The sequence below is a fragment of the Amblyomma maculatum genome, chromosome 11 (genome assembly GCF_055883805.1).
Source record: "Amblyomma maculatum isolate TAMU_Amacu chromosome 11, ASM5588380v1, whole genome shotgun sequence".
NCBI classification, from domain to species: domain Eukaryota; kingdom Metazoa; phylum Arthropoda; class Arachnida; order Ixodida; family Ixodidae; genus Amblyomma; species Amblyomma maculatum.
Window position 1 is genome coordinate 23,199,315 of NC_139354.1, and position 144,145 is coordinate 23,343,459.

The following is a 144,145-nucleotide window of genomic DNA, read 5'->3' on the forward strand; positions in this document are numbered from 1 at the left end:
ACGCCAAGGTGGTGCAGTGGTTAAGATGCCCGACTACAGTGGCGGGGTACCGGACAGTCGGCGGAGAAACTGAATGACTTCCATGTGCTGTGCGGTGTCAGTGCACGTTAAAGAACCCCAGGTGGTCGAAATATCCGGAGTCCTCCACAACAGCTCCTCTCATAGCCGGAGTCGCTTCGGGATATTAAACCCTACAAAATAAACCAAACCAAACCAAACCCCCTTTTTTAGAAAGTCATAAGCATTATGAAATGGGCGCAAATGGTTAAAACGCCATTTGATCAGTCATTTGTCAGCGATACGCAGAACATATCGAACGCGGGATGACCGCAGCAATGTCTATGTAACGTAGCCATTGTCTTACGATTCCAATACATGTGGTACCACCAACTATTTTACGTTTACATTTCGTCAAATGTTTATGACCCAAATGATATTGTGTCTACTTACAAGGGCTAGGTGAGACAGCACAGCACGCTTGAGGAACACTAAAAATGTGTTATCGTTGAAGCGTTCCTGAAGGCCGAAGTTCTCATAAATTTTCTTCGCACAAGCAAAAAAGCAGGAACTCTTTTGTAGAAAACGTGTGTGACAATGAGCCAGGGACACTAAACGATCACATCACAAACACGACGCAGTACATGAAACCAGCGGCCAACATCCCCGCAATCGTGAAGTTCTCGAGCCTTAGCAAGGTAGCACCGCCAGTTGAGTCCGTCTGTTGTACGCTAAGGATTCTCACCACAACCTTTGTCTTCCCAAACCATACACTGAGGAATCTAATTAAATTGGTTCACAGGAAGGGAAAGGCGCAGTAACTGTCACACTTGCTCTGTGGACACCCGAACCGCGCCGTAAGGGAAGGGAGGAAGGTGGGAATGAAAGTGGAAAGAGAGAAAGAGGAGCCGTAGTGGAGGGCTACGGAGTAATTTCGACCACCTGGGGATCTTTAACGTGCGCTGACAACGCACAGCACACGACGCCTCTTCGTTTCGCCTTCGTATGCCGCACGCTATTTGCAGTGGAGAGGAGGAGGGGTGACGGTAGTCCAGGTAGCCTCCATACGAACGCCGTTCTTAGGGCGGTGCAAAGGAAAGGCGCTATATCTGTCACAATTCTGGGTGGACACTTGAACAGAGTCACAAGGGAAGGGAAGAAGAAATTGTCTGTAGTTTAGATTCGGGTTAAAACTGATTTGGTTTGGTTTGTGGCCGTTTAACGTCCCAAAGCGACTGAGGCTATGAGAGACGCTGTAGTGGAGGACTCCGGAAATTTCGACCACCTGGGGTTCTTTAACGTGCACTGACATCGCACAGCACACAGGCGCCTTGATTTTCGCCTCACTAGTGTGAAGCGATAGCTGAAGCATGGTTACACGGCGCTCACGTCTTGCAGCATTGTCGCGACCACGTTTAGTAAGACGCTTCTCTAATTGTTCCGTTGTTTTCGCCGCTCTTTTGGCTTTAACCACATCTTTTCCCCTCCGCATGCTTTCAGCACGCAACGGGCTGTCCTCCGGATCGTCAGATGCAGCCAACCGGCGATTATAACCAGCACGACGGCTTTCCCTCCGAGCCTATGGCCTCGGCTCCGGCCGATGCGCGCGGCCCGCACTATTACACGACATTGCCATCAGCGATCATGTGTTTCGCCAAGCAGCTGCTCACGCGCTAAGCTAAAACACCGTCAGCTGACCTTTGACCTTAACCTTTGGTGGCAACATTGATACCCAAAGTGGTTGGGTCATAAGTACCACTTTGACCTCTAAGCTGTTTGAAGGTCATCGGAAGCACACAGTGACCTTGGATTTGCATCACGTAGTGACGCGATTTGTTCAAAAGGGCCTGAAAGAAAATAGAAAGAGCTGCCATAGTGGAGGACATGGTGGAGGGCTGTGGTATAATCAAGATTTGATTCTTAATGTAAAATCCTGGCGGGAACCTTACCAAGCGCGGAAGCGAGCCAAGGTCGAAGCGGCAGAAGCGGTTGCGGCCGATGGCTAACTCTCGTGCAACTAGGCTCGATGATAGTTGAACCTCTACAAATTTGTTCTCCTCATTCAATTTGAAATTGTGACGTTAGCGTCGAATATTCAGCCAGCCTTGCTTTGAAGAGAATGAAAGTGCTGGACGGCCCCTGAGATTGGCAGAGTATAATATCATGTATAGGGGACTGAAAAATTCAGAGGTGATCAAAGATAGACATTCTGCATTAAACAAATGTGCGTCAACAATCTGCAGCATTATACATTATTATGATAAAGCTTATGTAAAGGAATTACTTAGACAGTGGTGCTCGTTTCACAATTATTTACTTTGCTATGACAATTTCCATCAGGGATCCTTTGATCAATCCTATGCACCTCGAGCCGAGCTACCTCACCTATAAGCTGCCACCTCCCAGCGGTATGTTCGTAATTCTGCGAGGTCAAAAGCATCAATTTGAAGGTTTGATGGATCTGAGTGTGTTCAACTTTTATTTTACTCTTTCATTTGAGACGAGCTTCTACACTTGTCAGCGTCTTCCAATTCGACCATGCCATCCTCTTCAACCCATGCAAGTAGTTGGCAGGGGACCCGGTTGTGTTACCTGCCAGCTACCGACCACCATTTCAATGTTCATGATTGTTCGTAGCTGTGAGGCCGCAAAGGGATTGCTAAGGTCCAGGGCCGTGTCACCTGCCAACTGCCAACCGATATTTCAATGTTCATGATTGTTTGTTGCTGTGAGGCTTCAAAGGAATTGCAAAGGTCCAGGGCCATGTCACCTGGCAACTGCCAACCGCCAGATATATGGTCGTGATTTTTCGGGGCAAGGAGGCTTCAAAAGAAGTACAAAGGTACAGGGCCGTGTCACTTGCCAACTGCCAACCGGAATTTCAATGCTCATGATTGTTTGTTGCTGTGAGGCTTCAAAGGAATTGCAAAGATCCAGGGCTGTGTCACCTGGCAACTGCCAACCGCCAGATAGATGGTCGTGATTTTCCGGGGCAAGGAAGCTTCAAAATGAGTGCAAAGGTACAAGGCCGTGTCACCTGCCAACTTCCAACCGGCATTTCAATGTTTATGATTGTTGCTGTGAGGCTTCAAAGGATTTGCAAAGGTCCAGGGCCGTGTCACCGGTCAACTACCAACCGGCATTTGAATGTTCATGATTGTTCATGGCTAAGAGGCGTTAAAGAGAATGCAAAGGTTTAGAGCCTTGCCACCTGGCAACTGCCAACCGCCAGATGGATGGGGATGATTGTTTGTGGCTAGGAGGCTTCAAAGGAAGTACAATCGTCCATGGCCGTGCCACTTGCCAACTTCCAAATGGCCTTTGAATGTTCATGATTGTTCGTGGCTCGGAAGCTTTAAAGGGAGTGCAAGGGTCCCCGGCCGCGCCACCTGGTAACTGCCAAGCGCCAGATATATCGTCGCGATTGTTCGGGGCTAGGAGGCTTCAAAGGAATTGCAAAGGTTCAGAGTTGTTCGACTCTGATTTTACCCTTCCGTACGAGAGAAGCTGCCGCATTGGGGAGCTCATTTTACCTGTGCCTTGCTACAGTCGTAACGTCATACAACCCGCTGTCCAATTAATGCCCGACCGTATTATCTGCTATTATCTTCTGCCAGAGAGATTATTGTGGTTTTTCAATTTTGAAAGGCTTAGATTGGGGTGCAAGGGTACCGGTATTTGTCATATACCACCTGCAAGGGGAATGCAGCGATTTGGCGAGGCTGTGAGGTATCAAGACATCGATGACAAACGCCTCTTTACAAATTTTTTTCCTAAACGTGAACACTAGAGCTTTCGCATTTTAAGTCGGAAAGAAGCGTGCTCGTGTAAGTTTCAAGCTATTAGGCTTCCTTCGGTGGATGCCGCTGACATTACGACGAAAGTGTCGCCGACGGACAAATTATTTCGACATGGAGGCCTTAGTCTCCTCTCGTTGAAAAGCGACTGCGTCAACAACTTGTATTCATACATCGCGTTGAACGAAAAAACCAAAGATTAGATACCGGCATCGCAATCCGGCTGCGAAAGCGTCACCCAGCCATTCCGGCACGATTTAAACTTTCTTTCAGAACACAGCTCCTAGACATCCTTTTCAGTAAACTGCGAAGTGAGTCCATACAGGGATAATTATCCCTCCAACACTACAACAGTGATTCAGGTGTACCCTTTGGTCTCACTACTGACCGAATTAGGAAGAAGTCGAAATATAGGGTCGCCAAATCCAATCCGAAAAACGGCACAGTAGAAAATGATCTCTACACTCAATATGCAAGCTTGAATTATTGTTAAATTAGCGGTTCCTTTTCTGGACATGTTTAGCTTGCGCGACTTTAAACAAAATGTATCTATATATTGAAGGGTTGTAGAGGTCCCAAGAGTTTAATTATGAAAAAATTTGACTATACTTGTGTTTATTTATATCTGCTCCGTAGCAGGTGTCGACCTCGGGCCTAAAGAAGCAGCCCAAAGCCTTAGTTGCTTTAAGAGCACGGTGTTTTATTCCAAGGTTTATTATTGCGCATACTGAAATTTGTTTGGAATATCGCCGCACGTATTTCAACAAAATCGTGGCGCAATAAAGAAAAAAATCGGACCTGTAAACCAATAGCCGAAATGGCTGCGACATCCTCATGGAAGCCTCGTCGCCGTCTTTTGAACAGCCGATGGAGCAGTTTGAATGAAGCGCACAAGGGCTGGTCCTATCATGAAACACAGCTGGACAAGCAGCTGCGGCCCTAATTGCTTTTTCGCTTCTTTTTCCCGTATGACATCAACCAGAAAGCAGGTATTCGCGACGAGTACTTGGAGAATCTCTTTTTTTGTGCAGCCAACAAGGAAACTACCGCGGTGTCTTTCTCGTGGTCTGAATGTCTGGTATTTAACACGGATGTCGTAAAAAGAGCAAATGTATGACAGTCACTTGCTGCTGCCTCAGCGAAGTAGTTAAATCAATATAGGCTTTTTGCCTAACCTGTGGCTGCTCATGAGCAATTGCTGTTTTCAAACCAATACGTGTCTGCGTAACAAACATGATGGGTCAGTAATGAATTTGGTTCAGCTGCCACTATAGCTTATTTACGCGGCACACACGAAAAAAACTAAACTTTACGAAGCGTGGTTTGGTTAGATAAGTGCTAGTGGTTGCGTCTGGCTGGTCTCGCCTACCCTGTGTCAGCGCTCCATTCCATAAAGCATTTCCTAGCAGTGCGACAAATTTGCCATCATGGAGGTTTACGCGATTATTTCCTCCATTTTCTGCACTTTTTTATTTTTCCTATTTTTCTTTTATTGAGGATACCTGGGTTCTTCACAGTTTTCTTTTTCTTTATTTCAGTTCTTACTTTCATCTCTGTAACCCGTGTTAGACATGGGGTTTGCTGTATATTCGAAAATGAGCTCGTTTTGTGGACCACTGCATGTTTATTTTGCTTATTCATAGTGCAGAGCTTGTTAAATATAGCATTAAAGACAAATTTGAGTCTTGCTGTGGCCTGGTCAATGTTGTATATTATTGAATTACAATTATTTCTAGTCCTTGGCTCTATAGTACTAAATTCAATGGTTACGGGAAACTGTTTGTTTAAATTATTGGGTAAGCGTCAATGGTAAGTTAGATTATTTTTACACTGTAATAAGCATCGCGATCACCGTTTTTTGTAGTGTCATTTTCACAGTTCATCGCCAAAATGCAGTACAAGCCACAGTAGCTGCCTGCATCTGATTGCAACCTCCCTCTCTTTCACGTGCATGCAGAATATAAAATGATTTTTTTTTTTTGTCCTCAGAAAGGCAACCCAAATTATTTCGGCTGCCCAAAACTTCAGTGAAGCTATCAACGTGTTTTTTTTTTTAATTCATGGTGTAAAGATTTATCGAAACACAGTACATCTTGGCATTTAGAAGAGCGGTTATGTTCGATATAATTGCAGTTAGAATTGAGGAGTGCGCAGAAGATCTCAGCACAATGCAGGACGTTTAGCAGGCAGCTTAAGTAAGAAATCATATTCTAATGTAGGTACTTGGTTTTCAGTCATATTCACAACCGCTCCGGTTAGCCAACGAATTTTGAATGGAAACACAAACCGCAGCAATTCTTTTCTCGTAAATAAGACGTGTTAAAGTGGATAGTCTGTGTAACTATGTCATTTGTATACCCTAGTTTCAGTTTTCCAGTAGCTGGCCCACGTTGAATTACTACTGGTATTTTAAGCTGTAAATAAATGAATGAATAAACTAAACTATGAAAAGAATCGATTGAGAATTTTGTAATTTATGATTTATTTAATAATCATTGCTGCCTAACACTTATAGTTTGTTTAGTCGTTCATTTATTTCTGTGCAGCTCTCACGATTTCAGAAGTCATGGTTAGTTCAAATAAATATCAGTCTGATTGCGGGTTTAGACAATGAACTGCTAAAGGAACACCGTGAAAGATCATCAAGTAACAGAGTGAAGCCAATTTATTTTTCTTAATTATTTCATCTCTGTAACAAAATTGAAGGCCCAGCCTTAGTTTCTCGTACTCGCTCTGCGAGTGCGAAAAAATAAAATTTATAAAAACAACACCCTGGCACGGAAAGGAGGGCTTACCACTTAAATGCGATGTTGTACATTTTGCTAGGCACAGTGCATGCTTGACAATTCAAACAAAGCCCGAACTTTGTAGAGCGTAACGAGCCCCGTCACTAAGGCACAGGTGGGTGAACAGTTTCCGGAGCAGTCCTTTCTTAACAGCTCCAGTGCAGTACGAACAAACGATGACAGCAGCAACGTCTTTGTAACAGGCTTCATCGCCTAGCGTCTCCGTGGCTGGTGGTCCTAGTTGACCCAGCTGGCCTACATTAACTCAAGCTTGTATGTCATAGGCTTCACCAAGGGCAGTTCTCACATCTTTTCTTTCAGCATGATCTCCAGATCATTGGCACAAGGAGCCGAGAACAACACCTTCTGCAGTAGACGTGTGAGTGGCACCGAGCCGGGAGCACTCAACGAAAACACCACAAAGACGACGTAGTACAAGGCACCAGCAAGGAACAACGCAGCAATTGTCAGGTACAGTACGTGGTCTACCGGCTTTAGCAGAGGCAAGACCACGAGTGCCACAGCCACAAGGAACCTGATCACGGCCAAAGGTAAAGGAACCGCATAAGGCCTGTGGGCATCCTTCATGACATATCGAAGACTGAAAAGGCACAGCAGTACTACGATCTCCCACAGCACTTCTAGGAACACCGACGCTTCGATCAGGTAGTTAATGGAACCGATGAAGGTGAACGCGAGAGCGAGAACACCGCGAAGGACGATGGCAGCCACCGGTGTCGAACTGTTGACGGTGATGCAAGAGAAGATGGGCGACAGGTGACCCTGTCTTGACGCGGCCAGAATGACACGCGCAGAGCTGAAGAAACCGGCACAGAGAGTTCCGAAGGCACTTATGGACACAGCGATTGGGATGACGCCTGCCGCCTCTTTTCCCCATGTGGCTGCAGCGAACGACACGGCGATGGCTTCGGAGCTTGCAAAGGTGTGTGGGTCCAGCACGACGAAGTAGGCGACGTTAGTTAGCACATAGATGGCAGTTACCGACAGGATGCCTATCATAGCGGCTCTCAGGATGTTCTTACTAGGCTTCCGTACCTCTTCTGCAACCAGGCATACCTGCTTCCTGTAAGAGTGAGAAGTGAAGCTTTGGATGTGGTTTCAGTGGTCTTGATTTAATAACAGCGTAAAAAAGGGTATCTTTAGAAACTACCTCTTTACCTGTTAGCATGAACACAGTCTCATGAAGTCTCATACGAGAACATATAGCGCTCAGGTTGGTTTAGGGCTTTGTTTTTGCAGCTTTTGATTTTATTTATGTGTATATTGAGTAGCTCTCTGTCCATTCTGAAAGAACTTGTGCGTGTTCAGTATTTTTTCGTACAGGCTTAAACTTTCCTACACAGAAAATTCGGAATAGAGCAAGAGCACAAGAGAAAAATATTGCAATATATAACGATGCTCATATATTTCTTCCAGTGACATGACTGCATTGCCTGAAGAACTCAGATTTGTACAAAGCAAGAGTCTCTATATAATTCTTGGAGTTCCTTTGGGCAAACATAATGACCAGGTCCTGATGTGCAATAATTGCAGCGAATTAAGGCAGACAAGGGCATTTGACTTAAAGGCTTTTAACCTTGACTGAACAGAATGATCTTGTAAAAACTTGCTGCTTCCAACTAATAAATTTTTCTCTTCACACCGCGTCTCAGCATAAAGCTGCTTATTTCTTGAACAACGACTCTAGGAACAGTTTGAGGAAATGCTTAACTAAGAATCAGTACTTTTTTACGGTAACATAAATCAGTCACACTAATACAAAACACATATGGCTTCAGAAAGCTTCAATTAACGTGCCAGAAAGCAGCGCAAATGTAAACACAATAGCAGCAACAAGAGAGAAGGCGCCAGACGAAATCCTAAACACAATTAACCCTTTTCCACTGCTGATATACTTATCAAGTGTGTTCGTGCTATTTGTACCTCAATATAGAAGGCCAGAAGCTCTGAAAGTACTTAAAACTTGGATTTTGGAATCAAACATCGGTTTTGTTGTCTGAATTTGGTTTTCCGTTTCTGCATAGCTTTCCTCAATATCAGTCACAATGAATCCAGTGACCATGCTTGTGCACCTCGACTGCAGCCGAAATAAAGCCCCTTTATCTTTCTTTCCGCATCACAAAGCTGAACAACAATATTTTTATTTCGAATAGAAATATGTCATCTGAAATTATTCCTTGTTTTCCAAAGCATTATTATATTGACTACGTGCATTCTACGTCATCGCTCTGCGCTGATCACGAGCGCGTGCCTCCTATAGACGAGAAAACTGAAATGCTGACGTTGAGCGTCTTACCTTATACCTGGTTCGCTGCCGCTGTGTGTGCCTCCGTACCTTTTGTTCAGACCTTACATCATGTGCATTATGAAAACTAGACATGCAAAAGGCACTTACATAGTGACTGGCTCCTTTTTCAGAGTCCGAACTTCTTCGATCTCAATACTTGGTATATCTCAAAACGGACTTTTCTTAGGAGGCGGATGAGGCTGAGAACAGAGTTTTGTCCTTCTTATGAGGCACCCCTCATAAACTGGAGTTATATGGGTCATATAAGGGGCTATTCAGATGACTGTTTTGTTTCGCGGCCAGAATTTTGCTAAAATATTCGATTTAAAATATAAAATATTTTGCTAAAATAGCTTCTCTGAAGCATACACTTGGTAACAGTTAAGCCCGACAAATATCTGATATGGAAGGGGTATGCTAATTCGTTATGAATTCCAGCCTGTCACGTTTATGAGGCATAATAGTAGTACGAAAAAAGACTTTAGGGCAAGGGTAAAACAAGCGAATACGCATGCGCTGTCACGATGTCATTCTCCGCATTTTTGTACCATTTTAGGCAAACCCTTATCTATAGACACCACTTGGGACAAGAGAGGACATGAGTCACGAGCTCATCGAAGCGAGGACTGTTGAACTACACGACTCCCTCAACGCGTACTCCAAAAGCCTAATACCCGTAGAACTGGGGTTTCGAACATTGGGATGATGACCTTGGGATATACAAACTAATACCATCAAAGAGCCCAGCCTTCTCAAATTACGAGCGGTACCGAACGCGTTTTTCATCTGCGCACATAAACAAACACCTTGTAACTATGAAAACTGTGCTAGTTTCACCGTAAAAGCATTTATATTTGTAACTGCAGCACCTGCACTGGGCATTTGTAACTACATTTATAACTGCAGCGGCCATTAGGAGAAGTAGGGTGGACATTGTATATATGCCAGAATTGTTGTTTTACACAAAACTTGTTCTGCCTGCCTCGTTCTTAAAAGGAACATGCAATAATGTTATCGGTTTAGGTAGGAGGACTGCTTTAGACTTCAAATATACAGTGTGGAATCATCTCGACGGTGTCCTCGCTTACCATCCACCGTAAGAGTACAGTGCTCCGTAAAACGCCAACACCAATCTGCTTGGAGATTCTGGCTTGATGAACATGGCCTCTCCTTGGAATTGTTGACCTGAAACACAGAATAAATTTATTGCCTCGTTAGCTTCTTTTCTATCTATATTAAGATGGCAAACATCGTCACAATTAATCGACACAATAGTTTAACGCCGCGCTTACATCATGCAGTAAAGTCTACCACTCATAGCATGCTGTGATCATATTTTTCATATCAAGCAATATGACGCAACAAATGCAAAATATTTGCAGGTTAAACATTTTTTACAGATGGGTGCTTACTATAGCTGATGGTACAGTTCTGGATCGCAGCGCGCTCTAAAGCGTTGGCGCCACTGTTACTGTTCCTTATGCTCCTGTCTGCAGTTCAGCGGTGCTGTAATTTTCGCTACTGTTGTGGCATTTCTGTTCCTCTTAAAGGGAATCGATAAAAAACAAGCATGACTGTTTGTTTCTATTTTGTGGCGTAATTTACAACAAATTCAAGTTATGGCGGCCTTGACTTGCGGAGGCGTATTGCATCTTCCATCGCTGCATTTTTTTATTCGATGAGTTAGCTAAACGTCCACATTATCCAGTACAACCATATTGTAAAGCCTGTGTACTCAGAGCACCACAGGACATCTGTGCTCCAAAAGAATGGCTTGCGGTCTTCGATCAACAGCATTCCTTGACCAGATAAAGAAAGTTTTATCAGGCACTAGTTCCATTCACATGATCACGCAGTTGTAATGAGGATTTTTTTCTTGGCTATGCTTTTCCTTTTCTTTTCATATTTGCCCTTTTCACTACAACGTTTCCATGTGTCTTGCCTGAAATGTAACTTACGCGCCTCATATTTCATGAAAAAATAAAAGCCGCACCTTTCATTCTTAGGTTTTCCTTTTCCTCTAGGATCCTACCTCTCGTCACCTTCAGATGGTTGACAGCATAAGCACACTTTGCACAAGAACACAGCAAACATTTCGCGATAATCAGCACAAAGCACTCACAGCAGTTAAGGCCAACGTAGAAGGATCCAGCGCGGTTTTCACAAGTTCATAGAGACCTGGTTGCCTCAAGTGTCAAGATATAGTGTCAGGACCGCGTACCACTGACTTTGACTATGAATAAAAACCACGGACATGAGAATTTGGATAGCGAAGCGAATATTCTTCTACTAGATTCGCGGAACAGTTGAAGAAGTGCACGTCATGAAATAAATACCCAGGGAATCGCATTAGATTTGAAGTTCTTGAGTAGTGCTCGTCAGACAGAAGCAACTTTTCGAATAGTGTAAGCCGTTTTAGACGGCTTTCGGAAACAGGGACCTCTCTGAGGCCGCATCTCATGCTGCCACAATTAGTTTGCGGAAGGTAAGGGTTCATTGCCGTGATGCTCTCGTTTAGCATCGTTCATAGTGCTCATACAAAACTCTTTCAGGTAAGGTGTCGAGACAGGCATACGGCGCCGCCCTTTGTCCGATTTTGGAAGTCACGGCTTGAACTCTGGTTTGTCTGGTGGGGTTTAACGTCCCAAAGCAACTCAGGTTATGAGAGACGCCGTATGTGGAGGACTCCGGAAATTTCGACCACCTAGGATTCTTTAACGTGCACTGACATCGCATAGCACACGGGCGCCTTGCTTTTCGCCTCCATCGAGAAGCAGCCGCCGAGGACGGGATTCGATCCCGTATCCTTGGAAACAGTAGTCGAGCGCCGTCTCCACATCAACTAAGAATTAGTGCTGTTGTGTTCTGTTCTCGAAAGCGGTTGTGGTTCGGTTGCTTCCTCACTAATGCAAGTTAATTTTGTTGTGCATGCTATATACAGGTAATGTAATTGCTATAAAAAACTGTCGTCTCGAACCTCTAAAGACATAATTGTTGGCTCTTTTGAGAGCTGCGGATTAACACCAACACTTGTAGCGCCGTCTCTGACGGTTTACTATTTAGCTTTACTATGAGATCTGGAATAGTCGGCGAAATTGAAAATAGCAAAATATTCAATGCTTATTCGAATGGGATCTCTGGCTATTGTATTTGTACAGATTCTATTCCTAACTACACTATTAGTGTCCCATTAAGTTGGAAAAAACGTATTCTCTCCTATACAAAGTGTTTTAGATTATTTCTAACTAATTTACGAGGTGTGCTAGGGAACCCGAACATTTATTTTACATCATAGGCTGTTCATTGCGTAAATATGGTCAGTCCAGTAATTTATAATTATTAATTTGAGTAGTATAATTAAGTGCTTGTTTGATATCAGATACTTGAAGGCGGACGGTAAAAATAATCATAGCAGACATTTTGGAAAAATGACATTGCTTGTTTAGCCTAGCTGAGTGTGTTTCTCTGAGAAATCTGTAGTGCGTGGAGAATTTTTTCACCAATTTTCGCAGCACGAATCAGTGAATTTGCGTTGTTTGCAGCTTCGTTGTATACACAAAATGTAGATTTTGCCACATTTGCCTAAATATTACTTGTGGGTATAACATTAAAACGATAATAAATCATCGTAGATACTACTGCATAATGCAGGCGTGGTTGTTAAATGTGTTGTGCTGATGTGGTTTCACGTCGTCGAAAGGAACTACGAAATTCAAATAATAAGTAAGCTAGTCGTGAAGCCTGGAAACGTTGGAGTTCACGCTGATAGACATGCATCACCTTTTGCTGAAAACCACGCCAAATAGTCGAGAAATGTTCAAAGTTTGGAGAAAGTAGATAACCAAGGGAACTAACAACAAACACGTACTGTTAGGTGCGAAGACTGCTCCCGTGATTATTACCGAGACCAAGACGAGGCACTTGACGGTGGAAAAGACGTCCTGAACTCTCGCTGATGTTTTCACCGAGAAGCAGTTGACTGCGGTGGCAAGAGCTGCGTGAAAAAAATAATTACAGGTTATTGAGAGAATGCATTCCTCATGACGAGTTAGGGCAACCTAAGCGTTATCGTAATCTCAAAGTCTAGCGCAATACCAAAGTGGCCTTCACAGGGCACTGACGGTGCGTGAGGCTATTACGTGCTCAAGGAAAGTGCTCTTTGCGCTAGAGCAGCCGTGCGTTTACGCAAAACGCGGGATATTTCCCTGATACGAACTCGTGTAAACCTGCACGTGAGTGGCAAGTGAGAGAGTGTTAAACAAAAACGAATCAAAAACTGCCTTTATAAAACCTTAGACATCTATACTGTAGGCGCAGACCATGAGTCAGTGTCTTATTGCCGCACTTAGCTTGGTGAGGCGGAGATATTTTTAGTGATGCAAAATTTTGATATGATAAAAGCAAGCAGCTTTACGACACTGAACCCCGCAATGCTCATGTATACTTAGGCACGGAATAAAACTCAAAAGTACATACACGCACACGCGCGCGCACGCACGCACGCGCGCACACACACACACACAGACACACACACACACGCACACACATGCACAGAGGCGCACACGCACACACGCACACACACACACACACACACGAACGCACGCACATGCACACACACAGAGACAGACTTACAGACAGAGAGCGAAAACAACGTTCACAAAGGACGTGTCCTGCCGCGTGGCACACCAATCTAAGATAACATTGATACAAATCGGCTTCTTAGCCTTCTCGTGCAGTATTTATCTGATTATCACTTCATATTCTGAGCGCACGACGCCACTGCTAGTTTTTTTTTCTCACTCCAGCCATTAAGTTAGGTTAGGTTTATACACTGTTGAAGAGACACAAGAGAACTGTCGATAATGAGCGAGGGAATTGTAAAGAGGTGTGTATGCTTGTGCCGAATTGCAATGATGATATCAGGCACAAGAACTTGCTGAGATTCTGGACTTTGCGCGCTCAGAAGTCCGGAACAAGCGTTCAAGCGCATGAAGCACTGGTCGCGCTTCGAAGAATAGCGTTTCGCTAAGCACTACGCCGCAGCGCTGAGTGATATGCCTATGGTCAATATTGAGAAGAAGCTGTTAGCAAAGCTTATAATGAGAGGTTTTTATGACAGAAGCATATGATCTATGAAGCGTTACTTTAGTTCTTACGTAATTACAATGCTTCTGTGTGCACAGCAGAAGCGTTCGTAGTTTGCAAACATTCATCTTTCAGTTTCCGCCTCATCTTTTTAAGACATCGTCATCATCTTCATATTTGTCAGTACTAAATGTAGTCCGGTGTGCATTGCATGAAGAAACCATATTGCAGTGTTCTTCAATTACCCCTATCTTGTACGCCGTGTCAGCGTTTACAGGGAAATTTTCCGAGTTCGCTTTCAACATTATTGTTTCCTGCACCAACCAATGTCCCTCCTCATTTTGCTGCCTACAGTGTTTTGTATTCAGTGCCCACTTTGTCACTTCAGATCCCTTGGGCATTTTGTGGGGCCCGCCTACATTTATTTCTGTATTCGTAACTGCACCTAAAAAGTAGAATGCATGGCGTATTCTTGTACCAGGTTATATACCTCTTTTCTGTGAGCGTTACCTGAATCAATCTTCATTCCGTCACTACACACGATTGATACTCATTTACTGCCTACATTTCACGCACAATAGTACATTCCCTGTTACCGTGCACAGCGACTTGGTTGCTTTTTCGTTTACTCTTCCCAACAGCAAGATAAGCACTGCAAACAGTCTTGCGGCGGCTATAACAGTAAAGACTTACGTATGGCCCATTGTTAAGGAATGCGACTCACGAATTCGGTTCTAAAAAGTGGCTACAGTATGCTGTCCAAGTGCATCGCAGACTCACCGGTGAAGCTCAGCGCCACCAGGACGCTGATCTCGTATGGGGCGGTGCAAGTGGGGTAGACAACGCTGAGCGCGTAGCTGGAGAAGGTGAGACCCTGTAGTGCTGCGCTCATGGGGTCCAGCACCAGTGAATAGCACCACATCTGCATGAAAGGTAGTACATCCCCGAACCGTCCGAGGACCTTGCTGGCTGCAGTCAGGTACGCGTAGTCGCCGCCAGAAGCCGGTAGCAGCGTCGCCAACTCGGCGTAGCATAGCCCACCTACGCAGCGTAACCGCAGAATCAGGACAGGACTGCCCGCAGTGCATTTCTGTGTTCAAATGGCATACACTGCACTTATATGAAAGAATTACCAATAAAAAAAAAACACTGGAACATATGGCTTTCAGCGTTTAATCATGCTTAATGGGGTTGCAAGCTGACGCTATGGCGTTTTCACAAAACATCATGCCCATCATACCATCTACCGGTAAAGCCTTCTGCATACCATTGAAGTGCCTTCTGTAAACTGTTACGTTGTTTAGAATACAAGCTGAGCTTAATAACAAAATTTTTTGCAGTCAAAATGTGCTGCATGTCTCAAAAGAGCCTCTTTGTGTACATCGTCGAGGCAGAAAAATTGTTCGCACTCAATTCTCTAGTGATCACGGACGTGAAGGAGAAAGCCAAATATTAATTTGAGGGTCAATCCCTAGATTGTTGAAACCTCACCTGGAAGAGAAGCTTATGACTTTGTTTAAGGGCTTGTTGAAAACAAGCAAAACAGACAAAGCATGCGTACAATTTGAGAAAAATGACCTCGTTTCAATAGAGTCTATCGCTGCGAGTGAAATATCATCATTTGTATTTTCCGTGAACACTTTTGTTCGAGTTTCACAATGCGCGTAAGTATATTCTCAACCGTAAGAATGAAAAAAGGTTTCCTAGCGGGATAAAATATTTTTTTTCTACGGAACTGCGTGTACTTCGAGAATTTGAACAGCACGTGAGAAGAGAGGACAAGAAATACATTAAGTGATGACTGCTGTCTACGTACCCAATGTTTACTTCACTAAGTTTCCTTTACAGAAAGCCGTAATTGGACACCAGAGAATGTAACCTCTCACCTTCAGCTCTCTGCATCCACAGTACCTAAATGTTGCATCTGTATTGTGTTTTCTAAACGTAACCAGGCTGCATATTTCACTTCTCATTTGGGTAGTAGAGAATTTGCACCATTCCTTAAGCTGTAAATTTGTTCAAAGTAAAGGAGAGATCCTGTCCTTACTTAACAATTTTGGAATCTCTAGGAATCCATGTTATCTTTAGGATGCAAGCGAGAATTACACCGTGCAGTCTGGTTACTTTTGCGAAGACGTCTGTCCAGCATTCCCATTTAGCATTCCTCTTTCATAGATGTAGTAGCTGGTAGGCAACATAATCGGACGCTGATTGGACGGCAGACTGCGTGACGTCACAGCACCACATGACATAGCCGAATTGGCGGGAGATGGCCCTTTGGGCCACAGTTTTGATACAAAAATCTAACTCTCAGGCACCCTTGCACCTCTACCAGTCCGCTACTCCTGGTGCTTCAAGGCGCGTTAGTACGGATTGGCCAAAGGGTGGTTTATATCAACGGCGAGTGGCCTTTGACCTAATGAGGCGGGTTAAGAGTGTATGTCAATGAGCACGTGCAATTCGAAATCGAAACCATGCGAAATAAGATTGCTGGTGTGCCGAATAAGCATGTGGCCTAAGTGTCTGAATCGGCCGTTTTATTGTTATTTGCCAAGAAATGTCAGCTTCCTAATGAGCCTGACCAAGAAGGGCAGTACAAGGAAACGTTGTCACAATTCGGAATTCGCGAGAAAGTTAGAAGGATTAGGCCTGTAAAACATCAAAGCGAATATTTTGTGCAATATCGAAGCATATATTTATTTCAAAAACTGGCCAGTGCTGCTTATTTGTTCTGGTATTTCATAGCCAGGGAAAGTTTTTTACCCATGAAAAATAAGTCCTTCTTTTTAACTCTGCGAGTGCAGACACTGTGAAAAGGCAAGAAAAATATTTGATACTTACCTATTAGACTTAACACTCCGCAAATGAACCATACGAGGAGGTCTACTCCGATGGAGCCGGAGTTCCTGAACACCGAGCTTGGTGTCACAAAGATTCCGGAACCTGCGCAGTTATAGACCACCCAAGTCAGCTATGGGTGAAGAAGCGAAACATTAACATGGAGATGCCCCTTTATCCTAAGAAAATACATCGATTCGAAAACCAAAACACCCTAGTCATTTTATTGTGCTTTCAGCGTATTTCCCTTAGTTTTTTGGTAATTTGCGTGGTTGCTAAATGACGTTACGAGCTCGGGTACTAGGATAGTTATTAACTGCAGGTCAATACATTGGGATGGCTGCTTGGTTTACCTGTATGACCTGCGTTCACATAGGGCTGCTACGGGACTAGCGCTACACTTACATTCATACAGACATCCCGTCAAGTTTCGACTAAGGAGTTTCTTTGCGAGCTGGTAATGAATGATATCACAAATACTAAAGTGTCCTGAGACAGAATGCCACACGTTACAGCTTCCACCCTGAAACGCCTCTCCTTATTGGACAGCATCGGACGGCACCCAGTGAACACGTCTTTACATGCAGATCATCAAATCCGTTGTAAGAAACCTTAAACTGCATGTATTAATAGGTCCGAAAGACGGGGGACTCTAGTGGCTATATTTGTAAACAAACAAAAGGAAACAGTGGAAAACCAGCTTGTTCCGACGTTGGATGAGCGCTATACATAATAAACTTCTGTGCGAAACTCGAGACAAGAGGAAGGCCCCAATTTTCTTCTTTTGGGGCCCAGATCCCTTCAAGATTAGCCTGCTCCGAAACTTCATTGGGTGCTCACTCAACATGGATTGAGTGATAACGAGAAGGCCAACACATAACACATACTCGTACATAACAGAGACAGTTTAAAAGAATCGGAAATAATAGCTCTAGCAGCTCCATACAGCATTTGTGAGTTTTGTGACCAACAGAACACTTCATTTCGTCATCATTTCAATCACCTCTTTTTCCATCTCATTTGTATATATCCACTTTCCAGTATAGTTCTTGCACCCGTATTCCACGTTAACGTTCCTTTGTCGTTAAAACGTGTTGTTTAGTCTACCAAAAAGCAGTAGTTTATTACATGTTGATGTAGGAGGACTCTAATATCACTCAGCGCCTAAAGTACGAAGCTCGTGGTTAAGCTCGGCATTTCATGGCAGTGACGCCATCATGCTGTGCACGTTTACTTTATTGTCGGCCAATGGTACCCTTACTTTTACCATACTACTGGCTACTCTGTAGCAGTAAGCGCAGGCTAACAAACGGTAGTTGTACGGCGGTTTTCTAGCTTCATAGTTAACTAACAAGGTTTCTCTGCTGCACGTTTCATGAGGCATATGTTTATAGGTACACATTACGACTTGAACAATGGACACAAGAACAGTGCTGGAGAATCATAAGTGCAGCAATCGGTGAGGTACTACGAACAGATGCTTTCAGTCAATCGTCGCTATAATTGTCTCATTGCGGCCCGTTTTATGCAGTTTATTTTTCTCGAGAGTGCCTTTTATTATTTTATACTAAAATGTCCCCACATTACATAACAAATATTTGGATGTTAATCATGTTTCGCATCATGCCGACCGATTGCGGTGGGTCAGTGGTTAGGGCGCTCAAATACAGAATCGGAGGACCCGAATAGAATCCCAGCCGCGGTGACCGCATTTCGATGCAAGAGAAAATCGAAACGTTCCTATGATAGCACGCCTTAATGAACCCCATTGTGGAAATCAACTAAGACCCCTTCACTACGGCACCCCTCAAACTGATGTTAAACGTCGGGAGCAGATTGTTTTGAGCGCTGCTTCCATCCTTGAAATGTGTAGCATGGATATCAGAGTGTTCATTGTTGCTACGAAGTCTGTCTGATGATTCGCACAAGACATTCATTGGTAACTCATTTCAGGACTGACAGGAAAGAAGTGAGTCAGAAAGCGATGCCAACGCACTCGGATTTTGTCACTCCATGCGTCCGGCATAACTCTTGGCACTCCACTCCTGATTTTGTCATTTTAAAGCGAAAGCCTTTCTAGGCTCATAGAACGAAATCTCGCGCGCGAGAGTTGTGCGCGAGATATGTCATATTTCGCGAGATTGCACGAAACGTGTTCTTGTCAAGCATTTCTGCCATCTGCAATCACACAACACGACAGGAGCGATGGTGTACCGTCCAAACTCGACAGATGCTGCGCGTTTCCTTTTCTGTAAGCCAATTATATGTGTCACTTCAACGAACGCTGATTAGAGGCAAACAATGAAAGGCAAATGATAGGAGAGAAAGGATGGGCTTTTGCCATTCTCTTCTCAAGAGACATCTCAGAGAGCCTGTAATTTTGTTTGCTGGCCATGGTGACACAGTGCTTTCCCAATGCTCTGGCTTGATGTAAAGTCATTCATAAAGAGACACAAGTCCTTTAATTGGCAAAATGCTGTCGAACAACGCAACTTTGTAGTGCATAAATGCGTAAGCTCACAGTTTACTCCTGAGAGCCAAGAGCAGGCCGGCGCAATACAAGTGATTAAAGAGTACGAGAGTAGGAAAAATATTTCACTCAGAATAAATGTGTCGCCTCATTGTTAACCTTGTCATGTAAGCTTGCATGACAGAGATTCCTAGCGATGACTGCGCTGACTAGCTCGCGTGAGGCGAGCCAATCAATGATAGTTGTAACTGGCTCTTCCCGTGCACGGGAGCTTTGTGCAACAGGCGGCATTTACTGTAGTTTTGGGCTGGAAAGGCTTAGGTTTAAATGAGTGCGTTTTCAGCATTAGATATAGGTCAACAGCACCATCATCATCGTCAGCCTGACTCTACCCACTGCAGGACGATGGCCTCTCCCATATTTCTTAAATTAACCCGGTAACGGGTAACTGTTTCTAACTAGGCAAGGTGAGAGTAGCATTGCGTTAGTGGCTGCCGATCTTGACAAGAAAATGACAGGACGCCCCATGCAATTTATGTACAAGCGACACAGCAGGTGCTCAAAATAACTATTTTGCTTGAGGAGAGTCTCGCCTTCGCAAGCGTTCAGTATTCCTAGTGTTCGACAGTTCTGATATTTGCGACCTGGAATGCAGCCGCTACACTAATGTATATCAACTTTTTATTGTCCTTTCCGAGAAGGATGTTTATGGGGAATAGGTAATGAGAAAACCATGTAATACTCCCAAAGGTTTCACGGGGTCTCATTTCGGCTTAAAATAAAATATTATTGATTAATGACCTAGGAGGTCCCCCGGACAGTTTATACTTCGAGACCTCCTTCTGTAATACTAATAACCTTCATTGAGAGGCAACGTTCCAATTTCCGATTTGCTACTTTTCACGTTGGGCGTAGTTGCCAAACGCCCATATAGTCACCACGGTGAACATCAAGCACGACCAGTTAGTTAGCACAGGAATCGTTCAAACTGTTTAGAAATAAATGTTTTCAAGCATAGTGACTTGTGATGACTTTTAACCGCTTCTTGATGACAATTAGTGGAAACTCTTTGTTTATATTTTTCTGTTCAATCATTTGGTATTGTGATACATTAATAGGTAATCATAACTCTACAAGGTGTTATTTTGTGTTGTGATCTGGGACTTAGTTTGCTGTGTTGACCGATCGGAGTGTCGCATTTATTAGAAATATGAACTTGCGTATTCCTTTATTTCAAGTCTACCTCTAAAGAAACATGTGGCTTACCAATGACACTGCCAATGATGAGGGCAACTGCACTGCCCAAACCCACTTGCCGCTTAAGAGCTGTCTTTCCTGTTGGAGGAGGGGCTGCAAGCGTTGTCTTGCTTGGAATAACAGGCACATTTTGGTCTTTGGTCTGGATGCCGTTTTGTGTGGGTGGCAAATCAGCGGGCGCAGGCTTCGGGTCCCAGCTTCCTCGGCTGGCTGAGGACCCTGCGAGCAGAAAGATTCCGAGCACGTGAGCAAATGGCGAGGCAAAAACATTTACATTATTCCTTTACTATCAATGAAAATAGCATTCACTGCAGTTTTTAGACTCTGAAAAGAATTTTAGAGAAGCTGCTGAGATTTAAATAAAAATTTGATAGAAAAACAATATGATGATAATAAGTCCGTATCGAAGTATGAAGGAAGAAATTGTTCTCTATCCCGCCGGGGCGGTGCAGCGGTTAAGGCGCTCGACTACTGTGCTCAAGGATGCGGGATCGTATTACGGCCACGCCGGCAGCTTTTCGATGGAGGCGAAAAGCAAGGCACCCGTGTGTGCTGCGATATCAGTGCATGCTAAAGAACCCCGGTGGTCCAAATTTCCGGAGTCCTCCCTTACGGTGTCTCTGACAGCCTGAGTCGCTTTGGAACATTAAACCCCGCAAATCAAACCAAATTGAATTGAGAAATGTGCGGTAGTAAGTGTTTATTCAAGCAGCATAATTTCTACGAAAGGAAATACGAACCACCAAAGCGCCATTACTGCAAAGTTATTTTTCCGTATTTGCTTTTTCGGTAAGTTTAAGGTTTTCAAAGTAGCTGAAAAATGCGTCATTTTCTGCTAATTTCTACGTTTTGAATTACGGAGTCTTCTAAGTGGTCAAAATATTACTTATAGGTGGCAGACTTATAAAAATATTCACACGTCAGACAGTACCTTCTTCAAAGAAGAGTTGATGCATCAGGAGGATATATCAGCTTGTTCAATCGGTAACCCTCGCCAATTGGTTTTCTGAACAAATGCCTTGGGAAGGAACGAGGCCCACACTTCTGCTACTATGTCATAAAAGACAGCCAACCCGCTACTGAAACTGAGTCTTCATGAGAGAAATATGCGACCTGTAGTCCCCGACAGCCAGTGTCAGTAACAACGGTTTGCTCACGGTTTTTCAGGTAGCGTTTCTCTCTTTCCCTCTTCATTTAGCACCGCCTCTGCAATGCGACATGGGTAGCACGCAATCGAATTCCTTTGTCGCATCATTATCTGAAACGCCTGCCATAGCTTGAAATTGAAACATCCAATTAAGAGCGACTGATCGCCAACCAACACAGCTGGGCATTCTTGTGTAGGCTATGCTACATTTCCGTGGCCAAGGGTTATGCAAGGCACAAGAGCGCTTGTGCGTCATCAAGGACATTGGAAACTTTTATTGCGTTAGCAATACTGTGCCATGTTTCAGCCCGTCGCGTAGTCCCGGGAAGGGCCACGTTTGACCTTGAGTCACAGCAGAGCCGAATACGGCTTTAAACAAGCCGTATGAACATGCCTTAGTGGCCTATAGGGGTAACGTGATTGCTAGGGTCCTGGCAGGCTGATTCTGACATAACCGTCCCATGTGAAACGAGAGACCCAAGTTGGCAGCTCCTGCCAGGAGACCACGGACACGGAAACGGACTAAAAAAAGAGACGAGAGACTATTTGGGCCTTGTGTTATGCAGGCCTGCAGCAGAAGATGGACATGTGATTAACCAAATTGAGACCAAGTCTAATTACTTTACGGACGACCGTAGTGTGTTCATTGGGATGAATAAAGGCAAAGAAGACTAGTCGTTTATTTGTGTGCCATGTCTTTACTCATAGCTAAACATCTCAAGCTACACCATGAGGTACACTAAATGCTGAACCATAAGCGCCGCTATGGAGGTATTACTAACGCAATTCAACCGTTTACACAGCACCACACAAACCACAGCAAAAATTTTTTTCATCCCCTTTTAGCGCCGTATCGGTTATGATGAACAGTAAGCAAGCAATGAATTGTTGGGTACGGGATGTCATGTTATAAGAAACAGTCAACGGCGTAGTTCGACACCTCAATCAGCACATAGTCTGTGAGGGATGACGTAGCAGATGGCACAGAATTAATATTCAGCGGCTGGGTTCATCAAACTTCGGTTATATTCCACAGCACCAAAGCTTTCTTTTGTTTGTTTTCATTGAATTACGGCAGCCGCTGCCTGTATCTAACCCACATTATTGATAATAGCAGTTGAAGGCTAAAACCACTGCACTATTTCAAAGAGTAATACAGTTGGTTTAGCTAAAGTGTGAAGTTCGACAGCGGTTGTAAGCTCCGTTAAACCTCTTGGAATGCTTCGCGTTGCGGAGCTTACCTTTTGAATGGTACATCTGACATTCTTAGTGCCATGAAAAGGGAGTACACACAATGTTCTTTATAAGTCGTCGGTGAAAACAATATAACAGCAGGATCCAGTGCACAGTTAATTTTGTCGGCCGGTTGTAGAAACAGACAGCAGCGGGGCTCTGTTCATCCGGGGTTTTTGTGTCGATGCTAAATATCATCTGCATTTACCCGAATTTCATTCACTGCGTCTGTAAGATTTTTTTATTTATTTGCTTTCTGGTAGTTTTCGCGTTACAGCCACGGCCACGCCGACGACTATTCTGCGACACTTTGTCTTAGACTATCGCGTGAAACCGTCTTGTACTGCCCGATATCAGCGTGCTTGAAAGCATTCAAAAGGGTCCTGCGGTCTTCAGGACAGCACCACTTCAACTCCAATCTGCCTTCGTAACATAAAGTAGCAAAACATAAAGTAAACCCGAACACATGATAGAACCTAAACAAGTATCGCTAGTCATATATATTATTTTATTCGGCTCTGGGATTAGGGCCAGGCAAGCCTTTCCGCCCTCCGGTTTTTCTCAAGCCTGCAGCTTGAGCTTTGCTGTGATAGCAAATATGGCATGTCTCATTTTGGTTTCTTGTTTTTATAAACAGCCCAGCCTGTCTATCTAGTGCCTCTATATATCGTATCTCGCCGCTAGACGTACAAATGTTATTGTGCTAGTTCTAACTTCGCCGGTATCGGCACCAGGATGATGTAAAAGCAGTAAGCTACAACGCCTGGTAAGGCCGCAGATTACAGTTGCAAACTAGTTTTCGTTCTCCCTATCAGCACTTCTTTTATCATGAGATCAAAGAGGCCTTCAACACAAGCAAGGTTCTTCCGCTTGTTCTTTCCTCTTGTGGGCACAACTTGAGATTTCCGGTGACAGGACAGCTGACATGCAAGAGTTTAGTTTCACCTCGTAATCAAGATTCTCAAGGCTGCCCTATCTAGAAGAGAAGGACGAAAACCGCGCTCTCAGACGGGACCGCAGCACGCGCCTGGGTTCACCCTGGTCGCTCCTATCGTATGGGAGGGTTGATATCAGAATCAGCCTGCCAGAACCGTTTGCAATCATGTTACCCCTACGACACGCGAGCACGTCCATATGGCTTGGTTGAAGCGTGACTTTAGATGAGGGCTGGTAGCTTACGCTCTCGCGTCATACCCTTAAAGGATGAGCTTAGGTGTCCGCAATAATGTAGCATCTTACACTGATAGGGCATAATAGGGGAATAATGTAGCAGGCAAAAGAAGCTTCCGCCGTTGCCTTCGCAATTCAACTAGAGTTAACCAGAGCTAAACCACAACTAACTTTTTCTAGCCCTTGAGACACGTCTAAAGGCACCTCACAGCTTGAAGGCCATGTTTTTGGTAAATGATTTAGAGATAGGTGAAAGACGTGTGGAAAAAGACGTGACTGTCTATGCAGGATGTAAACGTGAGCTGGAGAGGAAAGACTTTAAAAAGGAGCCCACGGGGTCGCTGTTATTCATGACTCCCTCGCGCAACGAGAACGCGAGGCAAAAGCTCGCCGTTTGCTTTATTCTTTCATAATAATACCAACCGCAACCAGCGGAGAAGAACCTGCTTGACAGGGTCCTACCGAGAACATAAACGACGGCAACCCCTTTACAGGTCAAGGAAGGTCACGGGTGCGATTGTGCGCACTGAATAGGGGCGCGGCCGGCTAGCGTCAAGTGATTAAGAACGTACGTCTCGGCCGACATGGGAGAGAGGGAAGGAAGCTAGCTACATATTAACCGCTGTGCTGCGTTTTTGTTTCCTCTTTCTGCTTATCGTAAGCTGTCAAAGAAAAAAAAAACTGTCTGTATATTTAACTAACGGAATCGCACGAGATCGGTGCATATATTTCTCCGTGTCTGAAAAGAGGCGCTTCACTATTCAGCAGCTGTTACGTTTTTCAAAAGGTGAAATGGTGTTCTTACTAAAAAAGTTAATATGATATCAAATAAAAAATTTGAGGGACATTCAAATTGCGCTTGAGGGTAGAACGAGATAAATAATATGGCTACACAGTGTGAAAAAAAAAAATAGCGCTTGTCTTTTAGGCTTGACCGGATGATTTCAACGTTACACAGAGGTTCATTGTTCTAACAGCTTTTGCGCATAAATTAGAACATGCCCGAAAACAATTATGGAGACAACTTAAGCTCCGCCTTCGAGGGTATGACACGAAATCGCAGGCTATCAGCCCACATATAAAGCCCAGCTTTAACCAAGCCATATGAACGTGCCTGCGAGGCCTGGAGGTAAGGAGAATGCAAGGGTCGACGTCCTGGCATGATGACTCTGAAAATTCCGCTCCATATGAAAGGAGAGGGTCTAGTTGGTAGCTCCTGAAAACGTAATCTGTTGCATACGCCTGTAACAGATATTAGTTGAGCCAGACGTCCGTGATCGGCTCCAGCTACGCAGATCACGGAGGCCAAGAACTGGGAATTCGCAGCGGGACGTTTCAACCAGGAGAAGGGCAGAGCTGCCTTGTGAAAAAGGCGGGACAGGTTGGAGGAGAGGGTTATCGCACGCTCCAGGACCCATACATTAGGAGTAAGACATGTTACACCAGGCCACCCATCTACCATCGTATGGCTTGGATAAGCGGTGATTTATATATCAATTACTGGTGCTCTTTTACCTGTTATTGTAGCTCACGTATGTATGCAATAACGTATGGATGAGTTAACAAAGGCTCAGTTTAAAGGTTTAGTAATTAGCTGAGGGTCAAAGGGCGCGCACGCTAATCAGGATTTCCAATACAACCGAAGACATCAGTCGCTGATGCCTTCGCACCATACCATGAAAGGTGGAGCTTGTGTGTACCGCTCATATTTGAAAAGAAAACAGTAATCGAGCGGAACCACCACTACTGAGAAATATGATGTTTTTAAAGCAGCTTAGTACCTCGGAAAGCATAGAACATCAACCGGCATATTTAAACATAATTTACAATTCGACGCTTTTGGTAGTGTTGGGTAAAATTCATCAGCACAAATATGCACGACACAGCATTGTTAACAAAATATTTTCACCAGGTCACGCCGTGAAAGTACTTCAAGGTTTAAAGGAACCATTTGTATCCGATCTCGCAAGGTAGGTGGGCTATTCACTCATAGTTTGAACAGGGTCACTGTCTTTAGCATCATTTTGTCCGGCGTGGTCGCATATATTGAAGTAAAATGACACGAGCACAGAGCACCTGGGGGCAGTGCTTCACAAAGCCCGCAAATCAGTTTCATTGTGGGGCTTTGAAAACAGGAAAAGTGCTATAATTAAGTGTGGACGAACGTGCACACATAAAATGTAGAGAATACACTATAATTGCGTAAGAGCCACAATATATAGTTTGATCGTGATCAAGTTGAGCAATAATTTCACTTACATGTCTTATCACAAGTCAGACGTGCAGCTTGCAAGCGAGGTCATGTACAAGAAACAGTCTCATGATAGAAACTCCGAGATGAAAAAGCCACTTTGGCGGTATGGACACCTGGTTAGGGCAGCTTATTTTGAAGAAATAAGTGCCAAATAAGAAAGAAATAGCCGCACATTATATATCTCATCATCATGGAAATACAGCGCTTTGAAGACAAGGACAAATCATGACGACGGACCAAATCTCCCGAACATCCACCCTGTACAAGTTCATTTCTAGTTCATAGCGCACGTGCTGTCCACTCTGTGGTTGGCCCTTCTCTTCAAAGTGCTGTATTTCCTTGATAAGGAACCAACTCGCCTGTACATCCACCTTGATCTATCTCTCATTCCTCTTTGTAAAGTCCTTTAAGCATGACAATGAGTATGAATCATAGTCTGCTTTCCTGAGATAGGAAAACGTCTTCATTGATAGCCTACTCATTTCCTTCCCTGTCATGCAACCCGCATCAGTCCTGAATAATATGCACACTAATATATCGACCAGGCAAATTCTAAATTTATGAATATTTCGATACAGCGAGTTATGAAGGACGCGATAGCGCCTTTACCACCGCCATTTCATGGCCACACACTATATATATATATATATATATATATATATATATATATATATATATATATATATATATATATATATATAAGTAGATAAATGAAGGGGAAAGGAGGATGCTCGTTATAATACATGAAGGAAAGAAGCCAACAGTCGGCGAGGCCAAGGAAAGCATTGGGGATTGTTTTCTGTCTTTTTTTTTTTTTAATTTTTACTTGGATAATCACAGAAATGAGTAATGTAATCTGCTTAGGGGAAAGATAATTAAACGTAAAGTAGAAGAAAAAACAACGTGCCGATGGTGGGGACCGAACCCACGACATCCGAATATCGCGTCCGGTGCTCTTCCAACGGAGCTACACCGGCCGCTGTCCCCCCTGCTACTTTCTCGGGTATTAATGTTGTCTGTATACGAACCTTGAGAGTGTTCACCAGCGCCACCCTCAACCATAGCGGCGGACGTGGGACGTCCTGTGTTACCGCAGCGTCACGTAGAACGTGATCAAGAGCGAGGGCGAAAGCTATATATATACAGCAGTGAGACGAAAATTCGCGTTCCTGCTCTCAAAAACCAATATATATATATATATATATATATATATATATATATATATATATATATATATATATATATATATATATATATATATATATATATATATATATATAGTGTTACGACGACGGCTTACCAGCAGAACGAAAGCAATACGTTCTCGTATAAAGCAGTCACCACAAGCTTTATCACGTACTGCGCTAGCAGCTCGTAGACTTGCTGCACGGAAGGGTCGCGTACCTAGATATTCTATACCCTTTGAAGGGTACTTAGGCATCGATCTTCGCCACTCAGCTGGTAGCTACCATGCCGAATGCCTAACAAATTGAAAATATATGCAGCTGTCACCAAATGCAATCAATGACTCTAAAAGCAGTTGCGAAGTATGCCGGAGCTTTTTGAACTGTGGTAAACTCTGCAAAGAAGTGGATGGGTTCGAGGTTAAAATATTATCACAAACACACCAATATTTTCTTGTATCTTATAAAGTGGCAAGCCAAACGAATTTTATTGCCAGTGGAAAAACGCGCTGACAATTACAAGGTACCGCAAAATGACATGGTCGTGTAGCTTTTGATTCGTGGGAATGCAATTAATATTTTAAGTCTTTAGATCACCACAACTAGAGTTCAGCGTGCGCCTAGAAGACAAGCAGCAAATTCACTTACCCATTTTTTGTCTGGGCAGGCTTCAGGTGAATCTTAGAAGCTTTTGAAGGATTTCAAGAGCTCGTCCGCCTCTGCTTTCTCCTCCTAATAAATGATTAATAGGGAAGGATTTCCATGTGAAACAAAACAAACAAACGACTTTTTTTAGGTACGTCATATTTACTGGCGAGCCGATCAAATAGAGACCAATGTGTTTCAGATAGAGTTGATGTTGTGCTGCGCTCGACATAATAGACAAAAATCCTGCCAATAGATAAGACGGTCGGGTACTTGGAGATAACTGTGATTCTATTTACCGCACACGAGGATTTCTGTACATTCCAGATATAGCTTCCAGCAGAAAGCGGAACAAAAGCTGTTTGCTCACTATTCAATGACGTCAAAAGCATCTGTCTCGTAAACGTCAGATTAAAGGCAAAACAATTGTGCCGGAAGCTTCATTTAGAGGCACTATTACCCTCATAAGACAAGAGAAAGATGCTCAATCTCAGCATGTTCTTAAGTACGAAAACACCTTGAGTAGATATGCCTTTGCTTGTGATCGTTTCCAAAATTGGGTAGTGGCAGAAAATCCCGGGAAAGGTATTAGAAAAGACCCCGCCACCACTAACTATGGATGGCCCATATCAGGTAAAGAAATCCGAAGAAGGAATTTAATTTCTGAAAAAGGACCATGTCAAGCGATTTCGAGGATCTGCTATCGACACGAAATATTTGTATCACTTCATCCCTCATGACAGGTTATTAAAATACATTAGCGAAGCAATTGACCGCTATACACCGGTTACTTTTTACAATGCCCCAGGCATTTCTGGCGAAAAGGTTTTAGATCTTTTGAATTCTCTTCTACCGACCTACCCAAGAATGGGAATGGCGTGTGTTTATTCAAAAGAAAGTGATACGCATATGTTTTCTATCACTCCTTCTTTCTCGGATTTCTCGACAGTGCACTCCAAACGTGATTACGCGTTCAATAGCTTCAAGAACTGTTCAAGTTTGCAGATGATTAGCTTTTGCAAGATTACCATTAAACTAGTTTCGCTACTGATTCTATGAAATCTAAGCACACCGGACTGTGCACAGTTTTTCCTGTCAGGCTGATGGGCTAGCAAAAGCAGGATATCTCTCAAGTTGTTGCGCCAGTAACTGAAGGGATGGTAAAAGAAGCTGAATGTTGGCAAAGCAGTCATTGATTTCAACCAAGAAAGGGAGGTAATAGGACTACCCTATGCGTATGTTCGGTCCTATAATTTTAAAACAATAGGAAAAAGAGTTGGAGATGATGACGTGTTTTGGCACCTGCAGCATATAGCGGCTTGTGCGCGTGAGTAAATTGTCGTGGATTATTTTCCTAAGCGGAAGAAAATGCGGCAGAAAAAGCATTTGTCCTGCCAACTATGTGGTCTGTTCAATCCTTTTGTCGCGTTGTGGGTCATACATCAACCAACATGGTCATTGTCTGAATGACAGATTTAGGGAGTATTGAAACAACTTTAAGAATGCTGCTTGAACATGCAATCTCGGCGTTCACTTGCGCACTTGTTGTTGCTTTTCTTTTTTTTTTAATCATCGGGATGCTGCTAACCGCAAGATCTACTTATTAGAGACTAAGTGCGAAATTTCAAAACGCTCCTTAACTGAGTTAGGGCGCCTTAGTAGCGGCTCGCCTTCCTAGAATCAATCGTTAAAAGCACCTTACTGAGACCTTTCCCCTAGGTAGGCACTGCGCTACCTTCATGCATCCTTTCATCGCTCCTCCACCTGAACGCAGGCTTCCCTGCACAACAACTCGCTTTGAGCTTCCGCAGTAGGGCGTCTATGATGGCTTGGGTGACGCCCACTGCGAATGAAAAAGCGCGTAGAGAGGACATTCGTTGATGTTTCTGCGGAACCTCTCCGTTGTAAACAGTTGCATGCTACAAGGCCAACGATGTCTCTGTGTAAAAGCCAAGTTCAGCTTTGAAACTAAACGTGTCAGATAATAAACGAGAGCACATAGGAGCGCACCTCGAAAGAAGCAATGCTATAAATGTGTACTTGCTTTTTTTTTACAATTTGAACCATTATACCTCAAACATTAGACGACTATTCTCGACACCACACGGATATATGCGCTTCCTCGTCGCTCTGAGGGCCTCCTTATCCAAGGAACCGTTAAGGGGGGTCAGAAAATTAGATGCCTCCCTTAAACGCCTCATTAAGTTGAGGGAGAATGGAGGCAGGCTTCATGTGGAACGTAAGGGATTAACGTAAGCCAAGGAGCGTTCGAAAATTTGGTCCTCAGCTAAGTACTTGAAATAATGGAGCTGAGCCCGAAACATCTCACAACATCGTCCATTGCAATCTCAATGAAAAGGCACAATCATCTGCTTTCCCACAATCGCTGTAGTCACGAAACGTCTCCAAGCTCACGGTGATAGGGTGTGACCTACTTGCAACTTCCCTGTTGTTTCGGCGGTGCTAGAGCATATATGCCGAGAGGATCCTGAATAAACATTTGTTATCGGTTCCAGCACTGGGTTTGTCCTTTTCCCTCCTCTTGGCTTAATGTCATTGCTCTGGTTCACCTGTCACTATGAAAGAGGAAGTAACGGATGGCAGAGTAGGCAGTGAAGTGTGACTGGAATTCGGCAGTAGGAATAAAATAAAAAACACAACAGGCAAAGCAGCTCGAAATCGAAACTGGAACCGTCCTCCACGGGCTACTCCTACTCTTGACTGTCAACATGATGAATTATCGCTTGTAAAAACGGGTAAAGCATACCGATGCTAACACGTATGTTTATTTTGATGTAAAGATACTCAACAAGTGAAATAGAGCACAGATGCATTGAAGTACTGCGCCATGTCGTCGTCCGGGCTGCTGATGAGGCAAACATGAGAAATGAAAAACAGGTATTGGAGATATCTTCATTGGTGCACCTGTACCAGTCCTCATGTCGATGGGAAGCTCCGTTCTGGCCAGTAATCTCTCGTGATCGTCTTTTTGCTTACTATCTTCCTATTGCCGCGAACCAACATGCCCAATGACGTATTATGCTGAATTGGTCATCTACTCCTGTAGCGAGTTTTTTATTATATGGCTATTTGGTGATGCATAAGAATATGTCCCATCTCATATCTTCACTGGTTGATCTTTACAGCAGAACATTACCAAAATGACCTCTTCCTCAATATTTGATAGAAATAGCTCTAGACATATGGCAATCACATGCCCAAATCGTATAAGCAAGCAGTGGTACATCTAAGTTCATCGTTCATCATTTGGTATGGCCTCTTTATGTAGAGCAATGTAATTTGCCGGCTATATATTTATGTAGAGCATTGTAATTATATATATATATATATATATATATATATGTTCTACATAAGGCTGCGCAGACTTGTTGATGACGATCATTCATCCTGTTTAATCAGTGCTTCATGACGCAATCAATTTAAGGCAACAATAATTAATGCCTATTAATTGCAGGGTTATAGTGCACTTACGAGGTGTTTCGAGAACGATAAACGCATTCTGGCGGCACTGGACGCCGCTTGTGCAGTAAACATGCACCAGAGTGCACACTGTTCATAGCTCATTCGCAGAACGCATTTGACTTGAGAGTGTGTTGCCTTGCCCGCAAAGACTTCGACGCCCTATGTAAAAAACTAAAAGTTCTTGCAAGTTTTATTCTTGTGCTCACACTGTTTTAATTTGTTTTGTTGTTGCAAACTTTTTTATTATGCTAAACGTTTGTACAATAGTTGCTTGTAAAGTTTCACGAGCGCTAACGCCAAGAGATATTATGAAAGAAGTTTAGAGTTTGTCCAGAAACTAAAGCTACATCACTTTCACGTTTCCATGCTAACTGGGCAGTACAGACTTATCTGAGGCCAACCAAATATTAGCAAAATCTACTATCAATGTTAGCAAGTTAGCAATTTTAACCATACCAAGGTAAAAATAGTAAATACAGTACAAGAATAAACGCACCATATAGCATTTATCAAAGTGCTCATCCTACTGGGCATCCTATATTAGCTAGAATTTGAAGTCTGTCATGTGGCAATTAAACCCTACTCCCCACCCATCTAAGTTGAGAAATTACAGCCTAGATAACAATATGCATTCACCAGGGTTGTCCGTCGTCCTGGTGTTGAGCTTCTTGCTTCTCGTATGGTGTGGATGAATATGCATACCAAGAGTTTTTTTAACATTTTCTGGGAAATATTTTGTGACGATATTTTTTACTCGTATTGCGTACCTTCACGGTAACAGTAAGAATATGCGGGGATCATCCTTCGGTAATCTTCTGCTTTTTGCGATAAATTTTATTGGTTTTGAAAAGGAGCCTCACATTTCGTTTTGAGCTCAAGAGGAACTTCAGAAGAAAACATTTGGTCACGCTGTTTAGTTTAGACCGATTCTATATATACGTTCACAAAGTATTCTTACAAACTCTGAGATTCCCTCCCAACGATTTAAAATTTTCACGACTGATTTAATAAGAAAAGTCATAAGTACTCATTTCGAAGGTCGGATTCACTTCAGAAGCAAACTTTTGTTACTGATCTGAAGGTTGAACTATTTCTATCGTAAAACGTATCTTACAATATTTTACAGCTCTCTTGCAGTTATTTTCAAAACGCAGCCCTTTAGGCATGTTTAACCGCCCGCTACATGTCAGGAAACACTTTTTCCTCGTATAGGGACCATTGGTGGTCATTCCCATCAACATATATAGTCATGAGTTCCAGAAGCAATATGACCAGTAACAAACGTCTCGCACAAAATTCCGAACAATCTCGATATTTTTCTATTAAATACCAAAACGTCCTTTGGACAATATTCATTGAATCTAGTTAGAAATTTGAAAAAAAAAAAAAAAAACTACGCTTGTCACATATGCTTACGGAGTAACTAATAAATAAATGCTCAAACCTTATTACATTTTATGCTGTTCATGACTGTACATGATATTATCATAATATTTCATGGTTTCAGCAAAGATTGAAAAGTGTCCAAGAATACGTCACGTATTTTTGAAAAAGGTTGTAAATTATTCAAAGATATATCAGTACTACTTATAACATGTGCATCACTACCCATAGATATTCAACTGTAGCAACTGACGGATTGTCTAACCACATTATATATATTTTTTTGTTTTTCGGTCTCAAGAAAAGTGTTCTTTTTCACTAAAGCAGTTACGACGATCGTGGACTTTGGAAACAGAAACTACTGCTCCCTCTGCTAGTGCTTACACTTGATAAACAGTGCGCCTGCTCAAACACAACACTGATGCAAAAGTTACACCGAGACACTCCTGTCACTGCACGCACTCCATGTTTGCGTTCAAAAAACCGAACTTCCTCTTCCGAACTGGTATATCACCCACCATTGCAACGATGCGCAGGAGATGCAGACCGGCTGGCTTCGTGCAGGATATTTCAGCGACTCCGTTCGTCTAGCGGTACATTTTGTTGCCGCCCGATCGTATTGCTTGTGGCGGGGCAAATACGCGTTGCCGAGAAAGCAGCGGCGGAGGGGAAGGCACACATACGCAGTAAAACAGGTTTCGAGAAAGCAAAGGACTCGAGGCCTCGGACTACTGCCGAGAGGAAAAAGTCCGTGCCTCCTCCCCCTCTCTCTCCCGGTCCCTCTCAGTTTACTTGTAATTTGGCACGCTTATGCCCTTTTTGTTTTTGTCATATGTGCGGCTCGTGTTCCTTCGTCCTCGACTCAAGCTCGTCGGGCGCGCGCATTCCAAATGCTTTGCATTCAGCGGCTGTAGCTGAAAAGACCGAGATTTTTTTTTTTTTTTTGAGAGTCAGTTTCTTTCGGTTAGTTTTGTTATTGCTCGCTGTGTTGTACGTTTACTTCTCTGCCTCACAGTCGTGCAGGCTACCTTACATAGATGCAGAGAATAGTAGTGTTAGGAAAGCACGGCTGGTAATCGCTCGTTGGGACAATTGGCGCAGCACGTGTGCGATGCATTCTAGAATACCAAGTTGCAATGGCGCTTTAGGTTTCAAGGGACGTAATAAGATTCAGTGATTCTTGGATTTGGCTACAGTCGTTTAAACTGTCATTTGGTCTACTTGCCTTTTGCGAAACCGCCTCTGCTATAGCCTTCGGTAGCGAGGAGCTTTTTTTTTTCTTTAATAAAATGATAATGAGGAAAGAGGTATCTATTGGTACTAAGATAGTATCTTGCGATGTATTCTTTAACATATATCACATATAACGCCTAGATCTCTTAGAAAACATGAACATGGCGAATAGAAGACATGAGACCCGACTGAAAAATGTTAACTTTGAGAAATATGAAGACATTTAAATGGCTTAAAACACAGGAATAGAGAGAACGAAATCACAAATGATGAGCTGCTAATTGGTACCATGTTGCGCTGATCAAGCGGGGCGATGAAAAACTTGCAAATATCGCTTCCCTTTGTCGCTTAGGCCAATAAATGTATATAGCTGACAAGTACGGCACTTTTGAACAGTATGAAGGGTACTGCTGCGATTACGCCCGCGATCTCATTTTTTATTTATAACAGAGAATGGGGCGGGGGGGGGGGGGGACGTACAGAGTCACTTTGCATCGCACTTTGTCATACTGCTTGCATTTGACAAAGACACTATGTGTTCCCTTGCAGAGTCATTGACGAAATAAATTATGCAGCTCTATTACACCATCGTGTATTGTGCATTTATTCTTCGGCTTTTTGACCTTCCGGCTATGAGAGATAGCAGACAAACAGCAGTAGAAATACTAGTCAGTAAAGAAACCTTGACTTTCACGAGCTTATTCGAGAAGAAGTGACAAACAGCCTTTACAGCCTATTTAGTTACACCAGGAAAACAGTTTAGTTAGCGCATCACTTACTTTATTTTAAGGACAATGTCAGAATGAGAGCCCATTGTGCGATAGGCTTTCGTGGCTTATGTTATCTGATGAATAGGAGATATTCTCGAATATATGCCTGTAAGTAGTTGCCACTATCCTCTAGGAACTCCGTAGATGAGCGCTGAACGCTGCTCACATGGGTTTCTTAAATTTCGTTAAGATGACGTTTCAGTAACTAAGCCATCCCTATTTCGTAAAAAAGACGCGACTCATGTCTGGACTGGCTGATCGACTACCGGCTGCGGTCTAATATGCCAGTCAATATTAATACGCTCATTCATTCAGGCAGATATAGTCATTCAGCGCAGTTGTAAATGAAACTTATGACTCGTTGTGCCACTACATAAACACGTGATGAGGGGTTCAGGTATCAAAGAAATACATACACCAGAGATCACTGCCTTGTAAAAGCGTTCAAAATGGAACACTGAAGAATGATTGTGTTTCAAGCATTTGACGCCTAATCACATTTGTGGCCAAGTAACTCACAGCAAAAAGAAACGCAAAGTTACTTCCATTCATATCTGCTGTAATGAGGTGAGAATGACGCCGCACTGAAAAAAAAATAAATAAAGATTTAAAAACTGCTTTGAGGGAAGAACAAAGGACCTCAGAACAATGAACTGGGAGGAGGAACATCAAAAACAAAACGAGAAGAATATTAAAAATAATTGGGGCAAAATAAATTCATGAAATTAACAATAAGAGTTCAAGGACAAAGGGCGTGAACAACGCTGCTTATGTAATCTGCACACTGGTAAACAAAACGATGTTGAAAAATAACTTGAACACAGACACAAAAAGGAAACAGAAAACAAATAATATTGGATGTAGCGACGTGCGTGCTCAACACCTGCCTCGTTTTAGGGAGGACAAAGTTGCGTGGAGTGCTGAGCATAGAGGCCGATACATCTATGTGGGCATCAGCAATCTGTTATTAGGCCAGCAAAATCAACAGCAATAAAATCAGCTTTTTATCTTTATTGCCTTTATTTCGCAAACACAGGAGGCTGACCGATTTTTCACAAGTGAACCAGTTTACATGCAATACCTCTAATTAAAAAACATTTAAATTGATCACTTTTAATACATCGATATACTCGAATACACATTACTGGGTTTTCATTTGAAGGTTTCACTTATATAGCGGATAGAATTTTGAAACTACTACTTTCGAGTAAGTCTGATATGAAGATCAGCCCGGCGAGCAGCCATTCGGCGTTCCCACACACTATGCAAGTCTGATAACATTATCATATAATACGAAACACCGTCATATTTCTACACTTGAGAAATGAATTTCATCGGGTATCAAGGGGAATATTTGTGCAGCAACAGCATCAGCGCTTAGGAATTTGTACTCGTTCTGACGCTGCTCCTCATCCAACCTTCTATTTTTGAAATAAATTTGGCCGTGTTCTTCTAACAAGTGACTTCCATAGCTGGCATTGGCACGAATAAATAAAGCAGTAAGTAGAATTGCTGAGTACAAAAGTCTCAACATAAAATCAATTTGTAACATCTTGAAATGGCTATTGCGTGATGTTAACAAAAAAAAAAAGAACAAGTAGCGAAGTTTAGCTATATTGTCTTTGGAGCTTTTGCACGGCCAGTATGTTTTCTTTGAACCACATTTATTCAAGATTTGATAAGCTATCAATCAATATCAATCAATAAGTACTTTTACTTTTATATGGGACACTTATTTAGAAGGATTACCGCTGCTTTGCCAAGATATTTAAAGTTCTCGGCCGAACTGGGAGACCCGGGTTGATTTCAGCCGTGCATGGTTACCTGATGTTGATGGAGGCGAAAAGGAAGTCTCCCGTCCGGTGTGCGATATAAATGCGCTTTATAGGACTCCACATGCTACACATTATTCTGAGTCCCACATTGGCCGAGTCAATTCGGGATCGTAAACACCATAAACTAAACCTAGTAATCTTCTAGGATGGTGTTTTTTACGCAGCATAACAAACAAACCAGGCTCAAATAACACACGTAAGGGAAACGGCTCTGCTGCGAACCTAATGGTGATTATTTGCAATTTGAAAGATATGCCAAAAATGATCCATAAACAGGTAGACAAAAAATTAACCAAGGATGTATGAATAAAAACGTTGCTGTGATGCTGAAGGATGCCCCCTTTCCCCTCCCAAAGTGTTCATTTGTTTGAAATAACACGTCTGCACGTTTTATCCTGACCTAAAGGCTCAAGAAAATTCATCTGCTTTCCGCTTTTTGATGTGGACCTAAAGTTAGCCGAAATATATTGTGCACAGAAGTACAAAGCAAATTTTCCTTACAGGCCTGACATGGAAATTGTCTATTGCACTGGACGTCCAAATTTATTTTGCGTATGGCATAGATTTCAGGTCTCCCTAAAGTATAAGCTGAGTTCACTTTAGCCCTAGCAACGTTTTCTACAAGGACGCGAAAACTTATAGGCAAATGATTTGCAGATTGCGGTGGCTTGGTTCACGTCAATAAAATATGCCGGCTAATAACGCATCGCTTTATTGTGTGAGCAAATTTTGTAATTGCGCACTTGATTTTCTGGCTTCAACTCTGCCCTCCACAATTGCACCAACAAAAGTGCTGGAACTTAGACTACATATTAGCACTGCCTCACGTGATGTACATTGATGCTGAAGACACATTAGGTTCAAAGTTCAAAGTTTATTTGCAACCAGTAGTTGCGAGGAAGCCAGGGGAAAAGCTGCATGAGCAGCTGGAGGGGTCTTTAGAGAGCAACATTGACGGTAACGAAAGTAGGCTAATAGAAAAAAAAATGATAATAATATCTTTGCACACTGATGGCGAAAGTTTAATGGGCTCGGATTCGCAGAAAATAATTTATTTCTGCGACGATTCTTAGCTACGCAGCTTTTAGTTGTTTCAGCGAATAAAGGGCATATGGCGCTTCACGTTCGTATTTAGTTCACTGACACCTCTAAACGGAACGCCCTGTAATATTTTTTCGCTAAGCCACATTATGTCCCATTTTATTTAGAGAGTATGCTGCTACCTCGAACTCATCACAATGCTATGCCAGCAAGTCGTTAGAAATAATGAACAAGTTCCGTCAGCTTTGTTGCCTTCGATCTCTACGTTCTCACGTGCTCTCTACACTGAAGAGGTATATCAGCAAATATTACGGACTCACAAGGCGAAGGAGCACTGAGCTCCGGAATCTACCATATTTGTGCTACATCATCGACCCTGGTACCTCACTCGCACAGCCCCCGTCATTCGGCAAGTAGCCGGTGTCATTCTGACTCCTCGTGTGCCGAACTTGACAGCTTGTTTGCTAAGAGTCGACCATCTGTAGAATAGGATGATGCAAAATACTCGCTAAGCCTTGCCATGGACCTCGATTCTATTACCATGGAAACGGCACGGTTGCTGCCGCCCGCCGCCACGTGCTTCCTATAAATCTCCTGCAGAAGCGCGTGCCTACGCTGCCGAAGCATTCGGTCATGTTTCCGAGGATTTCGATGAGGCCGATTGGGTTACGCCCAAGCAGACAGGCAAACCAAACATTCTGCCGACGCCTTTCGCAACGTTGAAAACCGTCGTAATGAGGGCACCAATTGCGCTCAATATCTCCCAGGTGGGACCCTACAATCTTCTTCAAGCCATTGCTTCATTAGCAGACTTGGGGTGACATGAGCGGCAGACTCTGCCCCTGCAAATCAGTGCCACCAGAATATCCACCTTCTGAAAACCATCAATGAATTCACTGCACGAAAGGCAGCAGCAGTTACCTCGTTTTTCATTCAAGCCAAAGCTTGCATCATCAAATCTTACGTGGCGAGCCCGTGGTTTCGGTCCGAGGTGCGATTCATAGAATTGAGAAACGTCTTTCAGAAACCGAACATTTAGAAAGCCTTGAATCGTGACATGGGACGATCCTGTCCGCTCGCATAATGGGAGAGACCGAGGACAGGTTGGTTGGTTTGTTGGTTTGTGGAGTTTAACGTCCCAAAGCGACTAAGGCTATGAGAGACGCCGTAGTGGAGGACTCCGGAAATTTCGACCACCTGGGGTTCTTTAACGTGCACTGACATCGCACAGCACACGGACGCCACTCCGTTTCGCCTCCATCGAAACGCAGCCACCGAGGTCGGGTTCGAACCCGGGTACTCCGGCACAGTAGTCAGGCGTCTTAAGGTTTGAAGCCACACGCGCACTATAGATAAATTCTGTTCCACCATGGGTTGTACAGATGCAAGCCTGAAACACACAATGCTTTGAAGTGCAGCAGGTGCCTTGGATAGGGACATCGTGTGCTGAACTGCCCTCACCCTCCGACATATCAACGCTGCCGCACCTGCTGAGCCCAACTCAACCAACAAGATGAACCACATCGTTGCTCCGCCTATTGCTTCTGCTGCGGTGCAACCCACCCTACTTTTGACAAGACCTGCCCCGTACAGAAACAGCAAGACCAAAAGAGCCACAAAGCTGCATATGACCGAAGGAAGAGTCTCAGGTATCCACTGGAGCCTTCAGGCCAAGAAGAGAAAAAGCCATCAAATTCCGACATCTCACTACAAAGAGACTATCTACAGCGTGACAAATACCGTCTTGTCACCTTGGCAAAAAAAAAAATAAAAAATATCCGGCTTCACCCTTCTCCAAGCCGCGAGGAATCGCCCCCCCCCCCCCCCTCAAATCACCGGCAAATCTAGAAGCTGCACGAAATTCTCGGCCCAATTTCTGGCACAGAGAAGTTCAGGAACAGCCAGCTACCCACGTCCGTTTCTCAACCCAGTTAGCTCCCACCACCGGGTGAGCCGAGCCCGCCACTCCTCATATCCCCTCCAAAAAACTATCTTACACATCTCCAGATTCCACAGCAGTTATCACATCTGAGAAGCATGTGGGCCATATAAAAATAAAAAATCGAAAAGACTCGATAATCTGGTATCTTGCTGAAGAAATTTCCGCCATTCGGCAAGCATTCGAACGCATGCATATCCTCCTTAGTGATTTCCTGCAGGATAACGAACTCATAGAATTGCTAACTAATTCTTTAAAACGGCCCCATCCATCTACATCCACTGAAGAGCTGCTGCATTCTCTGCTAATTCTCACTTTTTATATACTCTCTACAGAGTACACGCTTTTCAAGCCCCCATGCACTTTACAGCAAGATTGTATCGAGAGACTTCTTGATAGGCGGGGACTTTAATTCCCCCCCCCCCCCCACATTATCTAAGGTTATCTAGTCATTATCTAGTCTTCAGAGCTAAATAATACCACTCATAACATAAGCCACGCATGTTCAGTTTTCATTAGGTTCTCTAAATCCATCTGTATTTTATTTTAAAAACTACTGCCAGTGTCTGATTTGACAGTATAAGTGTAGTTCGCTGAAAGCATCCGCGCCATCTGTGTCGGTAATCTAACTACAACGCCCACTCACAGAAATGAAGGTTTTTGGCCACTGACCGCGGCGATCGTCGGCGGTGAAGGCCTCGTACTACCCTGCTTCTTGAGAACCATGGGCCTTCACAATGGGCTGTGAATTTACCGCACGCTATACTGACTTCATATTTCTGTAACACCCTTTCCCTCAGTGCAGGGAGTTAAACCAGTTTCTTCTTTCGGTTAACCTCCCTGCCTTTCCTCCTCATACTCCTCCTCCTCCCTCCATAGCGTTTAAAAAAACACACGAACGTCTCCCTATTGTCTTCTCCATTAATGGCGAAGACTTTGCAGAAGCTCCACTTAGCTTCAGGTAGTGAAGATATAAAATATTTGAATGTTAATTTCAGTTCTAGACCCTTAACACGCTGCGCTCAGCTTGAGAGTAGCGACGCAAAAGCGCATGCTCAGCATGCTTACCTGTGAATGGGAGAGCGCAAGGAGCATCGCGTTTCACTCCAGCGCTACCCTAATGGCGAGAGAATATATTCGTAAAGTAGCCGGTAGTGTAGAAAAAGTATATTGGTACCGAAGAAAGTACGTGCAGTGTATCGGTCACATAGAGCAAGGCGATTCAAGGTAGAGGAGGTTTTCCTAAAACCCTGTGCCAAGCCAGGAACATTTTGGAAAACTGTAAGCTGGAGAGCGGCGTTGTAAAATGGTAAAATTTCCTGTTTGTGGTGGAGAGTGAACTTTCGCGGCAGGCTATAAAAGTTTATGTGCAGCTCTTTGCTTGTCGCTCTAAACAGTAATTCGTTGTCTACCTTATGAAGTAACTGGAATATGCATGCGTGTATTTCTTTCTGCATACAGCACTGCGCTTGACCTGAAAATACTGAACATTTTTAATTTAGTATATGTAGCATCTGCTCTTTAAACAACAGATGGTGCTTTAAGCTTCCTGCGCTGGACGCAAGTCTTAGAATAGGCAACTAAATTATAGCGCTCTGATTGCGGGTTGAGTGTCATCGTAAGGAAAGCACAATGTGCAAACGCTTAAATCAACAGTTCTCAATTTGTCACACTTAACTACTGTCTTCATGACTGAACAGTAAGACTCCTACATTTTATATTCTTCCCAGCGTCAGAATCCAGTATGCGGGATACAAGTTAAAAGTTAACAAGCTAACAAGCTAGCAACCTACAACTATATTCTGAACTGAAGGTCTCTTTATGCTTTTCAAAGAGCTTTGCTCTTTTGATACGACTGACTCCATAGTCAATGCCCACTTGAATGCGAGCATTCTACGCATCACCAGCTACAACAAGCGAATGCCACCATCGTTTTGCCTCCAAACAGAGGACCTAATCCTCACAAGTTACTAGTCGGAGTGCTGGCGCGTAACGGCAGCAGAATAAGAAGAATCAAAAGTCAGAAATACATGAAGCGACTCGAAGAGTAATGACCTGCCGGGAGCAGCTTTCTTTTCCGTTTGTGGTTTATTTGGCATTTCAATGTTATCGTCTCGAGGAAACACGTGGCTAAAGGATTTATTTTCCTTGTTCGTGGAGGGAAAACTTGGGCGAGCCCAGGCAACAGTCACGCGAGTGAGTTTCGGGGATGAACATGTTTGTGTTTGCGCGGCTAATGTATTGTGGATTTTCGTTCGGTGAACAACTGTTGCTCGACAAATGTATTTCCGGGCAAGGCGAGCAATCTTCAAGTACTGTCAGAAAGAGCCCAACCAATAAAACGCAAAATCTGATTGCCTGTTTCGATCGGCGTGTTATTTTCCACGCATATTTGCATTGAGGGCTGTATCCCAACTGCCGCCTTTCTCTGTTCCTAAGGGGAAAACTACGAAAAAGAAACGTCCTCTAAAGTTTCAAGGAAGATGGGGGAGATAAAAAACGGATGGATTTAATGAAATTGACGGTGGTTCGACTCGGCTTAACCTAGTTACGCAGTGCGAAAGTTCGATTAAGCATGGTTAGAAACGTTTGTTGAGCATCGCTTAAACTTAATTGCCCATGCATGGTTTTGCGAGGAGAGCGAGCGCCGCTTTCTTTACGCCTCGCACTGCAGCGGGGAGGAGCACTGAGTCCGACCCGTGTGCGCCCACTAGGGTAGGTAGCAGTGCACGCAGAGACACCGCGCTGTACATAACCTTTAGTAAAAATCCAGGCAGAGTAGAATGGGCAAACATCATGGAAATTATGGGTAGTGACCACTTCATTGTAGGCACGAAGCTCGGAGAAGGAGTGAAGCTGTGGAGATTCAAACAGGCGAAAATTGTGGAGGGACCAATTCCGGGAGATTTGCAGAAGCCACAAAGCTAAGGAAATTGGAGTCATTAGGCAAAAAAGCTGAGGGGATACGCCAGGTACGCGGAAGCGGTAGCCGAAGGGGAAGAGGCATAGGAGATAATGGACAGCAAAGTAGTGAGCATATACAAGGAAAAGGGCAGGCTCTAGAAGAGACTCAAATGTCAAAAATGAAACAGAACCTAATGCGCTTGTTAGCCAGACACACCAAGGAAATGGAAACGAATGCGATAAAACTAAACAAGCAAAATTGGCATGACAGGTGCGACGAGATGGAAAGGAACATGAGCCTAACAAAGACGAAGAATATACTGAAGCATCTCCTCGACCCGAGCAAATCCAAACAGGCAGCGAGCATCAATCAGGTGAAAGCGAGACACGCGTTCCAGGGGGACGGACAAACAGCTGATGGACAGGCTCAGGGACATTTACATAGGGGGTACGCGACAGAAGTATGGCAGGCAGAATATGGAGGAGCGGAAAATGAAGAGCTGGACGCGGACATTACGGCAGCGTAGATTAGAGCAGCTTTCGCTGGGCTAAAAATCGCTCGGCGTCTGGCCCGGATAAAATATCCAGTTATGCTCAGGAACCTAGACGATGACTCGATAGAGGCGATTACGCGGTACATGAAGAAAGTATGGAAGGAAGGTATATTGCCGGAGGAATGAAAACAGGCAGAGGGTGTTCTCATCACCAAGCCGGGTGCTGGGGAACCTCAGGGAGCACGTAGTGCAAACAAGGTTTACGAGATACATGGCAGATGGAAACCTGTGGCCGCACGTGATGGTGGGACTTAGACCTAAACTCAGCACGCAGGATGTAATGCGTAGACTAACACATGACATTATAGACAAGAGAGGATTAAATGCTTAGGTGAGCCTAGGTCTTGAACTCACGACTGCCTTCGACAACGTCCGACACGAGGCGGTTCTCAGATGTCTGGAGGACGTAAACGTGGGCAAGAGAACATACGAGTATATCAAGGACTTCCTCCGAGGGATAAATGCGGTGATTAAATTCCAAAACGCAGAGTCCCCCAGCATAACGCTGGGTAGTAAAGGTACCCCGCGAGAAGCCATACTGTTGCCTTTCCTTTCTATTTAACAGTAATGAGAGATCCCCCGGCCATGCTGAACAATATCCCCGATTTAAAATTCAGCATGTACACCGACAGCATATGCGTGTGGATGAACAGAAGAAGCACCGCGGAAATTGAGTGGAGTCTGCAAAGGGCAGCAGACGTAGGGGTGAAGTCTGCGGTCGAAAGAAGCCTGGTGTGCTCACCGCAGAAGTCAAAGCTATATGTGTATAATAAGGACGACAGGAACAAGAAAGAAGTATAAATTAAAGTGGTGGTGGGAGGCTTGGAACTGCCCAGGGTTGAGGAAATGAGAATCCTAGGTTTGTTTATCAACAAGAAAGGGAGCAACACCAACACCATAAAGAAATTAGCACATATGCAGACCAAGTAGTAGGCATATTCAGGAGGGTAGCAGTAAAGGGGAGAGGACTAAAAGAAAGGAATCTCCAGACAATATCGCAGCAATACGCAATAAGTCGGATCTGCTACGAGACGCCGTACCTAAACATGAGCAAGGTAGAGAAGGTAGACATAATATTGAGGAAATACGTCAAGCGAACTATGGTACTCCCCATAACCACGTCCACGAAACGGCTTCAGAAGAGGGGATACACAACGGAAGGGTTGCGTTGCCAGAGGAGGTGAGAATAACTCAATTGGAACGGCTCGGCCATTCTGAAGCGGGCAGAACAATACTTGAATGGCTAGGAATCCGGCCAGAAAGTAGCACGCACAAGATGATAAACATCCCGCCATTAATCAAGGCCAAGATAAGCTACCCACGTATGCCGCGGAACATACACCCCGAGTATAACAAGGAAAGGAGAGAACATAGGGCTAAGGCCTGCGAGAGGAAGATGAGGAAGCGACCGGCAGACCAGGTGGCCTAGGTAGACGCGACGTGCAAACAGCACGGGGAGGCTGTATCCGCGGTGGTCGACGGGGCAGGACCATCAACGGTAGCGGCTTCGAGCAGCACGAGAGATGCCAACGCGATGGAAGAGTCGGCGATAGAGCTCGCTTGCGTCGGTACCAAGGCCAGGACAATTTTATGTGAAAGAAAAAATGCACTTAGGAACTTTGGAAAAGGAAGAATCTCGGAACAGGCCAAACGCGTTCTCGAGGCGAGGCCCATAGAACGTAATATAGAAATGATATGGATTCCAGCGCACGAGTCTATTGCATGAAATGAGGCTGTACACGAGCTTGCCCGAGCTCTCTATCACCGGACAGCCGTAGAGCAGCCCTCTAGCATAGACATAAAAAGCTTGATTTCATAAAGTGCGATCACTGAACATTATGAGCCGAGCAGAAGGGTCTATCCGCAGCCCGACCATTCCCTTGGAAACGAGGAGACAATTGCGTGGGGAATATTACAAGGGGGAAATCTTGGTATACCTGACAATCTAGAAAGAGGAGAAAGCCCAGTATTGCATAACGTGCGGTGAGAGGGGCACCCTCGACCAAGCACTTCGGGAATGTGCTGGCAGCCCGGGTGCCGAGCAAAAGATAGAAGATAGAGAAGCCTGCGAGACGTTGCTGCGGAGCGAGGACTCCGCTCAACAGCAACAAGTCATCCGCCTGGCGGATGAGGCCATGAAGTGACAATGTATCTTCACTAGACCTTAGTTTGCGAGGCTCTCCCTTAGGCCTGCGTGCCGGTGGGTCCAAACGGGAGTTTCATTTAAGTGGAAATAAAAGTTTTGATGGTCATGGCGGCTCAACCGCAAGGCGAGCGAGCGCCGCCGGCTGCGAGCATCAGGCAATCTGCGGGGAGGCTCGGTGAGTCATGTGGCACGACGTCACGGGCACTCCTCCGCTGCGCCGCTCGAAGGTTAAATGTTTGTCAACAAATGACCTTCCGGCCTTGCAGGAAAGAAGCAGACCTTCCGCTCTAAAGTAAAGGATGGCTGTTGACGGGTGGTCTAGTTGTTTGATGCCCACCTCGACTTTCCTAAATGGTTGATTTCAAACCCTCTCCCACACCCACTGAAATAGAAAAGAAAAAAAAAAACCTTACAAGTATTCTCCGGCCTGGCCTCCGGCTTTTTGTGGTACGCAAGAAAGAGGTTCTTCAAACTCATCTGCACCCTTTCGGGGGGCAAACCCAGTTTAGAACACTTTGGCCCGCAAAAATGTACGTGTTACCGTTTTCACCCGGAAGATAATAATAATTGCTTTACAAGAAAGGAAAGGTGAAATATCTATTACATTTGTTCGGTGGAGCACCTGCACCGTGCCGTAAGGAAGGGGAGGAAGGTGGGAGTACTATATAGTGAAAGAGGAAAGAGAGAAAGGGGTGCTGGTAGTGGAGAACTACGGTGTAATTTCGACCACCTGGGGATCTTTAACGAGCACTGACATCGCACAGCACACCAATTCCTCTTCGTTCCGCCTCCATCGAAACGCAGCCGCCGGCAGTCAGGATCGAACCCGGCCGCCAGCGGCTGCGTTTCGATGGATGCGAAACGAAGTGGCATCCGTGGACTGTGCGATGTCAGTGCACGTTAAAGATCCCCAGGTAGTCGAAATTATTCTAGAGCCCTTCTTTACTGCACAGGTAAAGTATATTTATACCACATTTTTTCTGTGGCTCCTTGAAATTCAATGGCTAGTACATGTTGTTCTTGTGGTTGTAGGAAGAAGGAAAAGAAAATGCACGGGCCCGCCACTGGCTCCGCAGCTGAGCCGCCTCGGCCGCCTCGTGCGGACAGAAGGGAGAAAGTAGAGAAGAAAGAAAAAGAAGAAGGAGAGAAAGACGCTCACCGCAAAAGCCTTCGTCCACCACCCAATAGGCGGCGGGTGCAATGACGGCCTACAGCAGATAAGAACTCGGTGGCAGGCTAGCCCCCACCGCTAACGGCGTTGACCCACCCGTCCCATCCCCTTAAGACTAGTAACAGCTACACTTCACCACCTCCACCTACCCCATTTGACACAGTGTTGGTTTTTCGGAAAGGAGACACCGTATGCCACATTTTTCTCTGGACACCTGAACCGCATAATAATAATTGGTTCACAGAAAAGGAGAGGCACAGTCTCTGTCACACTTGTTCCGGTAGCACCTGACCTGCGCCGTACGGAATTGAATTACAGTTGCTAAAACGTGACTCTCGCTTATACGTGTGCCCCAAAAAGCGCACGAAACCTGACATCTCCCCTTTAGAGAAATGGAAACCATGAAATGTGAAAATCGCCACGGTACTCTATTTTCATGCTCTACTACAATTCGATGCTCCCAAACTCGATTTAAACTAGGAAACCTGCTCTCTAAACCTAAAGAAATGAAAGAGGGAACCTCACTGCAAAGGGCTGCAAAATAATACAAACACGAATAACGGAACCTACCTTGAATTAGGCGACTGCAGTGCGTTTCTTTCCTTGTTCGTTTCGTCACTGCCACAGCTACACCTCCCGATGTTTACTGCTGATCGCGCCACACGCTTTTCCATCCCCGACAGAATGCGCTGACGTGCTATCAAGACAGTGCTGACATTGACGTCGGCCGCTCATTCCAAGGCGGTTAGCGAGCGCACTCTATTGGTTATATATACGGTAACACGAGAGCACGATGAGGTAACGCAAGAGTAAATTCACGTAATACTTTGTTTTCGTGTTTTAAGGGTTTTCTTTTATTGCTCGAAAAAATGACCCCGCATGAGATACATTACTAAAAGATGAAACGCAACTAGCCCTAAACCGAATATTAAGGACTTCGCACAATTTATGTTAGTTTAATAACTAGTATTATCCAAATATAAAAATATTTTAAACAACAATGCACCACTGCAAACGATATGGCTTTTAGTTCATACTGCTGCAGTGCACCGCTTTATTTTAACGTTTTGTTCAAGTTATGTCAAACACCCCGTATATAGAGAACAGCGCATAAGCTGAACAACAAAAAAGTGCACCCTGTAGAACATTGATGGTAATGACGAGCTGCGAGCATATAAAAACCAAACACAGGAAGAGAACGATGGAGATGGAATGAGCTAAAGTTTTTCTACACTGTCTGGAGAACATGCTGAAAGCAAGTAATTATAAAGAATCTAACGTATCGAAACCAGGAACGTTTGCTACATCTACATTTCTCTCGTTAACTGATACTGTGGGACTATTCTGATTGATATCAGTATTCTTATTCATTCATAAGTCCTCTGATGGAACACCATCTGGGATGGACCGTGCAACGGAACTATAACGATAACCGCACTCTTCTTCCATATTCCGAATTCGCGGTAAAATAACCGATCTGCGCGCCGTCAGCACTCATACATACTTGAAGTGCCAGAAAAAAACTTAATATTTGGCGCTAGAATTTTCATGCCAGTATGCGTAAATATAACGGCACCTGGGCTGAGAAGTTCTTTTCTGTGGACCGCGACCCTATTAATGAGCCATTGACAGTGCTACTTAGGTAACAGCAAAGCCAATGTTTTAACATGGGATCCATGCCCATAACTGCGTGTCAGATTCCGCTCGTGGGAGTCACGCAGGCAATACTGATTCGATATACTAACAATGTCCCAGCAACAAAGGAAAATGCTTCATATACAATGGTAATGCTGTTGCTCTGCCTACATTCGGATTTCGAACGACCACTGCGGCTGGGTTTTTTTAAGTCAAGTAAAATTCTTGCCTCAAATGCCCCCTCATCCTCATTCAGGCGCCTTGGCTGCGCTTTGGGCGGATGCAGTGACAATGGTAGCGGTGCCTCGAGAAAGAAAATGTTTCATTACCTTATTAGAGAAACTTGCCTTGGCTATGAGAACTTACATTACATATTATGAACAGATGTTACTTTGCAGAGTAAGCACGCGCAGAAAACATTTCCGGCTTTCCAGGCTTATTTTACTATTCGTCGCTTCATGAGGCGGCGGGATCGCAACATTATGATATCTATTCCCCTGACTGTCTCGAAATGTGAATAATTGACACTCCCACTAACAATTTGAAAGCTTTAACGGTTGATTATTGCACCATCTCATGCTGCCTATTGCAACCCCAGGCGCGAGCGCCAGGCCGATGCCAGCAGAGTGCTATGGATGCAGGTGGCTGGGAGACATGTGACGCACACGCTCTTCCCACCGACGTGAGCGGCGTCGGGGTCGGCCCCACAAAAGCTAGAAAATATCTCCATTCGCAAAGCAATACGTGAAATAAATTCTGAAGCTTCAGATAATCGCGCCTCCTGAAGGAAATTTCAGCGATTTCAAAGAAAGTCGCTATTTCTATGCAGTTTATCCACATGTCAATACAGTTTTATCTCCCCTTAAGTTGTGTAACGAGATAGACTTCTTTATATGAGAGGAAACCTTTCTACGCGACAAAATTATGAAATATCTCGTCCTTACATGAATTTATGCATAAAACGGCTTTTTCTGGATTTTGTCGAAGTATTGGCGATTACCAGATCTTTCTTCAGCGTAAACTTATTGAGTAATTAGATGACTGGAATACTACGTGCTGTGGGTTTCTATTTCTGAATGTATAGTATATGTTACAAAAAGTTTGGAGCATACATCCAGCCCATCAGTAAGGCTTCTTTCGTTTGGAACTTTGTCTTCGCATTATCTTCTCGACACAAAAATGAAAATTAGCACTTTAAAGTACGTATGGGAAGCGATGCACACCGCTGAGATGGGAGTCAAGAAAGATGTTGAGGGGTGGAACAAACAACAACAAAATAAACAAGAGACTTTCCAGACCAGACGTCCTCTCGCATGCATTATTAAGATTTATTTAGTCTGTGAGGAAACGTTCAGCGCCCCGACCGACGTATGTGTCCAGTCTTCCCTAGTATTCAGGAATCTGTTACGCTTTAATAAGATATAATCTAGAAATAAAATTGCACGGACCTAACGCCCTCTGGAATAACACAGCCACGCAGAGCATGCATGTTACCAGTATAGTACATCATTTTGTAGGGGCCACAGCAGGAACAGTCTGTGTACAACAGCTTGTAGTCGTTTCATTTATAGAGGTATCTTGCGAATATTGATCCTAGCCTGCACGTGCGAGGCAATCGTATGGGGCAATAGTGAAGAAGTAACAGCTTCATTATGTACAAAATATTGTTGCTGCCATTAATATAGCCTAATAGTCTAAAACCGTGTGGACATCGTTTTGGGGCTTGCATAAGGTTTGTTTATTTGCAGTGAAGTGGCAGTAACCCGAACGGAGGCACCCGGGACGCGATACCTTCTGGCTAAAGTCTTCAAGTCACCGCCGCCCAGTTCTTCAGGGCATCCCGAAATCAGCACTGCTTCTTTGGGATTCAGTGTACCGTATGACATGTTATTTGCCTCTGTCTTTTCATCCAACGTGTTCACCTCGGGGGATTTACTCTCATTGAGGATAAAAGTGAGCTCATCAAAACATGGCGCAGACAAAAGCAGCTTCTGAAAAAAGTGTGTCACCATGTGCAATGTCCGGCACTCTAAGCAGGCAGCCACAAACACACAATAGTACAAAGCACCAACCACGTAAACACCTAGGATAACAACATACTGATAGTAATTCTCGTGCTGAACCAGCGGTATGATAACTAGAGCGACGGAGGTCACCAGTTTGAGAAGAACAATGGCAAGGGGCGCCTTGTAAGATGCTTTCCTGTCCTTCATCGTGAAGCGAAGTACAAGGAGGGAAAGAATCACCACGATGTCCCACAGAGTCTCCACGAACACCGACGCCTGTATCAGGACTTCCAGGCTTCCGAAGAACAGGAAAACAACTGAGAGGAAGCCCTTGAAGAGTACGCATGTCAGCGGTACTCGGGACTCGATGGTGACGAGCGACAGGACGCGAGGAAGGTGACCCGTCCTGGCTGCGGCCATGATGAACCGGGAGCCAGTGAAGAAACTGGAGCAGAGCATTCCAAAGACGCTGATGGAGACCACAGTGGGAATTGCGGCGTAGGCTGCGTCGCCCCAAGTCTTTAGCGCGAAAGCCGAAGCGATGGCTTCGGTGCTGATCAGAACACCGAAGTCTAACACCACAGCGTAGGCTAGGTTTACTAAAATGTAGATGAACGTGGTAAACAGCAGGCCCACAATAAGAGAGCGCTGCATATCCTTCGCCGGGTCCGCCATCTCTTCGGAAACGAATGAGACGAATTTCCTAGAAGCCCGGAGAAGGAAATGTTGTTATCCATTGCTATCATCGAGTAATCGTGTGCACTTATTAGAAATTTTGAACAGCGAATCAAATGTACATTAAAACACCAATGAATAATATGACGCATATATTCGGCGGTATTCCAAATAAAATCTCATATGTTCAAAGCCATGAATATATTTGAATAAGTTACCCACAACATCAAATGAACTTGACCAGCCGTAGTTTTTTCGACTAATAGGAATCTTTACCTGGAGTCAATATTCTCCCAAAGTTCAATAATGGTCTAAATGTGTCGATAACTCAAGGGCTCAGTGCGGTTGTCAGATGCTGATGTGTGCCGATTAACTATCGTAATCATTCGAAAGCTGCAGTTACCGAATAACTATGACAGGACAGTTACCGAGCAAACGTGTTCGCGTTCTTTACAACTAGTGGAGTCAGCTTTCGATATTTTGGCAAATATATATTTAGCGCTAGAAGCTATCGCTAGATTTACACTTTTTATATTTAACTTATCCTGAATTTTGTAATCAATTTAATTATGATCTCCACGTAATTTTTGTAATTTCTTTTGAAACACTTCTTTCTAAGCTTAACTACTCCTCTTAGTTGGGCAGAAAAGCAAGGTTATAGATTTCAAGAGAAGAATTTGGCGCAAATCTATCTAATCGAAAATGGGGCATAGTGAAAAAATGATGGCACTGACAAAAAAAGGCGAAGTAGCATTAATGGTCAGCCCTCTTTTCTGCACATACACATGGTTAAGACTCTGCGCGACTAGCATTCGACGTTTCGGAAACCTTAAACCACGCGAGTCACTTTCACTTCTGGTCTGTCAATCATTTTTCCCAAAAGCGTTTCGTGGCTCCCCTGCTTCAGCCCAACAATCTGCGCTAAACGAGATCAGGGTGCTAACTTGAAATGCTTACACCACAAATTCTCTGCTCGCGGCAACCCTGGATTTTTAAGTTTTTTTTTTTTTTTTGCATGTGGGACACAGACTCAATATTTTGACTCAAATCGATAGTTCAATAAGTTTTTCTACCTGCTAGTTAAGCACTAGTAAGAGAGTTTGCGGCTAAAGAGAGGAACATCGCAGGAGGCAGCGAAACTAAGCGGTCTTTTTCTTTACGTAAGCTCTCAGAAGTACTGAAAGGATTTTTTTACATAAAAGAAAATTTTACAGCATTGTTTTGCGCACTTGTGCTTTAAGCCTATACTGAAATAATCTTGTGATTTTCGCTCCCTGTGTGACACTATAATGCACACGAACTCTGGAAACTTCTAAAATGTGAAACGCTATTTAAAAACTTGTGTTTTAAATGACCACCGCCTAATGTTAAGTCAACTTTCTGCTGCTGTTATAGACACATAAAATGGTAGGCAATTATAGTGAGAAATTGTTACAAATTTTTTTACATTCTGTACGTGCATATCAGAACACTGGAAATCTTTTTCACTAAACTGGCATCTCGACAACTCCGAGTTTTGCTAGCAAAAAAACTCAAAGGGATGAACATCGTTGCATTAATAACTTATATTGTAGTCGGCAATTTCGAGAGCTCCAGCAGAAAAGTTCCATCCATATACCCACTGAGTCAACTGAAATTCCGTGTTGCCAATTTTTTACTTTCTCACCAAAGTTTATAGTACTTGCCCAGTACTTAGATGGGCTTTCTGTATTACGCATAACATTTTCTTGACGCCTCCAGCCTGCTCTGGCCAGTTTGCGAACTGCCGCTTAAAATCCCTGGACCCGCACCTGACGCTCCGGCTTCCACCTGGCCTAACCCGACGCGAAGAAACTTTGATGTGCCGCCTGTGGGTTGGCGTAGCATTCACAAACTCGTATTCTTTTACAATAGGCATGGCAAACATACATAACTGTGGGTGCGACGAGACTATAGGCCACATTCTTTGTGAGTGCCCTATATACAGTGAGAAAAGACTGTCTATGCCGTGCGCTAGAGCATCTAGATGGACGCCCATTGACTGAAATTAAGATCTTTGGTCCTTGGCCACGGCGATATTCTGCGGTTAAGGCCTCCCAGGCATTGCTCCGCTTTATGAAAAGCACAGGCCTAATCGAAAGACTATGAGTTTGCTGTTATGTTCCGTGATAGGACTGTGACGTGGTGTGATGTGACATCTCTATGATACGACTGTACTAACTTCACCCATCCCTCTCTCACATCTTTTAAATCCACTCATCTCCTTCCCCCAGTGCAGGGCAGCAAACCGGTTTCTTTTACGGGATAACCTCCCTGTCTTTCCTCTTCCTCCTCCTCCTCCTCCTCCTCCTCCTCCTCCTCCTCCTCTAGCCTGCTCTATTCGTAATAGATTCTGCTGACAGCCCAATTGGCTTGACGGTCGCCTTTGCGGTGGCCTCCCAGCGATGAGAACGTTTGAATTATTTCTCAAGGGTACTACACCTCCCATTGCTCAGTAGTGCTGAGTACGCATTGCTTCGATTTGGATAATATGTCGGTCTAGACGACCATCTTCAGGGTGAACACGCGAACACGTGGCCGTTCTCTTCAGAACTTCAATGAGTAAGTGGCAGCCCATGCGAAGGCACCACCTGCTTATCCGCCTGTGTCTACGCTACTTTGCTGTGATGCGCGGCCGTGTGTCAAATAGAGTGACCACCTTTCTGCGTGTTCGCCGTAACAGTGCACAACACTGTACATGAGCGGAATAAGTAGAGGAGGGTGCTTCAAAGAAGTAAGCAGTGTTTTGTTTCTTCATCAGTGGTCTCGAAATTTGCCTTTCATCTGATGAATACAGCCACAGCAGAGCGGGCCCGTGACGCTTTAAATTTATGTGACAAAATAATGCTGGTGTTATTTAGCCTTGAGGTGGTCGCAAAAGTTATCATTTACCATCCAGAAAAGGACATCAGGGCTCCGTAGAAAGCATCCACGATCCCAATCGTAGTGACTTGAGAGGAAAAGAGCGGAGGTTGCAGTTGGCTGCCACCTGCACAGTAATGAGCGCGTGTCCATGGTCTTTATTGTATTGATGTTCACACCGGTAAAGCTACAAGCACACCTTCGAAACTATGCTTATTTGTTATTCTACCACGCACGGGAAAGTTTACAAGTACCTTTCACATGTTATCAAGGTCCTGATAATGAGAACAAGGCGAAAACATTCCGGGCGTCCCTAGCAACATTGTGAAATTAGGGTTCTTTTGTAATAGCTTTGCTACATTTGCCAACGTTTTATGCAACATTAAAAATGTTAGGAAAGAGGGAATGTCAGCAAAATGATTTCGATGTTAGTGTTTCCTATTATTGCCGAATGGGAAAGTAACGCATCAGCGTCAATGCTAGTTTTTCAAATGACATTTCACTGCCTATAATATGGCGAAAAGTGCACTACAATTCTGGATTTGCAAGTGTTGGGGCGAAAATTAGAATTTGCTGGGGACTCTTAGGTTCGCCATGACGCTTTCCTCAGCACCCTGGCCGGAGTTCTGTTAAATGCGTGTTTAATAAATTGAACTCATACGAACGCGCTTGATAAGACACGCATTGAATGGATCTAAGATTTTCTTCGAAGCTTGCCTCCTGAGAAGCATTGTTCTGACTGAACAAACATGTACTCGCTAAGTATGAAGTTTCCACTTCGCGAATTCCTGCGCTCGATCACTATTGGGAACAAACCATTGCAGCGTCTTTATTCCCTCTCTTTTATTCTCAGAAAAAAATTTGACTGCAGCCATTTAGCAGTCTCTGTAAAATTGTCAAATTGGTTTAGTACCAACTGTTTAAGGCAAAACGACTCAGGTTATGAGAGACGAAAGTCCACAGCTTAAGCGGTCCGCTACCGTAATCGCTATTTTGCCTCGTAAGCAGCTACAATGATGACTCTTCTATTTCTTCATCAACAGTATAAACGTGATGAGAGTAGCTGATTGGGGCAAGTTGGCCGTTAATTATGGACACTACAGTGCTTGAAAGACAAGCACAAGAGCATCTGTTGTCTTCTTCGTGCTGCCGTGTGTTTCGAGCGCTACAGTCTACATCACGTTATACATGTATGGCGAGCAAAAAAAAAGAAAAACTATCGGGTAGTGGAAATGAAGTGTAGTCTGTCTTTGAAGAATTTACCTGTAGAAAAGGAAACCACACCCGTGACGACAATCGACACCAGTATCAGGAACTTCATTGCAGCTAGCGTCTCTTGCACCCAGGCCGATGATTTGATCGAGATGCAGTTGAGGGCAGTTGCCAAACCTAAATTAAAAGGGGATTTTAATTCACTGCATTCAGAAGGCAGCGCCTTATTGTGAATGTTATTGCCTATATAAAACGAGACGCAGGTTTTCTAGTTCCACATCTGCTAGCAAGGCGACCTCTTTTTCTTTTTTTAGAATGCTTGGCGTACTCAGAGAGCATCGAGCTAAAAAAATAAGAGGCGAACCCGTCATGGCAGAGAGTAGCGGCCCTTTCGTGTTGGCTGTAAACCTCGTTATTATAGGCTAATTATATTTTTAACTATGACGAAATCAGAATGTTGAAAAAACAAAATTTGTAGAAATTGGAAACACATTTGTATTTCCGCAGTTGGGTAAAGCATCTTTATTTATTTTCAAATGTATCATGCGGTTAAAATTGCGTTTCCTAAATTGCCATGGCGAAGAATTCCTTCTGAGTAACGTGCAGCCTTCTTGCAGTCGCCAGCGTTTATTGAGAGTACGATTCGGCCTAAGGTTCATGTAACCTATAATTCTGAACAATTTTGCTAAAACGTGCGAAGTGCCATTTATTTGTAAATAGCAACGATCTATTAAATGTGCTCTTTTCCAGATAATTTGAACGTACCTGTAAATGTAAATTACAATGTAAATGTAAATTACAATGTACAATGTAAATTACTGAGCCCAAATCTCTTGTGCTTGCAGACACTCGGGCTTACAAAATTACTCATATATGTAGGTATTGCGTAGCCAGAAAGCAAATACTCTAGTTACATTTAATTTGACGGCGACTCGTGCACTCCTTATGGGTTTTGGGAGCAAGAACATATCAAACAGGATAATAAATACAGTACTCCGTAAAGAATTATTTCAGAGCAGTTTATGTTAGGGATTTCATCGGTTGATTGATAATCGTTCAATGATATTTTTGTTTCTAATTATGCAGTAAATCCCTCCTATGAAGAGGAAAGGAATTTTTTATCTGGTGATACATTTTTATTCAGTTTGTTCTGCATTCTTTAAAGAAACCTTCTTAAAGGGACCTCCTCATTCTTTGAATATTGATAGACTGATGTAGGCGGCTTTTGTTCCCCTTCACATGAATGCATACATTACAAAACCTGCCCTATTGCCAAAGAAATCGCATGAAGTGCCGCCCGGATGTACGGCGTGACCTCCTTTGAAAACAACAAAAATGAATCTGCTATGATAGCATAGGTGCGCTCTGGCTGGCCGCATAATTTGGCTGCAACATCGTCACCATACAAAACACAGACGCTGAATTGACAAATGAGTCCATAAATGACGTGTTGTACGATGAGGTAGCTTCCTATTCTTAAACGGAAATATGGATGGTTGTGATGAGCGCATCATCGTCCACGGATAGTCGGCTGCCATGATTATTTGCACGGAGTCGCTTCTTGAAATTTCAAATTGGACAACGCAGGTTGGGAAATTAGGCACTTTCTGAACAACTTCAGCGAAGTGAACGAGAACATTTTTTTTTAAGCTGTGAAATCGAACAGTATTTAGGATCATAGATCCTATTGCGACCGACCCTTTCACAGGTTTACTCTTTCCCGACGTTACTGCAAGCTCCAACTTGTTACTTCATGGCTCACAATTCAATAATTACATTAATCAACTGCTTATGGTATACGAAACACTTGCCTCAATACCACCATCGCCAGAGAAAGGCATTACTTTGTTATTGGTCACCGTGGGCACAAAATTTGAGAACAAGGGAGGGAAAGCTGAATGCCTGATGTTTCAAACATGATCGCGGACATACAATTCCAAATCAACACTCTTCTGAGCTTTGCGGGTGGTGACAAAGTTTATGACACTAGGGCACCTTTCAGCCAAAGGGCTTTTAGTCTATACCAGGTGGGGCTAGTGTCATATCTTGAAACATTTCAACTCTGAGATGCCGGACACCAAACAGCAGCAAAACTATAACGTACTACCAGTACAACTAGCGGTGCTACTTAGCTTATGGGACAAACTCGGCAATAATTACGTACTGCCCTAGAGCGCAGCTCTAAAGCACGTGCCATGTTAATGCGGCGATATTTTTGTGGCATTGGGCGTCATGTTAACGCGCCTTTCATCTGGCCAACGTGCCTTTTATGCCACTGGCCATTTTACCAACACTCAGGTATATTAAGGCGCCATCTACAGCAGCCAAACATTTATGCAGTGCTTCTGGTTCAGCCCCAATATGTTTTATTGACCTTTAAAAGGAACGAGAGAGAGCAGTAAGAGCAGCGTTCAGTTCTCAGTTACTATGCTCTGTGTCTCCTCAACACCTCAAGGTCACATAATTACAGTGGGCGTCACCGTCTTTCCTCTGGGGTGGCAGGTGGCCGGCAGCATCGGCAAGCCTCGTGCGGTGATTTCTAAGTTTTCATTTCATTTTACATTCATTTAGAAATGAGCCCAGTATGGTCACGCTGCCACAGATAGCAACCATTACCACAAACGCATACAGTAAGACACTGCGGCAACGACCTTGTGAAGGAAATTTTCGGCGCATACGTCGATCAGCGCCTTTGGGAAGACCCACTTAACTCCAAAAGGTCTTGTCAATAATCTCAAAAGCATCCTATTTCCGCGGAGATCATTCGTCGCTGTTTGTGTCGGACTGACATTATGACATGAGCGAGGACGTTTCAAAGTAAGTAACTCCTGTTTCTGTGCAGCGTTTTTGTAACTACCGGCTACACATTTTCCCCACAGCTTTCGTGACCAGGAGAAGCGGCACAAATAGTTAAGTGGATGAAATCACAGCGAATTGAATCGTTGCCACAAGTGGCTGCTAGTTTATAACAAATCTGCAAACAAGCCTGCAAATGACACTGGCAGACCGCATAATATGACAGTTTCTATTTTTGACTACCTTTTTATTTCCGTTTGTTTAGTTCACAAAGTCACCTAAACTGCGACCGAAGCCGAGCTTCCTCTTTGTAAATCGCTCATTTGCAATGCTGGCAGAGACGAACTTTCGCTTCAGCCAATCCCTTGAACGAAAGCAAGTTATATAGTTTAGATATTGGGAATGACCTGGCTTCAGTTACAGCTTACAATGACGAATTCGATACTGTTAACCAGGAGGATTCGTTCTGAATACAAATTCTATTATTAAAAACGCCACTACAGGTAAGGGATGCTTTGAATCAGTTTGAGACTCTCACATGTAAACGTGATTCCGACCAGGATGCTAACGGCATACGGAGGTGGGCAGTCCTTGTAGGCGAGGCCTAGCGCGTACGTCGAGAAGGTCACGCCTTGTGTGGCGCCTCCCAGCGGGTCTGACAGAAGAGCGAAGCTCCATGCGCACATGAATGCGGCCACGTCGCCCGCCCTGCCGAGCGATTTGCCGGCAGCCATAATGTAGGCGTAGTCTCCACCACACGCCGGTAAAACGGAAGAAAGTTCGGCGTAGCAGAGGCCACCTTCAGAAACAAGGAAGACGATATAATCTCTAGCTGACATAGTAATGGCTCTCATCGATACGGTTCTCTTAGTGGACCCACATTCGCATATGTGTACTGGCTTAATCACTGGTTAAATATTTCCTTAATTTAAGAGTGCAGTTCTTTACGCCCATTCAATAATGAACCAGTGTCGCTGTTTGTACCATTGGTGGTGTAATCTCTCTCTCTATTTGGCTCGTGCAACAAATAAAGGGTGCTATTCGACTCCACATATATAGACGCATCTGTGAAGTTATTTGCCTCAATAAATTGCGTAAACAAAAAGCCGTAGCACCTAAAGTTTGCTTTAGGAAGCATCGTGATCGTCCTTACAATTTTTTGCCTTTATTCTCACACACATGCTCATTACCATACAGTCATAGGCTGCCCCTTGATGTGGAATGACCATCCAACATAGATAAAAAGCCCTGCTTTAATCAAGCCTTGCGAACGTGCCTTCGTGTCCTAGGAATAGCCTTTCTAACTCGGGAATGGAAGACCCAGTTCTTACAATTGCTATGTCACCTCCTCATCTCGTAGCAACTGTCCAAGCTGGCAGCATCTTAACTGCATAGCCACGTGATACGGTGTCGTGCCTTCCCACAACTCGCTGACAAATCAAGTGCCTTGCCCTGTCATTGGCCAACTACCACTCGCCAGGGAAAAGCTCGTGATTTTGAGGTCCCAACTGCGACACCTACAGTGCCGAAAATATCGACTAGTGAAAAAAGTATTCAACATCATCGAGTTAATATGTGGCCGTTCTCGGAGAGCGCTCATCACTCAGCAGCCACATTTCGTTTCACGAAATCATTTACAATTTTCTTTTTGTGGCTGGATTACTTTTTGCATCTACCTCACTATAATTTATTGGCCTTAAGATTAATAATAAGGTCAATTTAAGATTTATGTCAAATAGATTATTTCTCATTAAAAACATATTTTTTGACAATTTTATAATGTCATTTTTGTTCAATGTGGACAACTTAATAAAATATAACACCGTATAATGATGAAGTAGTTGTTCTGCATACATGAATAAATACGCAGCTGAACAGACGAGACACACACACGTAGACAAGAACCTGTGTTTCTTTTGTACATTGTTGCATGTTCAGGTGCCTTTTTATACATGAATGAATAAACACTGGTAGAAAAATGAGCTTGGTGCAGCATGTAAAAGTAAGCATGTATATGTGGGTGTGGCTAAAAGGAAAGGAATTCGACTCTGCAGGAAAGCAAAGATGCCGCCGTGAAGGAATGGTGTGTGCTACCTTGCCGACATATTTTTTGAACATTTTTACTGTTCTTCGACTGCCTCCAAAACAAGCAGTTAAAGCGTGAAGCTGTTTGATGGAGCTGTATGTAATATTACAACCTTTGTTTCCAAGGCGACGAAGCTACGCAACTTCTAGGCTTTTATGAAGCATCGATACTTACCCATTATGGATATGGCTCCACTCAAGCTCCATATCAAGAGAGCCATACCAACAGATCCGGAACTGCGAAATATTGAACTAGGAGTCACAAAGATGCCAGAGCCTGCGTGGAAAAATATTTAAATAAAATAAATAGGAAATCTTTACGGCTGTGTGGAGAGAAAATGAAATGCGAAAGGTACTTAAGTGTAGGATTACGGCACTAGTACCACATTTTGGTAAATACAAATTCTCGGCGCTGTCCTTTCTCGCTTTTGTCTCATATTTCATGCATTTATCCTGGTGCCTATATATTGACATTTAGTTTATGGTTCCCATTACATATGTCACCACATAAACTTAAACGACTTCACAAAGGAAAACCTCCGTGCTCATAAGACCCCTTCTAGGTATGCACGACTGGCCGAAAAAGTCTTGTCGCCAAAGCGTTGCTGATAAAACGGTCATTCTAGAGTTGTTCCTATCAACAAATGTGAGTAAGAGCCTCAAACTCGGTAATGACAACAAGATAAGTTAATTCCATACGAATACAATTCCAAGCACCTCCATGGAAAGAAACGTGCAGAGGGCACATATATATTGAAGTCACCTAATATTTTATTCTATTTCATTATTTCTTAAAAAATTTATAAGCAACACACTACATTTTGCCCTATCTTAGTGACCTGAGGCTGGTTTCACGGAATGTAGCTTTTAGTTTAGAGCTGTTATAGAGTATTTATGGGATGCCGGGCCCGTGTAAAAAAGCTTGTCTTGCTAGCTCACAATAACGGCCTCGATATCATACAGTTGTTGCAGAGACGAACCTTGAGGGGAACAAATGAGACACGACAACAAATTGCTTCAACTGCACGCACCCGCCCGTAGCTTTTACACAACTATATTTTAGAAGAAAATTTGTATTTGGAAGCAGTTTGTGAAACAATTTGTAATAAAAAGGACCTGCTCTTAAGAAGACATTTCAAATTGCGTGGGTTGGGACGCACGCATTATGTCGCAATGCTGACATCTCACTGTATCAAAATTATGATACGAAAATTTGACGTCGCCAGCATTCTTTTTAATGGATGCCATGTTAGGATTTCTGGTCCGGTAAAGGGAATTACACTTGCAACAAATCGCCTGCATTCTCTGTATTTTACTGAGTGTGCAAAGATTCAACGCACCAATAGTGCTTCCAAGGACCACCGCAGTTCCCCCTACCCAGCCAAGTTGTCTCTTCAACCTTATATTAGTGTCCACTGCGCTTCCGTTGACGCATTTTGCGCGTTCTTGATTTGTTTTGACGGACTCTGCTGTCGTCGCCATACTTTCCAGGCTGGCCGTCGTGAGGAAAACAGAAGCTCCAAGCTGTAAAAAGGCAAGGAAAAAAATAACTCTCATCGATTGCATCGCACAATAATTTGCCGCTTCACAGCCACAACTCTTCCATAATTTATTGTCTTTTTCTCAGATTTAAACTTCTGGCCCCGAAGTTTATTCGTGGAATCTTCTCTATGCTTATGTGTTAATTTCATTCTATATGCGTAATTTGGGGGATATTAACGAACTTCACAGGCAATCACTTTGAGCGCCAAATTTCCTTCTCGAACTGGAGCATTAAGGAGGGAGATTACATCGTAATCCATCGCCTTTTATGCGACGAAGAATATTTTCATTTCTTTTTACAAATAATACTTATTGAGTGAAATCAGTTTCTATCAATAGGCGGAGCCATACTTCGTTGTAAAAAATGGCAAAACCGCTTCCCCTGTCTACCAGATTGTTCAGCGTGTTCTACGTGTTGAGATCGATACAGAATGCGAGAACTGCATTTGGACGCCTAATTAAGTTTCGCAACGTGTAATCACGTAATGAAAGTTTGATTTATAATTCCAGGAATGCTATAAACTTATTAGACACTGGAGAGACTGGAGAGTGGCCATTCTCTAAAGGAAGCTTATACAGTGGTAAAGGAAAAGTAAACGACTTCCGAAAACAAAGCAGGCGTCTTCCTAGACAATCGACAATGAAATATTTTATATCCGTGGAAATAGCAATTATAAATAAGTCATCATTCTATTTAGTGGACATTCATGTGAGGCCTTGTCGTGACAGGAGCATATGCAGTGCAATGTGTGTATATTTGGGTTACGTTAGTATTAGGTGGCTTTTCCGCACCTCTGAAAAGAACACCGGTACAAAATTATAACAAATCGATAAACAAAGCACGCATTGCTGGCCTCAATGACGTCGACGCCCCTGTGTCCTTGTGAAGGATGGAACATGCCAGAGCAGCTGCATTTCTGCAGCTGCTTCCTGCGCAAAGTTGGAAATACTGGCGACGCAATGCTAGCAGCTTGGGATACCGTCAGCCAACCCACTACAAGCAGGCCTCAGACAGACAGCCACAAATTCGTCCGTCTGCGACATTAAGTATAGCATTACTCCGCAAGCGTTGTTTTGAGATCTTCCTGAACACTCATTATTCGCGGGGAAAACATCAGAAGAGTGTTTATATTTAGCGTATTCTAATTATTGAGGTACCCCTTCACTGATGAATATAATCAATTGTTGCTGTACGCTTGTGTGTGAGTAATCAATATTTCATTCGTTATCTTAAGCCCTTTCACCTAAAAGCATAGGTAGGTTTAGACACCTCTTTTTCTACAGGTGTTTTACCTGCTCTATTATTTCTTTCTTTCGAAAATTAGAAGAATTTGGTCAGAAAACGTACAAAAGCAGCGTGCAAAGTGGAAGACACCTCCATTTGGATTTCTTGTTGAAGGCTATGTATTTCTCGATTAGATTCAAACTAGTGGAGCCGTTAGGCAATAGACAGAATTTGGCAGGCGATCATCTTCATTAACAGGATACTTCCCAGAACAGCAAAATAGTGAGATCTTGCCTGATTAGTTAGCTCAAGCTGCTATTCTTAACAAGGTACGAAATTTAGGCACGTTCGCCCCGCTAAAAACACGGTTCTACATCATTAGATGTGTAATGCTGGCATGCATACGGAAACGATGAAACCGAGAAAACGACGATAACCACAAAAAGGCGAAAAACAAAAAGAAAGAGAACTGCATTCTTTATACAACCATAATTTATAGCTTTTGGCATTAAGACAGCTGCCGAGAGCAGAAAGCTTTTGACGAGATTTTGTAGTAGCGTGGGGCAGATTTGGCAGTGGCGTGGTAGTAGCGTGGGACAGCGTGACGGTGTCCCTGCTGGCATTCGCTGATGCTACGACACCACTAATATGTCATCATTGTTCACGTTCATACCCTCCCTCCTTGCTTACACAAAGAAAAACAAAAGATCATGACAAGCCACAAGCGCTGTTGCTGATAATGTCACAGACTACTTAAAACGAGGCAAATGAGGTGGTTCATGAATTATGCCAGTCCGTGAGAAGTTAGTAACTACGCTTTATTTTGAAATAATCTATTTACTTTTCTTAACTAATTACCTTCACATAAGCGGCAAGTGCAGCATTTTGCACGTTCCTTTAGCTTTGAACTTTCTAAGCCACCCTTTTCTATAGAAAGTGGTCCTAAGAGGAAGGAACCTGAAGGCACACATTACCTCATAAGGTCGTTGATGTTCTTGTGAACAGTGCAATTCCTAGAGATTCAGCATTACTGGTATTGCAAAGCGGAGACGAAGCAAAGCATTCCAGCACGGCCCCATACAACAAACGACGGGGGATTGTAGTCCTAGTGGTGCAGTTCGTTGCTCGCTGCCCGACATGTGCTTTTCATGTTTTCATATTAGCACTCGGTTTCCGATACTGGTGTCCCAGTATAAGCTGCCGCACACTATGAAACTTTTTTCCTAGAGAAGAGGGACGCGAATGTGTCGATGTGGAGGCCGAATAAAGGGCGAAGGAATGAGGGGGAGTGCTGAAAGATACCAGCATGCATTGTTATTTTTTTTCTATTCCGGTATTTTTTCTAACTTATACAGCATGTATTGTGTTTTCGACGTATGTCCTCGCCCAGCTGGTAGCAAGCTGCCTCTGAACTGGGGTCTGGGACTGGCGACTGTACACGTGGTGGCAATTTCCCAATGAAAGGATAAAAACAAAGAACGATTCGAGTTATGTTTGCCCACAGCGTGTGTTGGTATGAAGGTTAAAAATGCAAGGCTGAAAGGTTCGACTGGAAAGACACCACTAGACTGAAATATTAGCTTACTTAACATGCGGACCTGCGCTCTCTACTGGGTCCCAGCGTGTTACGATATTTACGAAGGTAGTAGGTGCCACTAAAAACATTTTAAAATAAAACTCAGCAGGTAGAGTTTAACAACGACTGCCAGTTCGAGCTAAGGAAACTTTTTTTGGCAATAATAAAAAGGTTTCAGCATATATTTTGTCGCCATGACTGACATAAACTCCTAAATGACGTCCCAGCTTTGCTGACGGTCCAGCTTCTGGATTCGTTGGTTGTGCCTTCGCTGCATATTCCTCGTAATTGTAATTATCCTATGATGCGGCCGGTTAAACCTTATTCCGTGCTTAACCTGCTTCGGCCAACTTGAATTACTTTCGCTAGAACTCGTGGGAAATAAGCGTTTTAATGGGGTGGGGAAATCAGCAACAGTAACAACAAAGATCGTTGGTCGGCTCTGATGTCCTTATGAGATGAGGGCTTTCACAATGATAGGGATGATGTCATAATGGAAGATGAGTTTTGCGGGATTGTGTTTGAAATTCACAGGTGAGAAACACAACTGAGGACACGAGAAGACAGCCCAGGCATTTTTCAGTCACTAGTTCAGCGCGTGTGCAACTTTCTCACGTCCATGCATGAAGCGCTGTGTTCTACAGTCAACTCATAAAGACATCCTATTGAGAATTACGTTGTGGACCACCTGTTCACTGTCTTGCGCAATGTGCGGCGGGTCATTAGGCAAGTGATATGACATTTAGACGCACATGTATCTCAGCTGGGTTCTCGTTAAACCGCATGCTGTTTGTCGGGAAATTACAACTGTTGTGCGAGAATATAATCAGTGGTAGAACATAGCGAAAGCTTTCGCGATGTTCTAGCACCCCCGATACCGGATTTTCTGCGACACAGGGCCAGTAAAGCTATCGCGTGAAAGAAAGAAACCTTCGTAGTAAGCACGCACAGTATTCCTTACCCTCATCCAGTAGCCTGCCCGTGCACAGCGTGTGCGTGCGTTCACCTGTCATGCGGTTGTCTGAGAACTGCGTCAAGTTGTTCCACAATCTTATTCACATAATATCCAGCGACATCGCAGAGATGTGTCCCGACTCTCCTTCCCAACAGCGATGCATGGTAGAAGAGCGTATACAAAACAATGAACATTTTTTATGGCTCGAGAATTGGGCACTAATACGTCTAATAGTTGTCACATAAGGTCTAATTTTTAACACGCTTCTTGCCTATAAGAGCATGCTTTACAAGCGCATCGCCTTTATTCTATCAATTAAACACGTCAATTGAACCCTAACTTGGCCTCCGTTGGAACGCCTGTTTCTTGAGGTATGCTTACTTACCGCCATTCTCGAAATGCCGCCCAAGAAAGGTTATTTAGTAAAACCAGAAAACGGCCACTAGGAATAGGTGTCCCATCAGCCCTCTCTGCAACCCAGAACAAAAAAATAAGCTACCTTCCTTAGCACCGCAGACATCGGCTATCGAAAATATGCTTCTCTTCTCCTTGCTCAACCCAGCGCACGGAGGCGCGCAAGAAACAAATTAAGAAAACAATTTCCTACGACGCCCCTACAAGCCCAGTCCCGCCCAGTAACTTTCAGTTTTTAATTGAATGGGCGCTCCCAGCAAGTATTAATGGCGTCATCGGGGATGGAGGGCACGGAGCGGTGTCGCCCGAGCTGTCACCGGGAGCACATTTACGAGAAGCGTACTGAGTCTGTTGCGCCTAAACATTGTCGCATTACACCGATTTGAGAGGAAGCTTCAAAGGACAAGTGAAAACCACGCTGGGGAAATAATTTCCGTAGTACCTATGCGGAGACCACCGGAACGCCGACGTGATATGCCTCTACAAGTATAGATGGTGCCACGGCGTTCTAGTGCGAACTGCGCTTCCGAACCAAAAATGAGCCGAAACACGCGGCATAAAAATGACGAACGCCTTATAGAGGGTGTATGTGATATTTTCAATGTTGGTTGATCGATTAGGGGCGGTTGATGGTGTAATTGTTTCATTAGTCTGTAGTGATTGGTTTCTAGGGAATAAAACCAGCCAGATTTTTGTAACAGTGTGTGCGTGGGGTGGAGCGGAGGAAGGCGGGCGGATCTCTGCAGGATGAGTCTTCTCATACGGTGGTGCTCAAGTATCAAGAACCAATTCTGCCGAGAGGGCAGAAATCACTCGGTACAAGGCAGCTAGCTGGTTGAAGCGAAGCCGAGATGCCAAGGTGCGAGCACTTGAATTGATGCACTGAGTGCACGCTCACTATCACGGGTGCTTATAAGGCAAAGCCTAAGCACCGTCCCAATCTTTAAAAATTATTTTTAAATTATAGGCTCCACACAAAGCTTTTATAATTTTACTCGAGTGTGCGCAAGGACCACCTCTATGGATTTCTTGAATTTGAATATTACCCGAAGTAACTTTTCGGAGACCTTCAAATGAAACGCATGCCTCTCTGTTCCTCCGCTGCATCCGCGCTTGTGGAGTATACGTTTCCGGTTGCTCTGGCGAGGTTGGGTTCGCAAAAACGCAGGCAGAGCATTCGATCGCTCCTGCATGCGCACTACCGCTACACTGGGAACAGCCGGACGTCGCCACATCGCTGTTTTTTTCCTGACAATCAATCTCGAGCATTGAAAGGATACCTTTAAAATGCAGAACGAACGCGCATAATTCCGCGTATCACAAAAAAGCACGACGTTATTGGCGTCCACGTCCTTATCTTCCAATTTTTAATGAAACATTAAAATTTCAATGCGCATATTCTTAATACCAAGTGCGTATAAGCGACTCCTTGACGTTCAGAGAGCTTCTATACTTAAGGAGTAGCTAAGAAGGCTTGAAAATTTCATGGCTCTTTTGAAAACTTCACACCGTTTAAGAAGCAAAATTCTCCGAATTTGACGTAATGAGCCGTAACACGAAAAGAGTGTTTTGAAATGTATACCTTGGAGCCAAATTTCACAACGCTGCTCAAGCGAGGCACCAGCAATGCTTTCTCAGAGCAAGCAAGCATTGAATAGAGCCATCTCATTTTCAAACCATCCTTAGCAGCTCTCTGCATAAGTAAACACTCAAACGAACAAGTACACGGTTGTTGTTTTTCTTTTTGTTTTGTTTTTTATTCGAAACCTTGCCATGTGGCATACAATGGGGCTTTTCTTTAAATTAAAGTAAGTTGTGTAGTCTAATGTCTTCAAGCAACCGGAGTGCTCCGGCTCTTAATGTTGTCCATTAGCTACAGGTTGAGGTCGTTCTCCCTTTCAGCTGACAGTCCAATCTCTTGTAGCCGTCTTATTCTTGATGACTGCATCCCTCGGCATGTCTTTAAAAGGCGGCGAAAATCCACCTCGGCAGCTGTGCTTGGACACTTAGGGAATGTGCTCTGCACTGCATCTTCTTCAGAGCCCCATCGGCACGTCCCCGATGGGGTAAGGGCCGCCCCAGCCCTTATCATTGTAAGAGGCGCCTCCTCCATTCTCATTAGGTTATGAGGAGGGAGTAAGTGCACTTTTCCTTACAGGAGATGCCAAGATTTGGAGAACGGAACGGGGATCAAATGGGAAGCTTGTGGATGAGACACTCGTGTTAGGGGCTGGTGTGTAAGGGTGTATGTTTTTTATGATTAAGAAAAGAACACACGTATGTAGGCGTCCGGTGTCGGGAATTAAATCAAAATATCTGAAATATAATAACACTAACTACAGAAATGCACGTACACATATATAACTTCATTTATATTAACGCGTACACGCTAGGGCATTTTGCATGTATCCTTTTAATGTTCTAAACATATTGGCAAGAGAACATGGTTGGACTACGGAACGTGACATTGTTTGCAGTGCCGCTGCTGTCCAGGGGCGGAGTCGAAAATTCGTCTTGCTTCCTCTGCCAAAGGTAACTCGGCATGGCTTACGAGGCAGGGGGCACCTTAATAGGAGGTTGCGGAGGTTGAGGAGGAGGTTGCGGCCAATTACTACACCATAGTGGCCAGGTCCTGTTTTGGTGAAAGAGTGCTTTTCTAGAGGTATTCATCGGCATGTGGCCGCGCCCCAAACCTGTTTATGCGATTCCACCGACACTTCCATTTTTTTGCGCGGCACCGGGATTCGAACCACAGTCCTCATGCACACTGGGCGGATGTTCTACCTCTCCGCCGACGCTGCCCCGCTCACCGCCGTACCATAGTGCAAAGAATGAATGTTCTTCTCAACCTTCGAAGCTTGTGCATACAGTGAATAATTACAGCTGACACTGAACGACAATGTTCAAACGAACCAATATGCGTCTAATTGTCTGTAACGCTCTGCTACGTTTATGTACATATTTCTTTAAATATCAAAAATCTAAGTGTATTTATGTAGCACATAATGCTGATAAGCATACTGGTGTAACAACGTGCGCTGTGCTACCGGAGAAGGACAACTACCAGCTCCATAACACGTGAAATTATCATGTGTATGATGATCATGTGTATGATGAAACGATCATGTGAAAGGTGAAATGATCATGTGTATGATGAATAATGGAATGCCCTAATGAGCATCATGATACTATATGCGGCTTTTTATTGTTAGGTAATTTATATAAGATCTGTGAAATTTTGGGCGGATTTTAAGTTCTACTGACACAACAGCGCGTGTTCAGACGACAAGAGTGTGTTAGAGTCGAAGAAACTACGTGGAAACTCAAGACCGGGCTTATCAAGAGGTACTATATGACAAAGCTAGATTTAGAGTCATTAAATGTCCGCATGTTGCCTCCGTAACAGGATGCTAAGCTTATATAATCGGCATTCAGCTTATGTTAGAGTCAGTGCTAGCGTGGTAGTATCGTCGGCATATGTTATATATTTTGTGAAAGTCAGCAATGATGTGAAATCACTGATGTTAATTTTGTATCAAGTAGTCGAAAAATGAAACCTTGGATAACGCCAACGTTAGTAGTCTTCAGTGCAGAGTAAGCACCACACATGCAATGGCTGAAATCCGTTCAATTTAACAGCTTGACACGCTTGGCAGTAGCGGTGGCGGCAACAGCGATCAACCGGCACCTGTATATACCTACGTTCATGTTACAGTGTCACCGGAGAGCCAGGCTTCTCGAGGGCTGCTGACGTCACCGGACAATCTGTGGAAATCATCTTCGTTGAGGCAGCTAGTAAACAACACCCCCTGTCCAAGCGGACTACGCCCCCTGTTCTGTCTACAAAAGCCGGATGCATCGCAGCAGTTCTTCACACGCTTGGCAGTAGCGGTGGCGGCAACAGCGATCAACCGGCACCTGTATAAACCTACGTTCATGTTACAGGTTAGTTTTGCTCTAGTTACTGCATTATTTTCACGTAATTGCCGCTGCCGTTGCTGCCACTGCGTCGCGGAAGCCTCTGTGTGTTCTCTTTCTTATAGCCATGACAGCCTTGCCTGATGATACATGCCTTGCTTGCTATCAGTTTTTTCAAGATGGAGATGAGATGATGGAATGTGCAAAGTGCCGTCAGTACTACCACCTAGGGAAGTGTGCGGGCATCAGTGAGCATGCGTATAAAAAGAAAAACATTGAAGCAAGAAAAACCTTGACATGCCCAACATGTCGTTTATCGCAAACCCGCACTGATGAAGGGCAGCACTCAAGTCCTCACTCTCCTGTCCTAACTCAGCAACTTGCTGAGATAAGTAAAGCCCTTGCTGCTCTCACAGTAAAGGTGGATGACCTCTCATCCTTAAAACAAACTGTAACTATCATTGAAATCTCTGTCAAATACATGTCGGACACATATGATCAGCTACTTCAAACATCAGAGAGGCATGAAAAAGAGATCGATGCTCTTCGCAATAGGGTCGATGAAATTGAAAAGGATCACAGCAGAGAAGAAATCGGAAAGTTGAAGCTTGAACTGAACGATATGGAACGGTACAGTCGCTGCCAGAACATGGAAATTCGCGGATTACCCCTATCAGAAAATGAAAACCTGTTCGTAAAAGTGAATGAAATTGCGAATCAGCTCGATGTACCATGCCTCTCAGAGAACGACATCGAAGGCCTACATCGTCTGCCCGCTCGATCAGACACGGTTCCAGCCGTGCTTATCAGGTTTGCGAAGCGGGCGACGAAAACAAATTGGATGGCTAAGCGTTCAGACCTTAGGGACGGTATCTACTTTGTTGACAATTTGACTGCTTTAAATAAGAAGCTTGTGGCTTGCGAAATCCGCAGCCAAAGAAAAGGGATATGAATTTGTCTGGACAAAGGAAGGGAAAGTGTTTGTTCGAAAGGAAGCAGGTGCAAATGCCATCAGGATTGGGCGTGAAGAAGATTTGAACAAGCTTGTGTAGTCTGGCCTCGTATAAAATTTTCATACGAGGATCCCCCCCTTTTATTTCTTACCATGTCTTATTTCAATACCACAACATTTAACGACTTACTCAGAAATGCTGGCTGCTCTTTAGACAAGTCTTTATCTATTTATCATTTAAATGCTCAAAGTTTGAAAAATAAAATCGAGCGCATTGAAGGCGAAATTAAATCACTGGTGCACGAATTTGATTTTTTGGCATTTACGGAAACTTGGTTCAGCTGTCCGGAAGATGTTATGCCAAGGTAGGATATGAAGAGGTATCACAGTTCAGGGCAAACAAACGCGGAGGGGGAGTATCTCTTTTTATAAAGAACCACCTACGTTTTGACATAATGAACAATTATTCACTTGTGACTGACCATTTTGAAGTTGTTACTATCCTGTGTCATAATATAGCTATCATGGTAGTGTATCGTCCTCCTCACAGTGACGTGTCTGTGTTTTTAAAGTTTGTTGAGTCTTTTTTGGAATATACCAGTCAACACAAAATGTATGTAGTAATAGTTGGTGATCTGAATATCGATATTATGAGTGTTGGCCAAACACAAATCAGATTATTGGAAATAATGTTATCTTTTGGTTGCGAAAATATTGTTGATATGCCCACACGAATAGGCTATCAGACAGAAACCTTACTCGATGTATGTTTTACAAACTTTTTACCTAACAACACCATGTCTGGTGTTTTCTCTTCGGGAATAAGCGATCATCTTCCATTTTTTGCACTTTTTTTGAATGTGAAGGCAGCGGATGCTCCTGTTTACATACGTAAAACCTATGACCAAAAGAACATCGCTAAATTTTGTTTACTTATGTCTGAATTTAGTTGGGTCGATGTATTCAAAGCGGAGAACTCATCTGCCGCTTACAACGTGTTCATAGAGAAAACACTAGATGCATTTAACAAGGCGTTTCCAATTGAAGAATTTAAGAAATGCAGGAAGGCAAAAAAAGAGTGGATCTCACGGGACCTTCTAAAACGTATTAAACAAAAAAATAAGTTGTTTGCACGATTTCTTGGAACACGTAATCAAGAACACTTGTTAGAGTTTAAGACGTTTCGGAACAAATTAAATCAGGATCTAAAAAAGGCAAAATCGCTTTTTTATCGCCGAAAGTTTTCCTCCATGCATAATGCTAGATCCCTTTGGGAAGGCATCAATAAACTTATTGGAAGAAAGCGACATGTTCTTCCTTCGGAAATGCAAATCGATGGAGTTCTTTATAGCGGTGCCTCACTCGCTAATAAACTTAACGACTATTTTTTAAATGCAGGAAATCCCACTTAATATACTCTTCCCTCAGCTGTAACATCTGTCGATTCTTTTTTGTTTCCGGCATGTCAGAGTTCAATATTCTTATCTCCGACATCAGATGAAATTCTCTCAATTATAAACTCAATGCGCAATACATGCTCCCCTGGCCCAGACGGCATTACTGCACTAGCCGTAAAAGCTGCTGCTACATTTATTACCTTTCCTCTCGTACATATCTGTAATCTAATGCTTCTTACAGGTGAATTCCCAGAAAAAATGAAATCCACCCGTGTTACAGTAATTTTCAAAGGAGGCAATTAAAATGACCCCAGTAACTATCGTCCTATTTCCGTACTACCTTTGTTTTCGAAAGTTGCAGAGCGAGTTATCTTTACGAGGGTATACAAATTCCTGAATTCTAATAATATAATTTGTAAGGAGCAGTATGGATTTCAGCCTGGAAAATCCACGCAGGCAGCACTGCTCGAAATCAAAAAGTTTGATTAATAATATTGAACTTAAGCTTTTCACTGTCGTTATATTTCTTGACTTTTCCAAAGCCTTTGATTCGGTCAAGCACGACATTCTACTTCATAAATTGCAGAGATATGGTATTCGTGGAACGCCTCACAGGTTACTGCAAAGCTACTTATCCAATCGCACTCAGTACACACGACTGAACAATGCCGTATCTGAATCAGAAATAATAAACTTCGGTGTTCCGCAGGGATCCATACTGGGGCCCCTTCTTTTTATATTATATATCAATGACATAGTAAATATTTCAACTTATTCTAACATTGTTTTATACGCAGATGACGCAAACATTTTTTTTTCTGGTTGTGATCTTCGCGAACTAGAGCGTCGCACCAACTCCTGGCTACATGAACTGATGCTTTGGCTTGCTGTAAATAAATTGAAATTGAATGTTAAGAAAACTAAATTCATATTATTCCGACCTAAAAATAAGCCTATAGATTATCCCATTCAACTCCGGTTTAACGATACCCTGATTGAATCTGTAACCTCCTGTAAATTCCTGGGCGTATTTTTCCGTAGTGACCTAGGCTGGGGAGACCATGTAAATTACGATCGCCTGCAGGTAGCTCGGTCAATTGGTGTGATCAGTCGTATCAGACACCTGTTGCCCTTGCAGATAAAAAAAACAGTTGTATTTTGCCCTAATCCATTCTCAACTGGTGTACTGTAATTTAATCTGGGGGACTTGCAACAAAACTTGTTCTGACAGACTATTTTCATTGCAAAAAAGAACTTTACGCGCTTGTTCCACAAACCCTTCAAACGGCGGCCACTCATTTCACGCCCTACATATTCTTCCATTCCCTGTGTGCCATAAGTATTCTGTTGCTGTGCATATCTTTCATAAAATTAAGCAAGACATTACATCATTTAGAAATACATATCTGAACAGAAATACCGGCTACAGTCTGCGTGTTACCTCTCTTGTTTCCACTCGCGCCCGGACTAACTACGGCACCCAACATACAGATACCCAAATTAGTATAGTATGCAATGCCTATCCTTCAATAATTGATGATGCTATAAACAGTAAAACTATTTTTCAATTTAAAAAGAAAATGAAGTTGCTTTTTTCCACTTCTTAGGAATGCACCAAATCTATGTGACTTGTAGTGCTTGTCGTATATTATTTTGTTTACATTTTGTGTCGCGAATTGTAGCGTTACTGATGTACTTACCTTGTTTACGATGCCATGGTTCTTATATACTTTCTTATAATGCCAAATATAATCTACGAGCTTTTTTTTTTTCTTCATTGGTTATGTTTTGTTTTGTTTTCTTGGTGAAACTTACCTTGACCTTGTCCATCCTTCTGCCATTGATGTGTGACCCGGGGTGAGGCCTCGTCAGGAAGAATGCCATCAGCTTCTTCCTTTTGCCTCTTCCCGTGGGCATGTTCTGTGTACATGTTTCATGTCCGAATAAACTTATTATTATTATTATTATCTGCGTCCATATAGACAAAACGTATGCTGTAATTAATGAAATTAGACTCCAATTAATAAAAATGCTAGTAGTCAGCGATAACGATGTGTGTGTCCTGTCATACCTGCTTTAGAATTCACTGGTATTCTAAAGATGTAATATGCAATATGAATCTGGCCGTGTTTTTGTTATTACCCTCAAGATTCAAGGCATCTTGCCAGTCCACCGGGGGGCCAATGTGAATAGCGGGTTTCTACAGTTGCCCTTGCGCGCATACGCAGGTGGTATTTTATTTGTGCATAACAGACTACAATACGTGCGGAGAGCAAGAGTACAGCTTTGCTCATGGTAGGCTATGTAGTTTCCTGCGAATAAATGTATTTTTGGAGCAATGCACGTGTTCTACAACCCATGTGCAGAAAACACAACGGCGCAGCTGCTAGCTACCGCTGTATGGGTTGGGACGAGCTATGGCAACATATTTTTGTATACCTTTCGGGTTAATATTTTATCCGGCTGAGCGGTAGGCGAAAGAGGGGGATATATTTGGCACGGAGGTTTAGACATAAGAGCTTTTAGGACTAATCTTACGGGACACTAGGCCTAATATTATTGATTGCGCTCACAAGCCACCGACGTCAATTACTTTTGACATTAGGCTTTTTTTAAAGGTACAGCAACGACTAGCTTGGAGCCGAAGAGATTAATTTGTCGTTTCTGCCCTTCGATGCTGTAAAAAAAGAGCTTAGAGTCATTTAGGCTTCGCCTTAATAACTATGACGTAAGGGCAATAATGCCTCCAGTGTGGTGGCTCCATTGCCGGATCTTCATTTGCGCCTCATCTCATGTGCATAGTATACCGCCGAAAGGCCAACTATCATCTACCGACTACCACCTGTAGAGAGAGACTTGTGATTTTTGCTCACAACATCGGCAAAGCCAAAAACACCCAACTTTCTTGAGAACGAGCCATTGATGCTATTTTGTTGTTTCCAGCACGCTGGGTCGAGATCATATGTTTGGTTGAAGTGCAGCCCTTGTGCTCCCGTTCAGCTGTTAGCCGGCCCCGGCGTAACCAAACGAGAGTAACGAACCACGGTAGAGTGTTGTTAAGCGCCAAGCCGGATTGCAAGAAAAACAAGCCGGTCAGTTAATACACGCCCTAGCACTAAGCAACATTTTATACCCCCTTTCGTATTTTGAACTTACACAACAGCAAATTATAAAAGCATCGTCAGCGCTCAACAACCGCCATAAAGCATCACTTGAACTCCCTGTTCACACTTCAAACAAGAAGGTTTACGACACGGGTAACTTCCTTCCCCTGCCAACATTACTCATTCTCCACAGAGAAAGGCAGCTAGCTCGACTGTCTGTAACATTTTCAGGGTCGCTGGCTCCTAGAGAAAGCAAATCTGTCTCCTATCAACCTACCAATTTGACGAATCAGCTGCTTCCCTTGCCGCCACCATGCGCTTCGCCCCTCTATCCCGTCATATGGCACATGGTATGAATAGTGGTCGCAGGGAAGCTTAGGCAGCCCACCACAGTCCTCCCTTACCGGCACAGATAGCATATACGAACGCCACCATATCGGACACAGCTTCGGCGGCATATGTAACCTTCACCCCTTTGCAAGCGGGCCCTTTTTTTCATACGTGCTGTCCATACAACAATCCTCCCCCATCGCTATACTCTAGAAATTGTACCTATCATTCATGCCACCTTATCCTTCTTAGGGCTTCCTCACACTCCGTACACCATTTGCCCTGACTTCATGGCGGCTGTTCCCTTGCTGCTGTCTGGCAAAATTCGCTCTGACCTAAAAGCAGAACTACACCAGGCCTAACGTTCCATGGCTCTATCATCAGTCACTATACAGTGGGTCCCCAGCCATGCAAGGTTCACAGCAAATGAGCAGGCTCATCAGCTTGCCCGCGATGTTCACATCCGGGCGTTTTTGATCTCGTAGACAAGGCCCCCGACGTGGGACGATGTGTTGGCCTATAAACTAACAATTAAGAAACGTTAACGCGAACTAAAATCGTCGTATTGGTATGTAGCCCGCCCCCAGCGACATCAGAGTGTTGCTCAAGCACATACACTTCGTAGCATCCAAACGAGCACTCTCACCTATTGGGCTACTCACCTGTGGGGCTGAAACATGGAAAACATGGAAGCTAACGAAAAGAGATCTACTGAAGTCGAGGACAACGCAGAGGGCTATGGCGCGCAAAATGGTAGGTGTAATGTTTAGAGATAGGAAGCATGCAATTCGATGAGAAAAATAACGCGAGTTAATGACATTCTAGTGGAAACCAAAAACAATTGACATGAGCAGGGCACGTAATGCAATGAGAGGATAATCGATGGTCGCTATGGGTAACAAGTTGGATTCCAAGTGAATGAAAGCGTAGCAGGGGCAGGAGAAAGTTAGGTGGGCGGTTGAGGCTAGGATGTTCGTAGGGGTCAAATGGAGGCAGCTAGCTTAAGACCGGGTAAATTGGAGGAAAGTGGGAGAGGCCTTCGCCCTTCAGTGGGTATAGTCTGGCTGATAATGATGGTGATAATGTTAATGACTCCTATTACGCCTTTCTGACAATTCCATTTCCGCCTTTGTTCTGACCGTTCCTGTTTCAACTGTCCCGTGCTGTATGCCAATATAGAACACTGCGCCTTCTCCTGCCCAGTCGCCCAGTCCAAGTGGTTGAAAATTCCGAATCCTATTCCCTTCATCTCCGCTCCTGGTGTGCATGACTGTTTTCGGCACAGATAGAAAACCAGCTTGCCTTGACTAACAAGGTGGAGGATACTCTGAGTGCTTAACTTGCGCTCTCACGAGAAATTAACGAGCCAAGTAAAATTTCTCGGAACAAGAGAAAGAAGAGCTAAAAGCCCTGGGCCGGTCGCTCATCGGACAACCGAAATGGTGCGTAGGGCAGAGGGCGGGTCTCACCGAGGCCAGCATCAACAGACGCCCTAGAGGCCCCCTCTCTCTCTTCGGCTTCCCTCTACGGCGCTTTCACCTCGCGTTCTTCTATCTCAGGGAGATTTACTCGAGCAGCAACGAGCAAGTGACACCACTAGATACAGGGCCATCTGTATTCACTCTAAGTCTGCTGCAAGAAAATAAGTCGAACTTCATTTTATCATTTACGACAAACAGGGTCTTTAAGAGTAAGTTACCATTGCCAGTGTAGATAATACCACTGCACAATTTAATTCAACGTCTGACATTGGTGGTAGTGACGTCAATGGTGGGTCGCAAGCTAGTTTCATTGTCGGTTTTCTGGTTCTGTATTCTCTTATGATACTTCTATTTCCCATTCTAAAAAAAAAAAGCTTTTTTTTTTATAGCGGACAGAGGAAACTCATAGGAATGTGGTGTAGTTAAAAACTAAAAATGGCAAAAACATCCGGAATACCAATTCACGCGTACGCAAATCATCGCCACGCCGAATGAAGACGGAAACCATGATCGGTACTCTAAGCGCACACATTCGGGACTGTCACCAGTTTCATGTTTAGAAGTATTTCGGTCCATTAAACAAGCAACACCGAGAAGAGATCATTGAAATTGCAGACTATGGGAACATGAATGACAAGAGACCTTGCCCCGTGGTCTGCACATACGCGACTGTATGCCACCGGGCGTTTTAACCACAGATTTTATACAACGCACATGATTATAGCTCATTTCATTAACGGACGAGTTCTCCAGAATATCCAAGCTTGACATTTGTTGGCGTTGCTGACGTTGTGGTGAAACAAACTCTCGACCACCACAGGCGTACGGTTAAGGGCGTTAGCTCGAGTTTTACAGAACCTAATACTAGGTCCTCGATTCCGGTATCAATGTGTACATCACGAAATGATTCATTTGGTACCACCCGCACCTCGCTACGATCACTGTGTTCACCTGCCACGGCCTAACGAAAAGCGCAGCTCATCACGGTTTCGATAAGCAAAGGTCGTCTGTGCGAAGCCCTCGCACATGATAGCATTTAGCTCGAAAAACAGTTATGTGCGCCATACAATGACTATTCGTTTGACACCATTCAAAAGCTTGTATCTCAAATGAATGACCAAAATTTTGTGGCCAGTTGTGATTGTAAGTAGCGACACTACACCTATTCCCGTATAGAGTATATAAGGCTGGTCGGTAGTATACGTTACGCAGTGGGGATGCGGAGCCTCGTTCCATCACTTTGGGGAATCATGACGTCACACATAATGAACCAGATAATGGACTTCATTGTGTGGACGGTCACGTGGTAGTTAAGAAATTATTTGCCTTACTGTAGCTATGATCACGTGACTTGGCCGCCATCTTGAATCTGAGATTGATGAACGAGAAACAGGCAAATGTAAGTAGTAAGAGCTAACGCTTTAAAATCACGGTTATTGTTCCAGCTGTTGCTACAAACAGTTGGCAGGGGGCATACCCGTACACTAACCGGTAGTTGGGTTGTGTGACGACAGGAGAAATGGCTTTGGGGAATGGCATGACCGAGGTGACAGGGACCAGTAACTCGGACTTCGCCTTTGATGCAGGAGGAATGGAACTCTAGGCCAAGCAAGCACGTCCTTACTGGCTTGATTAAACGGAATTTCATATTTGTACCAGACAGTCCTTCACATTATGAGGTGTCTTAGGACTAGAGTATGCATGGGGTAATATAGAAACTAATGATATCGTACTCAATCATTGAGTAGCATAGTCAGTGAATATCAACGAGAATCCGTAAAAAAACCCGCGTTGCCCCCTAAATATTGTTGCGATATACACCCTAAAGGCTGATAATATAACACTATAACAACCACTATACGTACAGATAATACCGATGCATGCACGGCTTTCGGTTTTTAAAAGTACATTTTTAAACCACCCCATTGTTTTGCCTGAACATGCTAATCACGCGTTATGAGCGCAGCACGATTTCCCGATGCAACAATTCAGAAGCTGAGGCTATTTAGATCATTCTACTCATTAAATTGTCCTCAATAATTGCATCTAGACCTCAAAATATGTTCAAAAATTTAGCAAATTTGGTTTCTGCGGCAGCTTCAATCCTTTGATGGGGTACAGAGTTGCAATCGCAGGAACGGTTTTAAAAGAAAATTCTCGTTACGCATCGGTTGCTCAGGCCACCCCTCGCTTTGTGCGCAATGAAGACTGTGTCAGTTCAGCACATCTTGCTTGGCCTTCTAAGGATATCTTAAAATATAATGCAGTTACCCCATCGTTAAATGTAGTTAAGGTACTACATGAAATGTGATGATGCGGGATCGAATCCCGGCCTCAGAGGCCGCTTTTCGACAGAGGCGAAAAGCAAGGCGCCCGTGTGCTGTGCGATATCAGTGCACGTTAAAGAACCCCCAGGCGGTCGAAAATTACGGAGTCCTCCACTACGGCGTCTCTCATAGCCTGAGTCGCTTTGGGACGTTAAACCCCACAAACCAAACCAAATGCGATGATAGCCTCTATCTATAGATTACAATGTTTTCGCAATAATAATGACGCGTTCACTGCATGCGAAACTGCTTAGAGCACAAAAGGGGCAGGAGGGACTGCTGTTACCAGCTGGGTTATCAAGCAAGATGTGCTGAATTGACACAGCTTTCCTCGCCAGTCCCCGCAGTCAATGCTGCGCAGCCATTCACCACATATATTGTAGCGATTTCATGCGTTTAGACCAAGAAGAACGAGAAAACAATTTAATTACGTTTTCAACAGCAATAATTGCGACCATCGACGCCCCAGTAAAAACATACTCGGAAAGAGCATTATGGCATTGTCACTTAGAAAAAAAAAAGATATATCTAGGAGTTTTTCACATTGTTCTTTGAAATAAACGCTGCATTATAATTCATAATATAGGTACATTTAGAATTTTAATGCACACGTCTATTTTGATTCGGAAACAAAACAATGTTGCACGATCGGCAAGCAAAACATTATGACGTTTGAGGCAAACAGGGAGCGGTCCTGCAGGTGCTAGAAGAGAACCACGCCAGTGACACCTCAGACATTCCTTCGAGACAAATTCGTGGAATGTGACCAGCGGTATTTCTATACAGGCTCACAGTCCATCAAAGCTCCTTGTGTGTATACAGTCTTGGGTGTATTCGTGGTGAAGCCATAAACCGTAGTTTCTTTTGGGAGAAGCTGCATGGTCACGGAGGCCGAAGCCCTCACAGGGCATGGTGTCTTCATTGCTAGCATTACTGGAGCTTTTCACGTTAGGTGGAAGAAGAAAGGATAAAAAGTCGCATAGTTTAGCAATAGCCACAAGGTGATAGTTGAGTAAGCACCAGACTCCTGAAGGCAAGACTGCGAGTTTAATCACGGCCACGGGGGCCACTTTGTAAAGGAGCTGAAAAGAAAATCACCCCTGTCCCGCGTGATGTCGATGGACGTTAAAGAATCATAAGTGGTCAAAATACTCGGAGCCCACCGCTATGGCGTCCTTTAAAGCCAGAACCGTTTTGGGACATTAAAATCTACAAACCGTCAGATCGATCGACCGACCCAGCCACTAACCTATGCTTAAAGATCTGGTTGCTGTTGCTCGGCTATTCGGTAGTAGAGACTTTGGTAAATGCACGTACGTACCACCCGTTCCTAAGAATGATGCTGCGCCTGCCATACTACACTAGACAACTTACTCGCGGTCGATGCAGGGTTACACCATTCGCAGCCTATACGTGGTAGTTCGACTTATTGTTTGACCTCGTTAAAGATTCGGACAGCATTGCAGAGGAAAATGCGAAAGACTGAGCATTGGTGTGCACGCGGTACATCGCGTGTCCCTCATCAAACACATTCAGCGTTCCGTTGAACGCTTCAAAGTTTACAGGGGTTCTATAATTGAAGGCTCAGTATATGTCACTCGCGGAATCTGACACGTCTCGTGGGCAACACGGCTACGCTCAAGCTTACGCATTTCTCCTGTGCAGGTTCTGCAGTGATCTCGAAATTTGTTTCGCTCCGTTACGTCTTAATTAAATTTTTATTTATTTATTTGACACTCATTACCCACTTCTGATCAGTATCACGCATTTATTTGGTTTATTAGGTCAGAAACACATCCACTTTCGGTTGGGGTGGCGTCACCCAGCCGTCCTGGACATCGACATAGTTGTACGGCTACTTCGATGTCTAATTGATTTTGTTTTTATGTTTGGCTGTATTTAAATAATTTATCACCTATCGACATAATTATGTTAAGCATCATCACGCCGTCCTGTTACAGTTAAACCCCTCATTTGGGTCTAAATCTTAGGAGAACGACACAAGACTGTACACACGTTTCCAGCACTCGACATTGCCGACATAGCCTAGTAATGCGTAACCAATAATAAAAAAAATGTGTCTACAATTGCGATGCTCGGTAAGGCCAGATGAGAGCGAGGCTCTTTGTGAACCTTAATTTTGCGCTATAATGAGTAAACAATGCTTGTACTCAAGTTATAATGTAAAGAGAAAAGCGCACCTTTATTTTCCACACGTACTAGTTCATCAGGTTACAATTTTTTCCCATGCAATATTTTTTTTTTGTGAAAGAGAATGAATTGCAGTTGCATATGAAAGGAGGGATAGAGATATATTTTCCACTATTTACATCAAATTGATTTAAAACAGGAGCTCTACAGAAGTTTTTCTCGATGTCACCCGAACAGTTGCAGGAGTTACGGGAGTGAAGAGCGGGATGTTTCTATCCTTAAGTGCTTTGAACACTTAGCATTTTAGGAGGTCGAAGTATATTATTGAAGCACCCCTGTACTAGTATTTTTGTGTTGTAATCTACGGCGTTGAATTCGTGGTGCAACAAGTGTACGACGTCTTTGGTGGGTGCGGTAGGCGAGAAGTAGACAGCTCCTGCCACCTAGCCGGCGTCCAACTTTGCTGCACATCTTTCACCGACTTCAAAAATATACCAATTATTTTGATGCGTACGGCAGACAGACCCTTAGCAGGTGAGTGGCCACTTCCGCTACTCTGCTGTGGTTTCTGCGAGAGCCACGGCAGCACTAGTAGCCTATAATTTCTAGGATCCTCATAGGAGCTTTACTTCGCCATCCCCTAAACTGTCCGAGACGTCAATGTTTCGTATAACAATGAAAGATGATTGATAGATTGAAGGTTGCGCGAACCGAGCAGAAGTTTGTTTACTAGGTTTGCGTTTGCCACTTGCAATAGAGGGGTCACCTGGGGCAGCCCATCACGGGTACACCAATACTTCGCCTTTATGTGCAAGGCTATATAGCTTTAAAAGGTCCCGCAAAATTGTAAAGCTACCATCCTCGAGACAGTCCCAGATGTCTGTGCTTGAAATAGCCATGGCGGGTTGCGGGAGGCCCGGCAGTATCTCGCGCTCCAGGCTGCTGAGCACCAACTGTGATGTTACGGCCCAGGGCTGCTCTCCCCCCTGTTATGACGTCACTCAAGCCAAGGACGGGTGCCTAGGAGCTTCGCTCTAAATGTGTCCAACGATTACGATAATCGGCAAGGCGAAATTTGAGAGCCACCCTTCAGGTATTTTAGTTGTTCGGTGTACTCAGGTAAGGAATGTGACAGAGAACTGTATATATTAGCGCAAATAGAGGCTCCTATGTATCTTTCCACTCATACCGATCGTTCATTTGATACTCATTTCACGGTTTCTTACCGGTAAAAGGCAGCGTCGGCACAACACCTGCCGGCACAGCCGCTGCACATCTTCTACCTCGTCTCGCGGTGTGCGTGGGCAATCTGGGGCAGATTCTTTGGAGCACAATCATATTTGAAAGCGTCACATTACGCCTCATGCGGCGGAGGTACTCAAGCGGGGCCCTTCTCTCTTATACACCTTGTACCCTCCACCTTTCAGCTTACACTTCCGTCTTCCGCCACGCCCCCTTAAATCGAGAGCCGCTTTACCTTTCTTTCTCCATGGCCTCCGAGATCACGCGCGCGAGGATGATCTCGGAGGTCATGCTTTCTCTCGCCTGCTTGCTGTTTATGGAGTCGCTTTATCGCTTTAGCACCACCTAAACATTGACCACCCTATCGCCCTCATCGTAACCTCCTCTGCCTATGGTAGGCACACTACGCCTTTCCCGTGGCCGCCTCCCAAGGCACTATGCCACCCGGTGCTTCTCATCATCTCCCCTAAATGTGCGGAGGGTACTCCATCTGCCCATCCTGCCATCATATTAGCCTAAATTTCCAGGTTGCGCTTCATTCGGGTGTTTCTCATTGCTTGCACGTGGCCGATTACGCTACGCGCGTGATTCCGTTCTCTCAACGGTAGGGTCCTCCGAGCAGCGTGACCAGGCGACAAATAGCGCAGGTATTGTAAAAATAAATAAGACCGCATTTGCAGCCTGCCGTGCTCGTCGCCTCAGTGGCGCATTTGATTAACACTATTTAAACGAGCACTTCGCGAATGAAACGTATGTTCGAATCCTGTATGTGCAACTTTTTTCCTGATTTTTTTTTAATTGCAAAATATTGAAATCAGCTACCACTATCTTTCCCGGGAGGTGTTTCCCTTTAGGTTGCATCATGTGATGTTTTTAATTGTTAATAGCCAGAGAACCAGCCGGGGACTGAGCCACAAGGTGACATTCTGACAACGGTAACACTATTTATTTTAACCATAATCATTTCGTGTCTTTAGTGAGTGTATGTTACCTTTAGGGTGCGTTCAGAGACACCTCTCGATAACAATCGCAGTTTAACCCGCTGAGAGGCAACCATTGAGGAGAAAGAAGTTGCGGAACCCAACCGTTGAGGAGACGGAATTACGCTACGCCGAACGCTACACTCATATGCGAAACAGGAATGGTAACCTCGGAGCTGCACTCTAATATATCTGCACTCGTCATTGAAGTAATTTTGACTCTCAGGTTATTGAAAACTGCCTGCTTCCGATAACCAATCACTCTGCCCTTTGTTCTTCGACAAGGATTTTTATTATTGTCAGCTTCTTGTAATAATACCTCAGGCCACCCATTCAGCTCTCAGCAGCTTATGCATTGTGTTTAAGTGGCAACAACAATCACTACACCTTGGTCTGCTGTAAACGTAAAAAATCTTTTTAGCCTCAATAGCACAAGGCATAGCACACCATCAACTTTAGATTGGCTTTTGAATGTTAATATTTACAGGCTGTTAACCTAATTTCGTTCCGGTCTATGTACAAAAATAATTCTTGTTGCGTGATAAGAGTACAGTTGAACATATACTAATTGGTTAAACATTCTGGAATAAGTCGCGCTTCATATACTGGGGGCTTAGTGACAAAAACTACACGCTGTGCGCTCTTGCCTTTGCTCAACTTTCCTTCTTCCGTCTGGGCCCGTCATAGTACAGCTCTGTCACATCTACAGTCCCCACAGTCTGTAGAATTGTTCGTATGTCGGTGCCAGAGTTCAATGGCCACCGCCTTTTACTGTCACCTCGTGAGCGCAGGGCAGACAAATGAGCAATTTCTGCGTGAACATGTACGCCGCAACCGCAGCTTTCGAAGTCCGGAAGGCTTTGAATATCAGGTATGCGGGCAGGCCTAACGAGACGCATGCCAGTGTCACTTGATACACAGCAGCATTTCCGCCTTCAAAAAACGGAGCGGCCGTAATAGTTAGAAAAACCACAATGTTCAGCACTACGATAACGATCGGTACTCGGAAGGGCCGTGTTGCATGCTTCATTGTCACTCGTAACCGGAGAAGCGCGAACATGACCAGTATGTTCACCGCGGTGAATACTGTCATTCCAACTTTCGCGAGGAACCCTACCGATCCTGCTACAGTGAATATTGTGGCGAGGGAACACCTGCAGGCGATTGCCACGAGTGGCAACGAAGACCGCGTTGTGATGAGAGAGAACACAGCAGGCAAGTGCTTCTTGCGGGCCGCAGCCATAAGCAAGCGGCTGTTGCTGAAGAACGTCGCGCTCATGGTTCCGAAGGTGCAGCTGCATACGATGATGGGCAACAGCAATTCGCCAGCTATGCCCCAAGCTTCACGGGCGAAGATCACTACAGTGGCTTCCGTAGCGGCCAGGCTTTTAAGGTCCAGGACGGCAAAGTAGGCAACGTTCGTGAAGACCTGCAACCCGGTGACCAGGAACAGGCCTCCCATTAGTGACAATGGTAGGATTTTTGCTGGGTTGGACATTTCTTCGGTCATGCAGCAAATCATGCCTCTGAAAGGGTGGGTAAATGAATTGAAGAGCGAGGAGAGGGGGTAAACTTATTCGTCTATCTGTTAAGGGTAAAAAATAAGCTCGCTAAAATAAGAATATTAGGAGTGCGAAACAGCGTGCCCATACCCTCCTGATCCTGTGAAACTCGCCACCACAAATGCTTCCAATAATTTTCCGTAGGGACTCTTCGTGCCGAAGGAGAACTTGTTCAGTACACTTGGTGCTGGAAGGAAAAAAGATGTCATCCCAATGAAACTTAAACTTAGGTACTAATCTGGAAGCTGTTTAATCGAAACGCCATTTGTTCGCTTGGTAGTCTCTGTGTCTCAAGTTGGTAACCTGTCTTATTAAAGGACACCTAGGTAAGCAGTAATATATATGAAAGATTTATCAACCCGCTCTCAAAGAGCGCGAAAAAGTGTGAACCGCGTTTTTTTTTTCAAACGATCTAACGAGGTGTTCCTGGAGAAAGTAGGCATTTCCACATATGACACTGGAAGCATCCTGTGCTGATTTTGAGGCTCCAACCGAGCTACAAGAGTAGCAGCCAAGTTGTGTCACAAGCAGGCAAAATTTGTTGAATGATGCTGCGTCCGTGTACCTCAGGCAGCTAGCTGATTCAGAAACAAATGTTTTGAGCGCGCTAAATGGTCAGACTTGGTTTTGCAGGGATTAAATTGCTGATATTATGCAGTCAAGGACGCTGACTACTTCTAGAAGGAGCACATAATGCTGTATCTTCCGTGATAAACAGGCCACTTGTCGCTCCGTTTCGACGGATGAGAAAGGAAGAAGCGTCCATCTGCTATGCGATGTCAGTACAAATTAGTGATTTCCAGGTGGTCGAACTTACCCAGAAGCCCTCAGCTATGGCACCTCTTTCTCTCTTACCGCTTGCACACCCACCTTCCTCTCTTCCCTTACTTCGCGGTCCAATTGTCCACAGAGAAAGTGTGAGACATACTATGCTTTTCCTTTCCTATAGACCAGTTCACATATATAAGGAAGGCCAAGGGTGAAAAGTCAGCGTGATAGGCCAAGTGTTGATATACCATAGGTGGCACCATAGGTAAACTATCCATATAGCCACACTGACCTCCGACTCGTTGATGGTCAAGCGGTAGGGAAGGTTGGCTTTGGCTGACAGAAATCGAATAAAATCAAACTTTCTTCGCTTTGTGGCTCTTATGAACCTAACTATAAATGAAGGAGATTCGATATTTCACACTACAAATAACGCTTTATAAGGAAACTGACTTCTATTCACAATAAGCAATGTTCGTCATGCCCTCTTCGTCTACTTGTGAACTGTATTTAGTTGTAGGGATCAAGTAGCCTTTGGACTGTCTATATGTATAAAGCACAAAAAAAATGAAAAGGTGGCACCTGTCTGTGACTGCGTGCCTACCTTGACGAAGTGGTCAGCATGGTTCAAGAAAAATCGCAACTACATCGGCGGTGCAAGCGACAGGGAAAAGCGTTTCCTAGCTGGACGTTAAATTTTATATATACGTTCATTTCTGACTATAAATCTAGAATGATGTACTGCAGAGCAACTTAAATGAGTTGTGTCCGGGGTTGATTACTATGCGTAAAACACTTGCGCCTCATACTTATTCGGCAGGCTCGAGAGAAAGTATTATCAGTGAAATCCATCACCCTCTTTTTAACTGCGCATTACGTCCTCCACACTGCACTTCTCGAGCCGTCTAGATAAGTGTGATCTTCTGCGTACCTAATCACTCCGAGAACTGGCGAGTTTTATTGAAAAAGAAAAACAGAAGAGTGGCACGCTTCTAGCTTGGTTTAAAAAACTGCAAACTTTTATTAGTGGAAGGAAAAATGTGAATTAAGTTGCCGACCAATCAATGTATAGCAATAAAGACTGAAACTTTGATGTCTGAGGAGCGCGTTCAACTTCCATGGGTTTGTGCACAATGTGAATTTGGAATAGGATTATTCTTTTCAGCAGTGATACATAAGAGGGAATAAAATGATGTACACTTGCCTTTAATGCACCATATAATACCGGTAATGATGATAGCAAGAAGCACTGCAAGTTTCACCACGAAGAGCACATTTTGTATCCTCATGGACACTTTAAGAGATAGTGTGTTCACTCCTGCTGACAGCTCTGAAAATAAGTACGTACATGAAATGTTATATAAGCTTGGATCAGTGATGCATGCATACATGAATTGATGACTTAATGCACGAGTGAATGAATGAAGAAAATATTTTGCTAATGTTTAATTATAAACCCTTACAAAAAAGATATAGTGGGTCACAAATGCTGCAATTTAAGGGTGTAATTTGCGGTTAGTAATTTAACCTGTGTGGAATTAAGTTTATCGTGGAGCTGTGCAAGACCATAATTAGCGATTACCTCAGATGTCTCAAAGCCAATCGAAATTCCTTGTATATATAATTAATATTTTAGCACCATCTGCACTAGTTTCTTTGCCAACGCACGTAAGGCCAAGAATGTTCATGTTAATGCAAATGTTCTGTTAAGTAATTTCCTCTTACTAGCTCGTAAGCAAAAGTGGAATGCCCTTTAAGTATATATGGTAACAAAACTAGCGAGTGGCAAAAACTAGCGCATAGTCAGAACACGTCAATATCAACACCACGTTTGCTCCATGCCTTTAAAAACGCTGCTTCAAGGGACACGTATACAAGAATTAGGAACTTAAGCTATTCGTACCAATGGAAAGTGCGAAACGAGTGACGTGAAAACCATAGAAATATAACGCCATAGACGAATGTGTGTCAGCAGGTCCACTAATCGTCAACTTACGTATAACTGCCACCGTAACCAAAGCAGTGACTTCATACGGTGGTGTGCAGGTTCCATAGGCAACGCTCAGGGCGTATGCCGCGAATGTCCGTCCGTGTATTGTGATGGACACTGGCTCCACAACGATGAAGCACCAAGCGACGAGGAATGAAAGCAGGTCACCAGATCTTCCCATGGATTTCACTCCTACGCTCAAGTATTCGTAGGGACCACCAGCCGAAGGAAGCATTGAACCCAGTTCGGCGTAGCAAAGGCCATCTGTGATATAAGAAATTAAATGTCTCAACACATGAGTACGGTCAATGTGCAGTTTCCAGTGTCAGTAACCATGCCACTCCTTGTAGCTGGTTGGATCGCCCTCACTCTTGAATATACTCCCAGGGTGGTGAGACAATCAGACGCCATAAGAATTAGTTTTAAACATTCCCTAAATTTTATGAACTATGCATAAGGCACGAAAAACTATCAGCAAAAGTTGTTGCTTATGCGCTGGCGGTAGTATGAAAATGTCTAAAGCCTGTAATAAATGACAACACCTTAGACACTGCAACAGCTAAAACAAAGCGATTGATATTAGGTCGACCAGAAACCTCCCACATGTGCCAAGGTAGTCAGACCAGCTAGAATACTTCGTATTAAGTTTATATCCATTTTGGGAGCTATAATTTGCAAAGATGAGCGTGGGAACTCTTATGCCTTTAAAGGTCCCCAGAAAGGGGTCACCAAGAAGGGTAAACAACGCCATAACACTGATAGTTATTGAACCACCCATCATTCTCCCGCAAAAATTTTCGATCTAACTTCTGCAACACAAGAGATATCGGCGATTAAAAATGACCCTTCCAATTTTCCCTCTCAACTCGTACGCCGAAGGGAGCCATAAAAAAACAAAGAATACAAGCAAGTTCAAAGCTCCGCCCAGACATACGTCACTTCGACGAACTTCCGGTTGCCGCGCGCTCGCTCGCTGGCGTACTCCGCCAACCCGTCCTCGCTTGCACACGCCTGAGGAGTTCGCCAGTCCGCGCAGCGACGGTTAGTGTAACCGCGAACCCGTGGTTATCCTATGTTACACGGCGGACCAAACCATGGTTGCACCACTAACCACGGTTACCGCAAACCGAGCTTGACGACCTCGGTTTGCGTCGTTAACCGAGGTTATGACGGCGTCTGTTGACGGAAGCTACTCGTCGGCGCCCGAGTGCGCGAAACGTACGAGCGGGTCTGCTTCACAAAGATATTCATTTGCCCACTGTATCACGTTTAAAGATCGATGTATAGATTATGGTGCTGCCCGACGTCTTCGATTACGGCCGACAGCGCAGCGACTGCGAACTGAAGCCTTGTCGTGCCTACAGTATCGTTTGAACGGCTTGTTGCTGAGCAGAACGCCAAAAAATACGCGGCCTTAGCTATGAAAGTACACGAGTTTGCAACGCTTGCAGCACGGGATGCCGCGACCAGGCTGAGGTACGTTACACACTTACCGCGGGGGTGGAACGTGCGAGCGCGGCGAACGCCGGCGCCGTGCGTGACCGTCCCTAGTCGTCGCTAGGCCTATTGTTTCGCTTCGAAGCCGCGGCGGTCGACGCTTTGGAACATGATCAACGCTGTCGTAAATCGTCTACTTATGAAACTGCCTTACAGTGATTCCTATCCTGCCATAGTAAAATAATTATAGAATTAACTCTGCCGACGCATTAATCGCAGAGCTAATACGAGCAGATCGGATCAGCCGAAATGCACCAGCGACAGCTGGCTTGAGCAGAAACTAGCTTGTATCACGGCTATCGCTCTTACCAGCAATTTGCTGCTGGTCAGCGATCCTCACGAAGGCTTCATACTTGATATTCGGCTCAGTATTCCAGACGCCAACAAATTTTAGCACGCTTTATTTCGGACATCGGTGCTAACGACCCGCCGTGTGGTTCGCGAACGGTATGCGGGAGGAGGGGCCACAGCGGCAATGTTTACGGCGGTCAAGGAGGTGCTGCCATCGTGCGGTGCTTGACCGTGCTGTTGACGCCTCGTCGGAAGACACTCCGATACTCCTGAAACCACGTTATATAAATAAGATATTTGCAAATGCAGCTTCGTTCTGCCGATCCCTGCGTCGCTTCGGTTGTTGCACTTAATGGGCAATGGCCACCTAACCGATAAGGGCGGCGAGCTGTAACAGCCCGCACAGAGTTCGAGCAGCGCACGAGCAGACGACTTTCGCAGCTACCGGAAGTGTGTTCGTGACGTCATGGTTGCAGTGACCGCAGCGAATGGCAGCTTCTAGCAAGCCTTGCCAGTCAACCGACCCGTGACGTCACGGGATTAGGAAATCGTTCTATGCGACACCGCCAAGCGACATTCCCTCTGCCCGCGAATTTCAAAAAAGCGCTGTTTTTAAAAATTAATAATAAATCGCTGGCTTTGTTCCAAGGAGTTATACTTTGCGTTAATGCTCAAAAGGATGTGTTCTACACACTGAACACGTTTATCAGTGGTTTCTTGGGGGCCGTTTCTGTGGACCTTTAAGTAATATACGATGGCGTTTGTATTTGCCAGCACTAAACCTGCGAGGCTAATACGAGGAGGTAATAGAGGTAGACTTTAAACAGAGAACAGAGTCGGAAACTACACGCAGGAAATTTATCGAAGCTGCGTTGGAAGGCAGTAAGGGAGAGGAATGCAGAATGGGATAAACGCATGCAAGTTAAAGTTACAGGTGCGATCAAGAAAAGGAGATGAGCATGGGCGGATGGAGTAAATAGAGTAACCTGAATGTCAGAAAATTAGTTCCAGCTTAAGGTAACGGTTAGACTGCCAAAAAGGGGCAAGTATCGAAAAGGGTACCAGACGATCAAATGAGCAGATGACAAAGAAAGTGTACTGGAATAAGGTGAACCCTGTTGCCATCAAACTAACTAAAAAAAAGTATCAGGAAGGCTGCGTTGGAGTGGATGTATAGTCGTAAGCAAGAGTGGTATATAGCACGCAGCCGGCGTTGGACCTCGGTAAAACTAGAGTTACTATATAGTAACTCTAGGTAACATTCGACATAGCCGCAGCGAAAAAAACACAATCACAGAAGGAAGACACGTACACAAGGACCAACGCTGCTTCCTTCTGTGATTGTGTTTTTTTCGCTGCGGCTATGTCGAATGTAAGCTACCAACTCGCCCAAAAGCTTGTTTTACTGTAACTCTAGGTAAAACTGCATTTGAACGCCATCGAGCAACGGCTATCTGGGATTCAAACAATTGTGGCCGCTCTTCAGTTTAGCGACATGCACGTGTCACTGTAACTGTTCCTGTCGCTTGATGGCGTTTAGATGAAATTTTTTCCGAGCTCCGCCACCGGCTGCGTTTTGTAAACCATTTTCGCTCACAACTGTACTTAAGCTGACAATGATGATGAGTCCCTGAACGTAGCACATCGAGGTGCTAGACACTCAAGGGGTAGTGTGCGATGTGAATACAGCAGATGTGAGTCCTTTCGTGTGACATCGTTTTCTTCAAAATGACGCATGAGGCACGCGTTGACAGCCAAAGAAGAGAGCATGCCCAGAAACCATTGTTGCCTTTTCGATCAGCACACTCTAACCTCGAGAAACAATGTGTTGATCGCTTTTCATTTCTTACCTCGCTCAAGAATTCCTGTTCTTCATGCATGAACTTTTTTTTTTTTTTTTACAACAGTGTAAGCGGCTGGAACACATTAGGTACCCTTCCGATCTTCTTCTCTCTGCCGCGGAAGATGTTTCGAAGAACGCTTGACCGAAGAAAAGGAGGTTCAAGGCAAGAAAATCCGCGTAGGAAAGGAAAAGTGGACGTCATTTTATGCTTTTGTAGGATTTCCCGTAAGCTGAAAAAAGGGGCAGCGATTGGGTGCTTGGGTGGTCTTTTGGCCCTCTATCACTCGAGTCATCGGCGCACCAAAAATGTGACAGACGTCAAAGAAGCGGACGGATGTAGAAATGTAATGAGAACAGTTTTAATTGTACTGAAAATGGTGGTTATCAAATGCCTCAATCATGTGGAAAACAATATGTAAGACAGAATGGGCGGGTGCCTGCAGATGCAGAGAAGAGCATGGCCCTGGCAGTAAGAACATCTGTGCGAAAGGTTTGTCAGCCCACTGCCTCATTAGTGAATGTATGCCCCATGTCAAAAAATGATTTCTGTTCATGGACCAGAAAAACATTAAAGATAAAAGAAATTCCAGTTGAATAGATTGCACATTCGAAAATTACTTTTAAGTAGCCTTTCTGTCGCGATTCTCATCTGACTGACACGCTTTTCTAACGCACGTACTGGCGATCCAACTGTTATATGACGGTATAAAGACCACCCTTGGTTTATCAAATAAATCTTCTTTGGAAATTCACGCTTGGTGTGTCTGTCCTTTTTAGTCTGTATTTTTTTCGTGAGGATTTTCACTTGAACAACCTCGTTCAGTTTGTACCGTCGATATGATAGCAGCAGTAAAAACTCTTTTGGTTGACCTTTGGGAATAGTCCAGATGAATCTAGTGCCTTGTGGCCCAAGAGAGGAGACCACCAAAAAGTACAAGAAGGAGCACCTTAGGTTACGGGAACAAATGTGACCCGGCACTAAGTTTTGTAATAGATGGGCGAAGGTGGTGACTTCAGGAAACCGGTTACGAGTCGGGAGTAAAATCCTGAAGTAATATGTAGAAGCCGTGTCTAGCCGGTTACGTTGAGTCATATTAATTTCTACTAGCTTTCCGGTAGGTGCTTGGTGGGAGAGCGCAGCCAAACTTTCTACCTTATACCATTTACTTCACCACCTGCATTTGAACAGACTTCTCACGTTCCCAGAATTTTCATAAATAATGGAAAATTAGAACGTATATATGACATACCACATGAACAACTTGTTTACCTTCCTAAACTAAGTTAATATATGTGTACGTGAGTTGCTTGGATATTGCCTTAGAGACTTGCGTTATTGTAAGTTTCCTGTCACACTTTATAGGATGCCCCATCCATCTGACCTCTCGCAGATCATGTGGGTTATTCCGTATGTTACGCGCCAGAGACATTTTACAGCGTGAAAACGTTATGTCGCTCATTTTCTTGTGGGAAGAATATATTTTAAGCTTCCCTTTCCAAGGAAGAACGCCGTTAAAAAACAAAGGTGTACCTTCGCCAACGTTTGCCTTAGGATAATGCACATCGAGAAAGAGAAGGATAACAGGACGAAGCGCTATTTTTTGTGTTTCATATTTTGTCAGTGCTGCAAGCACATACTTCTCAAGGAATGAAAAAAACCTTGTGGTCTAACCACGCTAAACCTAGACGAAGCGAAATCTTCGTTGGGCTTGGTTACACTTCTTGTTACTTATCATCACTATCGCTCATGGCAAGAAGTATAATAGGCCCTAGTGGCAAGAATCTCTTGCTGACCAAATGTATATTTCCAGCAGTCAACAATTCTCGCATATTTGGTAGCTTCCATTACACGACATCACGCCGTAGGACTTCTGGCGAATAAAGGGAAAAATTCGCTATCTTCCAAATTAACACACAGCATGAAAACTACTATAAACGCCACTGTTTGGCATGATTCAAATATGCTAGCTCACTAGCATTGTTTGCTGGTTTCTCTCGTGCGTTCTGCAAGACTGCGCACATTATGCATCACACAAATGAAAGCTGTACAGGTGCGGACATAAGTATATGGAGCAAGCTTTTACGTTCAAATTACAGTCAGGCCTTCTGTGTTGGATATATAAAAACATTATTTATCTGAGTGAACATGCACTGGCGTCCAATACCAGTTTGCACATAACACGACTGCCGGTTTCAATTGCGCGACGCGTGCATAATGTTAGAAAGAAATAGCGTGCTCCGTTTATTTTTGTCCGCACCGACGCCTAACAAGTGTGAGACTGGCATATAAATACATAAACATGGCTGCAGTGAGCAAGTGACCCGAGCGCACTTCTTGCAAGACTTACTGATTAGGGATGCTACTCCAGCTGCGAGCCACATTACGAGATCAGCGCCCACCGAGCCGGCGTCCCTGTAAACAATTCCTGGTGTTATGAAGATTCCAGCACCTGTAAAGATTCGTCAACCCAACATCAAAAAGATACTAGTTTAGATAGAAGCTTTTTTGACGAATTCTTTATTTACAATTTGCCCCTCATTCAGCAAAGTTTCTCAGACGTTCCGAACACTTGCTCCCGTTAACTAACTGAGATTTTATAACTTGAATACTTAACCAGCCAAAGGACGAGACACAGGGAAGAAGAGGAAAGGACAAGGCTGGACTAGCAACTGAGTGTTTATTGAACGGAAGAAAACAACGAAGACTCCTTCCGAAAAGCACCAACCCTTACCGACTTGCCCAGTCGTCAACCTTGTTGAACTTAAATACATTGTTTGAAAGTAAAGAGAAGATAAGTACACCTGCTACTGAGTTTGTTACTCGCTGAGATATTTTTCTCGCATAAGCGAAGTACTGACGACCCAGCCGAAATAATCAAACACTCAATTAACGGCTCGGTTTTCGCCATTATTGCTTCCAACCTGATTTTGCCACTTCTGACTGCAAAGACGCCTTGATATGTTACCGCGCCTTCAAACGTAGACCACTGCTATGCAGTATATTATTTAAGCACAGAAAAAAAAAAAACGAACGAAAAATTGTGTCGTAGTGTTGCGACTGGTCCTTAATTTTCTTTAGGAATGTTATGGTCGGTAATAAAAGTGCTTTGAGTGTTACCTATGCAGCTGCCGACAACGAGGGATACGGCATTGAAGAGTCCCATGTCTTTCTTCAGGCGGCCATGGGTTGTGCTAGTAGAGGCTAGATGTGAAAACAGGCACCAGTTGTAATTCGGATAGATCGCAATAAATGCAATAGTCGATAGAAAATATTGCATTCGAATCAAATGCCAATTTTATAGTTATTTCTTCATTAAATATTTGAATCAATTCTATGTATTATATAATCAGAAAGAAGAAAACCAGTCAGCAAGAAAAAGAAACTATCCCTTTTACATACATTTATCTAGTACGCGTCACAAGAATGCTCACGCATTCTTATCTGTCATATTGCGCTGGAGTGTACCTAGTTACAATAATATAGACTAAGAAATTTATTTAGAAGGTTTCCCGCACACTAATTGAAATCCAAAAATTGAAATACATACATGAGCTGAAAAAATTACATGGTGTCCAATGATTCAGCTAAAGGATAGCATACAATAAAACTTCAGAATTGAGACAAGAAAAATATTCAAGTGATTGCCGCTTGCCAATTGCAGGTGTTTCGATAAATACAATCATATATGCGAGCGTCGAAGTACAACTAATCGAAACGCGTCGCGTGCAACGTGCAAATACTGCTAGTCTAATCAAATTATTTTGCTACCCCGATCACCCATTTCAGCATTGCGTCCCAGCCCTGAAAAGGGAATAAGGCAGTCAGGCACGCCTTGCTCTTTTTATTTGTCAGTTATACCAATCTGAGCTAAATCAATATTTGGCACTTTTATACAATTTCTAGATAAGATAAATTACAAGCAAATTTTAACTTACCAATTTGTCCTTCCATAGTGGCTGTCAGATGGCTTTCTGACGATAGGTGCATTTACCTGACAGCCTGTAGATGACGAAGCGAAAACTTCCTCTTTAGCCCCTAGAATATTAACTTTAATCTGACATGTTTAAACGTACACTGCTGCTCTCCTACAAACCCGCTGTTGCCCCGCTGATGCCCCTTTAGTGGAGACAAACATATGCGCATTAATTCGAACTGGAATGTCTATACCCACACGTCTGTCGTTTTTGGCTTTCAGCAAACCATACAAGTTTGCTTCTGATCCCTATATACACACAAAGTGCTTCAGACCAAGCAAGTATACCCCCTCAATAAAAACAATAACGACCTTTAGAATATGTTTAAGCCTCGGCTCAGCTGCAGCTGGCGAACCCGCGTTCTACATTGCCGGCGTAAATGTAAAACTTACACCAAGGTTGTGCTGCAATATATAGCTGCGGACCAAGTTTCTACATCGCCGACGCTTTTGACGGCACGCAAAACAAGTGCAGACAACTTGTCACGTGCAGATTTTATTATTTTCTGAAACGACTATTCATGGCGCATGCGCGGTTTCCGGGATGCTAGTGCCATATTGCGGAAACACTTCGAAAAAGTCGGAGAAGCATAAGCGCCAGCCGTACAACCTCATGAGGTGCGCATAATGTGCGCTTCTCAAGCGCATCTAGACGTTTTCGACAATTTTCGACAAGAAAAATCTTGCCACTAGACAGATATCACAGCCATATTACGTCGCGCAAAAGCTTTAAGCATCGTAAAACGCTCACATTCAACAAAGAGTCAAGCTTGGAATGACAGAGAATAATGCGTGTCATTTACTGCACATTAAATGTCGCCGCATAGGTAGATAGGTGATTTATCTTGATAAGGCTATTCGTTTCGTCTAAAAATTTTCAAGCATTTTAGATTCCGGCTAGGCGGAATTCGAGATCACGGTCCTTTTCTCGCAAGCCAGACAGGCTAGTGATTAGGGCACAGAAAGCTGGCTTGGTAACGAGAGTGCTTTATCAGTAAATCAAGTGGTTTCAACGAGAAGTGGTATATTATAACTATATGCTAAGCAATATGTGTGAACAATATGTGTGTTTAGCTTCAACCATGGCTTCAACGCGGCAGCGAAGCATAAAACACTCAGCATGCTGATAACTACCCTTTCTCTCAAGAGATGAAAAGAGCCTTTACGCCAGGAAGTAACAAATGAACGATACGCTTTCTTCGTCTTTTCGTATGATAAAGCGTGTTCGGCGTATCTTTATACTTTTACTGACAACTTGGTTGCTGCGACATTGATCTTCGAAAGATAAAGCCTGAGCAAAACCATTTGCCTACTCACGCTGCCTGTTCGTCTGAGGTGTGATAATGGGGGGTGACGTCCTTAAGAAGGAACAGCCTAGCAGACAACAAGCCCAGTTGAGCGCGATTTGTCTGCGTGCGCTTAGCCTCAAATTGTTTATAGCCTCGCCCCGTCATACGGCTCTGACGCACGGAAAAGTCGCCGCTCGCGCACGCCAGCTAAAGATTTGGGCGCCTGTAGGTACTACATTCGGGTTACCAAGCTCTCACTTGTCGATTCACAGCGTACGATGTACTACAAAGCGGACGGCGAGAAAATAAGCACCGAAAGGGCTGCAACGTTCTATAAATGCCTCTCTTCGATTTTGGAAGTAACATTACTACATATGTGAGCAAGCTGCTGCGAAACTAGGAAGACAAGGTCGGTATCAAAAGGAAACGTAACCAAATTTCCACACCCTCACTATTTCACTACATTCAACGGGGTGAACGAAAGCCGCGAAACTGACGATGAGAAAGAGATTATCAAGACCGTACGACCGTTCCAAATTAGTATGGACACTCCTGTGCCCATGCCCTAAACACTCTAATTACGGCGAACATGGTTCATCCTGTACCAAGTCTACCTTGAGGCGCAGGAAATCACTGATTCATGCTCAAGCCGGCGGGCCGCCAGTTGCTCTGAAAAGCGTGTCCCCAAACGCAGATGCATCACATTTACGCTTTTTGGCAACTGCTAAGGGCATCTGTTGGCACGTTTTATATATCGAATTATTAATATGTCAATATATTTTGTGATCACCACAGACTTCAATATGTCCGGGTTCAAGAGTGCTAAAAATATCGCTATACATAGCTTGTGGCTTTTGACATAATAATAAGCGAGGAGCAGGTTGCACCTGTTTCCGTTTATACTGTCCTCAGTGAATTTGCTTAAACGTTTTTTGTTAAATATTCTGGCGAATGAAATCAAGCTATATGACCTCAGACAGCTCAAATCTTGAAGCCGTTTTATATACACTAACGTCGTTAACGCAAAAATCCTGAAAGCAAAGCCCAAACGTTTGTGACTCAAATCCGAATGAAATCTGACTTTAAGCTCTGGCAAAATGTCCCCCCATTAATGACTTACGGATGTCCGCAAAAGATAACTGGATTTCAGAATTTGTCCAGCTCAAGCTGGTTTATTGATATCCGCCATTTGAACAAATCTTGACCTGGATGTCTAGATCCTATTCGGATGTCTGATGAATTTTTAATGCATATTCAAGGTACCACTTCTTCGGTAAAAAAAGTTACTGGGCAGAGGGCTTCAGGTTGAAGGCCTGTAGACGAAAACACTTTATGGTGAATGCCTTTAGGCGGATTTTTAGGTCAAACGCCTTCAACTGAAAGTGCAGTTCCGAGTGCTTGAAAACAGACATATTAAATTCCACAGCGCCGTCCTCTTTTCTAGTTCTTGGATAGGTCTCTCCCTACCGAGCGGTCGGCAAGCCTTCCTTGTTATCTCAGTCGTCGAGTGCCCACCACGGACAGACAATGTTTCTACGTTCGAATCTCGCACCACCAGAAACGTTTTTGTTAACTGAGAGGAAGAAGGTCATTGGCTACCTTGCATGTGGCTGCGCTTACGTTGACGATAATGAGTAAATGACAACTAAATAATACGTGATATAGACAGCCCTGAACAAATAAGCTGACGTAAATAATGACTATACATACCTGCTTTATTTATCATGGTTTATTGCAAATACCTGCTCACGGGCGGCGCGGGCAGTGCCGCCCGTGCTATAGGCAGAGGGTAGGCAGAAGCATAACAACCGATACTGGCCGAGCTTTCATCGCAAAAATCGTGCAGTCTACCACACGGCCTTCACAACAGGTGCAAAAATTGTAGGGGTGCCCTTGTACTCGCATGTTTTCTCCTTGCCTTCGCCAGCCGGTGAAATATGTGCCGGGCAGTCGACGCTCAGCGCTCGAAAAGCTGCCTCCGCCGTAGATGCGGGCCGAAAAAAATAGGGTGACAACCAAGCTCCGCCTTTAGATGCAAGATGAAACAGCATTAATGACGCCGCTTCTTTTGCGATTGCTCATTCGTGTACTTTTTCTTAAAAAGGCACAAACGTTTTATCGTGTCCACTCCGCGGTAACCGCATGAGACGAGAATCCTTGGCGATGCATCGTGGGACGACGACGCCAAATCCTTGTTGCAGCTGGCGCACAGTGCACGGAGCGACGGGACTCGGCCACAGAGAGGCGCGTTTTCAGCGCCTCTCTGTTGCCGAGCGTCGCCTCGTCGTTCGGTCGAGTAGTACAGTTACGCTATATACCGCTAATAACACTAAATAGCATGAAGTACGATAAAAATACACTGACCGAATTTCTTGAAACGCATCCTGTTTTAAAGAAACACAGCGCAGCGGTGCGCTACTACACTGCGATGCAGACTTGCATTGCAAGTAGTGACTTTTTGTCGCTCCTTTCGAAAATTAACAATATCTAGCTACACTAGCCTTTCTTTTTCTTTATTTTCCTACCAAGCGTTTACTGAATTGTCTCCATGCAGTCACATATCCGCGGATCAGACGAAGTGAGCGTCTGCAGGTTTCTCGCTCAAACCGGACCAGGAAAGCAAAATTCACTCACATAAACAAGACAGAATGGAAGTTGAGTACAAAAGCCTTCTGCGATTGGCTCCCATGCAAGCTGCTTTCTTGCGACACGCGAAAATTTCTAAAAGCCCAGAACCTGAGCGACAGCGTGGAACGGCAATGCTTTGGCGGCCCTCAACCACCCGCGCTACACCGTCGCCCGGAATTTTGCCGGGAATTTTCGCCTCATGCGGTTAGTGCTTTAAAACAAAACTTAGACGTCCTCTTGTTGATTTTCTTTTTCTTTCTTCCTTCTTGCCGCAAATGAGTAGTGCATCAAGTTCTGTGCTCAAACTTGTGCGCAGAAGATGTCTACTGTAGTGTCTAGAAGGTGTCACAGTAGGTGTCTACTGTCTCCACCGGGAATCGAACAACTAACGCTCCGATCGCCAGCCGTGCGCGCAAACAACTCCACGCCGGACCCGCGGGAAACATATCGTGATTCTCCTTCTCGCTAGTAAGAATGATAGTAGCAATGTTGATGACGATGCAGTTAGTGATAATAATACCTAACACTAGCGATTAAAATGACAGTGCATTTAGTAGATCATGATGATGATCGCAGTAATGACAATGAAGAGGCAGTTAATGAAAACAGTCCTGTAAAGTGGCATTCGCCATTTCGGCTCACAAGTGCGATTGAACGCAATCGTGTACTTGTTTTTAGCATCCAAAAAAGCTATACCTGCTTGAAAGCTTGAGAAAGCGTGCAGAGAAGGGCGACGAGAGCAGTTCTAAGGTTCTGTATGCAACGTCTGCTTCGAGAACCTGAGGGAAAGCGAAATGCAACGAGTTTGACGACTGGGCAAGTTTGTAATGGTTCAGCCTTGTCCTGTCCTCTTCTTTCCTGTGTCTCGTCCTTTGGCTGGCTAAATATGAAAGCGAAATGCTCGCGCACAGTGGCCTTTCCCGCATTCACGAAATACTGAACTCGCGAAAACAACGCCGTGGATAGAAGTTTACAAATCGATTAGTAATTCAAACAGGTAGCATACAATTTCCGGCCAAACAAGCTTTTATGAAGATTTTCATTCCCTGCGAAACATTTGTGGGTGAGGAGCAGCTTTTTCAGCTACCGCCAATGTTTTCTACGGGCTGCTGTCGCACGCCAGCAGTACTTAAACAGCTGCTAAAACGCTTTGCATCGAACAGGAACAACATATGAAATGTGCCATATGTAGGCCATCGGTAAATAGAACATAGTGATGCCCTCGTTTATATGCGCCTCAACAAAACCGGAGTTGTAAAATTGCCGCATTCAGTCGTTTGAATTCTTTGGCATACTTTTCAGCCATGATTTGGTCCCCTGTCTGCAGAACAACGCATATATCTGATGTTAGGTCCAAGTTCGCAGCAGTCGCTACAGTCCCATCCTAAACGTAGCTTCGACGCTAATCTTGGACGCTGCCTTCCTACATACGCTCAGGTGAAGAAAAACGAAATACTGAAACCTCGAATCATACGGGCAACATGAGGCGCCATAATGGTAAGTCCTTCTATGGTGCTTTATTTGTCATTCTCATGGCAGATAATTACCACTCTTTTCGCAATAAGTAAAACCTGGGCTTCCAAATATCGCTCCGCTTCTTTTCAGCTCTTGATGTCTAATCTCCCAACGTGATTCTGGCTGTGAAAGACGTTTTTGTGCGGGAAATCTGATAATTCAGGTCACCTTGAGCTTTTTAAGTACCTGGATATGCCACAATACCAGGGCTTCTTGCACGTCGCCTTCATCGAAAAGCGTTTGTCGCTTACTGATATCCTGTCGTCCACACCTCCCAATCAAGTTGCGATGTCCCACTTGTGTAGAAGCAAGAATGTATATATTATCTCTAGCAAAATGATTGATTATGTTATTTATAGAAGGCTGCGGTACGTAAGACGTCACAGAGCCTCATTCTCACGACCCATCTACAAAAGGATGTTAAGCTTAGAGTTGAAGAGCCCTTTACAGGCGGCTCAGTTTCCTCGAGACAAAGCGAGTTCGCAGCCTTCAGTCCTGAATACATAGTCCGTCAGCCTCTGGTTATTTCCGAATTTCAGGTAAGTCACCGATGGAATAATTTCCCAGTGTGGCGTAATGTGACAAGTGCGAGCATCATTTAAAAAAGGGCTCCAGCGCTATTTAAAACCCATCTTTGAGATCTCTACGCGGGTATTCCCCTTCATGGATCACTGCCTTGTCGTGGCGGAGGGGCTTGCGAAACTCGATGAAGTCGTGAGCTCTGCTGTGTAGGGCCACCCAAGATAGACAGGTCACGGCAGAGAGTTCTGACAAAATGTGATTCACTGGAGAAGGTAATGGCAACCCACTCCAGTATTTCCTGCCAAGAAAACCGTATGGCCAGTCACAATACCATTAATGATATGGCGCCGGAAGATGAGCCCCCCAGGTTGGAAGGCGTCCCACATGTTACTGGGGATGAACAAAGGGCGATTCCTAGTAGCTCCAGGACGAATGAAGCGGCTGGGCTAAAGCCAAAAGGACGCTCAGTTGCGGATGTGTCGGGAAGCGACCGGAAAGTCCGATGTTGCAAGGAGATATATCACATAGCAACATGGAATGTAAGATCTATGGCGCAAGGTAAACTGGATGTCGTCAAGCGAGAAATGAACCGATTGAACATTGATATCTTGGGTATCAGCGAGCTCAAGTGGACCGGAATGGGAGAATTTAACTCCGGCGACCATTATGTCTTTTACTGTGGGCACGAATCCAAGAGAAGGAATGGGGTCGCTCTCATAGTAAACAGAAGAATAGGTAAAGCAGTGCAAGGGTACAACCCCAAAAACGACCGAATGATTTCACTTCGGATCCAAGGTCACCCTCTCAACATAACAGTTATCCAAGTCTATGCACCGACCACTACTGCTGAAGAAGCTGACGTTGAGAGATTTTATGCCGACCTACAATGCCTTTTACACCGCACCCCATCATCAGACGTCGTTTTTCTCGTAGGAGACTGGAATGCTAAGGTCGGGAGTGAAGAAATATCCGGAATTGTAGGCAAGTTCGGTCTTGGCGAGTCAAATGAAGCTGGACAGAGGCTAGTAGAGTTTTGTCAAGAAAACAACCTGACAATAGCGAATACTCATTTTCAACAGCACAAGAGGCGCCTGTACACATGGACTTCACCGGACGGTCTGTACAGGAATCAGATCAATTATATTCTTTGCCGGCAGAGATGGGGAAGCGCTATACAAGCAGTAAAAACAAGGCCTGGGGCCGATTGTGGCACCGATCATCAGCTTCTTGTTGCCAAAATTAAGCTTCGATTGAGGAATACTCAGAAAACTAGAAGGCCTTTCAGGTATGATCTGGATCAAATTCTATTAGAATATGCTGTGGAAGTGAGCAATCGATTTCAAGAATTAGATCTAGAAGACAGAGAGCCCGAAGAGATGTGGACTGATGTTCGTGATATAATACAAGAAGTTGCTACTAAGGTAGTTCCAAAGCAAAAGAAATGCAAGAAAGCAAACTGGTTATCTGAAGAGGCTTTGCAAATAGCTGAGGAAAGGAGGATGGCAAAGGTTATGGGGGAAAGAGAAAGATACAAGGTTCTCAATGCGGATTTTCAGAAAATAGCAAGGAGAGATAAGAATGCCTTCCTGAACATACAGTGCCAAGCAGTTGAGGACAACAGCCAATTAAGGAACACAAGAGCTCTGTACAAGACAATCAAAGATATCAAAGGAAGCTTCTGTGCTAAGGTGGGCGTGATAAAGGACAAACGAGGCAAGGACCTCACTGAAGCCTCAGAGATAAAGAAGAGGTGGCAGGAATACACAATAGAACTGTACAAGAAGGACCCGAATGTGCGAACCCAACATAAGACGGTTGTGATTACTGATCTCGAGCCGGGCATCCTGAAGAGTGAAGTTGAATGTGCCTTAGCCAGTCTTGCTAAGAAGAAAGCCAGCGGAAGTGATGGCATTCCAGCTGAGTTGCTTCAAAACCTCAACCATGACGCTGTTAGCATTCTGCATACATTATGTCAGAAGATTTGGACAACCCTGCAGTGGCCACAGGATTGGAGGAGGTCAGTTTACATCCCCATTCCAAAGAAAGGCAGTGCCAAAGATTGTTCCAACTACCGCACGATCGCACTTATTTCGCATGCTAGCAAGGTGATGTTGAAAATCCTCCAAGGTAGGCTGCAGCAGTATGTGGATCGGGAGCTTCCGGACGTGCAAGCTGGGTTTCGCAAGGGCAGAGGAACTAGAGACCAAATTGCCAACCTCCGCTGGATCATGGAAAAAGCAAGAGAGTTCCAGAAACCCATCTACTTCTGCTTTATTGATTATGCGAAAGCGTTTGACTGCGTAGATCACAGCAGATTGTCGCAAGCTCTCCAAGAGATGGGAGTTCCAATTCACCTCATCTGTCTCCTCAGGAACCTGTATGAAGGACAAGAGGCCACAGTCAGAACTGGGCATGGTCTTACCGATTGGTTTCCGATTGAGAAAGGAGTGAGGCAAGGCTCCATACTGTCGCCCTGCCTATTTAACCTATATGCAGAGTGCATCATGAGGAAGGCCGGTCTGGACGAGTCTTCATATGGAGTGAAGATTGCTGGAAAACGTATCAACAACCTTAGATATGCGGATGATACCACTTTAATGGCAGAAAGTGAAGTGGAACTCAAGAGACTTCTGATGCGCGTACAAGAAGAGAGTGAGAAGTTTGGGCTTAAACTGAACATCAAAAAGACAGATCATGGCGTCTTGCCCTATCAAGTCCTGGAGCATCAATGGACAAGAAGTGGAAGCTGTGACAGATTTTCTCTTCTTGGGCTCCAAGATTACCTCGGAAGGAGACTGCAGCCATGAAATTAGGAGACGCCTGCTTCTGGGAAAGAGAGCAATGGTTAGCCTTGACCGCCTAGTAAAGAGCAGAGACATTAGTTTGCCAACCAAGATCCGTATAACTCGTGCTATGGTCTTTCCAGTTGTGATGTATGGATGCGAGAGTTGGACTGTGAAAAAGGCTGACCGCCGAAGAATTGACGCGTTTGAATTGTGGTGCTGGCGAAGACTCTTGAGAGTTCCTTGGACTGCCAGAAGATCAAATCAGTCGATATTGTCGACCATAAACCCTGACTGCTCATTGGAGGGTCAAATTCTAAAGTTAAAACTCAGCTACTTTGGTCATCTGATGAGAAGAGAGGAGTCGCTGGAGAAAGATTTGATGTTGGGAAAGGTTGTGACGGTCGCCGGAGAAGGGGTAGGCAGCGAACGCGATGGTTAGATGGCATCCTCGAGGCACTACAGATGCAGTTATGTGATGTTAGGAAGATAGTGAGAGACCGGAAAGCGTGGCGTAAAATGGTCCATAGGGTCACGAAGAGTCGGACACGACTGAACGACTGAACTGAACTGAACTGAACGCGGGTATTAAAAAACATGCGGCGCTTTTGGATACTTCCAACTAGAAGAGAAACCTAATTTTTTTAACCACAATGAAGTTCCTGAAAAGAAGCAAAGAAGTACCTACGTTATATGTTTGCCATCTTTTTTTCCCATTACATATTTGGTTTGGAACCGGATTAAGTGGGAAAATATGGGAGAGGCCTTCGCCCTGCAGTGGGTATAATCAGGCTGATGATGATGATGATGATGATGATGATGATGATGATGATGATGATTTGGTTTTTCTTTCTACAGGTAGTAGTTGTTTTGGATATTATTATCAGAAGCCAGCGTTCCTATCGTTATATTCACTATTAGCGAGCTAACCTGCTCTTCATTAGCGAGCTAACATGACCGCTGACTCCGAGCGACGCCACGGGCCATTTCTTCCTCTTCAACCAGCGCACGAGACTCGCGATGAGCAGCCGCTGGGCGGCTGCGGTTGCACACGCTACAATATTGTCAATATTTTCCTGATTCGCATGAGTCATTGCAAAACGACTGCAATCGGTCTAAAATTGTCATGTCAGTGCCTAAATTATTGAAGTGTTCTTTTGATGCGCCACATATTGTAGTCAACAAAGTCATGCTTGAATCAGATATCTGAACCACTTTTGCCGGCTACTAGAATAACCTAATTACCTAAATAATATACTTTTCATACTTCTGCTTGTGAAATTTAATGATGGTCTTATTTATGTTTCTTTTTTTTACGGAATGGGTTATTGCTCAAACGGGGTTACGAATGTTGTGACTGCTGCCTGCTTGTACGAAACATTTATCCTTCTGATGATATTTTAAGCGCGAAAGAATGTGAGTGTGTTGAGTGGCCATTCCACAATTAAGGAAATGCGCGTAGGGAGCTAGAGCAGTGCACCAGAATTTCCACATGTTTCGTTATGGCAGATGCAACGCCTGGTCAACTTAGAAGAGACATGGGGCTCTTCAGTGCAATAGCAGTGGTAGTGGGAAACTGTGTCGGTAAGCACCTTGAAAATACCATTGTTAACAGCTATCGCTCTCACCTAACACGCAATAGCAATTTGGCATATCCACTTTATTCTACCATTTTCGGTCGCTTGAGTACCGGTACTCCAATCTGAATTATACTGAAATTCAGGCGTAAGTGTGCGAAAAGTCTCAGTAGTTGAGAACTAGCTCTCAACTCGTTGTAAGTCGGGTATTGTTTCTGGTTTTGAATTCTTTGCATTCTTGTTTAAAAGCAATTTCTACCGAACTTCATGTTTGAGAAACACATACGAGTTCCCTAAATTTAAATCGATCTGTTTCCTCGGCGATTTTCTTTTTTTTTTTTTGGCATCTTATAAGAAAATTTTATGCATCATCTTGAGTTGGAAGCTTAAAGTAAGCTACTTTTATATAGTCCAAAACATGTTTCTTTTATTTCGAGGTGTTCTGAAATGAGCGGAACCACATTTTAACCGTAATTCAATAAATTTTTCTTCGTTTTCAAATGCAGGTACTATACACACAAGTGCAAAACTACTGCGACAGCTTAGAAAGCTTATTTAATTAAATCCCAGAGTTCGCAAGTCTGTTAACGCAATTCGGAAAGTGGCGTGCCAAAATGCAAGAGACAACACATGGCCTTGAGCGAAATATGTTGCCGAGCTAGTTGTTTTCTTTTATGTAATGTCACATTGATTCATGCTGAACGACGGCAACCTGCAAAAATACATATCGAGCTAAAAAAGTCAGGTTCGAGGCCAGGTTGCGATAGCAATTCGAACCTACGACATATGCACGTCTGACAAGTGCGGGTGCCCAGTTAAAAGTGAGAGACTGTGCCTTCGTTTCCCCAAAACTCACATAGCCAAACAGTATAAAGGTATTTCCTGAATGAAAAGAGGTCGCTACAGGCGCTTCGCGTATTCTTTTAAGGTCAAGCTTGAGCGTCTCCCGAGTTTTTTCAACGTGATATTCAGGTAAAGAGAGCAACGTTTTTGTTTTTATTTTCTTGAAAGAATAGGTTCACCATATTTAGATATGTCCCAAGGTTTGGATATTATGTGGTGGCATAGTAAATAGAGCACAAGCCTCGATTTCATGAGGTCCGCTTCGATCCCTTGTGCCACATGGCCACTGGTTATGCAGTACCTACACGCTTTTCATTTGGGCACGGCTCGTTGTATTTGGGGAAGACCTGGAAACTGCTATCCAACCCCATATTGCGTAAGACGAAATACCGTATCTGGTGGCGCTGTGTGACAAACGCTAGGCATGGGCCATACCCATTATCAATAAAAATAGCACTCTTCTGCAAACATATTAGAAAGTTTTAGTTTACCGTCATTCGCGATCCGCTACCGTGATCCGCCAACGCGCATTTCACTGCGCATGCCCAGATTCCCTTGATGCCGATAGCTGGCGCCACATACTGGATGTCGCCACATAGACCTGCCGCGTTGGCATCAATCAGCTTCTGCGTCCCGCCCACGCGCGGTAGATTGTCACGGCGGTGAATTGTGGATCACGGTAAGCTAAATCTTTCAGAATGATTTCAGAGAAGGGAATTCGGGAGAGGTAACGAATATGCGCTCTTGGGAATCAACTGCCAAGTAGGGAGATGCTTTATTTTCCCTAGCAATGACTACTGTTTCCATACAGTATCTGTTTCTCCTTTTTAATAATACCAGGAGCAGGAATTTTCATCACTCCAAGCATTGTTTACAAGGATGCCGGTTCCGTCGGCGTGGACATTCTTGTGTGGGTCGCAGCCGGGTTATCTTCTCTAATACGTAAGTGGGCAATTTATATGTGATTTACAATCCTATTCGTTACATATTGTATTTCTTTCTTATTGTTTGCATGTTGTGCACCGTCTTAATGTTAGCGCTTGCTGCTATTACATTTAAGCGACCCTAAATGCCAGTTACTTTTTCCGCTCCTAACTGATACGTCACTGTTTCACAACACTTACCTCCATTTCCATTAAGGCAATGAAGCGTCTAACAACCTGATACAGCATCCAGGTGCTCTGGCGAGCTTGCATACTTAACGCAAGACCAAAGGCCAATCAAAAATAAAAACGTTAGTAATAATTACCACGCATCTGAACAAATGTCATTCCAAAGCTCTGCCGGGAAGCAGAACTAAAAGACATAAAACCTTTTTAAAATTCATACAGGCGTAATAGTGTGTGGCTCCACCACATTTACAGGAGTGCACCGACGACGCTGTTCATATGAAAATGTAATGAAGGTCAACATCAAACTCTCAATTTGCAGACGGGCTATGCATCACCGAACTGGGCACGATGCTTCCATCAGCCGGAGGCCCGTATGAGTATATCAGCGTTGGCGTTAAGTCAATGGGAAGAGTTGGTGACCTGCTGTCGTTCTTGTTCGTCTGGAGCGTGCTTGTTTGCGATCCAGCCACCGTCACCATACATGGGTTCACGTTCACAAGCTACGCTCTCAGTATCGTCTACGGCAGTTGCACACCACCGTATGAGGTGACTGTCTTGGTGACAGTTAGTGTAATCGGTGAGTTTATTTGCCTTGAAAGGGAGCCTCTTTTAAACTCCTCGGGATTAAACAGTGGGTACTTGTTGATTATAGTGCTGACCTACCGACCCTGATATATGTACGATCTCAGATGCGTCCTAAATATACTCAAATCTTGTCCCAAAATGCTACTAAAAATTGTATTTTATTTCCACGAAAGGTTTTATTAAGGCAGCTAAATTCATCATGGCACTTTACGCCGCCATAGTAAGGAAACATCCACTGTCTGAACACAATTTTTAACAACAGCCGTAACGTTGCAGACACAGGTCGTGTAGCCTTGGAGCACACATCCACTTTTAAAGTCGACAGCAGAATTTGAAGACTTGTCACAATAGTATTACTCTATGCCTGTCACCTTCACTCCACCTTTGTCCGCGGGTTCGACGTTTCGTATTGAACTTGCTTTTTTTTTGTGTCCCAACAAGCAGCCTCCGACGCAATGCGAATCCCGCGCTTCCTGAGCGGCTTCGCGCTACGATAGTGCATTGGAAACATTGGAAACACATTTTTCGATGCGACCGCGACGGCCGCTTTTCGCAGGAGGTAAAAACAAGGCGCCCGTGTATTGTGCGATGCAATTGCAAGTTTATTAACCTCAGGTGGTCAAAATTTCTGAAGCCCTCAACTACGGTGCCTCTCATAGCCTGAGTTGCTTTGCGACGTGAAACCCAATGAACCAAACTAAGCCAAGCATTCTTAGTTTATCACGCCGTTGAATAAGGGATGCAAGTTCTGGTTTCGCATAACTTGTATCTCTGGTATTAACATTTACATGATGAGAAGGATGTGATGGAGACCTACATCGCGTTGCCGTGCGAAAGGTTTCCAAGAATACAATTCAACAGTGAATTTGAAAAGCGAAAGTAGGTGTGTGTGTGTGTGTGTGTGTGTGTGTGTGTGTGTGTGTGTGTGTGTGTGTGTGTGTGTGTGTGTGTGTGTGTGTGTGTGTGTGTGTGTGTGTGTGTGTGTGTGTGTGTGTGTGTGTGTGTGTGTGTGTGTGTGTGTGTGTGTGTGTGTGTGTGTGTGTGTGTGTGTGTGTGTGTGTGTGTGTGTGTGTGTGTGTGTGTGTGTGTGTGTGTGTGTGTGTGTGTGTGTGTGTGTGTGTGTGTGTGTGTGTGTGTGTGTGTGTGTGTGTGTGTGTGTGTGTGTGTGTGTGTGTGTGTGTGTGTGTGTGTGTGTGTGTGTGTGTGTGTGTGTGTGTGTGTGTGTGTGTGTGTGTGTGTGTGTGTGTGTGTGTGTGTGTGTGTGTGTGTGTGTGTGTGTGTGTGTGTGTGTGTGTGTGTGTGTGTGTGTGTGTGTGTGTGTGTGTGTGTGTGTGTGTGTGTGTGTGTGTGTGTGTGTGTGTGTGTGTGTGTGTGTGTGTGTGTGTGTGTGTGTGTGTGTGTGTGTGTGTGTGTGTGTGTGTGTGTGTGTGTGTGTGTGTGTGTGTGTGTGTGTGTGTCCTCGCAACAACAAGAGACAACTAAGCGAAACACTACTGGAAAACGTCGAGTTGATATCAAAACTTTGGTATCGTGCAGTTTTCTTTTAATAACCTTAACTGCAAAACTCTCATATTTGGCTTACAAGACAAACAATTTGCTTTTTAGTGCAAAATATTTTTGTGCTTCAAAATCTGGTATTTTACGGGTGAGCAATACATTTTTCAATGGGCAGAGAGGACAATACGATATCCTCTAACAACTCGACGCACGGTACCGTCCGCTCATTTGCTCCATTAGTTAACACCGCCATCATGGTATCTCACTCTTACTGAGACAAACGTTCCTATAAGATTATTGTTTGGTACCTTCCCCGTGCACAACTAGCAAGATGAGGTCCCTCATTCTCTATTACTTCGGATGCTTTTGCTTGTTTATGTTTTCAGCACTGACAGCTGTCGTAAACACTTTTTCGTTGAAAACATCGATGAATATCCAGAACGTGCTCTTTGTGGTAAAGCTCGGAGTGCTTCTTGCGATCATTGGAACCGGCACAGTGTGGTGCGTTCGAGGTAAGGACTTCGTTATACATGTGTCGATCATTGTTATGATGAGATGCGGCCGTCACTTCTTTAAGTGCCAAATGCCGCACGTTCCTTGGGCTTATTGACGTAGCCATGGTATGCAAATAGGATTACATGCGAATAATGCACCATAGGCTGCATAGGCATTCCCACGTTTTGTGTACATGTTTCCCATTACTCTTTGCTGAATACGCTTGTGCTCCACGCCTCTGAAATTATCGAATTATTTCTAACCAACGAATAACACAGTACTCTTCTAACCATGTGCTAGGTAAATGTATTACAGCAAAACAATAATTTTTGTTGCCGGCCTGCACGCATCACACACTAAGGTGCCAAATTTTGACTATGAATGATGCTTACTCGGGGCTGCTTATGCCGCAGATATTAGACGTTAAGACAAATTTGTTTTGAAGTTTGATCAGCTCATAATGGTTTGAGGTTTTGTCTGCTGATCGGTGATCTATAGTGACATTTCTAGCCTCTCTTATGGACTCCTGTTAACAAACATATATATATATATATATATATATATATATATATATATATATATATATATATATATATATATATATATATATATATATATATATATTGTAGTGAACTCTGCGAAAATATTATGAAGACTAAGATGAACCAGGCGAGGATATCACGATGACAAGGAGAAGAACGACGAAGTGCCGCTGCGCTGCTCGAGCTCGCTTGTGGAGGCCTAGACTGGCTGTGCTCTTGTGTGGTTCTCTGTGAAACTTGGAGAGGGCTATTACCCCTTTTAAAGGACAGTAAACACCCCCTTTCACTTGGTGGAGGTCAGGATTTCCTGCCGCCCTGGAGCTTCGCAGCCGCACACTACCGACAACAGCCATGACCGATGCTACCACTCCTAGTCCAACCGCCTCCTCGTCCCCCGTCTTCTGCGCTGGAGCTTTGCGCCAACGGGACCCTCCAATCTTCAGCGGAACCGACGACCACGACGTGGAAGATTGGCTATCATCATATGAGCGGGTCAGTACACACAACAAATGGGACGACGGTCTCAAATTAAATAACGTGATATTCTACCTAACGGACGTTGCTAACCTGTGGTTCCGCAACCACGAGGCCGATATCTCCTCGTGGTCTGCTTTCAAGACCACTTTTTCCGATATCTTCGGCAGACCTGCAGTGCGCAAGCTGCGCGCTGAGCAACGCTTGCGCCGCCGTGCACAGCTACCCGGCGAAAATTTTACGAGTTATATTGAAGATGTTGTAGACCTGTGCAAGCGCGTGGACCCTTCAATGACAGAACATGCCAAGATTGGTCATATTTTACAAGGAATCGACGATGACGCGTGCCAGATGCTTCTGGCCAGAAACCCAGCAACCGTGGTCGACGTCATCAGTGCATGCCAAAACTTTGAGGAATTACGCAAGCGCCGTCAAATCACTCGTTCTTCGCTTTCACACCAGGAGCCTCTTGCAGCTTTAACAGCTGACGCAGAACAGTCCCCCTTGATGCAGCAAATCAAGCAGTTCGTTCGAGAAGAAGTTGCCCGTCAACTGTCCCTCGTTCCCCATCGTACTGACGCTTCCTCTCCTTTGGCGCCAAAGTTGCAGCAAGTCATCCGCGACCAAGTCGCAGAAGCACTTCCCACGCTCCCGGAAGCTCCTGCCGTTGCTCCCTTGACATACGTCGGAGCACCACTACAATATAGCCAACCATCTGTCCCAGCCCCTTTGACCTACGCGGCAGTGGCTGCGCGGCCTCCGCCTGAGCCGTTACCACCCGTGCAGCCTGTCCTACGCCATGCACCGCTTCCTCAAACGGCTCCGCTTCATCCTGCGACTCCGCGCTATTACAACCCGTGGCGCACTTCTGACAATCGCCCAATTTGTTACTACTGTGGTTGCCCTGGACACGTGGCTCGTCGGTGCCGTCGCCGCATGGCTGCGCGTCCCGAGCCTGCGTCTTCGGAGTACTCCCCACAGCTGCTTCGTTCTGCACCGTCTTCGCCTGCATACGCCGCCGAACAGCGTTCGTACACGACCCAACGTTCTCCTTCTCCACGTCGCAGGTCACTGTCACCAATGCGCCGGCGACCACCCCCTGCTGATGAGGGAAACTAAGTTCCGCGGTTCATGAGGCGAGAACTGCGTGCTCTGCGAAAAGCTCAAGGCCTCATATTTTGCCCAAAAACGTTATAGCAATCTCTATCGATGGTCTGTCTGTACATGCGCTGGTCGATACAGGTGCTGCAGTGTCTGTGATTCATGAGCGACTTTGCCGACGATTACGAAAAGTTACAACGCCATTTAACGGTTTGTCGCTCCGGACTGCCAGTGAAGAGAAGATTGCACCTTTAGCAGCATGTACAGCGCGCGTCGTCATTGAAGGTCTTTTGTACAGTGTAGAGTTTGTAGTTTTGTCGTCTTGTTCTCACGATGTGATCCTTGGATGGGACTTCTTGTCCAAAAATAACGCCGTGATCGATTGCGCCCGAGCTGAAGTGGAATTTTCTGCACTGTGCGACGTACTGCACGACGACAACCGTTCAGTGTGTCCTCAAAAGCTCGCCATCGCTGAAGATGTCGACGTAGCTCCAGAAGCTTGTGCCCTTGTGCCTCTTTCGTGTCCTGCCGTGTCAGCCGTTAGTGTTCTATTTACGCCGTCTGCATCCTTCATCTACCGCAAGCACCTGCCGCTGCCGTCTGCTGTTCTCGATGTTCACGGTGGCTTCACGAAGCTACTCATCTACAATCCGTCTCCGCGCCCGATTACTTTACTACGTGGGGAATCTCCCGGTTCTATTGAACCAGCCCACCTTCTCTCTGACCTGGAGGCCTCCGAGACCAACCGTGGTAACTACATCGATGCTCTGCAGTCCGCTCCGACGCCTGATTCGTTGCCAGAAGACTTCTTCCGAACCGCCATCGATGACGCCCTTCCTTCCACTTACCGGACGCAGCTTGTGGCCCTTTTACAGACGTTTCGCTCCGCGTTCGACGCCGCCCACACTCCTCTCGGCCGCACTTCCACAGTCGCGCATAACATTCAGACCGGCTCTAACACGCCTTTTCGACAGCGCCCATATCGTGTGTCAGCGGCAGAGCGTCGCGTGATCAATGAGCAAGTTGAGGACATGCTAAAACGTGGTGTGATCCGTCCATCTCAAAGCCCCTGGTCTTCACCAGTGGTGCTAGTAAAGAAGAAAGATGGCTCAGTTCGCTTTTGTGTTGACTACCGGCGCCTGAACAAAATTACCCAGAAGGACAATTACCCCCTGCCGCGTATAGACGACGCTCTTGATTGCCTCCAAGGTGCCGAGTACTTTTCCTCTCTTGACTTACGTTCCGGTTACTGGCAAGTACCAATGGCCGCCTGTGACAGAGAGAAGACCGCATTTGTGACCCCGGATGGCCTCTATGAATTTAATGTAATGCCCTTCGGTTTGTGCAACGCGCCCGCCACATTCGAGAGGATGATGGATAACATCTTGCGGAAGTTCAAGTGGCACATCTGCCTCTGCTACCTGGACGACATTGTTGTCTTTTCCACCGACTTCGCCACGCACCTAGAGCGCTTGCGGCAAGTTTTGGTTTGTCTTACTGACGCCGGCCTACAACTAAATCTTAAGAAGTGTCACTTCGGTGCCCGGGAGTTGACCATTTTGGGGCACCTCGTCTCTAAGGAAGGTGTTCGCCCTGATCCGGCCAAGCTGCGCGCAGTGGCGGAGTTTCCTAAGCCGGTCTCGCTCAAGCAACTTCGAAGCTTCATTGGTCTATGCTCCTATTTTCGGCGCTTCGTGCGGAATTTCGCTTCTATAATTGCACCCCTTACGAAGCTACTCGGGGGAAACAGTGACTTAACTGCGTGGTCGGTCGAGTGCGACGAAGCGTTCACCGTATTACGCCGTCTTTTGACTTCGCCACCAATCCTTCGCCACTACGACCCCGCAGCACCTACCGAGGTCCATACTGATGCGAGTGGCGTTGGCCTCGGAGCGGTATTGGCTCAACGGAAAAATGGCTTTCAAGAATACGTCGTCGCGTACGCGAGTCGCGTCCTCTCCAAAGCTGAATGCAACTACTCAGTTACGGAGAAGGAGTGTTTGGCCATTGTGTGGGCACTAACCAAATTCCGACCCTACCTGTATGGTCGCCAGTTTGACGTCGTCACGGACCACCACGCGTTATGTTGGCTGTCCTCTCTTAAAGACCCGTCCGGCCGCCTCGCACGATGGGCTCTCCGCCTTCAGGAATTTGACATCCGCGTTATATATCGATCTGGCCGTAAACACATGGACGCCGACGCTCTGTCTCGTTCTCCCCTAACCATCGCACCTGTTTGCTCCTCGGCGGCTGATCCCGTCCTCTCGTCTCTAACAATCGCTGATATGCCTGCGGAGCAGCGAAAAGACCCGTGGCTCGCATCTCTTATCGACACCGTGTCCGCTTCTCCAAACGCTGCGCCTTCTCGGACTTTACGCCGTCAAGCACCACACTTTGCCCTACGAGACGGTCTTCTCTACCGCCGCAATTATATGCCTGATGGTCGACGGTGGCTTCTCGTCATTCCCCGCCATTTACGACAAGAAATTTGCGCCTCTTTCCATGCCGACCCTCAGTGTGCCCATCCTGGTGTAGTGAAGACGTTTCAGAGAATTTCTCAACGCTACTATTGGCGCGGCATGTTCGGTTATATTCGCAAATACGTCCGCTCCTGCATCGCCTGTCAGCGCCGCAAGTCACCAACACCTCGTGCTTCTGGCCCCTTACAACCACTTCCATGCCCGGCCCGCCCTTTTGACCGCGTTGGCGTTGACCTTTACGGGCCACTTCCCTGCACGGTCTCTGGGAACCGGTGGATAATCGTCGGCATCGACCACCTCACCCGGTATGCCGAGACCGCCGCTTTACCCGCCGCTACTGCCCGTGAAGTTGCCCTATTCTTACTACATCATTTTGTTCTTCGCCACGGCGCGCCGCGAGAGCTGCTGAGTGACCGAGGACGCGTCTTCCTTTCCAACGTCGTTGAAGCTCTGCTGGCCGAATGTCGCATCATACATCGGACCACAACAGCCTACCACCCTCAAACTAACGGGCTGACTGAGCGCTTCAATCGTACTCTTGGAGATATGCTCACAATGTACGTTACCGCTGATCAGACCAACTGGGACGCTGTTCTTCCTTTCGTGACGTACGCATACAATACCGCCACGCAGTCAACCACTGGATTTAGCCCTTTCTTCCTGCTTTATGGGCATGAGGCATCGTCCACGATGGACACTATTTTACCATATCGTCCTGACTCCTCCGAGTGGACACTCCTTTCAGACGTTGCCAAACATGCGGAAGAATGCCGCCAGTTAGCCCGCAGTTTAACATCGGAATCGCAAGGCCGCCAAAAGTATCGTCACGACAAAGATCAGACGCCACACGTTTTCCCTACAGGATCCCTTGTTTGGCTCTGGGTTCCTGCCACCCCTCCGGGATTGTCATCAAAATTTCGAACCGAGTACCACGGCCCCTACCGCATTGTTCGCCAAACCTCCCCTGTGAATTACATCGTGGAGCCACTCACTCCCTCTTCAGACATGCGTCATCGCGGCCGCGAAACTGTGCACGTGAGCCGCCTCAAAACATACTACGATCCGCTCCTCTTGCCCTCACCCTAAGTCGCCAGGATGGCTCCTCTTCGCTCCGGGGGAAATTGTAGTGAACTCTGCGAAAATATTATGAAGACTAAGATGAACCAGGCGAGGATATCACGATGACAAGGAGAAGAACGACGAAGTGCCGCTGCGCTGCTCGAGCTCGCTTGTGGAGGCCTAGACTGGCTGTGCTCTTGTGTGGTTCTCTGTGAAACTTGGAGAGGGCTATTACCCCTTTTAAAGGACAGTAAACACCCCCTTTCAATATATATATATATATATATATATATATATATATATATATATATATATATATATATATATATATATATATAGCTTTATAAAGCAACCAGTGTTTATTTGCGGGAAGTCCCACCTTCCTGTGTGTGGCAGAAACAAAGAAATGTTTTATGGGCGCCGTTTAACATGCATCATTACTAACTGGTCCAGCTTTCCAATTTACAGAACCAACAGGTGCTGAACCCCTCCGCTTCCCTTCAGAAATCGTTTATTGCCAATGCCATGACCCTCCCAAAAGTTTACGTTATGTTTAGAGGGTATCATAAAACAGAAGTGAAGCCAGTAGAAATGTTTGTGTGTATTTTTGGCAGTGACTGAACGTGTCCGATGGGCATAAATAAAAACTTTAATTGCTTTTTCCTCAAGACTAGGCTGTAGAAATTAGCGAGGATTAAGAAAATTAAATTATGTACTTGTAGCTCAGTACACACGCACCCTCAGCAATAAAGAATGAACTATTTTTAATAGCAAAAAACGACATAACAAGCGTCCCCGAAAATAAATAAACGAAAAGATTGTGTAACGATGTAGTGCAAATGCAAAATTGCCTTGCAGCAATCTTCTGCCACTTGCGACATTGGCCCAGTCTGGCGATCATTGCTATGCCTCTGCCCCTTGGCACTACTTAAGCACAATAGACAAACAAACAATCTTGCATTAGAGCAAAGCCTCGGCATTACAAGCCTTTTAGACATGTGACATACTGCCATAAAATGTTGCTCTAAATGTTGCCGGTACTATCATATCAGCTGGTCAATTCTATCTTTAATACTAATTCTCGAAACACTGAGAGAAAAGGTGTCATTAAGAATTGAAAGGTGGATTATTTTATGCGAAAGCTTTACATTTCTCATGCAGCGCGGAACATGTGGAAGTGGCGGTACAAAAACTGAAAAATTAATCCTCGGGATTAGGTGCAAACTGAATAAGGGTGTACTAAGTCGTGAGAAGAGCTAAAAGGCCTGATATCTCATCGTGCCTCTCTGATTGTTTCACACACATCATGGCTCGCTCGCGTCATAGATGTGGCATAGTTTTTGTCGAGCCAGCAATGCGGCGAATGGGACAACGGCATACACAGTAGATTGAACTATGTGGCAGTGCTCTTCAAGCCCTTGTCGCTTCTGGCACGCCATTTGCTCGTAAGGCATCTCTAACTGTGTTCTATACGGCGGAAGATTTGGTCTCTTTCATATAAAAATCGATACGCAACCGTTATTCGTACAGCTCTTCGAGCGATGTCATACAATTTCACTGCCTAATTTTCATGCATGTGGTGGTCTGGTTAGCGATGGCAATTTTAACCGACGTATGTGCCTCCAACTGCATACATTATTCAACTCAATACAACAGATGACTTAGCGCGGAGGCCAATTCTAGAAGAGGAAAGGGGGCTGTCATAAAAACAGAAACATCATAAGGTCCAAGAACCTACCGGTGATTTTGTGGATCGCTCTACACGAAAAACATGGAGTTCTGTCGTCTTTGAGCTAGCGAGAGTTGGCCTTCATACACGCATGCATTGTCCTAAGTATATGTCTAAACTTTCTGGACGAAAGCATTTATGCGATCACCACCATCGACCAAAAATCTTGTCCTGTTCGTGCCGTTGTTCAGACTGGCCTAAGCTGTTGCGTGAGGTCACAACCACGTGGCCACGCGCTGGTAATTCAAACGACATTCGGTATAGCGGCTTCAATACGCGAGTCTTCCCGATAGGCTGTTTAGCCAACAGATAGAGTAATGAAGCCTATAACTGAACAAGGACTGACCATGACCTCTTGTGCTTTCAAGCTAAATGAAAACCCATCAAAGTGGATTAGAACTCGCCGGGCTCGAATCTGGATATTAAACTTCTGTAGCCATGCAGTTTCAGCACTGAGTCACCGCGGTGCGTGCTTTTTTTCCTTATTAGCCATATAAACTGCCGTTGGGAATCAGGACCCGAACCAGTCAATAGTAGACTGAACCAAAGGTTTTATTCTCTACCTTTGAGTTCTAACCCGCTGCAAAAGCAAGGCGCCCGTGTGCTGTGCGATGTCAGTGCACGTTAAAGAACCCCAGGTGGTCGAAATTTCCGGAGTCCTCCACTACGGCGTCTCAGAGCCTGAGTCGCTTTGGGACGTTAAACCCCACAAACCAAACAAAACCATAAGGGTTCGCGGTACGCAGATTCTCTACTTTCTCATTTTTTTTATCGCTCTCAACGTTCCACCCCACTCCCCCTTCCCCCACCAGACGAGGGACACCAATGAGCCAGTGAGCGTGGGAAAGTGCTAAGCTAGTGGTGGAGAGAAGAGCAGGGGTGGTAGGAAAATGCCTTGTGTAACTACAGCACAGTAGTTACAGGATATAGGCTACAGTATATATATATATATATATAGTTGAAAGAAGCTGACAGTCGACGAGTGCAAAACAAACGTTGGGGACTTCTTTTATTTTGTTTGGTTGTTGCTATTTGACAAGAACTAATTCTTGTCAAAGGGCAACAACCAAACAAAAAGGAAGAAAAAAGTCCCCAACGTTTGCTTTAGACTTGTAGACTGGCAGCTCCTTTAAACTGTGTAATAACGAGCCGCTCATTTCCCTTTCAATTACCTGCATATATATTATATATACATATAAGCCGTATAGTCGATATGTATGATTACTAAGGTGGGATGGCGTTCCAAAACACGTAGTGGGGCTGTTGAAGAGAGCACCGGTGGGAGTCATGACCCACGATAACTTGGACAGCAGTCCTGAGGTCTGAGGAAACAAGTGTGGCCAATTGGTTTAAAGTATGGCGGTTGTGGCTGACGGATACGAAAGCCTGACGGAGAAGCTGTACCTAGACACTCTGATGGGGAGGGAAGGGCGGATGGTCGGAGAAGTCAGCAGAAAGTGCGAGGCATTTCATAAATAAGTTCGGCCGGGGAATATCAGAGGTCTTTTTGAAGGCGCAGCATATGCCAGGTAAGGACAGAGGCAATCACAGAATCCATTCCGTGGGTGACTTCTAAGCCGGTGAGCACCTCTTTGAGGTGGACATCGAGCCGTTCGGCCTGTTCATTGGTCAGGTCGTGGTAACTGGTCCAGAGAGGGCACTGCTAAGTCAGGCTTAAGTTCATTCATTCATTCATAAATCTTAATTCATGAGGATGACCTGAGGGCTAGAGGAGAAGGGGGTTGGCTTTGGTGAGGTTGAGGGCGCCAGACGCCGACATGAAGTCTAGCACGGCACTATAAGCATGTGCTTGGCGTCCGTATTGCGGCGGTGTCCATTTTTCGTAAGTCTGAATGAGGTGAGCAGATGTGTAGCGGGCGCTGAGGCTCGCCGTGCCACGAAAGGTCAAAATCAAGGGCTGCGGGTCAGCGGAATCAGCAGGGTAGTTGGGGCAGCCGATCCTGGTTCGGCGCCATTGACTAAGGATGTCCGGTGTGTACGCTGCAGCGGCTCGCTCCTTATGAGTGAGAACTTGGCAGGGTGGGAAAGGCCGGAAGGGATCGGAGAAGTAATATCGGAGACAAGGTCCCGCAATAATCCCGTCCGTTCATGTTTAAGCCGCGCGATGAGAGTCCGGTATGTTGAGGGAGATTGGAGAACAGTAAGGATAGTCATAGTTGGACGAGCCCACATCAAGGCTATGCCGGCGGTCTTCCTCTAGCTGCTCGCTAGCGGGCTCCTGGGCAGTCCTGTTCCCGGCTCCTTGAGCGTGATGTCCAAATGTCCAATGAATTCGTACCGAGACTTGTGAGGTCTCTTGCAGGTAACGGCAGGGCTGTTTGATGCAATGTTGCACTGAGGTCTTGTAAGAACGGGCTTTGTTTCCAGATGGCGCCACAAACATTTGGCCTCCGCAATCACGCTTGCTTTTGCATCGCAGTTGATCTCGGGTGTCATGGTTAATTTAACGCCAATTGACTCGGCCGCTTTTAAGTGGCTTTCGCTTCGGCACAATAATTTGCTTCGAAAAGCGAATCCTTGTCAGTTTTTTTTTTTACTATAGGATCACTTTGCAGGGAGCAGGAGCCAAAACAACTGACAGTGCCAACGCTGTCAACCGAAGCTTCTACTGAAGTTGGATGTTTCACATAGATTAACAATGTTCTGAATATATATTTGAAGAGTTTGAAAAGGGAAACTGCAACAAATGAGCAGAAGGAAGACCGGGATGTAAGGAGTGCGCTCCCTCTGTCCATACCTACACATTTATTCCTCGATAAAACGGTATACTGATGATCATCGTTGCCCATTCCGAAGAAAAAAAAACCCGCCGCTTACTTGTAGCCCACAAGCAGTGCAGCTTTGATTTCGCAGAATTAACACCCTTCCAAACTTTATTACAGAACCTGGACTATTCGACAAGGTATCCTTCACTGGTCACACGACACCTGGTAAACTAATAGAAGCGTTTTCTGTCGCTCTGTTCACCGTAAGTGGAAGGTACGCATTTCTTTTCACTGTCAAAAACACTTACCTAAAACCTGTCAATCATTTTCAGTTCTATGATAGCCTGCATGGCTGAAGAGATGCGCAATCCCTCTCGAATAATCCCACGGTCTCTCATTGGTGGTCTTCTTCTGGTGACTGGTCTGCTAGTTCTAACGAACGTGGCCTACTTCATTGTCCTAGACCATGACAGCGTGACCTCTTCTGAAGCGACTGCCGCCACCTTCGCCCGCATAAGCTGGGGTGTAGTCGGAGAATTTCTGATGCCAATTATTGTCTGCGTTTCTACTTTCGGCACCATGAGTGCCAGCTTCCTAAGCAACTCCCGCCTCCTGATGGCTGCCGCCCGCAAGAAACATCTACCCGCCATCTTCTCACTTCTAACAGTCCAGTCTTCGCTTCCGGTTGTTGCGATTGCTAACAGACTGTTATTTGCCATACTTTTTACCATCACTGGATCTGTGGGGTTACTAGCCAAAGGTTTCACGACCATATTTTGCGTTATGAACATTCTGTTGATGATCGCGATGTTAAGACTGCGTGTGACGATGAAATATGCTGATAGACCTTTTAGGGTGCCGATGGTTCTCATCCTTCTAAACGTAGCAGTCTCGCTGATCATTATTATGGTCCCAGTCTTGACCACGGGCGATGTCATCCAATACATTGTGGCGATAGCATGCGTCCTGCTGGGCTTCCCTGCTTATGTCGGCTTGAAGATCTTGCAGCGGTCTAATGCAGGGGTAAAGCCGCACAATTTTCTCCAGAAACTTCTTATGAGTGTACCAAGTGTTCACTACGAAGTAATAAGCAGAGGCGAAAGTTGAGTCTCCAATTATTCTGAACTGTTATTTTGGTCACTTTGTTAAGATACCTTTATAATTTCATTGCCCTAATAACACACAATAGTGGTTCTTCTAAATAGCTTCGAAATTTGAATAAACAACCAGACATTCCCGTGATGTAACAGATGTGAGCACTGACTGCTATGCGGAATGAAGTACCGTATTCCACGGCGTCTCGTAGGTGTTGTGGCATGCGCTCATGTTTTAGTATTTCGTCAGGCACTCCACGTAGCTTTTCCTCGGTGTACTTAAACCAACTTCTGTCTCAGGATAGTGCAAACCCAGAACGAGATAGATAACAAGACAGGATTTGGGAAGTTCAATTTCTTTATATGTAATTGATTACTGTAAATAAATTATTTTTAGGCACAAAAACGAGCAAAAGTGAGAGCACCCAGAACAATAGAGCAGCTGTTCAATTGTTAGAGGGGTTTAGTGATACGGTGATCACACAGAAAAAAAAGCTTTTCTTGAGCTTAAACGGAGGCCACAGCGGCGAAGGGCGAAAGACTGTGTCATTGAAGTATGCGGTCGCCAGAATAAAACGCCCTGTTTTCAAGAAAGCGCTTTTGTGTCGATTCCTATAGCTATGTGGAGTGAGAAATATTCTAAAAGTGATATTGTGGAAATCGCTTACTAAATTTTCGTTACTTTGGTTTGTATTTTGCATTCTTTACGTCATGGCGCACAGAGCGCATTAAAATTCTAGAACATACCGATAAGAACAAGAACTTTAAGAGCACTGCAGATATCTTTATAGAAGAAATGCGAAAGCATGTGCGTTGGCTGCTCTTCAGTAGCTCCTAGAGCGTCATGACTCAGTGTTTTTCGGCATCATGATTACATACTGGTCATGGTCATGACTTTGACTTACACAAGTCATGGACTCCATAGTAATGTAAATCGATCTGACTGACTAATGTTGGGTGACAATATAGCTAATTACTAAATTATGACTCGAATAACATGAGAAGGCACGCATGACTCAGTGCTTTTCTGTATCATGACTACATATTAGTAATGGTCATGACTTTGACTTACACAAGTCATGGACTCCATGGTAATGTAAATCGATCTGACTGACTAATGTCGAGTGACAATATAGCTTATGACTAAATTATGACTCGAATAACATGAAAAGGCACGACATAACATTTATATGTCACTTGTCATTATATACACATTCATGACTACCAGTCTCAACTTAATGTTACTTCATATTGCACGTTGCATTTTGCTGCCATATTTTGCTTCTACGTTTTGCATACACGTTTTCGCAAACATCGAAGTGAGGCTTTCGCCTTAATAACACTGATACGCCTGGTGATCTTGGCTGGTTTCGTCTTCCGGTTAATTCCCCTGCCTTTCCTCCTCCTCCACCTCCTTGGCTAGTAAAGTTACGGGTTTGTCGCCTGAACGAGGCAAGCTCAAAAGTTATGTTCAATTTCTTGTTTATGTCGCAAAATGGCACACTGTCTCGACACACACGGCTAAATATCAACTTCAAACATAAGCAGCATTTCTAGTGTCTTTGATTGTCTGTTGGACATTGCTTGCGAGTGCAAGCACTGCAATTTTTGGACACGATATAGCATTAGCCACGCAAAGTGTTCTGGATTTTTAATATTGTCACGCGAGCGTCGATTTCCAGGTGACCCAAAGCTGAGGTGAAGTATAGAGCCGAAATCGGGAGTGCGGAATCAAGCATCTGCTTCAGTCATTATGCGGGAGAGTGCGTCGCGTACCTGAATGTTCTGCCTAGCGAGAACAAATTCCGCTGTCCTCATCCCCAAAGGGTGCTTTATTGCACAATCTCTGTACTCTGTATGTACCCTCTATACTATGTATAAAACGTTTCTTCTGTTTTCTGTTTTCTCGATGTTTAAAGTTCTGAACAAGTGCCAACGTGTAATCCTGCAAGCTCAATAATGGGCTCGAGTTACGTTTGCGGTAGTGTCTCCGCAGCCTTTGTTTGATAGATGCTAAGTAATTAGAGTGGCGTAAAATCTGACTACATCAAGCTTAGAGTCAATTGAAATATCCGACAGCGATTTTGTCATTTCTTTTTGGACAGTTCTCTCTCTATCGTGCGATTGCTTCATTCCTTGTTTACTCAGTCGGTGTATGGCTACTTCAGACCAGTGTTTCTAAGTTCGGATGTCACGCCACAAGAATTGTTTTCCTAAACTAATAGGAAGAAGGTCGTAGCTTTATGGGTTCGCTTACGTTGACCGTACTGAATAAATTGCAACTAAATAATACCCGATACAGATAGCCGTCGACAATTAGGTTTCCATAAATAACTACTGCGACTGATTAACTTAGCATATTTCAAAGCAAATATCGGTGTTCCAGTGTCACCCGTCCTATATGGACAGAGGATAGACACAGTTAGGCGCCTATTGTCGGGGCTATAGTGCACGACATCTGGTGCAGCTTTCACTGCACAAATCATTGCTGTCTATCATACGACCTTCACAACAGCTGCAAAAATCGCAGGCATGCCCTTGCATCCGCATGCTTCACTCTCCGGTGAAACATGTGCCGGGCAGTCGACGCTCGTTCTAAATTACGCGATAGCGTATACAACTCATCCCACCGAAAATTCGCCGCTGCCGTAGATGAGCATCGGAAAGAGAATAGGTGACATTAAGCTCCGCCTTTTCGTGTAAGATGAGAAAACATTGATGACTCCCGTTTGCCGAGTCTCTTCGCGATTCCTCATTTGCGTGCTTGACATAAAAATTGGGAGAACGCTCAAATCCCGCTGTTGCATCTGCTCTTAAAACGAAGCTTATCTGATTCTGGGAACAGAAAGTGTGGGCAGAAAGTTTCTATGGTAGTGCAGTGGCACAGCCCGGTACATTTAGTGGCAGAGGCAGTGCCATATATTTTTTTATTATTTTGGGCAGCCTCATCTTACTATATGTCCCAATCTGGCATCAAACCACTAACCTTCGGATGCCCAGTCGAACACGCAAACCACTACTCCACGCTGGACTCGAGAGAAACGGAACGTAATTCTCCTTGTCGCTTGTAAGAATAATAGTAACGGTGTAAATGACGATGCAATTAGGGATAATGATAATAGCAGTGATAACAATGACGGTGCATTAAGTTCATAAATATGATGATGATGATGACGATGACGACGACGACGACGACGATGATGATGATGATGATGATGATGGTAGCGGTAGCTGCGATGATGGTAGTAGCGATGACAATAACGATGCAGTTCATGGAAAGAGCCCTGTAAAGTAGATTTCGCCATTCCTGCTAATACAAAGACTTAAGAGCAGTTGCATAATGTTTTAAACATCAAAATAGCTGTACATGCTTGAAAGCTTGAAAAAGTGTGCAGACAAGGGCGATGAGAACTGATAAGGGTCTGCATGTGACGTCTGCTTAGAGAAAGCGAAATGCTCACGCACAGCGACTTCACCCGCATTCACGGAATACTGAACTCGCAAAAGTGGTGTCGTAGGTAGAATTTCATTAAGAGATCGGTAATTAGAACAAATAGCAAGCAAATTCAGGTCAAGCAAGCTTTAATGAAAATGTGCATTCCCCTGCGAAACACTTGCTGGTCGAGGTGCAGCTTTTTCAGCGACTGCCGCTGCTTTAGTACGAGCCGCTTTCGTGCGCAGCAGTGCATTAACAGCTGTTAAAACGCTTTGCAGCGAACAGGTGCGACATATAAAATGTGCCCTTTGTAGGCCTTGAATCTGTAGAACCTAGCGATGCCCTCGTTTATGTGCGCTTCAACAAAACCGTATACTGAGTTGTAAAAATCCCGCATTCAGTCGTATCAAGTCTTTGATACAAGTTTCAGCCATGGTTTGTTTAGCTGTGTGGAGTACAACGCACATATTTGATGTTTTGTCGAAGTTCACCGCCGTCGCTAAACCCACAGTCTAAACGTAACTTCGAGGCTAATCTCGGACGCTGCCCAACTACATACACTCAGGTGAAAAAAGATCAAATACTGAAAACAGGAATCACATGTGCAACATGAGGCGCCATGATGGTAAGTCCTTCTATCGTCTTTTACTTGTCATTCTCATAATCGATACTAAACTCTTTTTTTCCCAATAAGTAAAGCCTGTACTTCCAAATATCATTCCGCTTCTTTCCGCTTTTGGTGTCTAAGGTCTCAACGCGACTCTAGCTGTGAAAGACGTTTTTATGGGGTACATCTGGTAATTCAGATCTCCAGGAGTTTTTTTTAAGTGCCCGATATCCCTGAGTACACGGGCTCCTTGCTCTTGGCTGCTTACTGATATCCTGTCCTCCGCATCTCCCAATTGAGTTGCGGCGTCCTACTTCTGTGTAAGCATTAATGTATATTTTATCTCTGAACAAAATGATTGAATAAACCATTAATTGAAGGCAGCGGTACGTAGGGGGTCGGAGAAGCTCACTCTAACGACTAAGCTATGTGATGATATGTTTTGAGGGGAAGAAGCCTTTAAAGGTGACTCAGTTTCCTCGAGACGCAACGAGTTCGCAGCCTTCAGTCTTGGATCCGTAGTCCGCCCGCCTCTGGTTATTTGTGAACTTCAGACAAGTAGTCGAGGAAAGAGTTTCCCAGTGTGGCGTAACGAGACCAGTGCGATTATCATTCCAAGAAGGTGGCCAGCGCTATTTGAAATCCATCCTTCAGATTAAAAAAATCGAGCTTAGATTTATTGTGATTAGATTAGTGGTCGCAGGTATTAGAAAACGCGTTGCGCTTTCGCGTATTCCCAACTAGAAGAGAAACTTCATTTCTTTAAATGTACTGAAATTCTTCAAACGAAGTAATCCAAAAGTACCTAAATTTTATACTCGCCATCTTTTGTTTCGTTCAGTATTTGTTTTATTATTCTACCAGTGGTACTTGTGTTCGGGAATATTTTCAGATGCCAACGTTCTGACCCTTAATTTAACCCGAGATTAGTGAGCTAACCTGCTCTTCATATCATTACTATATTTCCCTGACTCGCAAGAGTTGTTCACAAAGGCTTCGATTGGTTTTAAATTTTCATGTCTGCATATAAATTATTGAAGGGTTTTTTTGATGCGCCACATAATGTAGTCAAGATTGTCATGTATGAATCAAATATTGGCGCTATTTTGGGCGCTATTAAAATAACCTAAATAATATATTTCTTTTCTCACTTCTGCTTGTGAAAATTTAAACTGATCCACCAATTTTGTTTCTTTCAACGGAACGGCTTGTTGTTCAAAATTCGCTACAAATGTTTGCACTGCAGCGCACTTGTTGAAATCATCCATGCATCTCATGTTGATGTTTTAAGTGCGCTATGTGTAAGTATAACTGGTAAAGTACACTAGCATTTCCAAATGTTTAATTGTGACAGATACAACGCTTGGTCAACTCAGAAGAGACATGGGACTCTTCAGTGCAATAGCAGTGGTCGTGGGAAACTGCATTGGTAAGAAAACTGCAAATATCATTCCTAACATCTGTCGCTCCCAACTACTGCGAGAAATTTGGAATGTCCCCTTTAACCTACAATGTTTGCTTCCTTGAGGGTCGGTGCTCACCTTGAATTTATACTGGAATTCAGGAGGAAGTGCGCAAAACGTCCATGGAGTGGAGAGCCTCCTTACTACTCCATATAATTCAGGGTTATTTCTCTGTTTAACTTCGTTTCGTTCTGGTTTAAAAAAAGTTTTTGCAGAAATGTATGCTTAAGAAATATCACAATTCCCAATTAAAATGTGTTTATTTATTATCACAGCGATCGATTGGTATGTTATAAGGGACGGCATTATGTGTATTATCTTGAGTTAAGGGTTTAAAATATGCTCTTTTTATATAACCTAAACCAGGTTTTTCATTTAAAGTTGTTTTCCTGAAAAGAAGGGAGCCACATTCTAGTCATGAGTCTAAACATTTTTCTTTTGTTCTGAACTGCGTGTCAGTAAACATAGGTGCAAAAATGGGCAGCGATACCTTAAGAAGCTGATCTAATAAAATGCACAGTGTACGAATCATTTACATCATAGTTTGGACAATGATATGCCAAAGTGCACGAGACAGCACAACGATCTTCAGCCAAACATTCTGCTGTCTTGTTGATTTCTGTTTCTGCAATGTCATATCTATTTATGCGAAACGACCATAGCTTGTAAGAATGCAGAGCGAAGCTAAAAATATTTCATTGTGTATTATGCTTCTGATGCTTCCAAGAATCCCAACATTTTCTCGAGCAGAATACTTTGAAGACTGTTGACAACGCTCGAAACTGCAATACCCTTGAGAAACTGAATATTTCTAAATAATACGACAAATGAATAAGCTCGTTCGACGTTGCCGTGATCAAAACTGAGAACATTGATGTTGTAGAAAATACGCACGAGATTTTTCTATCAAAATTGCCGCGTAACTGTCCTTTGTGTGGTGGTGTAACTCCATTTCGTATCTCATTTAGCATCAACCTTGTAATGATGGTGGAGGCTAGTTAGCAATAAGTATTCAAACCGACGACGTAAGCCCCTCTGAAAAGTGTAAAGGTGAGCTGCGCAGTGAAATACCGGCTCCTTCTTTTATTAAAGAACAACCTAAACAAATTATAATATTGCTACGAAGATGACGAAGCGGGCAGTGGCGCGGGGCGGAGCGCTCGCGCCAGGCCCGCTGCCCATTAAAGCATATTTCATCGTCATGTCATCACGTCGTTCTGTTTCTGTTGTGTCGCCGTGTTCCATCGCTTGTCATGCCACCAAGTAACAGTATTATTTGCGGAATGCAATAGCGCTTATGTAGGTGCTCCGCGCGTGCTCTTAAGGACAAGCTTGAGCTCCTGCTGTCCGCAATTTTTCCTATCTGATTTTCAGAGCAAAGAAGCAACTTCTTTATGTTTTCATTTTCTTGGCAGAATAAATGTGAAAAATAGGGCTTGTTTTGCAAGCTTTGTTTCTTTAAGGGGTGGCACAATAGAGCACACGCTTCGCCCGCGACAGGGGCGCTTCATTCCCTTCTGCCTTACGGCTCCTGCCGGTGACACAGTACGTACACGCTTTTCCTTGTGCTCGGCTATCCATTGGGGAAATAACATAAAAAATAGTCTTTCATTCCACCTATTGTAAAGAGAAATAGCATGTCTCACGGCGCTCTTTGACCAGAGCTACGCCTGGGCTATAAGGACCCATCATCAGCATGATCAAGAGAGTACTCTTGGGCAAAGATATTGTCACTGCCTGCAGCACCATCTCAGGACCTGCACTCGTTATTCCTCTGTAGCTTTTAAAAAGAACAAGGAACTTGGCACTAACCTCTCTTTCCAGATGACAAGCGACGATGAAGGAGCGTGTGCATGATTTCGTTGATTACCGCAGGCAATAAAAGTTCGGAACCGCGACTACGGGAACGCTTACTCACCGAATATTGTTTTTGCATTACCGTTCCTGTCCACCTCATGAGGTCAGTTTCGATACTGTTAAAAAAAAAAGAGATTATTTCCTAAAACTACAAGGCTTAAGAGATTGAATTTTCCCTCAGTTTAAAAACTGAAATGAAATCGACTACTCCATGGTTCAAAATTTCCATTTTCGTTGCTATCTTAAAAGGAAGCCTATTCCTGAAAAACATTCGATTTCTAATTCGAAATGGCTATTCTTGGAGACTCTGGTATTGCTCCAATTAATAGCCAGGACAATGCTTAATAGACGATTTCTTTTCGTTACACTCCCGCCGTCTTAAAAGGAGCAGAGCCCTTTGCTCTCTTGCAACACCAAACCTAAAAAGCAAATATTGGACGTCGTGCAAATGTTCATAAACCGACAGCTCTAAGCTGAACTTCACTTAAATTTTACTCGAAACCAGCATGAGAAAATGCAATCTAAGGCGTATAATTCGCATAAACGATGTTCCCAGGTTTGTAATAAAACTGATAGTAGTACCTTGATGTACGCATGATGTTATCAATGAGTACCTGCGAAGTACAACTGCACACAGTACAGCGCGGGAACGTTCCGATACAAACTTCTGCCTTCAAGCTGTTTTGCATTATAACGCCAGAAAATGCAGAAACGCTCGACAGTAAGCATCTAATTACCATTTAAGTTCTTGTTTTTAGGTAGGCTTTTGTACCAGTTTATCACCGCAAGCAACAGCGAACAGATTTTTACTGCAAATGAAGGAACAGGAGAAGGAGGAGGAAAGGAGGGGAGGTTAATCGGCAAAAGAAGCAGGTCGGTTACTCTGGAATGTGTGGGAAATTGGGTAAATGGATATACGGCATATGAAGGAAAGGGAATAGTTGAACAAAATAAGTGACGAGGCGAGACACGTGCTGTAAAGTCCGAGCCTGTCGTGCAGGCCTGACGCTCTTAGGAAACAGATTGAGGAGTTCCTGGCAGGCCTTCCCTGCAGATGACCGCCACTGCCAGTGTACGAGGAGCTCTTCCTCCGTCAGCGAGCACAGATCTATATTCACTTGTACACGACTTAAAGATGTTTCTTCCCTGTATTCGGGGCACTTAGAAATAATATGTGAAATGGTTTTCTCGTATACATATGTAGCCCTCAGGGTTATCAGACATGCCAATAACAAAAGAATCATAGATTGTGAAGGCAACCGAGCCGCAAGCGCCACATCAAATTTTTTTTCATGTCGTGGCAAGTCGGGTGGAAGTCAGAACCTTAGGTCAGCACTCAGGCGTTCTACAATAGGAAACGTCGTACCAAAAAGTTGCCGGAATTAAACGTAGAATTCAGGGTCTCTCGCGCCAGTGTTAGAAGCCTACTTGCCGCCTCTGCTCTTGAAAAAGGGATGGAAACACAAATGCCTTCGTGGTGGGCTATTTGCGCTGCATCGTCCGCACTGTGATTGTCGCTGATGCCGCAGTGCGCAGGTAGCCATGGATAAATAATGCCATTTTTTTATTGGTTGCGAAATTATGTAACTCATCGATTTCAGTTACCAGTTGCTCGTGACTGTTACGACGAAGAATATTTTGTAAGCGCTGGAGCGCCCCTATTTGAGTCAATTAAAATATAGCATAGCTGGTGACTCTAACGATGGATATAATCAGTGGCGATATGCAGTACGGTTATGTCTGCAGCAGTCGATGAACTCTCGTGCAAAGTCTTAACTCTAAGTACAGTGTCCCTTACGAGGATGACCACGGAGCCGGAATAACTCGAAGTTAACTGAGCCATCGGTGTAGACCTGTCGGTGTCCATGCTTCTGATACATGCATTCCAGAGTGTTCTAGCCTAATTCAGACAGCGGGCAGTCGGCATTGGTCTTGACACCTGGTATGGGAAGGTTCACAAGAGCATGGAGAAGACTCCGCATTACGGCCAGGAGGTGCGTGTAAACTGGAATGACGGAATATCACGATGGGAATCACTCAATGGTCTTTGCAAATGATGTACACAGTACACTTTAGGCTGGCAAAAAGGTGAGAGGGAATCCTAGAGATGGGTGACGAATATGCGTTCTTAAGGAGCCAACTGTCAAATGGTAGTCATTGGACTCCGCTCAGCAATGAATACTGCAGCGGCTGTAGGCGCACATTTTGATAATCCTAGGGAAATTCGGAGAGCATGAGCTTGAATACTTTTTAGATATATGTTCGTTTTCTTCACGTTTTCAATTGCAGGGAGACTGTACCGAAGAAATTCCATAAATAATGCGTTGTAGAGATGAATCGTCGACCGCACAGATGCTCCCCATGACATCCTTATAACAATACTTACTCATAGGGTATCCGTTTTTTTTTCTTTGTAATAATACTAGGAGCAGGAATTTTCATCACCCCGAGTATTGTTTACAAGGATGCCGGTTCGGTCGGCGTGGATATTCTTATGTGGATCGCAGCTGGATTATCTGCTCTAATTCGTAAGTGCAAGACCTATATGTGTTTTATATTATTATTCGCTACTTATTGTACTTCATCCCTACATACTGTATGTTGTGGGTCTTTTTTCTTTTTAATTATTCCCTCAATCTTTTTTCATACACACGCATTCAATGTTTTCTTTGTCATTTACTTACTTTTATTTCCCTATATATGTATATACTTCCAACGCCATCGTACTTCCAACAGCAGCAACGCTGGGGGGGGGGGGGGGGGGGTGCGATAGTTCTAGTTGTATTTTTGCTTTTTATCTTCATTGCGTTGGCTGCTATTATTATGCTAAATGTCATTTAATTTTGGCACTCCGAATTGACGCCTCAGTGTTTCATTTATACACTTACCTCTATTTCAATTAAGTGAACGCTTACGGAAATGTGGCATCTTGAAACTACATCCTGGCGCCGTGACGAGCAGGACGAGCATACTTAACGCAAGACCTCGCGCTAAACATCATGCGAGAAAAAAAAAATACATGAGTAGATAATTATCAGGCGTCTCGACATTAGTCATTTTGAAACTGCCGGAAAAGAGAAAAGATAAATATAAAATGCTGTTCAAATGCATTAGGCGTCATGTCACGTTGACTTGGACGAACAGAACTAATGGTAAAGATATCCATATTACACTTAATTTGCAGACGGGCTATGCATCACAGAGCTGGGCACGATGCTTCCATCAGCCGGAGGCCCGTACGAGTATGTCAGCGTTGGCGTCAAGACCATGGGAAGAGTTGGTGACCTAGTATCCTTCTTGTTCGCCTGGAGCTTCCTTGTTTGCGATCCAGCCATCGTTACCATACATGGGTTCACGTTCACAAGCTACGCTCTCAGTATCGTTTACGGTAGTTGTCCACCGCCGTATGAGGTCACTGTCCTTGTGACAGTTATAGTAATTGGTGAGTTTGCCTGCAAAGAAGCCTATTTTCCTTCCATTTTGATAAAACTGTGTGTACCTATCGACTATAGTACAGGCCAGCTAACCCTGGAATTTCGCGTAATAAGTAGCATTTCTTATTCGCTCTAAGTATTTTAATGTTATCCCAAGTTTTACGTAATATAAATTTGATTTGCTAGAAAAGTTTTCAATTGAATTAAAGCCACGCCTTTCCTGATCGTACCTTGCATCCGCACAACAGGAAAACAGGCAACCGTAATGTTGTAGTCACACATCCAAGGATACTTGGTTGTGGCTACCCATTTATGAAAAAGACAGCCGCTTTTGAAAATTTGTCACAGCATTGGTATCAATCTATTCCGGTCACGTTCGCTAGATATTTGTTCGCGGGTTCAGCGTTTCGTACTAAACTTCTTTTTTTTTTTGCCTGACCACAAGCCACTTCAAACACTATGCTAATCTTGTAACCACAGAGGCCTCGCGGAGCGTTGGAAGTCTCGAAACCTCTGCAGTACATTTTTCTGTTCCGATTGCGGTGGCCGTTTTTGAATGGGTGAGAAAAGCTTGGCGCCCGTTGTGCTGTGAGATATTAGTGCACGTGAAAGAACCCCAGATGATTGAAATTTCCGGAGCCGTACACTGCGGTGCCGCTCGTAGCCTGAGGCGTTGTAGGATGATAAACCCCAAAAACTAAGCCAAACATTTTTCCTTTCATCTCGCTATTGATGACCGGGTACAATTTCCACTTTTGCATAACTTGCATCTGTCATATGACTATTTCACATGATGAAATTAATGCCACAGTGGCCCCCACCTCGCTCTCATCAATGCGAGAGCTTTGCTGTAATGTAACTCAACAGTAAATTTGAAAAAAGAAATTACCTGTGGTATAGCTTCGCTTACAGCTACTGAGAAGCGGTAGCATCACGTGGCTACGCCTGGCATAGCTTTGTTTATCTGCTTGTTTAACTATTGTTGTGTTTTGGACTTTGCCAGCTGTAGCCGCGTGAAACTATCCTTCTCACAAGGTTTCCCTTCCCACCAACTTCGTGCGGTAGCCGCAACTGTCTCCAATACTCGGCTCCGCTCCCCCGTTTCACACATGGCTGAGGGCGTGACGACACGGCTACAGCGCCTCCGCTGCGAGTCGCGCTCAATGGCTGTTCACGTGACCTTTTACCTTTTCCTGGTCGCCCTGTAGTCTAACCTGAAATGACGGAACATAGCCGGCGGGTAGGGCCAAACCAAAAAAATAATGTTTATTGCTATTTGCTATGGGCTTTTATCACAAAACAGGACAGGTCACATGATATGCCAGGATGCATGATATGCCAGCGGGATATGCCAGGTCCTGGCATGACAACGTGTGACACGTGTAACTTGTCATACTCGTGCTACACATCCTGCCGCACGCTTGATAACACTACATCCCTTTCTCCTATCCGGTGGCTTCCGGAGGCGACTCGAACGACCTAGTGCTTGTTGGCCTCCAGCTTGAGGGCTGACTTCCCGTGCCTCCGTACCTTGCGAACCTACGCTGAGCTGAGTCGTCGGTCGGGACTTGGCTCAGCTTGCTAGGTGACGACACTGTGACGAGCCGTGGCTGGAATTGGTCTACGTGACGTCATTGATGTTCTTCCTGTACGTGTTTCCACTGTAACCATGCCTGCTCCGCTCGTGGGCACCGGTGGCATCTACATCCAAGTAGACAAACTTTCGCGACCATACAGGCCTTCGAGATTTAAACCGTGTTGGTACTTTTGCCGCTCCCAGTACTGGTTCGCAGAACTATCATTTCCTACACATTGTTGTCAGTGAATGAAGCTGTCAGCCTGGTTCGGGGACGGAAGCCCAACAGCCATTCCGCTCACGATCTCCCTCCTTCCAGTGGCGTCGTTTTATAACTGAATAAAAACTTGATTAGTAGTTCTTGCAACGTACCTACCCCATTCATTCGAAGCCCTTCCTTGATGATCCGCACGTCATCATCTTCATTATAATCATCTTTATTTTCATTGTGTGATAAATGTGCATGATTATCAGTATTACAAAAGGAGGTCCCGAAGTATCAACTATCCGGGGGACATCATATGACAAAATGAACAAAATTCGCGGGTGCAGTTATTATGAAAAGAATATACAGGCGTGCAGAGACCAACTTATAATGCTGACAACAATATAATACAATACTTGGAATTCATCTGTATTATATCTTTATATTCGCCATCGCGTGACCCCATTCACTCAACGGTAGGGTTCTCTGAGCAGCCTTACCTGGCGACAAACAGCGGAAATAGTATCAAACGAATAGGAGCGCATTTAAAGCCCTCTTTTCTCAACGCATAAGTGACGCAACCCTGTTGGGACCACGCCACGGAAGTGACGGAAAAGGGGGGCTTTAAATGCTCACTTATTTGTGTTCACAATATTTCTCCTTGGTTGCGTTTAAGAAGTTTAGAGTGTCAAAACCATACTCATAGGAGCAGTGAGGGTTTTTTTTTTTGGGGGGGGGGGTGTATTTTGATGTATGTCTGTATGTATCTTGAGGTCTGTTAAAGCCTGGCAATAACAATAAATTCAGAGGAAAAATGAATTAATACTACTTATTCCAGCACTGAATCATTTTTTCGAATCCACTGAGAATTTTTTTTTCTGATTTTTTTACTATTCCCAATTCAAATAAATTACTAAAATCTTTCTGGGGTGTGTTCCCATTTAGGTTGCATTATGTGAGGTTTTTGATCCTTAATAGCCGCAAAGCCAGCAGTGAACAGAGCCAGGAGGAGACGGTGTGACAACGGTTACAAAGCAATTCAGTTCAGTTCAGTCGTTCAGTCGTGTCCGACTCTTCGTGACCCTATGGACCATGTCACGCCACGCTTTCCGGTCTTTCACCATCTTCCTAACATCACATAACTTCATCTGCAGTGCCTCGAGGATGCCATCTAACCATCGCGCTCGCTGCCTACCCCTTCTCCGGCGACCCTCAACCTTTCCCAACATCAAATCTTTCTCCAGCGACTCCTCTCTTCCCATCAGATGACCAAAGTAGCTGAGCTTTAACTTTAGAATTTGACCCTCCAATGAGCCGTCAGGGTTTATGGTCGACAATATCGACTGATTTGATCTTCTGGCAGTCCAAGGAACTCTCAAGAGTCTTCGCCAGCACCACAATTCAAATGCGTCAATTCTTCGGCGGTCAGCCTTTTTCACAGTCCAACTCTCGCATCCATACATCAAAACTGGAAAGACCATAGCACGAGTTATACGGATCTTGGTTGGCAGACTAATGTCTCTGCTCTTTACTAGGCGGTCAAGGCTAACCATTGCTCTCTTTCCCAGAAGCAGGCGTCTCCTAATTTCATGGCTGCAGTCTCCTTCCGAGGTAATCTTGGAGCCCAAGAAGAGAAAATCTGTCACAGCTTCCACTTCTTGTCCATTGATTCTCCAGGACTTGATAGGGCAAGATGCCATAATCTTTGTCTTTTTAATGTTCAAAGCAATTACCTTCACCTTAATTATTTGCTGTCTTCAGTGAGTGTACGTTACCTCCAGGTTACGTTCAGAGACACCTCTCGGTAGCAATCGCCGTTTAACTCACTGAGAGACAACCAGTGAGGAGAAAGCAGATGCGAGACCCTACCATTGTGAGAATGAAATTTCGCATCGCCATCATCGCATTCCACATTTACTGCGAAAGACGTTCCCATAAAGGTACTGCTTATTATCTTGTCGCATTGATAACTAGTAAAATGAGGTCTCTCATCTTTTATTGTGTTTCTTGCTTGTGATTTCGCAGCACTTGCAGCTGTCGTAAATACTTTTTCGTTGAAGACATCCATGAATATCCAGAACGTGCTCTTTGTGGTAAAGCTGGGAGTACTTCTTGCGATCATTGGAACCGGCGCCGTGTGGTGCGTTCGAGGTAAAGAATCCGTTATGTGAGTGCATGAGTGCCGATCATTGCAATTATTGTGGTGAGGTACACGTTTTTAAGATAGAGCGGCTACTTTTTCTTTCCCCATTTCTTTACATTCCAACTGCCGCGAGTGGCAAGGACATATACACGCAATATTGATATAGGACTGCATGCGAGTAATCCTCAACATGCTAGTGTTTTAAGGAAAACAAACCGAACTCTTGCAGCATACGCTGCATTACTCTGCTGAACATGCCTGTGCTCAGCGCCCCGGAAAATATATGAGCAATTTTACCTAACTGATAAGATATAACACGTTACTCTTGTAACCACGTGCTAGGTAAGCATTTTAAAGCATAATAAAATTTTTTTTGCCGACCTACACATATCCCCTGATGAGGCTTGAAATTTTGTGAAAGATACGTACCCAGGACTCTTCTTACAGCAAATGAAAACTTTTTACGACGGATTCGTTTTCAATTTTAAACGTCCTTTTTGTGCATTGTGGTTTTATGCTCTAATCCGTTACCTATTGAGTCATTGCGAGCCTTTCGTATGAACTCCTTTATGAGGCTCCAACTTCTTTAAAACCTCGTAGGGACTAGGGAAACGAGAGTTCTTGGCTCCTCGCTGTTATTATTAATAGTTTTATAGAGCAATCCGTATTTATTGCTAGAAATGCACCTTCCTGCTAGTGGCACAGACAAAAGGCATGACTACCTTACTTCATCTCTATCATCGAACTTTTATAAGTGCTAGAATAACATTTCGATAATCCTGCTATTGCGAACCCATGAATCTGATGTCACTGAGCTAGAAAGATTTTGCCTTCATACACGCACGTTGCCCTACGCAAGTGTCTCAAAATTTGAGGGCGAAGCCACTCATATGCTTAACATCATCGAGGAACGATCTTGTCCGATTTTATTTGTACCGTTGATTTGATTATCTATATTGTTTCGTTAGGTCGCAACCACGTCCGCTGGTAATTCAAACTAAGTCCGGTATAACATGCGAGTATCCCCGACGGGTCTCTGCACAGCTGCACATGCACAGCTACAGCTGTAGCTCCCGCTGCTTCGTATTGTAAGCGGTTTCGAACAGTGAACCGCTGCCAATTTTTGAAGAATAGCTTAACTACGATAAGTAAAGCTAAAATCCCCGTGTGCTTCACATGAGCTTCAAACAATTTTCAGGTCAAGATGAAACGTAAGCCACAACCACATTGAATAGCTATCTTCCCAGCAAAACTCTAACGTCAAGGTCAAAGTTAAGGCCAACATCAAGGTGAAAGATCAAATGACGTGGGAAGTAGTTAATGAGTGAGCTGCTACGGGGCGAGACATAATCGCTGACGTCAATATCAAGTATATATAGAATCACGGCGCGCGCCTCAGCTAGAATTGTTGCTTCTCACTAGGTTTAACTGAAGAAACCATAGCCACTTTTTTGGCATAGGATCACTCTTCAGGGTGTAGGAGGAGACCAAACAGCTGGCAGGGCCAATGCTCGACCGAACTCTAATGAACAAAAAAATGTTTAAAAGAGGAATCTGTAAAAGCAAATAGAAGACCGGGATACAAGGAGTGCACTCTCGCTTTCCACCTCCCCAATGTCATTTAATCAATATGGTGCTGTTTATTCAGACCTGCCCTATCAATGCGTTTCTTCCTCGATAAAAGAGTATAAAGCTAATCATTGTCGTTCCGGTTAATTCATAGATGATCCCACTATGCAACCCTACGGCCACTACAAAATTCACGACAAACAATAACCACGCCGCTCAGAGGTATTGCAGCTTTCAGTTTCCGTGAAATTAACGCCCTTCCCAACTTTATTGCAGAACCTGGCTTATTCGACAAGGTATCCTTCACTGGTCACACGACGCCTGGTAAAATAGTGGAAGCGTTTTCTATCGCTGTGTTCACCGTAAGTGGAAGGTACGCATTTCTTTTCACTGTCAAAACACTTTCCTAAAGCCTGTCAATCATTTTCAGTTCTATGATAGCCTGCATGGCTGAAGAGATGCGGAATCCCTCTTGGATAATCCCACGGTCTCTCATTGGTGGTCTTCTTCTGGTGACTGGTCTGCTAGTTTTAACGAACGTGGCCTACTTCATTGTCCTAGACCATGACAGCGCGACCTCCTCTGAAGCGACTGCCGCCACCTTCGCCCGCATAAGCTGGGGTGTAGTCGGCGAATTTCTAATGCCAATTATTGTCTGTGTTTCTACTTTCGGCACCATGAGTGCGAGCTTCCTAAGCAACTCCCGACTTCTGATGGCTGCCTCCCGCAAGAAACACCTACCCGCCATCTTCTCCCTTCTAACAGTCCAGTCGTCGCTCCCGGTAGTGGCGATTGCTAGCAGACTGTTTTTAGCCATACTTTTTACCGTCACTGGATCTGTGGGGTTACTAGCCAAAGGTTGCACTACCATATTTTGTGTTATGACTTCTCTGATGATGTTCGCTATGTTAAGACTGCGTGTGACGATGAAAGATGCTAATAGGCCTTTCAAGGTGCCGATGGTTCTCATACTTCTAAACTTGTCAGTCTCGTTGATCATTATTATGGTCCCGGTCTTGACCACGGGCGATTTCATCCAATACATTGTGGCGATAGCATGCGTTCTGCTGGGCTTCCCTGCCTATGTCGGCTTGAAGATCTTGCAGCGGTCTAACACAGGAGTAAAGTCGCACAATTTTCTGCAAAAAGTTCTTATGAGTGTACCAAGTGTTCAGTTCGAAGTTATAAACAGAGGCGAAAGATGATTCTAGTTTATTCTCAACTGTTATTTAGATCACCCAGTTAAATTGCATTTATATATTCGTTGCCCTGACCGCACAAAATGGAGCTACTACCAAATGATTGAGCAATATTGACTAAACAAACTACAGATTCTTTCGCCGTCTAGAGCAGGTGTGAGAACGGGATACAGCGGGGAAAGGAGCACCGTAATCTACGGCGGCTCATAGGTGGTGATACCTGCTCTCATGCTTTAGTCTTCTGTCACCCGTGCTTTACAGCGCGTTCGGTATATATATATATATATATATATATATATACACATATATCAAGATAGTCTCTTGGGGCAACGTAGATGTCATATTAGTACGTCGTATGTATCTAATCATTTAGTTCTAACCTATTACCTTTCAAAAATGGCTATGCTTTGATATGATCAAATTATTTATATGGTTTATTTCACATGATTTTGTGTGCGGTAATTTTGTTCTCTTATTATTCGCCATTCCTGGTTTTTCTTCCTTGCTGGTCTTATAAGAAGTTGGTGAAGGTAAAAATGAATATTTTCCTGTGAATGCTTTTGTAGTCATATGTGCAAACGCACACAGGTATACATCGCTCAGCTCCTCGTACAGGATTTCTAGTTGAAGGTTGGCTAATGAGGATTGTGCAATACACTGCGTTAGGATTTTATTGTCTTTGGCTTTGGGTGGAAGCTTTTGGTATTATAGATATGTGTCCATGTGGTCATATAATATCTCAGTACGCAATTCCTTTCTACACAGATGAAGAATAAAAGTTTTTATGAAGATATGCAATAATGTTTCAGATGTTACGGTGTCATCCTCTTGGTGCTTTAATAACATGAATAAATCTCAAGAATATTATTATTGTATCAGAATTTTGTTTTCTTATATTTCCGGAACCTGGAGGCCAGTTGGCCCCGGCAAGAACCATGACACGACAACGAACGCCCCATATCGACGTAGAAATCGCCACCTGTTATAACACTATACTCATGAGAGGTGGTTGATTTAGTTAATTTTAGTGGCCGGCACATTGATGCTTGCCCTTAGGCTTGCGCACTTCCAGAAAGTATTGCACCTTTACGTACGTGTCTCATACAGGATTGCCTTTTGAACACGAACTAAAACATAGACAAGAGTTGTCAAGAGGAGCATAGCTCGCTTTTGCTGAAAGGAGCGCACGGCACAGATAGAAGAAACTTTTGCGCAAAGATAAAAGCACGGACGGCAGGCTTCGTCTTTCCCAGGGCCCGGAAAACGCCGTACGCAGGGACACCTAGCGAGCAGAAGCCTAATGTTACTAAATACGCAGTCACATCTCTTCCACCAAAGAGGGGCGTGACAGTAAGCAAACACAATATCGCAGCATTAAGAATAATGATAAACGTAGGCACTCTGAATGTCCTGGACGTGTCCTGCAGGCTAGGGCGAACTTTGAGCATGGCGACCATAGTCATAGCGTTCATGAAGGAAATGACCGCGACAAAACCCTTGGACAGAAATGCGACTGATCCTGTGGCTGTAAACAATGTGGCAAGACACGTCCTGCATATGATGGCGACCACGGGTAGAGAGGTGGTGATCGAGATGAGAGACATCACTTGTGGCAGATGCCTGTTGCGTGCTGTAGCCAGGATCAGCCGACTGCAGGTGAGACAGGCAGCGCTCATGGTACCGAAGGTACAAATGCAGACAATGAGCGGCACGAGGACTTCACCGGCACTTCCCCACGTTGGACGAACAAATGTGAAAGCCGTGGCCTCTGAAGATGTCAGGCTACGTGGGTCCAAGACAACAAAGTACGCCATGTTTGTTAAGACATGCAGAAGGGTGACGAGGAAAAGGCCGCCTAGGAGTGACCTCGGGATTATCCGACTTGGATCAGACATCTCTTCAGCCATGCAGCAAATCGGAGTACTGTAAGAGGCAAGGATGTATAAATCGATTATCACTTGAAATTTTTATATACCAGGAAAATGCAGTGCGTAGTTTGCTACTTCGCGAGTCTGGCAAGGCATTTTCAGACAGGTTTTCAAACAATACTCACGTTTAAGGATTTGCCCAATTCCATTTAAAGCTATATGTTACTTGCAGTTGCTGAATGCTTTATAGTTTCTTCGACCCTATTGCTCTTGTAGATGATCAGGTCTTGCCGCTCGCCACCCTCGTAATTGTTATGTTATAAATGCTAAAAACTCGCTGTTGACTGCAATTTGTAGCATTTATATCGCATACTAGAGGGGCGAGCAGCATAACCCATAGAGTTTCTTACTCTTACCTAGAGGGAACGATGTGCCGCCATCTAGAGAAGTTTACGTGCAGCTTCCTGATGACCATTAGCCACCAAGGGCGCCCAAAGCATTAGGGCGGAGAGCTACTGTGTGGCAAACTAATACTTTTGATCACAAAAAATGCAAAAATAAACCTGAGAAATGTCCCATCATTCAATATTGTGAATATAAATGGCAAAAAGCGAGCGAAACGGCATGTAAAAGTAAAATTTGTGCAAAATAAGCAATGGCTCTCTCTTATTGGCTGACTATTGAGCCGCACGGAAACTAATATTTAGCACGTAATAAGCACACTTTAAAATAAGAAATGTGTTAAAAATATACTTGGCTGCTCAATTACTTCAAGAAGTTTTTTTAGTGGCATTTCGGAAAACAGAAACCTTTTGTTGACGTCTGCTTTTGCGCCTTCGGTACTATGGTTTTTGCCCTCTACGTTCGCGCCTCGAGATGAGGGTGAGGAGGAGGAGGAGACGTCATAGTAACTCCACTCTGTGTTCCGGAAAAAATGCGATTGTTTCACACCAGGTGGTACACCGGCCAATGATATTAAGCGCGCCCATGGTGACTGGAGTGCAGCGCCCACAGTTCTCCCTCTAGGTAACAGTAACAAACTCTATGGCATGACTTGAGTACACGGTCCACGCTGACACACTGATTGCTCAGATATATGTCACCGATTGTCAAACAGGCAAGAAGGGAACTTGTATGCGCTGCATGAAATGGCCAGAATAGAGCCAATAGAGGACTCGTCAGGGTGATCAGCTGGCTTAAGTCTGTCTGCAATGTTTAAAAAATAGCTGCATATTTATGTATTCCCCTAAATACGCGTATTCGGTTGCCATGTTCATCGAGGCCCGTGACAGTTACTTAGCCTCGTATGCGCATTATTCGCTGTGCACCAGCAGCTGTTATATGTTGCATTGTCATATGACGTGATGCCTTTCTTTCTTTTCTGATAATATATGCGCACTTTGTAACTGTTCATTTTATGTCCACAGAATCCGATATGTAGACAGCTTTGTTTTTCTTTTGCTCACTTAATGCTAAAAAGAATTCTTCTACTATATTCATCCACTTCTGTTTTATCGCACTCTGTGCAATAATGGCAAGTGTGGATGAATAAAATTAGCATTACCGAGGGGTCAACTCACGCAAAGTATGCGATGTTCATTTGAGTACTCTGACAATCCAGTCTTTACTCTGCTTTGTGACTCGATCGTCTCGTGATGCCTTTTTTTTTTTTCGTTTCTCGTACAACCTGTGTTTTGCTTCTGGAATTTATTTATTTCTTATTTATTTAGTTTCATTTATCACATACTGCGGACCAAATCTGATGAAAGCAGGAGAGGCACGTTATAAAACAAAGTGCTAACAACTGGGACCCTAGGCAGCATTGGTACTGACAAAGCACACACGCAAAGAAATAGAACGAACAATGAATATTTATACGAAACTAAATGGGGCGAAATCACACCAGACGCGTGGAACTCGTACACTTTAATACAACGCGTAATGCCAGGTTTATATTGTGCTTGGTTGGCTCCCTGAAATTCCCGCGAAAGACCTACTGCTGTGAAATCAGTGGGTTTCTAAACGACATCGGGTTTCAATGCCGATGAGGTGCATAACGCTTTCGGGTAATTCGAATAAAGAAGCACGCATGTTCAACTGCCCGAATAACAACAAGCTGAAGAGTGAGCGAGGCAACGGAGAAAGCTTGCTTTTTTTTTTTTTTCAGCTAGCTTTCACCAGGACTGTACATGCGGACAAACCAACAAATTATTGCATATTCTCAAACATTAGAAAAGAGGAGAGGAGCATATGGATAGACACTCTCTTCAACAAAATAGTAAAAAAACAAGTGACTAGTACAAAGATTAACACTCTATTTTAGTCGGTCGATACCTGCGACAACTAGAAAATCGCTGCGATACTTCGTGGTCAACTCATTAGTTTCGCCATAAACGAGGGTAGCGCGCCTGATGGAAGGCCTATTCTAGATGTGCCAGCATATTTGCGGATATTTTATTTCATCACAAAAGGAGGCAAATTTTTTAAAGTGATCGGTTTAACAGACGTTTCAGGTATAACTCGCATTCTTTCTTTTCTTTTTGTCATGATAACAACTGGACATTTTATTTACACCTCCTAACTCGGAAAGCAAGTTGTTCATCACGTCTACGCCCTTTAAGCAATAGAAAGTTTGAATAAAGGAATGAAGCCCTGTACATTGGCATTTAGATTCATTTTGTTTTCTGACAGCGCACATAAACGAAAATAACTTATTTCTGCACTATTGGCTGTCGTTTATCAGTATTGTTTTCAGTTAGGTTCAAAGTTCATGGAGCAGTGCCCTTACCTTCCAGCACCAGTGAACATGGCCACAGAGAAGGCTTGGAGTATTCCTTCAGGCGTCGTGCCACCCTTGAAGGAGAATCTCTCGAACGGAAATGGCTCTGAAAGATAATTACATCGATCTAGCCTTGCAATTGGTAGAAATAGGCTACGCTTGCAACAGCTGTGGCTCTGCATGGTATTTTCAAGAGGGAGCGAGGGAAGGAGGAATGAAGAAAAGAAGGTAGCGAGGAATGGAGGAAGGAAGAGGGAGGGGGGAAATCGGGAAGGAAGAGCATAAGTTAACCTTTTACCATCTTTTTTTTTTATTACCACCATCCATCTACTTAGTAATTCTCCTTGTCTAGCATAAGCATGCCGTAGGGCGCTGAGGAAAACGACAACAGCGGCAGTATTAAAAAATATTAGAATCAACAAAATTTTAAAAAAGCTGCTTCTGAGCATAGGTTGATGACAGCTATTTGAGGACGTCACTGGGACATGGTCATAACTAATGGGTCATTTTATGTATATGA

The 144,145-nt window shown here is 44.3% G+C and overlaps 6 protein-coding genes across 6 annotated transcripts in view; 2 read left to right on the forward strand and 4 right to left on the reverse strand.

Moving 5' to 3' along the window:
• Nucleotides 1-6,412: 6,412 nt before the first annotated feature.
• Nucleotides 6,413-33,678, reverse strand: LOC146173135 (b(0,+)-type amino acid transporter 1-like). The gene is made up of 8 exons (XM_084585677.1): nt 33,556-33,678; nt 28,175-28,258; nt 20,548-20,757; nt 16,815-16,916; nt 14,754-15,014; nt 12,757-12,882; nt 9,977-10,073; nt 6,413-7,664 (listed from the first exon to the last, which is right to left on the reverse strand). Exons 2-8 carry the CDS (start codon nt 28,176-28,178, stop codon nt 6,884-6,886), a joined length of 1,581 nt encoding a protein of 526 aa, XP_084441803.1. The 5' UTR covers nt 28,179-28,258; nt 33,556-33,678; the 3' UTR covers nt 6,413-6,883.
• Nucleotides 33,679-43,650: 9,972 nt separating this feature from the next.
• Nucleotides 43,651-67,589, reverse strand: LOC146173136 (b(0,+)-type amino acid transporter 1-like). Its single transcript, XM_084585143.1, has 9 exons — nt 67,539-67,589; nt 61,260-61,443; nt 60,095-60,196; nt 58,373-58,633; nt 55,090-55,215; nt 53,857-53,953; nt 50,057-50,974; nt 45,251-45,503; nt 43,651-43,710 (listed from the first exon to the last, which is right to left on the reverse strand). Exons 1-9 carry the CDS (start codon nt 67,587-67,589, stop codon nt 43,651-43,653), a joined length of 2,052 nt encoding a protein of 683 aa, XP_084441269.1.
• A 16,395-nt stretch (nt 67,590-83,984) lies between these two features.
• On the reverse strand, nt 83,985-94,649 carry LOC146173137 (b(0,+)-type amino acid transporter 1-like). The gene is made up of 6 exons (XM_084584607.1): nt 94,583-94,649; nt 93,813-93,914; nt 87,840-88,097; nt 87,048-87,173; nt 85,166-85,262; nt 83,985-85,039 (listed from the first exon to the last, which is right to left on the reverse strand). The coding sequence occupies exons 1-6, from the start codon at nt 94,626-94,628 to the stop codon at nt 84,265-84,267; spliced, it is 1,404 nt and encodes a 467-aa protein (XP_084440733.1). The 5' UTR covers nt 94,629-94,649; the 3' UTR covers nt 83,985-84,264.
• An 11,043-nt stretch (nt 94,650-105,692) lies between these two features.
• On the forward strand, nt 105,693-121,502 carry LOC146173138 (b(0,+)-type amino acid transporter 1-like). Its single transcript, XM_084585144.1, has 6 exons — nt 105,693-105,759; nt 107,436-107,537; nt 108,027-108,284; nt 110,176-110,301; nt 120,573-120,669; nt 120,728-121,502. The coding sequence occupies exons 1-6, from the start codon at nt 105,714-105,716 to the stop codon at nt 121,500-121,502; spliced, it is 1,404 nt and encodes a 467-aa protein (XP_084441270.1). The 5' UTR covers nt 105,693-105,713.
• Nucleotides 121,503-126,894: 5,392 nt separating this feature from the next.
• Nucleotides 126,895-138,984, forward strand: LOC146173139 (b(0,+)-type amino acid transporter 1-like). The gene is made up of 6 exons (XM_084585145.1): nt 126,895-126,961; nt 131,279-131,380; nt 132,037-132,294; nt 136,093-136,218; nt 138,056-138,152; nt 138,210-138,984. Exons 1-6 carry the CDS (start codon nt 126,916-126,918, stop codon nt 138,982-138,984), a joined length of 1,404 nt encoding a protein of 467 aa, XP_084441271.1. The 5' UTR covers nt 126,895-126,915.
• A 1,142-nt stretch (nt 138,985-140,126) lies between these two features.
• The window catches only part of LOC146173140 (b(0,+)-type amino acid transporter 1-like), a 26,219-nt gene continuing 22,200 nt past the window's right edge, over nt 140,127-144,145 (reverse strand). Inside the window, exons 5-6 of the mRNA XM_084585146.1 lie at nt 143,635-143,731; nt 140,127-140,901 (exon numbers count right to left, since the gene is read on the reverse strand). Of these exons, the coding sequence (XP_084441272.1) occupies nt 140,127-140,901; nt 143,635-143,731 (872 nt within the window). The remainder of the gene's footprint in view (nt 140,902-143,634; nt 143,732-144,145) is intronic.

Bases quoted from the DNA above. Each gene is read 5' to 3' on its own strand.
- LOC146173135 (XM_084585677.1), bottom strand. The intron at 12,883-14,753 runs GTGAGTCTGCGA...TTTTTCACGCAG, and splicing joins GGTGGCGCTGAGCTTCACCG to CTCTTGCCACCGCAGTCAAC. The intron at 7,665-9,976 runs GTAAGCGAGGAC...TCACTCTTACAG, and splicing joins CTGTACTCTTACGGTGGATG to GAAGCAGGTATGCCTGGTTG.
- LOC146173136 (XM_084585143.1), bottom strand. From the start codon at position 67,589: ATGCCGAGGGATGCAGTCATCAAGAATAAGACGGCTACAAGAGATTGG. The intron at 58,634-60,094 runs GTAAGTATCGAT...TTGTTTCTGAAG, and splicing joins TGGAGCCATATCCATAATGG to GTGGCCTCTGCTACGCCGAA. The intron at 50,975-53,856 runs GTAAATGATAAC...CCGGGCTTCTAG, and splicing joins CTGATGTCCTTTTCTGGATG to GAAATTCGTCTCATTCGTTT.
- LOC146173137 (XM_084584607.1), bottom strand. From the start codon at position 94,628: ATGGGACTCTTCAATGCCGTATCCCTCGTTGTCGGCAGCTGCATAG. The intron at 88,098-93,812 runs GTAAGTCTTGCA...CTTATATCACAG, and splicing joins TGGAGTAGCATCCCTAATCA to ATGGCCTTTGCTACGCCGAA. The intron at 85,040-85,165 runs GTATGGGCACGC...CCACCCTTTCAG, and splicing joins AGTTTCACAGGATCAGGAGG to AGGCATGATTTGCTGCATGA.
- LOC146173138 (XM_084585144.1), top strand. From the start codon at position 105,714: ATGGGGCTCTTCAGTGCAATAGCAGTGGTAGTGGGAAACTGTGTCG. The intron at 105,760-107,435 runs GTAAGCACCTTG...TAATAATACCAG, and splicing joins GGTAGTGGGAAACTGTGTCG to GAGCAGGAATTTTCATCACT. The intron at 107,538-108,026 runs GTAAGTGGGCAA...CTCAATTTGCAG, and splicing joins CGGGTTATCTTCTCTAATAC to ACGGGCTATGCATCACCGAA.
- LOC146173139 (XM_084585145.1), top strand. From the start codon at position 126,916: ATGGGACTCTTCAGTGCAATAGCAGTGGTCGTGGGAAACTGCATTG. The intron at 126,962-131,278 runs GTAAGAAAACTG...TAATAATACTAG, and splicing joins GGTCGTGGGAAACTGCATTG to GAGCAGGAATTTTCATCACC. The intron at 132,295-136,092 runs GTGAGTTTGCCT...GTGATTTCGCAG, and splicing joins TGTGACAGTTATAGTAATTG to CACTTGCAGCTGTCGTAAAT.